This window comes from Anolis sagrei, chromosome 4, assembly GCF_037176765.1.
Source record: "Anolis sagrei isolate rAnoSag1 chromosome 4, rAnoSag1.mat, whole genome shotgun sequence".
NCBI lineage: Eukaryota > Metazoa > Chordata > Lepidosauria > Squamata > Dactyloidae > Anolis > Anolis sagrei.
In genome coordinates this window covers 183,878,768-184,011,366 of record NC_090024.1, presented here as the reverse complement: position 1 = coordinate 184,011,366, position 132,599 = coordinate 183,878,768, and the positions used below count along the sequence as shown (strand labels likewise).

General features: G+C 40.0%; 3 protein-coding genes across 4 annotated transcripts; all 3 read left to right on the top strand.

Moving 5' to 3' along the window:
- Nucleotides 1-27,494: 27,494 nt before the first annotated feature.
- Nucleotides 27,495-84,460, top strand: AHCYL1 (adenosylhomocysteinase like 1). Of its 2 annotated transcripts, XM_060773262.2 has the most exons (17): nucleotides 27,495-27,742; nucleotides 63,772-63,883; nucleotides 64,771-64,914; nucleotides 65,445-65,545; nucleotides 68,457-68,559; nucleotides 70,075-70,169; nucleotides 71,159-71,265; nucleotides 72,598-72,714; nucleotides 72,920-72,983; nucleotides 73,379-73,467; nucleotides 75,556-75,626; nucleotides 76,273-76,367; nucleotides 76,453-76,551; nucleotides 77,188-77,256; nucleotides 79,305-79,383; nucleotides 81,172-81,292; nucleotides 82,033-84,460. In XM_060773262.2, the coding sequence occupies exons 1-17, from the start codon at nucleotides 27,632-27,634 to the stop codon at nucleotides 82,037-82,039; spliced, it is 1,584 nt and encodes a 527-aa protein (XP_060629245.1). In that variant the 5' UTR covers nucleotides 27,495-27,631; the 3' UTR covers nucleotides 82,040-84,460. The 2 variants fall into 2 exon arrangements, with proteins under 2 accessions (XP_060629245.1, XP_060629246.1); XM_060773263.2 differs by lacking the exon at nucleotides 82,033-84,460 and having other exon boundaries at nucleotides 81,172-81,296.
- A 2,587-nt stretch (nucleotides 84,461-87,047) lies between these two features.
- Nucleotides 87,048-110,301, top strand: STRIP1 (striatin interacting protein 1). Its single transcript, XM_060773264.2, has 21 exons — nucleotides 87,048-87,227; nucleotides 89,784-89,853; nucleotides 90,717-90,791; nucleotides 92,091-92,225; nucleotides 93,497-93,617; nucleotides 95,531-95,599; nucleotides 96,621-96,727; nucleotides 98,047-98,174; nucleotides 99,283-99,465; nucleotides 99,962-100,179; nucleotides 102,663-102,728; nucleotides 103,072-103,135; nucleotides 103,276-103,347; nucleotides 104,361-104,435; nucleotides 104,939-105,036; nucleotides 106,012-106,138; nucleotides 106,241-106,341; nucleotides 106,874-106,940; nucleotides 107,195-107,299; nucleotides 107,417-107,621; nucleotides 108,622-110,301. Exons 1-21 carry the CDS (start codon nucleotides 87,081-87,083, stop codon nucleotides 108,867-108,869), a joined length of 2,481 nt encoding a protein of 826 aa, XP_060629247.2. The 5' UTR covers nucleotides 87,048-87,080; the 3' UTR covers nucleotides 108,870-110,301.
- A 16,457-nt stretch (nucleotides 110,302-126,758) lies between these two features.
- UBL4B (ubiquitin like 4B) lies at nucleotides 126,759-127,322 on the top strand. The gene has a single exon (XM_060771543.2). It carries the CDS (start codon nucleotides 126,759-126,761, stop codon nucleotides 127,320-127,322), a length of 564 nt encoding a protein of 187 aa, XP_060627526.2.
- The last annotated feature ends 5,277 nt before the right edge of the window (nucleotides 127,323-132,599 follow it).

The window sequence follows — 132,599 nt, the reverse complement described above, 5'->3', positions numbered from 1 at the left end:
ACTTAATGTCAGGGGACTACCTTTACCTTTACCTTAGCATCAGACCCACACAATATTCATCCTAGCAATGTGAAACAATAGCTTCAGCAACATAGGACTTTCTAGCTTCTACTTGTCTGGACTATCTATCTAGCAGATTCTAACTGCCAAGATAAGGCAACACAGACTTTCAGAGACACAGAATGCCTAAAGAGAGCTAGATAAATAAATAAATATACATTAAAGATTAATATCTATAATTGGTGAGAACCCAAAGGGTACTTACCAATTATTCCTCTTCATCCTGTAAAGAAGTGACTAGTGGAATGTTGTAGGATTCTGTCCTGGGCCCAGTGCTGTTCAACATCCTTATTAATGACTTGGACGAAGGTTTACCCAAGTTAGCAGATGACACCAAATTAGGAGGGATAGTTAATAGGGCTGGGCAACCACAGAAAAAATTGTTTCTAAACTCGATTCGTTTTTAGGGGGGTTTTGCATTTTGTTTTTTAAAAGAATTCTGAAATTTTTCTTTTAAAAAGTTCGATATTTACAAAATTTCGGTTATTACGAAACAATTTCGAAACAATAACGAATCGATTCGTTAATGGCGGACACAATTGCGCAATACGCTAAAAAACCCTCCAAATGGGACAGGGGGAACTTCTGAAGCTTCCCTCTCCCTCTGTTGTTGACTGTTGGTGTGATAATTTATTTTTTTATCACTGATAAAACAAACAACAACTATAAAACTTGCACCAGACATACGGAAATAATAACGAAATAATAACGAAACAATTTTGAAACAATTACGAAACAATTATGAAACAATTACGAAATAAATTTTAAAAATTCGTTTCAATTTTTAGTTGCTCCTGAATGGTTCAATATCGCATCGTTATAAAAAAAAATAACGAATTACGAAATTAACGAACGAAACCACCCAGCCCTAATAGTTAATACGCCAGAGGACATTATCAGAATTCAAAATGACCTTAACAGATTAGAGAGCTGGGCCAAAAGTAACTAAATGAATTTCAGCAAGGAGAAATGCTGGATGCTTTACTTAGGCAGAAAAAAAAATAAAATGCACAGATACAGAATGGGTGATGGAGTCTTCATGGACAACAAATTGAACATGAGCCAACAACGTAATGCAGCGGCTTTAAAAGCCATTGGGATTTTGGGCTGCATCAAAAGGAGTATACCGTCTAGATCTAGGGAAGTAATTGTGCTCTATTCTGCTTTGGTCATATCTTACCTGGAATACTGTGTCCAATTCTGGACATCACAATTTAAGAGGACTGATCAGGAGGACCTCTGTCTTGTCAACCTGGGACATATACAGAGGACCAGACCTAAAACCAGACTGTGAGGGGTCTAGATAATTGGTTTCATCCAAGAATTCCTGGAGTTGTTAAGCCACCACCTGCTCTAGAACCTTGCCCAAAGGTATATGTATATATACATATACAGAGATTGACAACCTGGGACATATACAGAGGAGGGCGACTCAAATGATCAAAGGTCTGGAGACCATGTCCTATGAGGTGCATTTTAAAGAGATGGGTATGTTTAGAAGAGAAGGTTGAGACATGATGGCCACATATAAATATATGAAAGGATGTCACAAGGAACAGGGAGCAAGCTTGCTTTCTGCTGCCTTGGAAACTAAGAATCGGAGCAATGGGTTCAAATTACAGGAAAGGAGATTCCACCTGAACATTAGGAAGAACTTCCTGGCTGAAAGAGCTGGTCAACAGTAAAACACTCTGCCTCAGAGTGTAGTGGATGCTCCTTCCTTGGAGACTTTTAAACAGAGGCTACATGACCATTTGTCAAAGATACTTGCAATTGTGCTTTTCCTACATGGCAGGGGGTTAGACTAGATGGTCATGTGGTCTCTTCCAAATCTATCATTCTATGAGTTTGTCCTATTTTGTTGGATTCATTTCAGCATGTTCAGCCTGATGATATTGACAAGATTCTTGAAGCTGTGAGAGCAACCACTTGTTTTCTGGATCCTTGCCCTTCCTGGCTTATCAAACTTGCCAGTAAGGGATTGGCTGAGTGGCTCATGAGGATTATCAGTGTCTCTTTGGAGCAGGGACAAAGGGAGTGTGTCCCTGCTGGTTCTTCTGGATATCTCAGTGACTTTCAATACCATCAATTATTGTATCCTTCTGGGTCGGCTCTCTGGAATGGGTCTTGGGGGCACTATGCTGCAGTGCCTCCACTCCTTCCTGGAGGATCGTACCCAGATGGTGATACTGGGGGATTCCTGTTTGGACCTCTGGCCTTTGACCTGTGGGGTCCTGCAAGGTTCCATTCTTTCCCCCATCCTTTTTAGCATCTACATGAAACAATTGGGCAAGGTCATCCAGAGTTTTGGAGTTGGGTGCCATCTCAATGCAGATGACACACAACTCTACTACTCTTTCCACCTCATTCCAAGGAAGCTCCTGGATCCTGGGTCAGTGCCTGGCAGCTGTGATGGACCGGATGACGGCCAACAAATTGAGGCTTAATCCAGACAAGACAGAGGTCCTCCTGATCAGTTGCAAGTCTGATCTAGGTATAGAGTGGCAACATGTGCTCAGTGGGGTTATACTCCCCTTAAGGACACAGGTTCACAGTTTGGGGGTTCTCCTGGATTCATTGCTGATGCTTGAGGCTCAGGTGCCAGCAGTGACAGAGAGGGCCTTGCATTGTTAAAACTGGTGTGCTACCTGTGACTGAACCTCAAAAAGCCTGACTTGGCCATGGTGGTCCAGGCCTTAGTTACATCCAGAATGGATTACTGCAATGCGCTCTATATGAGGCTGCCTTTGAAGATAGCTCGGAAACTGCAGCTAGTGCAAAGATCGGTGGACAGATTGCTATAGGGAGCATACCACACCCTTACTGAAACAGCTTCCGGGCCCAATTCAAAGAGCAGGTTATTACCTATAAAGCCGTATACACTTCAGTTCCAACCTATCTTCAAGAACACATCTCCTTCTATGAATCGGGGCAGGCTCTGAGATCTGCTGGGAAGGCCTTCTTCTCACTCCCACCAGTGTTCCAAGTACTGTTGGTGGGGACAAGAGAGAAGACCTTGGTGGTGGCACCCTGGCTCTAGAATGCCCTCCCTAGAGAGATTAGGTTAGCCCCCCACTCTTTAAGCCTTTCAGTCTAGTCTAAAAACTTGGCTTTTTAGACAGGCCTTTGACCTTGAGTAGTTTTTATGGTTAGATGTGAGGACACAGTGATTGTTTCACTCCAGCATTTGGATTGCTAATTTAAAATTGCCAGTTTTATCTGTAGGCATCACTGCATTTTATGAATTCTTTAAAAAATATTATTTTATTTTTGTGTGTTATTTATGCATGTTTGTAATTGTAATTTAGGGTCACTTCAAGGATCCATCCATCATGCCCTTGGTTTGCCCTTCTTCCTTTGTCCTTCCATTTTCCCCAGCATCATTGTCTTCTCCAAGCTTTCCTGTCTTCTCATTATGTGGCCGAAGTACTTTAACTTTGCCTCTAATATCCTTCCCTCTAGTGAACAGTCAGGCTTTATTTCCTGGAGTATGGACTGGTTGGATCTTCTTGTGGTCCAAGGCACTCTCAGAATTTTCCTCCAGTACCACAGTTCAAAAGGGTCTATCTTCCTTTGCTCAGCTTTCTTTATGGTCCAGCTCTCACATCCATAGGTTGCTACGGGGAATACCATTGGTTTAACTATGTGAATCTTTATTGCCAGTGTGATGTCTCTACACTATTTTATCGAGATTGGTCATTGCTCTCCTCCCAAGAAGTAAATGTCTTCTAATTTCCTGGCTGCAGTCTGCGTCTGCAGTAATCTTCATGCTGAGAAATAAAGTCTATCACTGCCTCCATGTTATCTTCCTCTGTTTGTCCGTCTGGTCAGTCTTGTCAGCAGCATTATTTTTAAAAAAGGCATACAAGGATGGAGGAACTGCAAATATGCAGGTAAAGCAAGTTTATATTAAGGTTCATCACCATGCCTGACATAGCATAGCATAGATTACATCTCATTGTTAACAAATAAGGAAATTACAGCTATTGAGAAGCTAAATTTTACTTCAAGACACCAAGGAAGACATATCTGGGGATTGTTACTTAAGAAGATCCCTTTTAATTGCCCGTGGACATAGCTGTGTTAGGGCAATGCAATGAAGAAGGCAGTAGCTGGTCTTTAGAGAAAAACACATACAAACAAGTAGATCAAGTTTCTCTAGATGAATTCCTGGAACTCGAGAGCTGATAATCTGTGGGAAATCATGATGGTTGCATACATTCCCTCAAGCATAGCACCTTGTGAATCTGGCAGCAACACTGAAGATGTGAATGTCGATAAGACAGAGGCTAAGCTTGACATCTGCAAATTCTTTAGGGTTTTTCTTGTAAATCATTAGGAAAGTCTCTCAAACTAGTTTTCATCAACAGGAAATGAAAGAGCGGGCTCTTGGGCTAAATGTCAAGCCCACATAAACTCCAGCAATTATGAAATACAGTATTTTCAGGTAGCATATGTAAATAGAGCCTTTTCTCTAAAGTACATGCAATGTATAACAGTTCTCTCTCTACATATAGGAATAAAACTCACATGAAAGTGTCAATATTGACTTTATAAATCCAATAAGCAATTTCTCATCCACTTAGTCAGTTGTAGATTAAATTGCCATGTATTTGACCTGAAAGTAAAAATAAATAAATCACAGGTGTTTGTTGTGGAAAATAATGCCAATTCTGGACATCACTATGTATTTGAGTTAAGCTTTTAAAACAGTGCTTTTCATCTAGCAGATTCATTCTAACTCTTACCTATCAGTGTCCCTATTCGTTAGAATATTGATAGCAAGTCAATCCCATTGATTTTTTTTTAAAAAAATGAATTATTATCTTAAAAGTTTGGCTTCCTGGACACAAAGGTAAGCAAGGAGCCTATGTACAAGCATATGGTGATGTATATTGATAGATGAGAAAGGAGAGACTTCAGCTAAGAATCACCTGCTTGCAAGTCATAGTCATTTAGATACTAAACTAGACTAAAACCCTTTTGTTTGCCAACAACTTTTAAGAGAAGCTGGTAGAATTTCTTATTTTTTTCTTGATGTCATAGCTGGGAGTTTGCATGGTTTAAATCAGGGGTCCTCAAACTAAGGCCCGGGGCCAGATGCCGCCCTCCAAGATCATTTACCCGGCCCTCGCTCAGGGTCACCCTAAGTTTGTAACAACTTGAAAGCACACAACAACAACAACAACAACAACAACAACAATCTTATCTCATGAGCCAAAAGCGGGCCCACACTTCCCATTGAAATACTAATAAATTTATATTTGTTAAAATTGTTCTTCACTTTAATTATTGTATTGTTTTAAAGTGCTTTTTGCACTACAAATAAGGTATGTGCAGTGTGCATAGGAATTCATTCATGTTTTTTTCAAATTATAATCCGGCCCTCCAACAGTTTGAGGGACTGTGACCTGGCCCTCTGTTTAAAAAGTTTGAGGACCCCTGGTTTAAATTGTATTTGTGTACTGTCCTAGTATCCAGAAAGATGAAAGGTGTTTTTAAAATATCACAATAAATATATTACACATTAAAATCTGTGGACTAAAATTTGAAGGCAGAAAACACCATACAGTTGAGGGGGGTGGGACAGCACGAACTTTCATGGATATAAGCCCACTTTTTTGGATGCAGTTTTCAGTGATATTAAGGCCTCAAGTATAAAGCATATTTATACATTTAGGAATGGGATAAAATGTAACAGGATACAGAATCATGTAAAACATGAGCCTTGCCCTACATTTTCAAAGTATGACTGTTTTTCACCACGACATATTTACAAATACTTTTTAAAAAGTTCATCCCAACACACTATGCACAAACTTGCATTGTGCAAGACTAAAACATTTTTATCAGTAAAATCCACCATGAACAAAAGAGCCATAAATCACGCCAGAGGGACTGAGAAAAGGCAAAGATCTTAACAGAATAAATAGCTTGCTCCTGCTGTTTATATAATGCAGGTTTTTGAAGGAAATACTGTGGTACTTCTCATATTATTATAACTGTACAGTGTTTTGCTTTCCTTTCATAACTGCATCTCTTTTCAAAGTCCATATTAAGTTTTCTCTTGATCTGTTTATTTATGCTCCTTCCTGGTGGGTTTAGGGAACCATATGAACCTGCCTGTGGTCTGATTTAAGAGGATTTCCTTTGTCTTGCTGTTCACTCAGCTCAGTTTAGAAAGCTGCCTTTGGATGTACTTTCTGTCTCAACCTGTTTGGGAAGTCAGACACATCTCTTGGTTAGAAAGTTGGTTTCCATTTCCTTTGTTGGTTGCTGTCCCTTAAATGTTTCAGTCTAAAATCCTAGATCATAACCTTGATATCGTTGTTTGTGTGACAAGTCGTTTCTCCCTCCTTGCCTGCCTTCAAGAAAGAGATGAAGACGTACCTTTGCTCACTGGCTTACAAGGTGAGGAGTAGTTGGTAATACTACCATTATACCTCTGATTAATAGCTACCATCTGTATCCATGCCTTGTTCGCCCCACCAGCTCAATAGATATCTTGAGCAATGTTCAATCTATTTGCTCCCAAGGAACTGGGAAATTGATGCTTCTGTTCGATGTTTTGTCTTATGTCTAATATAACAGGCTGCATTTTTTATTTAATTTTAATTGTTAAGTCATAATTTGCTTTTATATGTTGGGCTGCCAAATTTTATTACTATGGATGTATTGTTGTTGTGTTCAGGCATTGAATGTTTGCCTTGCATGTCTGGAACCTGCCCTGAGTCCCTCTAGGAAGATAGGGCAGAATATAAATAAAGTTATTATTATTATTATTATTATTATTATTATTATTATTATTATTATTTAAAGTGAACCTCTTACAGAGATTTCTTAGCATGATTTGCTGGAGATGCTGCCTTGGTCTTCCTCTGAGGCAGGTATGTGACTTGCCCAAGGTCACCTAAAGGATTTATATGGCTGAGTTTTGAATCCTTATCCTAGAGCTGAAACCACTAAACCGCCCTGGCAATCTTTTGACACCACTCATCCATACAACATAGCAGGCCAAGCTACATTGTTTTTCTTCCAGTATTTTGACAGCTTGGCTTCCCCCAGTCTTTACCAATGTCCTATGACAGATGTGTGTTTATGTGCCGTCTACTCATCTGTTGACTTAGAAATCCCATAGGATCTTTTAGATTAGACAAAGAATATTCAGAGATGGTTTGCCATTACCTGCTGCTGAAATATTGCCAACAACAGCTTTTATTTCTTGGCAGTCCTTTCTTCCAAACAACCCTGATCTTCCTTGTCTTCAAGATCAGATAAGATCTAGTGTCTTTACACTGGCCAGAAAACTGATAAATGAGTCTGCTGTGTTCTCTACTCAACTTGTATGAATTGGGCAATTCTGCCCTTTTATTTTTAAACGAAACCGTGTGTATGCAGTGTGCAAATTAAGTGTAGTAAATGAAATGTACACACTATTTATTCCCCATATACTCTTCAAAAATGTCGTTAAAGAGAAAAAAGGATTGCTCAAGGAGGGCAGGGATGATTTGGCTCACAGTACTGTGCACCACCAGCTTCTAGTGTAGAGACATACTGAATGGGTTACTTTTGAGTTTAGTCTCTTCAATCCAAACAAAACACAAATGTCACCACCTGTAGTTTGGATCTTTATATATGGCAGACCTAAAAAAAACCTTTTGAATGTTTCAATGAATAAACAGGGCTTTAAAGTATTTCAAAGTTAGTTTCATTTTATTTGATGCACCTCTAATGACTGTTCATTCCTTTGTGGTTTCATTGAGTCATGATAGTACTAATACAAACAATAAAGGCATACTCTCAAACATATCACAAATGAAAACTGGCACATATGTGGGGAAGCAACCTCAGAATGTGATTCAGATGGAAAGTTATTTAAGAGCAAGAACACACAAGCTAGGAGGTGTTGCAGTTGTTTCCTTTTGCCTGAGCACATTGAGAAGGTCTAGAGCAGGGGTCCTCAAACTTTTTAAACCGGGGGCCAGTTCACTGTCCCTCAGATCGTTGGAGGGCCGGACTATAGGTTTTTTAAAAAATCAATTAAAAAATTCCTATGCACATTGCACATATCTTATTTTGCTGTGTGGAAGGGCCCTTAGAGGGGGTTCTTTCTAGCCCTATACAGGCAGTAATTCCAGGAGCAGAGAATGGGAAATCTTCCTATTTCTAGTCTGAACAAAATCTGGCTACCAGTATTAAAAAAAACTCTAAAATTATAACTGCAAATAAAGAACAACACTCAAACACAGGGGAACTCCAGACAAGAAGCAGTCAGGACCAGCTAATCACCTCTCAACAAAGGATTCTCCCTAAAAACTGTCAGGCTATGAAATGGTAATCAAGGTGGCCAATTGAAACATTTATACCTACCTCCAACACACAAGAGTTTTTTCTCCCACCCTGGATCTTCCACAATTTTCCTAGTTAAAGGATTTCCTCTGACATGAAGTCCAGTCGTGTCTGACTATGGGGTGTGGTGCTCATCTGCATTTCTAAGTCGAAGAGCCGGCATTGTCCGTAGACACCTCCAAGGTCATGTGGCCGGCATGACTGCATGGAGCACCGGGGCAGCCTCCCTTGGCTGGCTCACGCTGCCCATCGGGTCCGAAGGGCAGCGTGAGCCAGCCAAGGGCAGCTGCTCCGCGTGGCCTACTCGCACGTAAAGCACCTTGCGAGGTGCTTTGTGCGCAAGTAGGCCACGCGGAGCGGCTGCCCTTGGCTGGCTCACGCTGCCCATTGGGCCCGATAGGCAGCGTGAGCCTGCCAAGGGAGGAGCAGCCCCACGCAGCTTACTCGTGCGTAAAGCACCTCGCGAGGTGCTTTACGCATGAGTAGGCCACGCAGAGCAGCTGCCCTTGGCTGCCTCACGCTGCCTATCAGGCCTGACGGATAGCATTAGTCAGCCAAGGGAGGGGCACTGTGTGTGGGGGGGGGACGCTCCTCCTTCACGGGCCGGATAAGTGCCCTTGGCGGGCCGGAAGTGGCCCGCGGGTCATAGTTTGAGGACCCCTGGTCTAGAGTCTACCCCTCCTCTCCTCTATCTCTGCTCAGCTAAGTTGAAATTATTTTAAAACTCTGAACTCAGTTTGTAGCAGTTGAAGTAAGATAAGGACACAGAGGGCAAGTGGGAGGACAAAAGGAGAAGAGAGATGCTGGAATGTCTTAAAAGCAACTGGGCCAACAGATGATTCATCATCAATAATATTCATTCCATGATTTAAAAGTTAATCTTGCTTTGGACAGAAAGAAAATGCAAATTTCCAAAGTAATAGTATTTCATGTCTACTCCACAATGAGTTCCCATGGGAAGAAAGGGAGGAATATAAATAAAACATTATTTATTACAGAATATTGTACTTTGAAACAAAATTGAGCATAACACTTAAAGGGTTTTGATTCTCTGGAAGGATCTGAACATACACATCTGAAATAGGTTTATGCACATCTGACAGGTCTGTTTTGATAGGCTTGCTGATATTTCTGTCTCTGGCCTCTGTTCCTTTTTTTCTCCTCAAGGAAAACAAAACAATCTGCTCTTTATTGGTGTTGGTTTTTTTTAAATGTGAATGTTACTTTATATTTCAAACCATATGCATGGTTTACATTTATTCACCAGCTTCCAAAGGCAAGATACAATAGGAAAGGTAAACAACAGCTGCTTCTGAAATATTCTTCAGTAAGGGATTTTAGAGGCAGCTACTATTTACCTTGTCTATTGTAGACTAGCACACATAGCAACAGTAAGACCAGTCAGGGTAGACTCCTCTTTCCCAGCTTGGATTAGTGAGGATGTAAACTCCAGCCAGTGTGTCCAAGTGTCGATCAGTTTACTCCTTTGTTACTAAACATATTTATTTCGTATGAGGATATAGTACTAATTTAAAATTAAAACCAGAAAAAGGGAAACCCTCAGCATGTCCATATATAAAAGGAAATTAGATCTCAAGGGCTTCAAGTAATAAAGTATCAGCAGCTACTTTTCTGTCATGACAACAACACTTTGGAATTCTTGCACAGGGAGATACCTGCTGGGCAGCCTACCTCTACAAAACCTGTCAACTGGTAAATATCTCAGAAGGCTTTCCCTAATGATTTATGGAGCAGGTTTAAATAAATATTGCATAACACACCCTTACGATTTCACAGATGAGAACTGCAGCACATGTGATGAACCTACATCACAATGTGGATTGGAGGCCAAAAATGTTTGATGAGGAAGAACATACAAGCTAGGTCAGGCTGCAGCAGTTTGCATTTGCCAGGGCCTATGGGAAAGGACAAGAGTCAAACTCTCCTTCCCTCCACTTCTGAGTTAACTAAATGCAAACAGTTTAAGTAACTGAAGTGAGCTGCAGACAAAGTGGGGTGGGGTGGGGCGGGACGGGACGGGGGGAATGACAGACAGGGGCGGCTCAACCCATTAAGCAAAGTAAGCATTTGCAGTATAGTTGATTTTGCCCAGGGGCGCTCTTGGGGGAAAATAGACCTTGACATATGCAAGTTGTAGTTACTGGGATATATAGTTCAGGTAACAGGTTACACCTGCTAAGGTACCTTCTTCTATACAACGATTTAGAATGCAGAAGTCACCTCCAGTTTTTAGTCTGCCCATTCAGTTGAGGCATTGAACCTCTTGACTTAATAGACCATTTTTACATTTTTCAAAAGCTGGAGGATTAACATGCTTAGATGTCAGTTGATCAGTGGATCTAAGAGCATTGTGGTATAGTGGTTAATAACTGTTATTCTCACACTAGTAGAGTGCCATAAGTATTTATGTCCAATGCAGCCACAGAAAGAACAATTTGAATCAACATGTAGGTGTATGTGACAAACATAAAAAAACTAAATTTACTGGTAACTTCTTAGATAACTAACTATAAATAACATTATAGGCACAAGCCATCATTGGATGAAGGAACATACAAGTAGTTTATATTTCTGTATTATTTGCTCTGCCTGAAAAACTCTAGCTACTTCCTTACTTAAAGCGCAGGCAAGATTTCGAAACCACAAGTGTTCACACAGCCAAGCTTGGAAAAACATCCCAGCTAGCAGAGCTAATAGTTGGCAGGTTCTGAGAGTTATAATCTCAAAAACTAAGCCTTCCAAGCTCTGTCATAGCATGTAAAACAAACAGAAGAAATTGTATTGCTTTCTAATTTATTGAGTTAAAAAGCAATTGAAGAAACACACTAAAAAGTGCAGCACATACTCCAGCAACGCTTTATTTGTCAAAACCTGTTTGAGAAGGTCTTTGCTTGTTGAGGGAAAGACAACTTGGAATAGGTCACTTCAGCCTCACTTGAGAGAAAATTCCACAGGCTGGTAATGCATCTACTCTGTAGAATTAATGCAGTTTGAAACTACTATAAATGCTGTGGTGCAATGCTATGGGATCATTGGAGTTCTAGTTTTACCAAGGGAAAAATGTGCCAAGAGGAAGGTGCATCAAGCAAACCCTTTACCACCTTCCACCTGGAAATCAATGTTATTGTGAAAGACTATGTGAATCCAGAATAGGTCTCCATAGTCACTTACAACCCACTGCCAAGACTCTGCCATTGGAAGACAATCATACTCACGCATAGCTGATTGCCTATAGTAGTATATTAATAGTACAGTTTTGTTGTTCATTCGTTCAGTCGTCTCCGACTCTTCGTGACCTCATGGACCAGCCCATGCCAGAGCTCCCTGTCGGCCGTCACCACCCCCAGCTCCTTCAAGGTCAGTCCAGTCACTTCAAGGATGCCATCCATCCATCTTGCCCTTGGTCGGCCCCTCTTCCTTTTGCCTTCCACTTTCCCCAGCATAATTGTCTTCTCTGGGCTTTGCTGTCTCCTCATGATGTGGCCAAAGTACTTCAACTTTGTCTCTAGTATCCTTCCCTCCAATGAGCAGTCGGGCTTTATTTCCTGGAGGATGGACTGGTTGGATCTTCTTGCAGTCCAAGGCACTCTCAGAACTTTCCTCCAACACCACAGTTCAAAAGCATCTATCTTCCCTCGCTCAGCCTTCCTTAAGGTCCAGCTCTCACATCCGTAGGTTACTACAGGGAATACCATGGCTTTGACTAGGCGGAGCTTTACAAGGTCTTTAATCTGCTCTGCCAAAGAGCTCTAGTGCCTCACCTGTCACCCAAGGCCAGAATTAACATTCAGAAGCTTCAAGGATAGTCAAAAATGACCAAATGTTTCTTGGGTCAAGAGTAAAGTTTATTTACAGAAAAGCAAAAAGGAATAGAAACAGAACATATGCATATGGGTGACAGCTTACCTTATAAAGGAGGGATCGTGGGCAAACATAGAACAATGGCTTTATAGTTCACCTTATCTCTACTAGCTAGCATCATCTCTCATGATCCTTCTGGCCAATGAGAATTGTATATTTGTCTCTCTCTGGTTTGTGTGGCCAGGAGGGCATAGCTTTGTTTGTTTACATCATTTTTGGCTTTTTAAATATGGGCATTTTAGGAAAAAAGCAGCTATCAATCATGTTCTGACCACTATTTAGGCCATCCAATCATAAAGCAAGGAGAAGGAGAGCAGAAACCTAAGCGTTCTCTGCGTAACTCAGCAATTTTTGCATAATGTTTTGAGGGGAAAGAAAATGTAAAAGTTCAGTCTGTCTTGTGGAATTTTGAAAATCAGTTGCAAATTGGTCAACATGGCAGCTGGAAGTGACATCACATTACTTTGCTGAAACTTTCTGGTCTGACCGACCAAATGGGTTCGTAGAGGAACACTGTCCTCTATGCAGTTGCCTACCCCTATCTTTGTATACATAATTTGTTATTTGCCATAACACTGACTTTGACTTATGGCACCTGTATCATGACTTAAGGCACTTGTTTGCTTGGCAAAAGTTTTCATAAGAGTTTACCAGTGCCATCCTCTAAGGCTGAATGGATTTGACTTTCCAAGGCCACCCTGTTGGTTTCAATGGATTAGTGAGGATCTAAACCTTGGTCTCCTAGAGTGCAAAGGTGCATCCAATTTATAAAAGTAGATAAAGTATTTAAAATATACCTTACGTTTATTTTTACCAGTGTAGAATACAAGATGAATATATCAAAGTAGCCAGACAGTAATAGTTTGACATCATTTTAACTGTCATGGCTCAATGCTAGGGAATTATTATTATTATTATTATTATTATTAAATTTTATTTGTACCCCGCTAGCATCTCCCGAAGGATTCAATGCGGCTTACACAGGCCGAGGCCTCAACACACAACACAACAATACAATCTAAGCAAATCAAACAATTAAAAACAGAATAAAGCAAAATAAACAACAGGCACAATACAGTAAACACAATAAAACTGGGCCGGGCCAGAGCAATGGGTACAAGATTAAAAGTGCTGATGTGACAGGAGGTGTATATAGGACTTCCAGGGCAAGTGCGATGTGTGATGTGCAGCAATAATTGGTTCTGATAAAGTGCTTATGGGACTTGGTGGTGGAGATTTCCTAATCTGGGAAGGCGCATCGGAAAAGCCAGGTCTTCAATGTTGAATGTTGAAAACTGTTGTTTCATAGGATACTATTAAGTGGAGAAAACTAAAGACTTTGCAAAACTACAATTCCAGTGAGTCCATAACATTGATCAATGCCAATTAAAGTGATATCAACCAGAATTAAATTTTTTTGCTGTAGATGCATTCCCAGTTTAATGGTCAAATGACTATACTATATTGGTTCTTGCAGGATACCTTATCAAAAGAAAGGAAGGAAGGAAGGAAGGAAGGAAACTAAAGTTCACATAGCATGAACTTTGATGTCTTTAGGGTGTCAGGCAATTACATTTTTAATTTCCCAGGCATTCCTGCATGTTTTACTGCACATTCTATTTCTTGTTTAGCTTTGAGGAATTGTTTTTTTTTATTTATTTATGTGCTGACTTTACTGGTTCTTGCCTGCCGCTTCTGCAATTTGTATTGATTCTGAATGGTATTTGCGTTGTTGGAGTTGCTTGTATTGTTTGGTGCCTTGAGTAATAAGTGCCAAGTGGTGTTTCTAAAGCAAAGCTCTCAGATATTGTTCTGAATCCCTTGTAAATTGCACAGAATAAAGTTTGATAATAGGTAGACCTACTAGCTATTTCTGGTTTCATGATCATTGTCCCATGATAGTCATCACAGCTGATTCTAAGCTGTGATGGTGTTTCCAAGAACATACGTATACAGCCCTGCAGTTTCCTCCAGACACTTTCTGTGGCTTTACACTTTGTTATTTGTTAATAAATGGCATAAACAGAAATTACACTTTGAAAAAACAGATGAGGAAACAAGGCCTAGTTTGGCACTGATAAAACAAAACAAAAGCACCCCCATGTTTTCCCCAAATATGAATAAAATTCATATCTGTGTGTTAAAGAAGAATTCAACACCACAGATATCTTTTTGCAACCATACTATGTCACTTGCCTTTGCATTCTTCATTGCTTAGTTCCCCAGCAGTTTTTGGAAGGATGTTACAAAGAGAACCTTGAGATAGATTTAAGAATTTGAATTGCTGGCAGAGATGTTTAAACCTTCAAAAAAAGTAAACAGCACCAAACCACTTCTGTGTAATCCTCGCCTATGTAAACCTTATGAAATTAAAGGGATCATCATAAGTCAACTTGAGACACATAACCACACTTCCATAAGTACCTCTAATTGTATAGGGGAGAAAAGAATCTGCTGCATGCTATGTATTTTCTGCATTGTGTTATTTAGGTTGATAATTTCTTGGGAAGTACTGACAAAGAAATATTTTTCATTCTTTTAAAGAGCCAGAGTATAATTTGCCCTCAGGTCAGGTTTCTTGTTAACAAGTACATAAAAGAGTTAAACTGGTCCTCTTTCTATGGAACTGGAAGAAAGATATGGAAAGATAAAGATAAAGCAAATCCTGCTTAACTGAAACTAATGCAAATACAAGGAATGTCGCTGGAATGTGCATGAGACCACATGGAGAGACTTCTGGCTGGTCAGTGCAGCCAGTCTGAGATGTAGGCATCTATATTCACCTTTATTAGGACAAATAGATGGAGAAAGGAATCACTCTCCACAAATCTGACTTCGAAAGAGATGGGAGTATGGACAAAGCGAAACAAAACAGCCAATTTTCCCACTACATCAATAGTGGAGATTGTTCATCTTGGGAGACCCTTTAGCCCCTTTCAAGTGCTATACAACAAGGAAAACATGGAGCTGTGCCTCCGTAAGTGTACCATTCTTGGATAAAGTCAACCCTGGTGCCTTATTGCATCTCTCCCCCACCCTGTTTAAAATGAAAGAACCTGTATGATGCTCTTCTGAACTTTGGGTTGAGAAGGTTCCGGACTGAGGCAAGAAATGGGGCAACTGTAGCCCTCTGAGACTTCCTTTGCTCTACATGATGTGGGGAGGCAACTGGAATTTCAGTTGGTCACACCTAGTACTAAAATAGCTGGCATCAGCTGCAGGACAACTATTATACTCAGATGGCTATAATATTGTCAAGGTGACATGACTACAACTGAGGCTTTGAGAAATGTGTAGCTTGCAGCATTTACCTTGGAAGGAAAACTGGATGCGCTGGGGAGGGAACCCCGTCTCACCATCTTCACGAGCAATAGAGTAAGGAACATTTTGGTGGGAGGTGTTGCTAACTTCCTTTCTTTCAAGGAGATGAACATTGAAATGCTGTGATCAACACATATGTCTATTTTTTAAAGTCTGTTAGGACTCATTCATTAGGCAGGCACTTTGTTGATCCTTCATCATGAAGCACAACACTACCATCTTAAGGTCAAATAAGAAATATGCAAGGCTCTCCCTTTGAATTTCCCATTAATTTCTGATCTGTGGCTATTTCAATTTTTTCTTTTGACTATGATTCCATATCAACTACTTCCCTACACATCTCTTTCCTCTCAAATTAATGTTCTTACATGACATATCCTGCTAAAGATCTTCTTCTATATGATCTAGGCCAAGAAATGATTGTGCCTTGTCGGCCTTTCACACTACAAAGTTCCAGCACTATGATTCCACTTTAACTGCTACACAATCCCATGATTTGCATTTCATGCAGTGACATTTAGACTTTTCAGCCAGAGGACTCTTCACAACTCCCAGATTCCACAGGATGCAGCCAAATATGTTTTAATATCAAAACTGATTTAATTTTAATTTTATTGGTGATGTTAGATTTATTTTTTAATCCTTTTTTAAAAGACACCCTGGGTTCTATGTCAGGAGAAAGGCAAAATAAATAAACAAACAAACAAACAAACTAAAGCAGATATTTTGCTTGTATAATCCCCCACTACATTTGGGTTCTAACATATGGAAAATCTGGTTTTTTTTTTGTTTTTGTTTTTTGAGCACATAGAATTTCCAATCCCTCTGTGGATTGGTGTCTAGCATAGAATCATAGAATCATAGAATCAAAGGGTTGGAAGAGACCTCATGGGCCATCCAGTCCAACCCCCTGCCAAGAAGCAGGAATATTGCATTCAAATCACCCCTGACAGATGGCCATCCAGCCTCTGTTTAAAGGCCTCCAAAGAAGAAGCCTCCACCACACTCCGGGGTAGAGAGTTCCACTGCTGAACGGCTCTCACAATCAGGAAGTTCTTCCTCATGTTCAGATGGAACCTCCTTTCTTGTAGTTTGAAGCCATTGTTTCGTGTCCTAGTCTCCAGGGAAGCAGAAAACAAGCTTACTCCCTCCTCCCTGTGGCTTCCTCTCACATATTTATACATGGCTATCATATCTCCTCTCAGCCTTCTCTTCTTCAGGCTAAACATGCCCAGCTCCTTAAGCTGCTCCTCATAGGGCTTGTTCTCCAGACCCTTGATCATTTTAGTTGACCTCCTCTGGACACATTCCAGCTTGTCAATATTCCACTTGAATTGTGGTGCCCAAAATTGGACACAATATTCCAGGTGTGGTCTAACCAAAGCAGAATAGACGGGAAGCATGACTTCCCTAGATCTAGACACTATGCTCCTATTGATGCAGGCCAAAATCCCATTGGCTTTTTTGCCGCCACATCACATTGTTGGCTCATGTTTAACTTGTTGTCCACGAGGACTCCAAGATCTTTTTCACATGTACTGCTTTCGAGCGAGGCATCCCCCATTTTGTATCTTTGCATTTCGTTTTTCCTGCCAAAGTGGAGTAAATAGCACTTCTATTTCAATCTCTTCCCTTTGTGCAATACAAGTATCAGCACATGTATGAATATATAGCAATAATTATGATTGTGAGAATTCTTATACATAATATAAAGTTGTGCCATTACTGATAGTGATTTAAAAATAAAAATAAATAAGGTGTAACTATGTCCATTGCATTATAAGGGATGAATTTCGCACTTCAGCAACATAACTTGTTCTAGTTACTTTTATAAATCCATGTGGAGTATACTAATTAAATAGGTTTTGTTTCATAGAATGATTACTAGCAACATTCTACCTTACAGGCAGTCTCCAAGTTACAAACATCTGACTTACAAATGATTCCTAGTTAAGAATGGGGGTGAGACAATAGGAAGTGAGAGAAATCTACCCCTTGGAAAGGAAATTCACTCCTGAAAGAGTTATTATGGAGAAAAGGCATCTCCACTGAAACTTTCTTCTGAACAGGGGCACAGAGAGCAAAACAAACATCACAGGGGTGTTAACCCTGTTCTATGCTATCCAAAGCTAAACATTATATATTTTTGGCTGGAATTACACTTACAAAAGTATCTGTTCTAACTTATTAAAAAATTCAACTTAAGAACAAGCCTACATAATCTATCTTGTTTGTAACTTGGGGACTGCCCACATTTAAAAAAGGAAATTAAAGTAAGGGCAAAAGCATATTTCGTGTCATTATCTCTCCTGACCCTCCTATTGCCTTTACTTTTTCCCTCTTTAACCCCATTTCCTTTTGGGGTCACTTGCCTGCCATGCTGGTATCCACTGTGTAAATTTAAGATTTGTTTAATTTCATAAACATCAGAACAAAGGAATGGTGGCAGAGAGTTCTCATTTCCATTTGTTCTCCCGTTGGGTGTCCGTGGCTCCATTTGTTTACAGACCTCATTCACTGCTTTGATATTTTAAAATGAACACATGTGATGGAGCAGTCCTCACCAGTGTACAGGAACAAAATCACATTTTCCTTGAGTGGAAGAAATATACAGTGATGTGAATATACACATTTTGGCAAGATTGGATTTTAAGTGATCCTTTTCACATGTGTTTTTTGGCTGTTAATGCGATCCTACGTGCATTTTCAGCAAACGTCATTTAGCCACCCCACCCACCCCCCAACCCTGCCTTACATCCTGGTTTCTTCCACATTTTAGGGCCTGTGTAGAAGGGCCCTTAGTCTTCCTGTTACTTTTGAAAAATAAGGATGTGAAGAGTGGTTTAAAATTGTAAAGTAAAAAATAACTGAATTCATTTAGGGGCCCTTGAAACTGCAATTTAAAAATGTAACTTTCTACGTTCCAAAGGAATAGTTATTCTAGTTGGCCGGAACAAAAACAAATGAAAAATGAAGTCGACAGTGGGCTCAAATAAGAATGAAAAAAAGTCTTTTGAATGGCAGAAAACAACCACCTCTGCTCTGTTCAAATGTGAAGCACTTACTTTAAATTAAATAAATAAATAAAATAGTTATTTCTGTATTGCCTTCCAGTCAATAAGGGCTCTCAAGCTGAGGAGCAAATGCAAACAAATTATGAATTTTAAAAACCCTCATGAAATAATTCTTTACAATCTCCTAAAGGCAATCTAAAAGCAATAGTAGAATTCAGTTTTAATGCAGTTAAAACAACAATTTTAAACACTGGATCAGCAGTTTTGGGTGTCCACTGGAAGCTTAGAAGAAATGGGACCAGTTTAATTTCCTTGATTAGGGAGTTCCATAGGTGCCATGCTATTAGAGAGAGAGTCCTGTTACGAATACTTGTAAACTTAGTGTTGTAAATCTGTCCCGCTCCCGCAAGCCTCTTAATAGCACTTCAGAGACAGCCAATGGAATGCATGCTACAATTCCCTTCTCTGACAGAAATTAAGTGTTGGTGGCTTAAGTTTGCCTAAGATTTTTAGTTTCAGTGCTCTATCAGCATTATCTTTGCTCTTACATTCCATTGACATTCCACATACCCCTGAATGTGTGTCTTAGATGTGAAGATACCTCATTTTTCTGCCCAGGAGGAGTTGCTTTACTGCTGCGAAAGCATTTGCAATTTTACTGCCTTTGGGTCTGTCCTTAAAGGGCCAAAAAGGTGGAAGAGGCATCTGCCTGCATAAGTTCCCTCAATTGAACAACAGAAACAAGTTTTTAAAAAGATGCCTGTGACTGCAACACCATCACTTTCTTATTTTCAATATCTTTAGCATGGTGAAGAAATCGGTAGAGCTTCAAAAGATTGCATCATGTGTTTCCTACATTTTTGGTTGGCCAATAAAAGTATCATGCTTTTTGTGGATTTTTACAGTTTGTTTTCTGTAGTGTTGGTGAAGCTGTGGACCATATTTTCCTTCTTGGGGACCACTAGTGGCCCATGGACTACAGGTTGGGAACCACTGGTCTAAAAGGAAAGTAATTGCAACATTCCTTTGAATAAATATTGCCCCCAAATCTCTGATAGGTTAGCCATAACACAGAGTTGACTTGAAAACACATAAAGGCAACAATATATTACAGCCATCCAGCAAAGACTGGATACCTCACAAAATGCTAAGCTCAGAATTCTGTAGGATGAAGCTATGGCAGTTAAAATAACTATGGAGAGTGAGAGACCTTAGATGATGCTCTGTTCACAGCAAATTAGTACACCTGATTTTACTGAGCACATACTCTTTTTCAACTTACTTTCATTCTAACGGTGCAACCATCCACGGGTTGAAAATATTTTTTAAAAATCCAAAAACAAACAAACATTGATTTTACCATTTTATATGAGAGATACCGGTTTACTATGGCATTGTATAAAATGGGACTTGAGCATCCATGGATTTTGTTATCTACAGTGTTCCTAGAGCCAAAGCCCAATGGATACCAAGGGGTAGTCCAAGTCCCCTAAGCCCACATCACACAGGTTCCATGGGTAGAGTTGTCTCACTTCATATCACTCATGTGGGCTGGACGTTTGGCAGCAGGCTGATAGCCTGATACTTTCTGCATGAGCTTGATGGTTTGAGGCTGGGAAATGGAGTAGTGGGAATGAATTTTCCAATCTCACTGATCTACTTGTACAGTTCTCATAGGTGCGGAGGATGATGGGCCATGCTTGCACACAGATTTTATTTGTTTGCTTTTGCACTATATAACCCTTGGGAGCCTGTCTTCCATCCGCCTAGTAAACCTGATTACCAGACAAGAATACTATGCATAGAACTTGTTATTTGGGGCCCCAATTCTACCATTGGTCTTAAGCAGTGGCTCCCAACCTTTTTTTGACCAGGGACCACTTGACCAGGGACCACTCTCCAACATTACTACCAAAATAGTTACAAATCAGTTTTTGGTCAACTTTAGATTCAGTTTGGTTATTTGAGGTGCTGATTCAGAAAATTGCTTTGGACAGACCACATTAGCTCTAGTTTCTGATACAGAATGTATACCATCCAGTAAATGCCGTCTGCTTGCCCACAGAAAACCATATTTAATAATCTAGAGCTGATGTGGTAGTAGTAATCTTTCGTGGGTAGTCAGCCTCTCCCCTCCTGACATGTCCATTGCCTCAGCACTATAAGTGTGTTTAGCGAGACCAGCTGTCCTCATTGTTGCATGGTTTCGAGGCAACAGTGTAATAATGATGAGGCCGCAGACCATAATTTTGTTCTTGCGGACCATTGGTGGTCCATGGACCACAGGTTGGAACCACTGATCTTGAGGGAATACAAGACCCCATCAGCAAAAAGCTTGAAATTTTGCTCTGCAGGATACGATCTAGTGCAGTGGTTCTCAGGCTTTGGTCCTCCAGGTGTTTTGGACTTCAATTCCCAGCCAGTTTAGCAGCTATTAGGGATTATGGGAACTGAAGTCCCTGGAGGACCAAAGGTTGGGAGTCACTGCATCATTGATTGCCATTAAGCATATATTATAGCAGCAATATGTATCAGTGTCTACTGTTCTTGGAGCGGCCTGCAACTACACCCAGTTCTGGCACAGAATTCACTGTGTGCCCTTCCTTTGACACTGCCAGATTTAATCTAAAATTAAAAATGATGTAGCTTATCCCTCTGTGTGGAATTAACTTCCCCTTCCTCGCTTTGTTGGTTCACACACCCACACAAACACTTACTACAGAGGATCCGTTCAATATAAATATTTGCAATCAGAATGAAGGGTGTTCAAATGAAAAGGTCAAACTGCTTTATATTTTTCCAAGCTCATGGATATTATGCCTTCAATAATGTGTAAACAATTCACAGTTTAAGCATGTTGCTATATAAATCCAAAAGCCACAAAACTATTTTTAATCTTATTTAGATGAGCTTACTACTTGCAATAACATAATGCGGGAATGTTTGGGCTGTTAGAAATGGACAGCAAATTCTTGGTTCATCTCATTTATTTTGATTGAATTTTTACTGTCAGCAAGAGGGAGTGGAGCCTGTGGGATTTCCTGCCTCTTTGTGCCAAAATAACTTGGCTACCTTCAGGAACTATGGCTCTTGATTTGTGGCCTTGGAAGGCTGCATTTGCTGATTTTCTTCAGGTAGCAAAACATCTTGGGTCAGGGCTGTATATCCTTAACTGATGGGCAGGAAACGTCCAATCTGCATGCAACCCCTGAGACTATTTGCTCTGGCCCTTCGTCTCCCAACCAAATACTTATCAAATACTGGTTCAGATCTGGTGCCTTTAACTTTATCAGATAAAGATTGAGAAAATTGCAACACACAAAAAGACCACAGGCATTAGTGATATGAACATTAGATATGTGCCAAATTCAAGATGCAGGATTACAACAGCAATCAAAGCAAAATAATTTGTACCCAAGTCCACTAGGCTATGGCTTCTCTGGGTGAAAGAGCACATTTGATGGCCCCCTTGGGCAACATTTTACAAGGGTTAAATGGCTGAGGCAGTTCACACTGGGAGGGCTAGGCCACAGATATTATAAGTCCTGGCTGTTCTCATCTGCTCCCCTTTTCAAGGCTCGATCAGGGGGACTGTTGCATTGTTGGAAATAGCAACCTTCTTCAAGTCTCCACTAGTTATTTGTTATGTAAATAATTTAGATTGCTTACTATATTGTATATGTGTGTATTGGTATGCAATTTTACTTTAACTCTTTGTTGTGGGAAGGGCTGCAGACCAAGTGAGCAGATCTGGGCTTGTTCAGGGCTCAGACTCCATTTTAGAACAGTATGCTTGGAAACTTCAGTAGGAACAGATGCATGCTTTCAGACTCCATTGGACTTTCAGACTAGACAGAGAGATGCTTTAGATGATAGACTGTTGATTCTAAGAATTAGGCCTGTGTTACCTACACAAACTACTTCAAATCCTATTTGTAACTGGATTGATAAGCAAAATTTGCTGAATACATGAAGTTTGTGAGTAAACCAACTATGTTACTTTTAAAGAAGTGTGCATATTTTGTCTCTTGAGAGCATGGTCTCTCGTTCCTCTGCCTTTTCCAAACCCAACTTGTACATCTGGCAACTCTTGCTACATGTATTGCTGGAGTCTACTATGTTACTTTTAAAGAAGTCTGCTTATTTTGTCTCTTGGTAGTATGATTTAAAGGCAAATATATATTTAAGGAAGAATAGATGTTTCTGGGCAACTACAAAAAAAAAAAAAACCACTTCTGAAACTCTGCTATATACATATATGTTTTGTGCATTGGCATATCTTTGTCCCTAACCGTTCAAAGAGATGTTTAGGATATCAGTTTAACAGCTGAGAAACCTAATTGCCTTGCATGAATGCCATTTTCCCAAAAGATTATGGCATCATTATTCAAATGGTTATGACTTCTAACAAGGTCATGCCTTTCCAAAGATCATAAAATCTCCAAAAGGGTAAGGAGATTTCAGTTTTCCAAAATGCATTACCCCACAGGATCCGTGGCCATGATTTGTGTGAATACTTTTTTGCCTGGCTTGTTGTGGTTGCAGGTTCAGCACAGGGATGAAAGTGAATGGTTGAATTGGTATCAAGGCAGGAAGTGGCAGGCAAATTGCTTTTTTGAACTAGGCCTTTCCCTCCTTGCTGCCTCTCCTTCCATCCCAGTGGATAATAGGGTTCTAACTACTTTGCCTTTGCCTTTCAGGCATTTGAATTTGAGTTTTTTCTGCCCTTGGCAATTTTGGCATGAATTTCTCAGCAGAGCATAATGCAGGAATGGGGAAAATCCACCTCATGGGACATATAAGGCCCACAAATTCATTTGGTCTGGCCTGGCACAGAGAAGGACACCTCTCCCAGTCCACTCTCTGTTAAGTTGTATTTCTGGCATTGCAGAGGGATTGGCTGGTGTCAAGATGTTATCGAGCAATTGAGAATGGCTATGGATAGTGAGATCCAAGCCACTGTGAGTTTAGCCTGGTGAGAAAATAAGCCAAAACTCCAGAATGAATCTCACCAAGTTGAAGCAGCTATAAGGCCGTGATTTACATACTGCTTTGTATCTCCTCTCTCTCTTTATGATTGGCTGCCTTTCTCCCGAGGGGGGGGGGGGGGTTAAACCCCCTTCCACATTCCATCATTGCCAAAAGGCAAAAACCCGCAAAACAGCAAGACTGCGAAAAGTGAACTGCAAAGTAGCGAGGGAACACTGTAGTGATATAATATACTAATATTGTGCTATGGTAATAAGTCAGAGCCCCCCATTGATTGTCTTTTTGGGCTCCTCCCTCACAAATACACTTTCCCCCCACTCCTATCTCATCCAGAGTTTTATCATTTTATCTTGTGTATTTGGCCTGCTCATTGTGTTTGACTTTCCATTATGTTACTTTGCATTGCTTATTTTATCTTTTTACATTATGTATTTTATCATGATGTAATTTTTTGTTGTTTTGTATTTTATTTTGCTGTATTGTATTTTTGGGTTTGGCCTCATGTGAGCTGCCCCGAGTCCCCTTTGGGGAGATGGTGGTGGGTATAAATAAAGTTTATTATTATTATTTAAAACACAACAAGATGAGTCCAAAGCAGACAAGGTCACTCTGCTGGCTGTTGTATTGGATCACACCTCGGACACTTCCCAAGTGTCTAGGACTGTGTGATGTATTGGTGAATAATGTGTGCACATCCCAGTAAGGTGGCCTTCTGCAGCTGGCAGGTGGTAATTTTGTCAGCACTTATTGTGTTTAAGTGCAGGCCAGGGTCTTTAGGCACTGCACCCAGTGTGCCGATCACCACTGGAACCACTTTGACTGGCTTATGCCAGTCTTTGCAGTTTGATCTTTAAATCCTCGCATCGTGTCAGCTTTTCCAGTTGTTTCTCTTCAATCCTGCTGTCAACTGGGATTGCAACATCGACAATCCATACTTTGTTTTTTTAACACAATTGTAAAGGTCAGGAGTATTATGCTCCAAAACTCTGTCTGTCTGAACCCGGAAGTCCCAGAGGAGTTTGGCGTGTTCATTCTCTGTAACTTTTTCCGGCTTGTGATCCCACTAGTTCTTTGTTGCAGGCATATGGTATTTGTGGCACAAGTTCCAATGAATCATCTGAGCAACGGTGAGGATGTGATCTATTGTTTCATCTGCTTCCTTGCAGAGTCTACATTTGGGATCTGTTGTCGACTTTTCAATTCTGGCTTTGATGGCATTGGTTCGAATGGCTTGTTCTTGGGCTGCCAGAATCAGACCCTCCATCTTCTTTTTCAAAGTTCCATTTGTGAGCCACAGCCATGTTTTTTCTTTGTCAGTTTGGCTCTCACTTTTTCCCAGGAACTGTCCATGGAGAGCCTTCTTTTGCCAGTTTTCTCTTCTGCTCTGGATTGTGTTTTTACAGTATTCACTCTTTCTCAAAACTCTATCTCAATTCGGAAGTCCCAGAGGAGTTTGATGTGTTAATTTTCTGTAACTTTTTCCTGCTTGTGATCCTACCAGTTCTTTGTCGCAGGCAGATGGTATTTGTGGCACAGGTTCCAGTGAATCATCTGAGCAATGGTGTTATGCCTCTGCTTGTAGTCTGTCTAAGATAATTATTATTACATATTACAAGTAATATGTAAATAATAATAATAAGTTTATTATTATTATTTACATATTACTTGTAAGCCACTTGGAGTCCCTTTCAAGGTGAGAAGGGTGGCATATAAATTTCGTAAATAAATAAAATTAATTAATGGAATAATTTTACAATTTATAATCCAAAGCCATGTCTGGGTTGTTGTAGGTTTTTTTGGGCTATATGGCCATGTTCTAGAAGCATCCTCTCCTGACTTTTCGCCTGCATCTATGGCAAGCATCCTGAGAGGTAGTGAGGTCTGTTGGAACTAGGAAAATGGGTTTACATATCTGTGGAATGACCAGGGTGAGACAAAGGACTTTTGTTTGCTGGGGCTAGATGTGAATGTTTCAGCTGATCACCTTGATTAGCATTCAATGGCTTAGAAGTGCCCGGGGGGAATCCCTTGCTGAGAGTGATTTTATGTGCCTGTTTGTTTCCCCTCTGTTGTTTTGCTGTTGTGATTTTTGAGTCCTTTAATACTGGTAGCCAGATTTTGTTCATTTTCATGGTTTCTTCCTTTCTGTTGAAATTGTCCACATGCTTGTGGACTTCAATGGCTTCTCTGTGTAGTCTGACATGGTGGTTGTGAGAGTGGTCCAGCATTTTTGTGTTCTCAAATAAAATGCTGTGTCCAGGTTGGTTCATCAGGTGCTCTGCTATGGCTGATTTCTCTGGCTGACGTAGTCTGCAGTGCCTTTCATGTTCCTTGATTCTTGTTTGGGTGATGCTGCTTTTGGTGTTCCCGATGTAGACTTGTCCACAGCTGCATGTGGACAAAGCACGTTGGGCGGGGACAAGAGACAGGGCCTTCTCAGTAGTGGCCCCTCGGCTATGGAACACACTCCCTAGGGAAATCTGATCTGCTCCCTCCCTCTTGACGTTTCGGAAGCAAGTTAAAACGTGGCTATTCGAGCAAGCGTTTACAAATACAGAGTAACTAATATAGGAAATCGAATGACCTGACAATGGAATTGGACAATGCTTGAGAATAATGAGACGCTGACGATGTTGCTTTTATTGCTTTTGTGATGTCTTATACTGTTCAATGTTTTTTATATCATGTGTTTTATGTATACTGATTTGTTGGAAACCGCCTTGAGACGGCAATTGGCTGAGAAAGGCGATATACAAATACAGTAAATAAAATAAATAAATAAATAAAGGTATACGGTAGACTCCTGCAGAAGTGTCCTTTGCTGAACGTAGCATTTGTTGGATTTTCTTTGTGGGTCAAAGCCAGGTCCTTTTTCTTTCTCTAGAAAGGAATTTATTTGGCTCGAAAAAGATCTTGGAGTCCTCGTGGACAACAAGTTAAACATGAGCCAACAATGTGATGTGGCGGCAAAAAAAGCCAATGGGATTTTGGCCTACATCAATAGGAGCATAGTGTCTAGATCTAGGGAAGTCATGCTACCCCTCTATTCTGCTTTGGTTAGACCACACCTGGAATATTGTGTCCAATTCTGGGCACCACAATTCAAGAGAGATATTGACAAGCTGGAATGTGTCCAGAGGAGGACAACTAAAATGATCAAGGGCCTGGAGAACAAGCCCTATGAGGAGCGGCTTAAGGAGCTGGGCATGTTTAGCCTGAAGAAGAGAAGGCTGAGAGGAGATATGATAGCCATGTATAAAATATGTGAGAGGAAGCCACAGGGAGGAGGGAGCAAGCTTGTTTGGGAAGCTTGCTTCCCTGGAGACTAGGACGCGGAACAATGACTTCAAACTACAAGAAAGGAGGTTCCATCTGAACATGAGGAAGAACTTCCTGACTGTGAGAGCCGTTCAGCAGTGGTACTCTCTGCCCCGGAGTGTGGTGGAGGCTCCTTCTTTGGAAGCTTTTAAACAGAGGCTGGACGGCCATCTGTCAGGGGTGATTTGAATGCAATATTCCTGCTTCTTGGCAGGGGGTTGGACTGGATGGCCCATGAGGTCTCTTCCAACTCTTTGATTCTATGATTCTATTTTGTTTATTCACATTATGCCATGAATTCATATGGAATTGGCTCCAGGAGCTCAGGCTCTTTGCCGCCGGTCCTCACAAAATGTGGTTGAGCAGGCTGTGTCCTTTTTTCATCCTCGGCTCCTTCCATTGCGTCACTTCTGCAACCAGCCGCCAGATGGCGCTGAGGTGCTCTCATCCAAGATGCTGCGCGACAGAGCTTTGCGTGCGACGTCGGGAGGGCCCGGCTTGGTCGGCGCGAGGGGGAAAGGGGGCGGGGCCCCGAGGCGTGCGTGGTGACGCGCGCGCCCCGCTTGGCCCCGCCCCTTGCCGGAGCGCGGCAGCGGTGGTTGCAGGCTGAGTGGTTGCTGACGGAGGAGGAGGAGGAGGAGGAGGAGGAGAGGCACCTGAGGCGTAGGATCCCTCTCTCGGGCCCTTTCCCCTTCAGGATGTCTTCGGCGCCGGACGCGGCCTCCGGGGACGAGCTGAAGCAAGCCAAGGAGATGGAGGACGCGGAGAAGTACTCCTTCATGTCCACGCTCACCAAGGCGCCCAAGAAGGTGAGCGAGCGAGGGAGGGAGGGAGGGCCGGGATCACCTCAGGCCTCAAAGTCGCGCCCTCTGGAGGGGCCAAGGAACCCCTTCGGGGCAGAGGAACTCTGCACGCGCTCAGGGGAGCACTTGCCTTGGTCAGCACTCGGGGAATAGATAGATAGATAGATAGATAGATAGATAGAGGAGGCGGAGGAGAAAGAGATTTCTGCCCTGTAGAAGGAAATAATGCGGGCTTGACGCCACTTGAACTGCTATGGAATCATGGGAGATGTAGTTTTACAAGTTCTTTAGGGAATCCTAAGAGACCACAATGGCCACAAGCCAACCCCCTGCCGTGTGGGAGAAGCACAATCAAAGCAACCCCGACAGATGGTCATGCAGCAAAGAAGTATCCTTTCATGTCCATACTCACCAAGGTGCCCAAGAAGATGAGGGCGCCTTGTACACTCTGAGCATGTACAGAGTTCCTCTCTCGTCCAGCCACATTTCAAAAGCCATCCAACCTCACTCTGAGACAGAGAGTTCCACTGCTGAACAGCTCTTACAGCAAGTGTGAGCAAACTTTGGCCCTCCGGGTGTTTTGGACTTCAACTCCCACAATTCCTAACAGCCGGTAGGCTCATGCCTGTCTTACACTCAGGAAGTTCTTCCTAATGTTCAGCTGGAATCTCCATTCCTGTCATTTGAATCTATTGCTCCTCTTTCTTTCAAATATTTGAACATGGTTATCCTGTCTCCTTTCAACCTTATCTTCCTCACCAAACTACAACTCCCAGAATTCCAGGGCAGTTTTTTTTTCGTGCCAGGAGCAACTTGCGAAACTGCAAGTCGCTTCTGGTGTGAAAGAATTGGCTGTGTGCAAGGATGTTGCCGAGGGGATGCTGGGATGTTTTACCATCCTGTGGGAGGCATCTTTCATGTCCCCACATGAGAAGCTGGAGCTGATAGACAGGAGCTCGCCCCGCTCCTTGGATCTGAACCGCTGACCTTTCGGTCAGCAGTCCTGCCGGCACAGGGGTTTAATCCATTGCTCCACCGGGGGTTCCTCTCCAGGGCAGTTAAAATGGGGACGCTGAGACATTTTACCATCCTGTGGGAAGCTTCTCTCATATTCTCACAAGAAGCTGGAGCTGACAGACAGGAGCTCACCCCACTCCTTGGATTCGAAACGCAGACCTTTCGGTCAGCAGTCCTGCCAGCACAGGGGTTTAATCCATTGCGCCACCAGGCAGTTAAAATTGTGTTAGACTGCATTAAGTTTACAGATAAATGTGGTGCTGTCTGTCAGGTGTTTTGGCTGAAAGCATCTACACTATAGAATAAATGCAGTTGGGCATTCCTTTAACGACCACAGCTTAGTACTATGGAGTCCTGCGAGTTGTAGTTTGGGAAGGCACTAGAAACATTTGGTAGAGAAGGCTAAATATCTTGTAAAACTACAAGCATTTAGCCATCGTAGTTAAAGTGGTGTCAAACTAAATTTCTTCTGAAGTGTAGATGCATCCCAAGAGAGGTGTTACAGCTCAAAGGGAGTCAGTGTTAAGACACACTTTCCTGGTGTGTCAGGTGAACGGTTCCTTGCTGCCCGAAGCTTAACTGACTCTTAAGATCATTATCCCTGTTCCTCTCTGTGGAAGGTATTTCCGCCTAGATGTCTGTAAAGAGGCCTGGCTAGATGTGATCCAAGCCTTGTAGCTGTCCTGGGTTATGACGATTTCCCTTGATTCATGCCACAGGCTAGGAAGAATGTCGAGGCCAGTGGGCACAGGTGATCCGGAAACCAGGTTTGCTTTCAGACTGCTCTGCAGAAGGAGGTCCTTCCCCTTCCCGTTGGTGCTCTGCCTGTTCTCAGGAATGTGGGTATTTGTGCTGTGGCATGTGAGCCTCTAAGGGCCATTATGCAAGCTATAAAAGTGGGTTGCAGGTTATTCCGTAGCAGTAAGTGTCTTGCGTCTATTGCAGAGACCTGGATGTGCTTCTCTATCAGTAGACGATTGATTTCACTTCTGAATAAGTCTACAAAGTCCCTTGCTTGACTTGTGTGAAGGCTGCACCTGCTAACAGCCTAAAAGGGATCTGTGCTATGAAGAACTTATTCTTAAATCTGCTCTAGCTGGTATCCTTAATCCAAGGTCTTCTCGGGAAAGGGTCTTCTCGGTGGTGGCCCCCCGACTCTGGAACTCACTTCCCAAGGACATCAGACATGGCCCAACTCTGGCAGTCTTTAGGAGGAGCCTGAAAACGTGGTTGTTCCAGTGTGCTTTCCCAGAATAAGGAAAACTCTCAGCAATATGCCCTCAAATGCACTTTACTATGGATTTAGGACTGACTGCGTTCCCTCATCTCTCTTTGAAAAATTTTTATCCCAGTTATATCCTACCTTGGTCATGCCCAGCATTATTTTTTAAATTTTAATTATCACATTTGGCCAAGCCATAGATTTTTTTTAAAATGCTTGTGTGTTACTGTTATTGTTTATTGTTTATTTTTTTGTTTATGTGATTTATATTAATTGTTTTGTATTTATTGTTTTTGTTATTGCTTCTGTTTACTGATGTACTTTGGGCTTGGCCTCATGTAAGCCGCACCGAGTCCCTTGGGGAGATGGTGGCGGGGTATAAATAAAATATTATTATTATTATTCTCTAGATTCTTCCAGTTCTATTTAACATAAATTAATAAACAATTGTTTCTTTGAGTTCTGCCTGGTTTGCTTTCCCCAAAATTACCTTTGTGAGGCCCCATAGTTGTAATAATTGTTGTTAGTGAATCTGAACTCAAGAATTCTGACTTCTAGCCAGATAGATGCAGTCAAAATTCTCCATTTAGATTTATCATAGGACCTCCTTCAGCACAAAGCATGGCGTTCTTTTCAGGTTTATCTTGTCTGGGTTCAAATTTAAATTCAGGTTCTGTAGTGTGCAGATCAAAAACTGAGACCTATTGGACGTTTTCTTGCGGTAATTACGTTTTCCTCTTGAATTGAATTGATGCCGAACTGAATTAGTTTAAACAGTTTATATTTTTTGAAGTCACATTTGAAAGCTTTTGTTGCTCTCTCAGGAGATCAGACATCTTCTGGGGACTGAGGAATTCTGAGCCCTTTCTGCATTATTTATCTAGTAAACTTATATGGACTGGAACTACTTCTACAATGTACCCAGGCAGACCTATAACATTCATTTTGTAAAAAAAAGAAAACAAAAGAAAAGTGAATTTCACCTTGAATATGTAACCAAAGTATTTTACTCTAGCCAGTGTAATTCTCATACAAATCAAGCAACAACAACATAAACACTTCCAACAGATAATTTTTCCAAATCATGGAAAATATACTTATGGAAGTAGCCTCACCAGCCATCTTTATCAGTCTTTATCAGTTAAAATGCAACTGGAATAAAGTTTAATCAACTTTTGAATACCCTCCCTTGTATTCATATGCATCCCAGTTTTTTATATACTTGGGTAGATTCTTTATTTTCAGTATTACCCATGTTGCCTTACTCATGTAAATTGACATCAGCAAGACTTGTCTGTCATCCCCCCCCCCAAAAAAAAAATCTCCAGAGGGATAGAGACTTCCACAACTGGTTTTACTGTGGACACTGTTCTAATTTCAAAAAAACAGTTTTTTAAATGTACAGGTTGATCGTAGGTGTATATTCTGCATTATGCAGGTGCTTGAGACTTAGTCTGCTTTTGAAATATTAGCTATATTAAAATTGATGTTTGAAATATTTTATGCTTTTCTTAAAATAAGAAAATTGAGATTTGAAAAGATAGGCTGCTCAAACAGCTAGAGGTGGGCTGTACTTAAGTTACTTAACCTAAGATGCAATTAGAATGCATGTTCTTACATATGCCAGATCCCCAAAATGTTTATCTGTGGTTTTTATATGTTACACAAAACTCTCAGTGTATGTAACATACATGCACGCACATGCTAATTTTGGTCTATTTTAGGTCCTTGGGTTTCAGGGTAAATTAGAGTTTAGAAAGATTGCTTTTTAGGACAAAAGTTACTAAGATCCATGAGTGGCAATGCTGCAGAAGAAGCATTGTTTCTGAGTTCTGGTTGAATTGGATTCTTGGCTGTGTGGCATAAATTATTTGAAAACCTTTTATTTTTATAATTGCAAAGTTTACACATTAGGCAGAGTTTAGTAGATCATGTTCTACCCTGCTAAGCATATTTCTTAGAATTTCCCTGTAAGGGAAAGACTGAAAATGTGTTTGTGAGCTGAAGTACTATTTCATTTAATGAAGCAGATGTGCTACTGGTAATTATTTCATTAATAGAATATTTAGCATCCGTAAGGAGAGGCGGGCAGGAAATAAAACTATTACTATTATTATCAATGCCAGAGACAAAAATAACATGGAAAGAGTAGGAATGGGTTCCTGCATCACACCATTTTTTTAAAGAAATCATAATGTTAAAATAATTTAAGATCTGTAGCTAAAAGGATTAATGGGCAATTGAAACAGTTTTTTAAAGTAGTATAGCAAAAAAAAAAAACATTTTTGTTACTGTTAGCTACCTTGCAATTTTTGAAACAAAAACAGGATATCAATCTGATAAGGAACAATAGAATTATGGAAACATCTTAATGAAAAAGGTGTCATGTATGTTGTGTGGAATAACAGTAAAATAAAAATAGAAAAGCATGGTGCCCAATACCTTCTTGCTGTTTCACTTCTACAACTTTGTCATTTTATACTGAACAGGAATGTAGTCAGTCATGGTGGTTCACATGTTTTAGCCAACAATGTTTAATGGGTTTACTTTTAATGGTTTGCTTAACTGTTTATTATGTTATTGCATTGACATTGAATGTTTGCTATTTTTACTTTGGAAGCCGCCTTGAGTCCCCGTGGGGAGAGAGGGCAGGTTTATTTATTTATTATTATATACGTATTTTATTTTATACGTAATAAAATGTGAAAGGGGAGAAAAATACTGTCCTGTATCTGTTTTCCCATGGATGTTGAGACGTTGAATCTTGCTATGACCATTGCTTCCCTGCCATCTGAAATTAAGAGTAGTCTTCTCCTTGGGCGAAATACCCTAAAGGCCCGGATAAAATTTCAGCTTGAAAACTCAGCAGGATCAGCCCTGGTTAGTACTTGGATAGGAGATTACAAATATCAAGTACTGTCGCCTATGTTTCAGAACAAGGAACTGGCAAAAACACCTCTGAATTGTTTTTTTCCTGTGAATTTTATGGAGTCACCATAAGTTCACAGGTGACTTGAAGACAAATACACACCCCCTCTTGTGTATTTGTCTCTCCATTGCTACTGAAGCACTCACACCTTTTTTGTTTGTGCTATCTTTGTTGTGCTATGCATTTCTTTCTTTTAATATGTCTGGAGGAATCAGTGAAATTGTGCTGAGATGCTGGAAAGAATGCCAATGCACTGCTGCAGTTTTCCATAGCAGCGTCTGAATTCCTGCTTGAAATTGTTGGGAGGTGGTAGTTCAGAGAAAATATTGATTAATCATGGAATTAGAAAGGTCATATGTTCAAAAATCAGAGTCCAGTTGTTTGACAGAATTCTGTCTCCTTTTAGCTTAATAAATGTATTTAACTCTGTTTTGATTTTTTTCTCTAACTTGATGACTTTGATTAAGATTTGCTTTCTTCGAAGACCTAGAATAGAGTGCAGGTTCATTCTTCCCATTGCAGATGTGCTGTAAAACATATCCTACCTCCCACCAAATGATGTTCTTGAGTTACTTACTAAAACACCACAAAACAAAACAGAGGAGTCTGTAGTTCCTTTAGTAGATAGGGAATGTGTCCTGGTGTTTCATTTTTCCTTCCCAACAGAATTATTTTCCTTCTGTATCCTTTCATATTCTGGTAATTTGATTTAGCCTGTTCAAAGGCTTCAAACAATAGCATATTCTTCTTCCCATTGAATCTATTTCAACACCTTTGATATCACACTAGAGAAATGTTTAATGTACTGTATATCGTGTTAAGCTCAACCATACATCTACAAATTTTTCTTCAGATATTTTAAGTAGTTTTTGAATCTCCTTACTTGCTTCTTTCATTCAGCATTAGTCAACTTCAGTATAGAAGTTCGTATTTCTTATTTGTAAAAAAACCTTTCAAATAAGAGCTACATTTGAAAATAATGTTATACCATTTAACCAAAGGTGAAATAGGCAAGGAAGAAAAGTTATTAGTTTAAAAAATAGATTTCATTTTAATACATTTGTGGGTTGTGTGTGTAAATTTTTGTGTTTTAATGAGTTGATTTCTTCTCCTAGATCCTACCATTTGTGTGGGCATCAAAATGAGATAAGCAGTTATGTATTCTCAGGTTCTGTTCCATTTACAATATGCTAAGTGGCTCTCCCTTCTAATCCTGAGTAATTCTGGGAGTTCTAATTGAATAAAATACTGTAGCTTTCTCAGTGGATTCTGGGAGTCAAAATAAAATTTCTCCCAGGGCATTCTGAGAATTATAGTCCAAGGCCCCTTCTACATTGCCATGTAAAATACATTTTATTTGCTTTGAATTTGATTATATGATAGTGTAGACTGATAAAATCCAGTTCAAAGCAGATAATATGGATTAACGTATCTGCTTTGATAATCTGGATTATATGACAGTGTAGAAGAGGCCCAAGACAGTAACTTTTCTGAACTCTGATTATGTATAGAAGTCATTGCTCAGATCTTTTACAATGCAAATGTACCTGCCCTCTCAATAAATGACAATATTTCTTTTAGTTCATGCCTTTTACTGTTAGTAGTCACAATTTTAAATTCCTTCAGTCATTCAGAATTCACCAAGGAACAATATACTTATGCATTTTGGATATGATTATTTATTTCATATTATTGGTAAGAATCTCATGGAAGGTTTATCATAGGATGCATGAAATTTGACTGTCATTTATTAGTACTGAGTTGCAATCAAATGAACAGGTTTATAGAATTGGACAGACTGGCTACAACTTGTCGTATTATCCTTCAACTTCATAATAGCACACCTGACTTTAATTCACTCAAGCCGTTACTTCAGTGAACGAAGGCAGTTAGAGTTGCTAGCAACAGCTCTAACTAGCTTCTTATTCACATATGAGAAGAGGGGTATGCCATTCTGCATTTGTTAATACTAATCCTTTGAAGGAACTGGGATAGATTTCTCAAGAGTTTTGCAATTATCCTAGTTGGTGATAGAATTATCAGCTAGAGATCTGTAGGCACATTTTACTTCCTTCCCTTCATCTGTGTGCTGTTTAGTATATTCAGCAACAGGGAAGTGATTGTCTTGCCAGCTGGGAAGGACATGTTGGGGAACGTTGGAAAGCAGTTGAGTTTTCAACTTTCTTGCCAATAGTAATTATTCTTTTGCAATTTACAAATAGGCTTCAATGCTTCCTTGATTTTCTGATGGAGTCCAGCATAACCCATGTAAACATTGAAATAGCACCTTCCCTTGATTAATTTTTTAAATGCCTGTAGAAATTCCCCAACAAGCATACTGTAGTTTAAATTTCAGATGTTCATCAGAATGGCACAGTATGTGCCTGACACTTTGTGTACATATAGAAAGTTTTGTTCTTGATCCGTTCAGTACCCAGGAGGAAGCACATCAATAATGGAACAGCCTGTCAGGTGTCTCTGTGGTCCATTTGTGCAAGATAGTATTGCCCAAATCAGAAACCTCTTGCAGTGGCTTTGCATTATATATTTATTCAGTGAGAAGAGGCAGTTTTGTAAATTGTAAAGAATATTTATGCTCTCCTTCAGATCCTCTTCTTTCAGGTGACCAGTGTCCCACAAAAGAGCAGGAGAAGGAAAAGTGTATGAACATATTATGTTTTTCCTGCATATAGTAGGTTAGTGATTATTATGGCATTTTTTCAAAGTTGTCCTCACACAATGCATTTTAAAGAGTTTGAATTCTTCAGAGTTTTCAGATTCTTTATAATGTGGTGAAAATTTTCTAAAATCATGGAAGATCATCTGGCAAAATTGCTAGATTAAAATTTGATTCCATTAGTTTATCAGGACATAACAGCTTCAAGGGTATACTAGTCTTGAACCTGCTATCTTTGACTGTTCTTTCCTTTGTGAAGTTGAAGTATTCTATGGTGAAGTTTCCTCAACTAGATATCAACTGGTTTTAAATGTTCATGGAACACAACTTTAATAACCTTCCTTGGAATTGTATGTAAGTCAACAAATCACAGGACCTAGTGGTGAATTTGAAGGAATGGTAACAAGCAATTAGTATATAGTTATGCCTCCTTTAAAAAAATCTAGCAAGCTTCTTTAAAAAGAAGATTTATCTTGGCTTTGTCCAGGTCCTGGAGTGCAAGGCCTGCCTTTTCCTATTATACTGAGCTAGATGAACGATAATATGTGTTCCAATCAATACAGTGTCCTTGGTAACAGGTTTGCTGCAGCAGCAGCTGCGAAACCTGTTCATTTGACACTTGTGACAGAAAAAAAGGATTTATCTCGGTGGGAACTAATTGTTCTAATCAATCAAATGGGAGGTATACTGGTTTATGCTCAGGATTCTTATGAATGAGGGAGGAGCAGGATGCTGTAGCATGGTATACTGGTCAATTGTCTTGGGCTAACTGCTTAATAATCTTGTGCATTTGTATAGAATCACTATCTGTTTCGGTTTGTTTCATTCGTAAGGCCCCATTTTAGTTTTAGTCTCCCGAAAACAGGTGCCTTTCCAAATGAGCTTTTCTGTCCAAGGTCCAAAAACCCGAATATTTTCATCCCATTGGCGTCAAAGCACCAGGGCGTACAGCAGAGCACTGAGTGCCGAGTAAGAGGCGCTCAGCTTTAGGCCCTAGTAGGGCATACAACCAAGCATCTAGTGCAGGGGTCCTCAAACTTTTCAAACAGAGGGCCAGATCACAGTCCCTCAAACCGTTGGAGGGCCGGATTATAATTTGAAAAAAACATGAACGAATTCTGATGCACACTGCACATATCTTTTTTGTAGTGCAAAAAACACTTTAAAACAATATAATTAAAATGAAGAACAATTCTAACAAATATAACCATATTAGTATTTCAATGGGAAGTGTGGCTGATGAGATAGGATTGCTGTTGTTGTGTGCTTTCAAGTCATTTCAGACTTAGGTTGACCTTGAGCGAGGGACGGGTAAATGACCTTGGAGGGCCGTATCCGGCCCCTGGGCCTTAGTTTGAAGACCCTTGATGTAGTGTGTGGCGTTCTCGGATGTAGCCCCTAACACAGCCTACAGCTGAGCATGTGGAGCGCCGAATAAGGGGTAGGGCCTGTCAGGGCCTACAGCCGAGTGCCAAAAATCAGCTGACCAAACTTACTGTTCCCACTTACCTTTCATTTCACCAATTTTTTCAAACAGGAGGGGATGTCCTGTTTCGTGCCAACCATATGAGCGGTACGAGATAAAAACACGAAAGAAACAAATACCAGGCCCATGACTACTGCTTAGTGCTGTTGCTCTCTAGCAGTAGGAGTAGGAAACATGTATGTGCTTCATAGTGTAGTTAAGAGATGGAAATTAGGATAGTACAATCAGGATAGATAGGACTAGGCATCTTGTTAAAGAATGATTCCATGGCAATGTCTTATTTCCATAATATTCCTTATATAACTAGGGCCTATTTTCTGTGAAGGATTTTGCCTTTAACCATTCTCCCCCCAATTCCCAAGAATCTTGGTCAGAATTCAGTGCATTCTTTTCCAGCCCCACAGGGAGAGGATTAATTTCTATCTGCATGAGCTCCAAATAAGAGCATATTGCCAATTCCTGTTAAATGTAAATTGAGTGACTGTGCATAACAAGGCATGACCTTCCTCTGCCTTCATGAAGCCAGTTCTCCTTTCTCCTTGCTGTAGTTCTGTGGACTGAAGACTACATCCTGCATTTATGCTGGGTAATTAATTAAAAACATAAAACCCCTGCAGCCTTTATAACAGAGATTCTCAACCTGTGTCTCCCCATATGTTTTGGCTTTCAACTCCCAGAAATCCTAACAGCTGGTAAACTGGCTGGGATTTCTGGGAGTTGTAGGCCAAAACACCTGGGGATCCTCAGGTTGAGAATCATTGCTCTATAAACTCAGTCCTACATTCATTTTCAGCATTGGGTTTTGATAAATGTGTAAATGGCAGACAGATTCTAGTAAAGTCATTGTTGAAATCCTACATACATTTTGCAAAAGTAAGCTTGCCTCAGTGGAGGTTGAATGGCTTTCTTTTCTGTAACAACTAAATCTGAGTAAATGCAGCTAGAAGTTAAATACTAATTTCACCAATCTTCACGTTTCTCCATCAGAAGAGAGATTAACTGCTGACCCTGTTTCTATCTGTCAAATTTATAATAAAGGATGAGATGGAGTTGCAAATAGGGAAAAGCCAAATGAAAGCTTCCAAATATCATCAGCACCTATATAATTCCATTTTCAGGTTCTGATTAAGGGTACAGCTGTATATATAGCCTGTTCCAAAACAGAAGTATTCTTAATTCAGCCAGCTCACCAAAAGAGAGATACTTGCCATTGGTTATATTTATTTGCTCTCTTGTTCTTCAGAATTTGAAGAAGCTCCACTAAAGATAGTGCCTGAAGGGCTAATAGCACAGATACCACTGTCCTCTGATAAGCCTGGTCCCTGCCAAACCTTTTGTGAATAAAGTCTTGTCTGTACTTTTCTGACTTACACAGAAAAAGCATTAAGAGGATAATCTTTGTGTATCTTCCAGAGGAATCAGTTCTGGGCTTTTTTTGTTTTTGTTTATTTGTTTTTCATTTCTACAGCAGCTCTACTTCGTTCTCCAGTATTTGGGTGGTGTTTCTCTTCCCACTGTTTTAATCAACCTCCAGAAGACCAAAAAAGTTTCTACCCTCTTTCTGGTATGAAGGAGTTGGGGAGTGAGTTTGCAAGTAGGGCTAAGAAATGGAGAGAAGCCGAAGGAGGTAAAAGGATGATTTACATTCTGTCCATTCAGTTAATGGATGTAAAAAAAACCCAAATCTTCCTTATGCTTACAGAATCTATAGTAGGAATTAAGCAGCATAGGAGATTCTTAATTGTGAAGTATTTAAAAGGAACATATTTGTAGGGTGAGGGGGTGAAAGCTGGGACTCCAAAGGTTCTCTAGGTGATGTTGCAGTGCTCTAAGAGGAATTATGGAATTAAAAAGTTGGAAGGGGTTTCAGCAGTCGGTTGGTCCAAATTCCTGCTCAATGTAGGATTTCCAGGTAAAACATTCCCAACAAATAAGTGTCCAGTCCCCTTTTAAAGACCTCTAGAGAAGAGAAGCTCTTATCACCTCTAGGCAATTGGTTCCATTGCTAACCTGCCTTCACTTTCAAAATGGTCTTTCTGATGTTTAGTTGAAATCTGGTGTTGAGAGAGAGGGACAGCTCTGTAAAATGAATGTCAGAAATAAACTGGGCAACTAGAGAGCAATTTAAAATGACACCCCATCAAAAGCAGTTCACTAATCAATCTGTATTATAGCCAGAAAGAGAAGCAAACCAGTGCTCCCAGTTCTTTTGACAGCCTGAGTGAGCTACTGTAATGCAGTCTCTCTCTCTCTGAGCACATTCCTGCTTGCCAAGATCAAAGATTTTCTTGCCTTTGGCCTCTTATTGAGCAGGGTTGGGGGAAGGCTGTTCATATGACCTTCAGGTGTTATTCAGTTTCATGAGTCTACTGATATAAATATCTCCAGCTTCTTCCACTTTGTTCTTGGAGATTTGTATTGCATTCCCTCCAGAACAATTTGATCAAAACAAGCAATAGCAGCTATTTCCACATGGTCTCTGTATTGCAAAGCAATCCTATTCTTTCTACCAGAACAAATTGAGGTTTTTTAATTTGCATATTTTTGGAGATATTCCAACATCAATATACTCCACAGAATTGTGTAAGAGCATTCAAGGACACAATAAACCTGGTACTCTTAAATGCTCATACAAGAGAGTCGGGGTTTTTTAAAAAGTGGAACAGTTTAGTTACCCTTTATGGGAAATCAGCACTTCAAAAATCAGATATGCTCTTGGATAAACTTTCCATTTCCTGTATAGAGAGACATCCAATATTTTATGTTAAACTCTATGTCTTACAAAAAGCCTCTAGTGCAGTTTTTGAAGCTGAACTATGATACAAATCTAAAAATGCATAACAAACCTAATTACTACTAGGAACCTTTAGGTCCTCCAGTGACACTGTGGTCAACTGTCCTACAGAATATCTCTCTCAGACCTGGAGATTTCTAGAGAGGTCAGGTAAAAATACATGTTTTCATTCACTTTCCCTCCACTTTCACAGGGTCCTGCTCCCCTAACTCCAATGAATTTGAAGTGCTGACTGTATTAATTGACCCAAGGTAGCTCATAGAAGCTGATAAAACCCTTTTAGACAAGAGCAAAAATATCACCCTCTTGAATGAAAATGGGACAGTAATATATTAAATGACAATACTTTTCCTGCCCTTTCATGACACTTAAAGTAGCTGTTTAATTATACTGTTATTCTGTCTAATGATAGGGCTGGCTATGGTTAAATTCATACACATTCAAAGTTTTACTTGGGTATTTGTATTGGGATCCTTTCAAATAACTTGAAAATGTGGCAGTTCAGTAACATGTGATTCCTTTACATGCTTTAGATTTTAAGAAATAAGGTACGCTTAAAAATGTGAAGTTACTGATTTTAACACATCAGTAAAACACCTGAAAGCCAATTACAGCATTGATATGTGATTTGATTGTTATTGCATCTTTTCCATCATTCATTCCAGATGTCCAGTGTGATTTGTAATGTACTTGCTGTGTTAAAATTTTATGAAACTACATGTTTCTAAAAATGGAAATTTTTCCAGAGAATAACATACCAATTGTGTTTTCCATCCTGCATGATTGCCTGTCCTTACCCTTAGATGTTTATTACAAAAGCAATATATAGGCATAAATTTTAGTCCTGAGTACAGTAGACCCACAGAATCTGTTATATTTAGCTAGGTGTTGACCCCCAAGTAACAACTGACTGAATGGGTCTAATTTTAGTAGGGACCAAAAATACTACCTGTAATGAATTTTTAATTATTCATTGGGCTCAGAACCTGGACAAGTATTTAAAACCTACTCACAAAGTATCAAGATAGCAAAAAAAAAAAAAAAAAAAAAGAGGAGGTTACTACTTTAAAATTCAGCATACCTTTAGTTTGAAAACATATATAATTCTTGCCTGTTTACAGATTTGCCTTGGCATCTATGACCTAACTTCTTAAAGCAGCAATGAGCTACTGTTGTGAAGCAGAAGTTACAGATGTAGATAATTTTATTTGCTATGTATATTGCTTTGTTCCTGTACAAGTTTGTTGTACAAGACGGAAACTCAATCTACACAAGACTATCATAATGGATTCAGAATTGACAAGGAACCTTTTCTCGGACAAAGCCAGGATTTCATAAGCAAACCTGGTCATTTTTCTTGGATACGGTATATTGTTTTTTAAATTTTAATCTTACTGTCAAACATGATTGATAAAAGATAAATTGTTTCAGTTTTTATGAAGTTTTCAACTCTCAAAACCAGACATATGCGGTCTAATCCCAACCCTTTCCTGATTACACATGTTTAAATATGACTGTTGCGTGATAGACTTAAAAGTGTGCACAGTCAGACCATACATATTTTTCCGTATGTTTATTTAACTTTTTGGGACATGGTCTAAAAATTGAATCAATGTTTTAAAATATTAGGAAAGGTTAGCTACTGAGTAGAAATTGGTGAACTTTTTACTAGAATAGCATTGAGCCAAATAAACAAATCTGGGCCTGATTCCTGACAAACATTAAACAAGTTGGTGGAACATGACTCCAACAAGTTGGTGGTAGTTCCAGAGGCCTTAGTCACTAAATAAACTAATCACCTGGGTTTTGGACCCTTCCAAATTTGATGGGGAAGGGGTGATCGTTGCTGGAAGATACATCCCACAAATGGAGCTCGGCTTATGTAAGCCCCCCAGAATATTCTAGTCCTGCTTTCCACGACCCACACAGGATAGTTGGACATCCCTCAGAAGAGGTCTTGAGTAGGAAGGCTGCCAGCAAAGGAGAGGAAAGGAGCTTCACCTTCCAGTAATTACCTTCTGATATGACTCTTATGATCCAGGCCTCTCTCTCTAAATTGCACAAGTTAAGTGAGAGCACTTTGTACTCAGAACAGAGAAGTGTTGCTATGGGAATGTCTCCTTTTCAGTTACTTGTTCTTAAGTACCTAGATACACTTTCACCTGGAACATGTTTCAAGCACCTATCACCATTTTGTATTCAATCAATTTAAATATAAAAATGTCACTCTTATCTTTCTGTGTAAGACAATGTGAGAGCAAAGATTAAAACCAAGGTTCAGTAATTTTGTTCACTCTTTTTACTATGGCAGGAGGTCATCCAGGCCTTGTTGAGTGAGAGCCACTCGGGTTTCTTCACATCAATAGAACAAGGGTGTTAGTTTTTTTTTTTTTTGAAATGTTTTGACCCACTCATGGAAAGAAGTTTGAAGTTTGTTTCCCTCTGCTCTTGCTGAGTACAAGCAAAGAGCCAAAACAAATTTTGCCTCTTCACTGGAGGAGGAGAGCAACATAGATCGTTTCTGTTCATAGGGACGCTTTACCTGCAATAAACTGAAGAGGAACAGTAGAATTCCTTTTGTTTGTTCCCCACTTAGTGCTGCATTGCGAAGATGAGACATTGGCTCTGGTGACAACGCATTTTATTTGCTCAGTAAAGTTGACCGGAATCTGAACTGTGATTCAAAGGCTTTTTTCATTTTCTAAAGATTTGAGGTTTCGGCCTGCAAGTGTAGAATTTCAGGCATAAAGAAGCATGCAGATGTAGTTTGTTGATTTATGAAATACAAAAATATAAATGTCTTCGATTTTAGTAGAATTAGAATTGGAGACAGACTCAATATAGGAATTAAGTTACAAGCTGAATGCGACTCCTGATTACTCCCCATGTAGCTTGTGAACTTCAGGAAGCCCCATTCATATTCCCCCTTTGATCAACCATCAGGTTGGATTTTGAGAAGAAGATTGCTGTTCACAAACTCCTGTAATTTAGAACATTGGTTTTGCCAACCTTTGGAAGGAACACTAGGAAGAGTTTTTCTTTTACAGTGTCTGCCCATTCCAGCTAGGCAAGCTGTCTTCTCCATCTCTGTGTATGTGAGAGGGGGTGGGGACAAAGAGAGCATGGGGTGGGGTAAGAGGGACAACTCCCTGACCATGCTTTTCCTGTAACCTGCTTTGGTCATTGCCTGCCACTGGTGTGTGGCCCCCAGAAGCAAAAAAATTTGTCTTCTCCTGCATTGACCAATTCATATTTTTATGCAGAAAGAGGGGAGAGGGAATTGAGGGAAAAGTCAAAACAAGCACTCTCAGTGGAGTTAAGGAAAAGCAATAAATTAGTAATATCCATGATTTCCACCCATTTAACCATTCACACCTAAATTCTCAGTCTTAAAAGCATGCAAAGACTCTTCAAGTTGCTTTGGAGTGGCTGAAAGTAATTAGAAAAATTAGGTATCCTGCCTTTTTCATGTTCGTAAGTAAGGTATCCTTAACTATATCTGTTTTTCGGAATGGAAGTTATGCCTGAAAGATCTTTAGCTTCTCACATGATTTCTTGGAAGGTAAACATTCTGAATGAATTGATAATTATTTTCACCTGTTCATTTATTCCTTGAGTATTTATTTGATCCTTATTCCCCATAAATTTTCATTGCCTGATCTAAGTGATTGTAGAATCTGAAGCAAGAGAGTATCAAGGAATTGTGATTAGATGCCCATGTGGAAAAATACCTTCTACCCATGTTCTGCAATACTTGAAAATAGACAGTAATTGAAATCAGTAGGGATACCTCTTGCAAACTTAAAATCTGTGGAACCTTTCTGACCCCTCTTTTTTTGTTCTTTTCACAAAAGGGGGAAGAATTTCACAAGAGTCTTCGTTATTTCAGTTTTCCATGTGATTCACCACATGGAAGTTTTCACAAGTTTTCTGTGTGATTCACCAGTGTGCAGGAGCAGCAGTCATTTAAACAGTTAAACATGCTTGCTTTGTGTTTCCAGCTTTTCACCGCTCATTCAGTTTTTATTACACTTGGTCATATGGTTGAGCATGTAGTTAGGTTCCTTGGCAAATACACTAATCTGTTTTGTCTGTCACCATTTTAAAACTAATTATCTGGTTTTCACTTAAGACCCTGGGGCAAGTCATGTCTATGCATCAGTACACTTAACATTAATACGTTAATTTATTTAGGGTCCAAAGGTTTGGATTGCTGGAAAGAAGGGCAGCCTGGATCCATTCCTGACTCATTTATTGCTGTGCATCTACATTATGCCCAAATATAAATTCTATTTTGCAAAACATTGCCTAATTGCACCATTGAAACCCCTAATTTATTAACCTACATTGTCAAATTATATCAGTTTCATTATCAGCCTGTCAGTCCCATTCTCTGACCAATCAGTCTCCGTTTCTTATCAGTTTGTCATTCACGTTGTCTGGCAACATTTGATTCCACTCAGTTGCTTTAAGGAGAAAATGATAGTGCATCAAAATAACCAAATACTTGGGGCTGGTATTAAAACGAATCCAGGGCTCCTCAAACTTTTTAAGGCAAGGGCCAGTTCATGGTCCCTCAGACTATTGAGGATCAGAACTCTAGTTTGACAAAAACATAAGGTGCTATGCACACTGCACTTTTTTTTATTTGTAGTGCAAAAAATTGAACTATTTATATATTTATGATATTTCTATCCTGCCTTTCTCGAACCCGAAGGTGACTCAAGGTGGCTTACAACCAGGCAGAAATTTGATGCCTAACAATATACAATAACAATTCAATGCCTAACAATACCAGAATTAAAAATACATTCAATAAAACATATAAAACCAATGCCTTCATTGTTAGTCTCATTGTCCATAAAATTGTTGTCTGAGCCGTTCCAATGTTCACTTTTGTCTAATATCGTGTTTGACTGTTGCATTAGATCCCAAAGGCTTGGTCAAATATCCACAATATTTAAATATAATACAGTAGTTAAAATGAAAAACAAATTTAACCAGCATAAATTTACCGGTATTTCAGTAGGAAGTGTTGGTCTGCTATTGGCTGATGAAATATTCAAGTTAATTAGGATTGTTGTTATTGTGTGCCTTCAAATAATTTCAGACATTTATTTATTTATTTATTTATTTGACTTGTTTACCGCTACTCCCAGTTTGGCTCGGAGCGGTTTACAGCAGTAGATTAAAACAATACAATTAACTTTAAAATACAATAAAAACAAGAACAGACATAGTCCCGAGTTATTTACCAATCAAAAGCTTGTCGGAAGAGAAAGGTTTTACAGGCTTTCCGAAAAGCAAGTAGGTCTCGGATAGATCGGGTTTCAACAGGCAAGGCATTCCATAAATAAGGGGCTACAATCGAAAAGGCCCTCTACCTAGTAGAGGACAGATGATAAGTACGGATGTTGAGGACTTCAAGCAAATTTTGGTCTTCAGACCGAAGTAATCTCTGAGGTTGGTAGGGGGATAAGCAGGCCCTCAGGTACGCCGGCCCCAGACCATATAAGGCCTTAAAGATTAATACCAGCACCTTGAAAGTAATCCGGTACTCAGTCGGTAGCCAGTGCAGCTGTTGTAGAATTGGGGTGATACGACACCTCGCCGGCACCCCGGCGAGAAGACGAGCCGCCACATTTTGCATCAGCTTCAGTTTCTGGATCACTGACAAAGGAAGGCCAATGAAGAAGGTGTTAAAGTAGTCAAGCCTCGAGATGACCGTCGCCTGGATCACTGTAGCCAGGTCGTTCCTAGATAGAAAGGGAGCCAGTTGCCTAGCCTGACGCAGATGGAAAAACGCAGATCTGCTCACAGCAGAGACCTGGGCCTCCATGGGAAAACATAAAAAATATCTAGGTGTCCCCTGGGCAATGTCCTTGCAGACGACCAATTTTCTCACACCAGAAGTGACTTGCAGTTTCTAAAGTCTCTCCTGACATGGAAAAAAATTCAGACATAGGGGACCCTAAGTCTAAAATTTAGGGCATGGAGGGAGGAGTAAATGGCCCACAGATCTTAGTTTGTGGACCCCTGCTTTAATTTTTCTTCAAGCAGATTTAGAAAAATGCAACTGAAAATAATTGCAGGCTCTGTCCTTTTGAGGGTGGGGGATATTTCAGACTGAGATACCTCAGAAATCTGAGGTGTGATCATGTTATTACATGTTGAATCTCTGTAACTGACATTAAATATGTTCAGATATATTTAAATAGCTTAAATATGAGAATTTGGTTGCTTAAGTCAGTGTAGAATTTAAATATTTCTGTGTGCTTTGTGAAATGCTTTAATAAGAAGAAAGTAACTGGCAGGAATAAAATAATGCTACAGTCCTTTAGCAATTCCATCCTAGATTTTTTAACTTGCACTGAAAGTTGTAACTCCTGCTGTTAAACAATAATTCCAGATCTGAGGATTGCAGTCCTTCTTTGTGTGTAGGCCTTTGGCATTAAAAAGAAGTTAATGAGTTGCAGAAATGATTTACCTTTGACCAGCACCATTTCCAACATTATCCCATTAGATATGGGCAAATTTGATCATAGATAGCTCTGCTTAAAAAATGTAGGCCCACATTTGACAGTATCGTATCCCAGGATAACTGCAGCATAACTGCAGCATAAGAAATGTGTACTGTCATAGCAGCCAGTGCAACCAAGTCATCCCTCCCACCCCCACCCCCCACCCCAGCTTGTCTAATAAATGCATACAGAGCATGGGTCACCTTACAGTATTTTCAGAATCTGGCCAATTAAAATTACATGAATGGGCAAAAGCAATCATCAGTTTTAGGATAGAAGTTTTAGGATTTAGGATTTATCATTCTGTTTAAGGAAGATATAAAATAGAATTGTTTTTGCTCTCTACCCCACTCCTCATCCTTAACGTCAGTTGTCCCATAAACATTATTCTCAGTGTGTGTCATCTAATGGGTAAGCACTGGTATGGTAACTACTTTGTGTTGTTAAGGTTCAAGGATGTGAGTTTTAATCCCCGAGGGAACCACTAAAGGTAACAAGGTCCAAGAAGATCAAAGTTGTAAATCTTTCTGTCACATTAAAAACTTTTGGTTCACTGCATCAGTACATCATAGAGCAGTGCCTCTTCAGCTGTGAAAGAGCACATAGCTTGGATGCAAAAAATATTATATCCCTAGTATTTACTGGTGTGAATAGAAAAGACCAATGTGTGAAATCCTCTAACATCCACTGCCATTGTGTAATACTGAACTAATTGGACTGATGGTCATTAATAGATGTTTAGACTGCTGTCTTTAGGTAAAATATTGTCATCTATAGATCTTTCTTGTTATTTTGACTAAATCTAAAACATCTTTTAGTCCCAGTTGAGAGTGCTGGGGGTTCTCTTAAATAATAGGCAGTGTGTGTGTGTGTGTGTGTGGGGGGGGGGGGGTTGTTACAAATTATTCAGCACTGCTGTTCACCTTTTCAAAGATTTGATGAGCATGTTGTAAGGCTATCATTTTTTACATCCTTGTTCTTTCTGTCCCACCATGTTTTCTGGTCTAATAATAATTCGGCAAAACAAACAACCAATACAGTTGGAAATCTATAGTCTCAGTTTACTAGTAGGACCCTTGTTTGTTCCTTTGTACAACAGTGAGGCAGAGAGCAGACTGCGAATGCTTCCACATATTCTAGAGCAGGGGGTCCTCACACTAAGGCCCGGGGGCCGGATGCGGCCCTCCAAGGTCATTTACCCGGCCCTCACTCAGGGTCAACCTAAGTCTGTAACAACAACAATCGATTTCAGCAGCCAAAAGCAGGCCCACACTTCCCATTGAAATACGAATAAATTTATATTTGTTAAAATTGTTCTTCATTTTAATTATTGTATTGTTTTTAAGTGGCTTTTGCACTACAAATAAGATATGTACAGTGTGCATAGGAATTCATTCATTTTTAAAAAAATATATAATCCAGCCCTCCGACAGTTTGAGGGACTGTGACAATTTGAAATTACCATCCTGATTAATTTTAGTTTAAAATTACATCATGGAAGGACTGGAGCCTAAAAACTAGAGATTGAGATGTATAACTTCATTATTGAATACTCTTTTTATAGTCTTATTCCTATTCCTCTACATCTCATTTAATAGTATTGTTTTTAAAAACGTCATTAGCACATTTTATTTCTTTACTGGATAGAAAATGGGGAGAAGCATACTATAAGCATGCCATTCTGGAGTCAGACACTTTCTGCATTCCAGCTCCACAGAAATGTTCAGTATGTAATCTAAAGTTGCCTGAATTTTGTGGGTGATAGCTTCAAGGTGACCCACTAGTCTCCTCCAGTTTGACTCTGGAGAATAATGCCCTACAGACTGAATTTGGAACTTAATTGTAAAGTTAACAGAAAGAAAACTGATTCAAAGCTTTTCTTCCTCCTGTGGCTATATTTTCTTTAAAATGGCTTTGAAAAATAAATGAAACGATTACAATTCAAAAGCCTTTCAAAATTCAATAGGAGTTTACAGGAAATCAGGTCCATTCTTCAGGGAGTATGTTATGTTGATTTTTCTCCACTGAATAATTTATCATTAATGGTGACAGTAGTCATTCAGAATTCTTGATTTAGCTAAATATTATGTTATACATATAGCTTTAGCCTGTGATTCCAAACTTTTAATTTCTGTTATTGCATGTATTTGGAAGAGTTGTCAGATTAATTGCAAATATTGGTGCTTATATACCCTATTTCTTCAACTTTAAGACACAATTTTCCCCATATAAACATCTCTAAAAATGCAGTGCATCTTAGAATTGTGGGAGCTGTTCTTATATATAAATAAACCTTTATTTATGTTGATAATACTGAAATTAGTTTGTGTCTTACAATCAGCGACTTCTTAGAATTGAGGAATTATGTTATAAAAGCAATTTAACCCAGCATTTACTTGTGTTCTGTTAATAACTTCTGTTTTGGTGGAAATGGCCAGCTCTTCTTTGATGAAACTCTATGTCAGAATGAGTATGAGGTTATGAATGAGAAGAACAAGTCATATAAGGACATGCTACTGTGCTTAATTTTTATAGAAGCAAAATAGCACATTAGGGGAAGAGAGTTATGGTAAGGAATCAGCCTAGCTCTTATGCTAGGCTCTGGGCAAAGGCAGACTGTGTCTTCCCTGCTGAGTAATGATTAGCCCTGGCATGCAAACCTAAGGCTGATTGCTCAGCCTGAGGCTTTCTGATGAAAGGCAGAAATTTCTTTGGCCTTTATCTCTATTAGCCCTGGAAAATGATTCTAAAGAACAATAGAAGAATGAACTTATTATCTCGTCTCTTTTTCATGGATTTCTGCAATCTTCAAGTTTTAAAAATGGCACCGTGTTGGGTCTTCTAATGATCACTTACTTTTCAATGCAGTGCAAGCACTGTGTAGTACTAATTTCTTTCCATCATGTAGTTCTTTTAATGGATTCTTATTAGAACAGCATGAGGATTCCTAAACAATGTGGCCTTTTAAAAATTAGTGTGACCTCTTAAAAAACTTCAGGAACAAACAAGTTGGTACTCATATTCTGCTTCCCTTTGAGACATGAAGTTAAGAAAAAAATGTACAAATTTGTTTTGAGGTCTTGGATTCCCAGGGCTCTTCATTGATTTTGCAGACTTCGTGTCATGCAGACTTTAGAAAATTGCTGTCCATGGTTTCCCTCACTATTGTGTTAGACCCCACAATAGCCACCTGTAGCTTATTTACCTGGCTTACTCTTTCTGCAGGTCCACCTCTACTTTCTGGACTTAAACCAGAGTATAGGAAGGAAGCTGGGAATATGCTGATATTTGGAAGTTCTCTGCCATATGGAAGAGACTGCAGAACAGCTATGACACACCAATGTTTCCCTCTTAAGGAAACATGTTAGCACATTTTGACATTTGCATGCTTCCTCTTTGCCAGGTGAGCTGAATAGGTAAGACAGCCAGGACAAGAATCTAACCATATGAGTATGTATGTGTGTGTGTAGTTACTCTATGATCTCTGTTAGTGAGGTTGCACATATTTGCTGAAGGCAAGCTTTAGGTTGTGTGATAAATCAAATAAAGAGGATCGAAATTAGATGAAAACAGTCACAAGCTCTTGGTTAGCATTGTAGTTGGATAAAAAATTAATTCAGCATTGAAAATACTGAATTCTTTAATAGTGTACTATCACAGACAGAGAAAGTCTCCCTAGATCAATGGTTCTCAACCTGTGGCTCTTTATCAGCTATTAGGATTACTGGGAGTTGAATGCCAAAACATCTAGGGACCCACAGGTTGAGAATCACTGCCCTAGATGCTCCTGTCATAACAGTGGCAAATGCTAATTAGGTGCAGAAATGTATGTTGGATTTGAGTGTTGTATATGTCTGCAGCACAAGAATTATTGCTCTGCATTTCTGTAGACCCTTATAGAACAGTCTTCATATTCTGAGTGAGTAAAATGCTGTATTAAAAGTGCTGTATTTGCATAGAATACACACACACACATATTCCCCAACATTTCCAGGTTTTTTTTTCCCACTAGAAGAACGGAAAATGTGTCCAGGGGGAAAATGGGGAAAAATTTTCCTGAAATGTTTGGATCCCCACCCCCTCCTGAGAACTACACTGTACTACTAAAGGCCTGTCTTAGGATAATAAAATTTGAGTGATCTGAAAGTTCACAAATTTGCCATTATAGGTCTTCATGCTTCTGTTTTTAAAGCCAGAAGAAGATATGATGCTTTTCTTTGGAGAATGGAGAATAAAAGGTTATAGGAATAGACATATCAGAGGTTCAGGTGAACCAACATTTCATGTTGTGATATAAAAATGTACAACTGAAGCTATAACCATGAAGGTGCATGTTCATTTTTTATATCATTGTTTGACCATTGACACTTTTCAGGTTCAGAGGTTTTGATGGCAGCTATCAAGTGAGCAATTTCCATCAAATGCTGCATTTCCTCCCACATTATTCTCCTATGTTAATCTCTTTTCAGTTAAGGATTTCTTCCTTTCTTTTTATTCTAACTACTTGCACTTCACAAGGCTGCTAAGAAAGAATAGATGATTAATAGCTCCAATTTGATAGATTTTATAAGGTCTCCTCTCTATAGTTTATTCCAACCTTTTATTATGATCAGGGAGTGGGCTGTTTTCATTTATCGCGTAAGAACCATAAGAACCATATGTACTGACTGAATAAGCACAAAGAAAGCTCCATGCAGAGTTCAGATGTGTTCCATTTGTTCTATGAAAAACTTAAATTAGTTGAGTAATCTTAGGTATGTAGAAAACCACTTCTGTGCTGAGCCACAGTAATGATTGCATCCTGTGGAGGTTTTCTTCTTCAGCTTACTCCTTCAAAAAAAAAAAAAAACCCCAAAAAAACCCCAAAGGCTTGTGGGTGTGTTATTTGTTTCCCTCACTTTGCACTTCAGGAATCCCGGAGGGAGAGATCAGGAGATCTTGGGCTTGCACATTCCTCTCAACGTTGGTAATAGTAATCGCCCAATCAGGAGGTCTTATTTTTCATGAAATATAATTTCCTGTGGTTAGGAATATTTATTAATGCAGATCTTCTAGTTCAATTGTTCATTTCTCCTGGAGATAAGTGGAATGGGGGAAAGAGGTACAGAAACATGCAGTTCTCAGGGCAACATGTCCACTTTTATGATAGTAACAACTTTTCAATGTTTGTTTTTTTACTATTACAGAAGAAGATTTTTCTGTCTGAATACCGTTTTTCTTCCCTATCATCTGTTCTAGCTGGAACCAGTAATTAATTGACTCATGCAAATGTAAAGCATTAGTCATAGGCAAGTGAACTAAATGGTTTCATGTGGGTTGTGACCATAGCAATAGTTTTACTTAAGGCAATGTAAATGACCTGGTTTAAGTATACTGCTTAAGAAAAATGTGGATAGCCACCGTGAAACTCAAAATTGCAACTATAATTTTCTAGAGCAAAATAAAGTGTCCCATTTGAAAGAGTTAGTGTGAAAAAATCATGGTTGGAGAATTTATTACTTTAACATGTTAATGCATTACTGCATTGCAGCAGTGGCAGCAGCTCTTCTTAGATTGCTCCTGTTGCCCTCTTCTGGGGTAATTGGAGCAAGCAGCCCTTGACATGCTTGCTTGAATGCAGGTTATTGCCACATCTTAAAGATTATAATTGAATGTTTGGTGATTTATGTCTTCAGAAGTACCATATCACACAATTCTCCTGGCATTGTATAAGATCTAGGAGCAGTTTTTTTTCATCTAATTAAATGCTCCCAAGTGTAAAAAAAAACTAGCACACACAGAAAATTCAACTTTTATAAATTTGCTTTCTATATCTGAGAAAGGCTGCAGCTTATTACTTGAGGAACAAATTTAGTCAGCCTATACTTGATGCCATATCAACTTTAAGATGGTGGCACATCCAAAAGTTGCCATTGCATTTATTAGCCACCTTCTTACATTACTGTGGATTGGTTTACCTTTCACTGCCCACCACAAAGCTATTCAAGTCAATAAGTAAGTGCAATGTTTACACAATATTTTTCAGTTAAAATTGCTGGAGCAAATGTGATTCTCTGTTTTTAGCATTTAGCCTTACAATAAAGGCTTCATTTGTCCTTTTCCCAGGAAGAGAAAGTGAATAATTTAATACATTTGTCTAACTAGCCCCAGGAGTAAATCTTTGGAACACTGACTACTTGTGATGTAGGTCAGTCAGAATATTGCATGTTCTGTTTCGAAGGGCTAACGCTGCAGTGGGGACTGCAATATTTAGCTTTTAGTTTTTGCTTTTTAGATTGTGCCCTTTAATGGAGAATTCACTTGGAATGTGAAATAACTTGACAATTTTGTTTTCATGATTGAGACCTATACAATCTGGAAATAGTTTGGCACCTGTTCTATATGAGTACTGAGTTTCGGGTGCGAAACTCTGCAGGAAATGTTTCATAAGGATCAGTAAGTGGGTAGGGTAAGAGTTGAGTTAGGAAATCACTGTGCAACATGAGCTTTGTTTGGTCTACTTGACATCTCAACTGACGTCATACACACTGCAAAAAATTCTCATCTATTATTTCATTTGTTCAGTATGCTTTAATCATGAGTTTTTGGGACATTTTAGCCATTAGTTTCAAGCTGTGAATGCAGAATTGGTCAATACAGAGGGCCAGCTGTAATCTTCTGATTATTGACAGATTTCACAAAGGAAATATATTACACCAATCATTTTAGTAGGTATCAGATTGTATTGGGATCAATGTAGTTTATTATTATTATTATTATTATTATTATCTACTTTGGTATGATTTTTGCACCTGTTTGCTCCTATAAGGCAAGACTGATACACACTGTTGTTTCAGCTTCATGAGTTAGAACTCTAGTAAAGAACTGAATTATTTCCTTTGCATTGTTCTGAAGTACTGGGATTAAAAATATTTTCTTTTCTGCTAAACACTGCACTCCACCCGGTTAGAAAAGCAGTGTCCAGCAGTGAAACAAGTATGAGTTCCAATCAAAAGATGACACTGTAAAGATTGCTTTTGGCTTTGGAAACATGGATTCTCTACCCATAGTGAAAAAAGGAACCGTTTTCTGCTTTCCTTGGTGAAACTGTTCATTTTGTTCCGAAAACAAAGCACATGGAGGGCTACATTCCACAGCAATGTGTTCTGGAGACTCTCTGCAGCAGTCAATATTGGTGTCTGAAAGGTTTGAGGGAGTATTTTCCCTGTAATGTCAGTTAGGTATTCCATTACATGAACAAGAAGGTAGATGTTGTGGGGAGGTCAAATTGTAAGGTTGCAGTTGGGCCCTTTATTTTTTCAAGAACTCTGTTCCTACCTCTGGCCAGACACCTTTTAGCTTGTATACTGAGTTTAAAATTGATTTAATGCTGGAATAATTCAGTTAATTAGCCATCAGCTTCCAGTGTTTGATAATATTTTTAGACAGGGCAGATTTTACTAAGCTGCAGAGTTCAGATGAGCTCCCTTAAAGCTGGTGCAGGGATTATGGTGGTAAATTCAGCAGTTGATTTCATTAGCAAGCAGTTTCCAAGATCCAAATTGTCCTTTTTAGAGCTTAAAAGCCAGATCCAAGTACAACCGTTCTTGTTCCTCTTTGTATTGTTGTCAAATACTGGTAAATAAAATGGAAATACTAGGCAATTTGTAATAAGATAACATCTCTGGAGATAAGTACACTCTTTTTGTGGAATGTCTGCTAGTGAGGAATTGGACACATTGGGAAAACATGTGCTTAAGGACACTATTCTTTTCGGCTTAGTGAGATTTTGATTTTAAAGATCTTAAGTATCAAAAATGCTATGAGACTGGTATGTTATGTAGACTGATAGATTAACAATGGTTTATGGCTTTTGTTGAAAGGTTTGCCATGTGGTGATCACCATAAATTTTAAATTTAATTTTAACCTGATTTCTCTTTTTAAAATGGATCTTTATTGTAGTTTATTGCATAGAGAGAGAAAGCCATCACAATGTACTTGTTCGAACATTGTTCTATGACTTTTGAGACCAGGATTCAAATTCCCACTCAGCCATGTATACCTACTGAGCAACCTTAGGCATGTCTCTCAGCCTTAGAGACAGACACAGGCAAATCCCCTCTGAACAAATCTTGACAAGAAAACCCTATGATGACCTTTTGGGTCATCATTAAGTTGGGAATGAAGTGAAGACACAAAAAAGCATACCCAAATTTAAGAATTGGTCCAAAAGTGAACTGGGCAGCAGTATTATGCGTGGAAGTGTATGACCACCAAATTATTAGAGAAGATGAGTGGTACTGAATCAAAGAAACTTAAGGGTCTATAGAATAAAGAAGAAGAGGTAGTGATCATCTTAATCTAGACACATGACTGGCCGGACAGGTTGAGTAGTAAAAGTGCAGTCAGGTGCTGAGCTGATTACCACAAGGGCAGAAAGTGGGGTGAAATCTTCTGAACAGGGGCACAGACAGCAAAACAAACACCACAGGGGTGTTAACCCTTCCCTATGCCATCCAAAGCCTGCCTGCCTATCTTTCTATCTATGACACTTTAAAAAATACTTGTTCTGACTTACATACAAATTCAACTTAAGAACAAACTTACAGAACCTATCTTGTTCGTAACTTGGGGACTGCCTGATAATTAACTTGAAATGTGTAATATTATGCTCAGAATATCCTACATGAAGCAGGAAAAAGCTCAGTACAAGTAACCCCCCCCCCCCAATATTTCCCACAATTAATAGGACATGACATCACAAGAATAAATTCATTTGGGACTATGGAGTCTAATGATGATAATGGTAATATCTGAGATATGAAGGAAATCCATGCTGAGCACCTCGTTTCTATTCTTCATGACTCCTACACATTCGCTGTATTGTAGAACATGAGCCCTCATTGGGCCAGAGCAGAGATCTCTGGAGGGAGGACAGAAAAAGCATGGTTCATTAATTTCAACGGAGATGCTTCAAGCTGCTAATTTTAAGTGACCAAGAAGAGTAGACCTGTTTTAATATTCTCTGCAGTTGTACAATTTAACCCTTGGCTATATTTTATCTCTTGACCAGCAAAATGTAAAACACTTGGACATATAATCTGCATGCCTTGTGCATTCCAAAATTATCTGTTTTGAGAATAAATAGTTTTGAGATAAGTTTATCTAGCTATCTACATGGGGAGGAAGTAAGTAAATTGTAAATATTTAACCATTGTTTTTCAGAAATGGGGTAGCAGTTATGGAGCATGATGGTGTTTCTGTGTAAGATGGATTTTAAGAGTAAAATCTGGCCAAATTTCTCTCCTATTTCCATCTGTGGAACAATAATATTACATTCTTACATACAGTTACCTGGGAGAAAGTCCCGTTGGACAGATCTAGCCCAGTTGGTTTTGAACTCAGTGGTCTAAATCTCCTTATTCCTCACAACTAAAGTATACTGATTGCATAGCCAGATTTCATTTTATGGCATCGTTTTAAAGCAAAGAAGCATAATAGATTATTTAAAATGATAAATATAATTTAGATCAATAAATCTAACCTATCTTAAAGCAGTTTCATTTTTTTAATATCATAATTTAATTTTTATCTATCCTGTGAAAATGCAACAGTATTGAGCAGAGTAAATTTTTTCTGGATTTGGGAAATAACCATAGGAAATAACTTTGATTCACTGTTGCTGTATACGGTTCAGGTCCAACCAATGTTCGAGACCGCATCTCCTTCTATGAACCGGTGCGGGCACTACGATCTACCAGGGAGGCCCTCCTCTCAGTCCCACCTCCATCTCAAGCGCGGTTGATGGGGATGATAGAGAGGGCCTTCTTGGTGATGGTCTCCAGGCTTTGGAAATGCTCTTCTGAGGGAGGTTAGGCTAGCCCCTTCTCCAAGCCTTCCGTATACAATTGAAGATATGGCTTTTTAGACAAGCCTTTGATCATGTTTAGAAACCCTTAAAGAAGATATTCGAGGACCTAGAGATTATTTTACCATGCACTTTATGATACTAATATTGATTGCAGTTGTTTTATATCTGCAGCTATTGGTGCATTTTATTGATCTTAATTTAACCAGGGTTTTTTTTAATGATGTTTATGTTGGGTGTTATTGCTTTTGTGTTATTGTCTTGGCACTTTGACAATAAATGTCAAATGTTTGTACCTTGAGTGCTTTGCGAGCTGACCTGAGTCCCTCTGGGAGATGGTGGCGGGGTATAAATAAGTAAGTAATTTTATTGATTAGCCCTTAGGCCATATCACAATAAGAAATAGAACAACAAGGACTGTCAAGATCTTATCACAGTACACTTAGTAAGTTAAAATATGACACTTATAACAATACAGTAAATAAATATGATAAAACATGATAAAACTGATAAACTTATCAAGCTGAGTATATACATCATATTTCATTATCACCCCTACAATTTACCCCAATCAGCCCTACATATGTGGTTCTCAGATGTATTGTTTTCCTTAAGTACAGAGCTGTTTTATATGTTATTTTTGGGTCTTGGCCACGCATAAAATATGTTGTTCTGATGTGAGAATCCCAATACATTGTCCGTTTGATATATGGACCAAGGTGGAAGGGGTATAAATAAAGTTGTTTTGTTGTTGTTGTTGTTTTCTTAACATTTAGATTAGCTAAAAGTTTAAACTTTTCTCGGTACTTATTACATTACCATTCAGATCTTTCTATTTAGGGCTTGACTTGTTGGATGTCATTTTCTGATAAGATGAACAATATTTTATGATAATATAATAATAATAACACTTTATTTGTACCCCGCTACCATCTCCCCAAGGGACTCAGTGTGGCTTATATGAGCCCAAATACAATAATACACGCAATAGTAACAACAATACAAGCAATTAAAATAAAAAACATGGAAAATAAGATATGCAACATTAACAATAAGACAACACACAATTGAAACTGTGCTAAGATGAACAATATGCTGATTTTGTGGAACATAAAATGGCATTGTAAGTAGTAATTGGTTTGATCAAACCTCGCTTTCCTTTTTTCCAAGATCTGGATAGAATCATAAAGATCATGATCAGGAGTGGTTTAAGAAGACTTATTTGGCAAAATTAGGTGTAATTCCAAGAAAGCAAATTAATGAAGAAAGATAAAGGCCTGGAATGTGGGAACTTTTAGGGCATTTCAGACCCATCACTCCAGGTCATTTTCTAGCTTGGACTAATGGGAGTTAGACAAGATATGGAGGTTTTTCGCCTCTGTTATTGGTTAGCAGATCCTCTGGTTTTTCAGTTTTTACTTTCTGTGCTACAGATAGTATTCAGTTATTTAGAAACATGGTTGCAAACTATTGATTTCTTTCAAAAACAATGATTTAGAGTTTACAGTGAGTCCTTGCTATTCCCTGGAGTTTGATACCAGAAGATCCTGTAGATATCAAAATCTGTGGATGCTCAAGTCCTGTTATAAACAGTTGTGTAGTAAAGTGGTGCCCTTTATATAAAATTGCAAAATCAAGATTTGCTTTTGGGGATTTTAAAAAATATATATTTTCAACCCATGAATGATTGAAATGCAGAATCTGGATAGGGAGGGCTGTTTGTTCTTTTCTATGTAGAATAGAAATATATGTTTTGGGTGACTTTTGAGGTCATGTTAGCAATTTTTTTTTTCTGTCCAACAAATTGAACCTTGGATTCAGTAATCTACATTTCATGAATAAGTTCTCAAATATTTGTGTAGAGGTGACGTTCATAGTTTTTAAAAGAATTACTCAGACAAAACCAATGAATAAATGTGCATTTAAAAATCAAATTCTTTCTGTTATATTTAATTTTCTGTTTTTCCAGGCCCCATCCCTCCCCTCCTTTCGTAAGAGCTTGAAGACCTGGTGGTTTCAACAAACTTTTGAGAACGACTAGTTCTAGCTCAGCCCTAGACATTGTTGAATATAGCCTTATTTTTCCTACCAATTACCCAGGTCACTTCCTCTAATAGGCCCCGGAAATGAACAGCCATAGACTCATACCTATTATTGTTGTTGCCTGCTATAGCACTGCACTTAATTCCCAGGCCCCCTAGAATTTTTGAGCTTGCATTAATCTCGGCCCAGCCTTTTAAATTGCCTTATTTATTTATCGTGTCATCAGCAACCATTGTATTACAATTCTAACAGAGCAAAACACACAGATTAAAAAGAAAAAGAAAAAAAACACAGAGATTTTGCAAATTTGGTAGTTGGTTAAATGTCCTTTGACCAGTATCTGGCCACTTGGAGTGCTTCTGGTGTTGCCGCAAGAAGGTCCTCCATCGTGCATGTGGCAGGGCTCAGGTTGCATTGCAGCAGGTGGTCAGTGGTTTGTTCTTCTCCGCACTCGCATGCCGAGGATTCCACCCTGTAGCCCCATTTCTTAAGATTGGCTCTGCATTGCGTGGTGCCACAGCGCAGTCTGTTCAGCGCCTTCCAAGTTGCCCAGTCTTCTGAGTGCCCAGGGGGGAGTCTCTCATCTGGTATCACCCATGAATTGAGGTGCTGGGTTTGGGCCTGCCACTCTTGGACTCTCGCTTGCTGGGGTGTTCCAGCGAGTGTCTCTGTAGATCTAAGAAAACTATGTCTTGATTTAAGTCGTTGACGTGCTGGCTGATACCCAAACAGGGGATGAGCTGGAGATGTCTCTGCCTTGGTCCTTTCACTATTGGCTGCTACTTCCCAGCAGATGTCAGGTGGTGCAATACCGGCTAAGCAGTGTAATTTCTCCAGTGGTGTGGGGCGCAGACACCCTGTGATAATGCGGCATGTCTCATTAAGGGCCACATCTACCGTTTTAGTGTGGTGAGATGTGTTCCACGCTGGGCATGCATACTCAGCAGCAGAGTAGCATAGCGCAAGGGCAGATGTCTTCACTGTGTCTGGTTGTGATCCCCAGGTTGTGCCAGTCAGCTTTCGTATGATGTTGTTTCTAGCACCCACTTTTTTGTTTGATGTTCAGGCAGTGCTTCTTGTAGGTCAGAGCACGGTCCAAAGTGACTCCCAGGTATTTGGGTGTGTTGCAATGCTCCAGTGGGATTCCTTCCCAGGTAATCCTCAGAGCTCGGGATGCTTGTCTGTTCTTAAGGTGAAAGGCGCATGTCTGTGTTTTAGATGGATTAGGGATCAGTTGGTTTTCCCTGTAATAGGCAGTAAGAGCACCTAGAGCTTCGGAGAGCTTCTGTTCTACCATCTCAAAGCTCCCTGCTTGAGCAGTAATGGCACGATCATCAGCATAGATGAAACTCTCTGTTCCTTCTGGCAGTGGCTGGTCATTTGTATAGATGTTGAACATGGATGGAGCAAGCACGCTCCCCTGAGGCAGGCCGTTCTTCTGTTTCCGCCATCTGCTTCTCTGGCCCTGGAACTCAACAAAAGCTCCTGTTTTGTAGCAGGTTTCCTATGAGGCGGGTGAGGTGGTAGTCCTTTGTGATATTATACATTTTTCTCAGGAGGAGGCGGTGGTTCACAGTATCATAGGCTGCTGACAAATTGCCTTGAACAGGCAGGATTACTTTTAATATATATGTTTTATGGCGACAATTTTTATTGTTTCGTTAATCTTATGTTTATGTTGTTTACTCTGAATGTATTGATGGTGTTACTTGGAAACCGCTCTGAGTCCCCTCAGGGAGATGGAGCAGTATATAAATAAAGTTTATTATTATTATTATTATTATTATTATTATTATTATTATTATTATTTCTTCTTGGCACTCCTGGTGGTAACATGCTGCTCTTAATGCCACACAAGCAACCTGTGCGGGTGGTCTGTAGAAGTAATCAACTTACATGAAATCACAACTATGGCCATGCTTGAATTGTGTGGCGTAAGATTTAGTGGTGGGTTTTATATTTTAAATCAGGTGGGGGGAATCTTACATCTTTTCCTGTGAGTGGGTAAGCTCTTAATTTTAGTGCTATAAAATGTGCCTTTTGAGTGAAGATGCAGATTTTTTTTTGGGGTTTTTTTTAATTGGTGGGTGGTATAGCTTATCTTATTTTCATTTGAAGCAATTCAAAGTGGCTTGGCAGCAAATATTTTAATTGTTATTTCTTTGGGACCAAGATAATAACATTTCCTTTTTGGTTTCCCTTAAATCTGTTGATCTATGGAGGTTTGTTTTCTCTTGCTCCTAAACTGAAAGGATTTTTCAATACATTACTCAGTTTTGTTGGATAGCAGGAATTGTCATAGATCCTTCACATTTTTAAGTTTCCATATTCTCTATCTAACTCACTGGCAGATGGGAAGCAAAGAAGAGCAACAAATGTCTGACTTCCCTTGGAATGCTTTCCATGGTTGTGAGCCACTGTGCAGAGCTAGATGCATTTGACAAAGTATCTTAAGTTAGTTACATAGTCCTGCTTTGTCTGAGCCCATCTAGGAATTTGAATGTGGAATACCCTGTACATTCAGTTTATGGTGGAGATCAGTGTGTTTTGAATACTCTGCTGTTTCAAAAATTCAGGATATAAGCAAACCATTTTAAGTTTTTACACTGCTTACCTGTCAGTAAACTTTATAATTCAGTCATAGCCACAGGGAAAAATTTCAAGTTAACTTAATCAGAACCCTTGCTCAACTTGTTTAAAATCCAGTTTGATGTTTCATACTTTTCTTACTGGGTTGCAAGTTTACATATTAATGTGTTCTATAAGTGGTTTCAGATTTATAATTAAAACAATTCCATACAGCCTGGAAAAAACACAACACTCCAGTAAAACAAATCTGTTAGCTACAAATCAACAAAATAATATGAGTGTGTGGGGTGTTTGTGTGGGTACAAACTGTTATTCGAGGTGGTGCTGTCTCATTTTTGTATCTACATGTTCTCATTCAGCATGCATAATTAATTTCTTGTTAGTACTGACTTGGCTAGACATAATAATTTCATAGTTTTTTGTTTAAATTGTCTTATTTGTTATTAGGTTGAATCTATACAAGGAAAATAATCCTCAGTCTCAATCCTGGTATATCACATAAAGTTATTTCTAATCCAGTTTTGAAATCAGATATTTTATGTGCCTGAAGACTCTGAAGTTTTTTTTTTAAAAAAAACCTCCATTTTGAACTGGTGCTACACTGCCATATAATGCAGTTTGAACGGCATTATATGGTCAATGTAGGACCACATTATGCAGCTTGAACTGCATTGAGCTGCATTATATGATTCCACACTGACCATATAATGAACTTTGGACTGCATTATATGATATTATATAACAGAATTAGTCTGGGTCGGTGTTTCTGAGAAAGAACTGGTATTTCTTTTTCCTCCATGTATCTTTCATTTAGGATTGGAATCACAGCAGAATCAAGGTGTGGTGGGATAGGAACATTTCAGGAGACCTGATTGTGTATACATGGCCAGTTCCATTTTTTCTCCTTTGCATTCTGGACATATGCATAGCTTATAATACGAAATGCTGCTTGCCTTTCATTGTCCTTTGGAATGGCAGTGTTCTTGTGAAGCAATAATCATAAACCACTTTCCTGGAAGTAAGAGGTTTTGAATTCAGTGGCACTTACTTATGAGTACTTTATAAGAGTGTGCTGTTAAGGCTGCAATGCTGTAAATTCTTGGGAAGAATTTACAGCATTGTCATTTGGATCATTTAAGGGGGTGAAAACAACATATTGAGAGCTGATGTATCCCCTCGGATATGCATCCAGTCCAATGGGAGTGTAGGTGGGCTGACAGAAAGTAATAAACCCATTGCAGTTGCTGTAGTGGTTGTCATCTAATTGGACATGAGCCAATATGGTGAACACATATACTGTATTTTCACAAATCTAACGCTTGCCTTTTTTTGGCTAAATTACCTTGCCAAAATTAGGGTACTCATTTGATTCATGTAATAGGATAATGTTAGTGCTGAGTCAAAGTAGTAGGGGAAGCTGCTTCATGGACTTCACCTGGAGTTTCTATTTGAGATATGCCATCTGCAATTTAATTGTCATAGCTCAATGCTATATAATCCTGAGATTTGTAGTTTGGTGAGGCATCAGCATTCTTTGGCAGAGAAGGCGAAAGGCCTTGTAAAACTACAGCCTCCTTGACCCTATAGCATTGAACCAAGACCGTTGAAGTGGATTCATTCCACAGCACAGATGCACCCTAAGGTTTCTTTTCCATTGCTTTGGTGTTCCAATACAATTGTTTTTAAAGAAGGAATTATTATTATTATTATTATTATTATTATTATTATTATATCCTGCCATCATCTCTCCGAAGGGTCTCGGTGTGGCTTACATGGGGACCAGGCCCAGTCAACAGAATTAAAATATACTGCAGTAAAATATATAGCATCACAATAAGTTAAAACAAAAACCATACAAGACATCATAAGAACATAAACTATCCACAACCAACAACCAGTAGCTGATCACAATGGGTGTGTTCAGAGTTTAAAAGGGCAGGGCAAAGGCTGCAATACAACTATAGAACAGGGTGGTAGTAAAGTGCAAACGCCAGATAATTAAATGAGAAGGCCCACATCAATTGATGAATTCTTAGTAGGCTGCAACTGTAATTGCCATATTATAAAGAGTGTGCCTTTTGCTGTTGCACATTACATTTGTCAGAAAATACTTTTTGGGGGGTTTATTTTCGGGGTTTTGAAAATTGAGGTGCGCATTAGATTTGATGGTGCCTTAGACTTGAGTCTTAAACTCGAGGCTCCTTCTTTGGAGGCTTGTAAACAAGTTGGATGGCCATCTGTTGGGGGTGCTTTGAATGTGAATTTCCTGCTTCTTGGCAGGGGGTTGGGCTGGATGGCCCACGACGTCTCTTCCAACTCAGTGATTCTATGAATCTATAAGTAAATATGGGTACATAGTAGAAACATCCGCTTGTACCAATGTGACTATATAATATGGCTTTCCAAACTGTGTGTGGCAGTAAAGAGGTCAAACTTGTACAGGATACTTACACAGTAGAGCTAGGATACAGCCCTCATGTAGATTCAGCCTTAGACCACTAAAGATACTTTGAATTTCTAAAAAAAAGGGGAGTTTTATGGAAAAAACTGTGTGCCCTTCATAACTGCTGGGGTTTGGGTCCAGGATGCCTAGCGGGTATCAAAATACATACATGCTAATGTCTCATTATAAACAATAACATAGTAAAATGGTGTCTGTTTGCCTTTAGGAATTAAATAAAAAATTTCAAGCCATGGTTGGCTCAATCAGTAGATGCAGAATCCATGGATATGCGGGGGGGGGGGGGGGGGATAATTACCATGTATCTTGGCATAGCATCTTGTATGTGGCCTAGTTTTTTGCAAACAGTGCTCGTTTGTTTGTCTTTAGTGTTCTGGAGAAGCAAATCTGTTAAGAAAATGATAAAGTACTATAAACATTTGTGTTCTCTCATTTCTTCTGTCCATAGCAAATCCAGTTTGCAGATGATATGCAAGAGTTTAGTAAATTCCCAACCAAGACTGGTCGCAGATCCCTATCTCGTTCCATTTCACAGTCTTCCACAGATAGTTACAGCTCTGGTAGGTGCCTTCTTTTTCTTTGATCCTTAGCTCCTCTTTGCCTATGCACCACTGTGAACATTAACATGATTGGAAACATTGAGTGATGATGCATTGTGTTACCACTAACATTTAAAGGGAAATGCTTACTATTTCTTTTTGGCAGCCTCACTCTGGATGTTCAGAAGCATTTAAAAGTATTGAATTGCATTACAATTGTTTGTGTTGAACTATCTGCAAAGATAAGGGCACACACCCTTACAGAGCAGCCTTTGCTGTAAGACACCAGCACATTGAGTTTACAATAAAAGGATGGTATTAAAGAAGTGGTCTGTAAAAGCTGCCACATCTTGTCCAGTTGCTTCAGTAGTCTGTTAAAACCACCAATAACACATGACCGTTTTACTCCATAATTACAAAAGCCAGCCTTTCCTCCTCTGCCATATATATCTGGCTTGCAGGAACCTGTTTCTATAAGTGGAAGGAGCCTGCTTTGGCATTGATAAGCACAGATAAGCGATGCTGTTCATTGAAAAATAAGTAAATGTATTGTATTCAATGTATTATCATTATAAGTTGCTTGAAGGAATAGATTTGATTGAACATCACCTTTACATTTGCAATACATAAGATGGATCTGTCTGCTAGTAATTTTCCAAAGATGTTGATATCATGCACTGTTTGAAACCCACATGGTGCCACCTTATGCCGGTATAGATGAGCCAAGAAGTGAAAGATTTGAAACAGGAAGCCAGATTGACCTGGATATTTTTCCTGTTGAAAATGAATTATTAGAATGCAGTTGAAATAGCACAGATGGTAAAATGTCAGCATTGACTAGAGATAATGATTGTCTTAATTTCTTTCATGTATAATCTGTTCTCACCAAGCATTTTTTTTTCCTCCAGCGGCATCCTACACAGACAGCTCTGATGATGAAGTTTCCCCTAGAGAAAAACAACAAACTAATTCCAAGGGCAGTAGCAATTTCTGTGTTAAGAATATCAAGCAGGCAGAATTTGGCCGCCGCGAGATAGAGATTGCTGAGCAAGGTAAAGGGTGTTTTCTCTTCCTTTGGGTATCATAGTCAGCAAACATTATGGTGGCACAGATCTGCTCTGTTGAAATGTCAGCAAAAGAAGCCTTTAAAAACCCTTTTTGAGATCCTTCTAACAGGTGTTTTTCATGATGCCAATTGCAAAAGTCTGCATATGCATTGTAGGTTATGACCAATATGTGGGAAATAATTTTGAGCATTTAGGTGCTAAGCAAACACACACACACACACACACACACACACAAAATGATCTTTTCCACACAGCTCCATTTGGGGACAATGACACCTTCTTGGCAACTTTCCGCCTTTTCTGGCTGCAGCATCCTTCAGTGGCATTTTATCTATTTCACTGAATAGTTTTCCTGACTTTGTCTACCTGTGGCCCTCGTTCTCATTATTTCTTTATAAACATAAATATACACACACATTTCTCTGAACTAAACTAATTCTGTGAGTCCACTGTGATTATTGTTTGGCTGCTTGCTGGCCTGAGGTTAATTTAAAATGGTTCTTTTGCTTTTGCAGATATGTCTGCACTGATTTCCCTAAGAAAACGAGCTCAGGGTGAGAAACCGTTGGCTGGAGCTAAAATAGTGGGATGTACGCACATTACAGCACAGACTGCAGTAAGTGCTCCATTCTTCCGTTTGTACAGGAGCTAGCATTCTGCTAACTGAAAATCTTTCCTCTCCAGGCCATCTTGATCAATTTCAATCTAAAGAGATAAGAGGAAGTATTTCTGTAAACAAGAATACAGTTTAGTTACTAAGCAATTTTAGTGTATCTACACACAAATACTCTGTTGCAAAGACATCTATTGTTATGAAAACATTAGTATATCAAGTTGTATGTACATAGAGTTTGACAGATAACTGCATGTTCTTTGGTTTGGAATTTAATGCAGGTTTTAGGTAGCTTAGAGTTGTGGTAAAATTATTGGGGAAGTCATGTGTGTTACATCCCACAGAACTATGGTTTGTTTCACTAATTGACTGGGTGTTTTCAGCAGGATAAGTTATACATTAAAAAAATGAAAATACTTTTGTTGTGGTATAGTACTGATGTACTGTTTTTATTTTCTGTGAAGCATTGCAATTTTTTGTGATGTATTAAATTTGCACCGGGGTGAGAAAACTGGTATATAAATGCAATAAATAAATACATAATTTATATATTTTATTTATTTACTTATTTATTATTATTTATTTCCGGTATTTCTACCCCATTGCTTCTCAACCCCCGAAGGGGGACTCAGGATGGCTTATATTTGATAGTAATTTGATGCCACTACATGTAACAAAGCAATATAATAACAGTTAAACAATAAATAGAGCATTCATTAAAAACAATAAAAATAATATTAACAACCATATCATCATTCCAGTAAAATCCCATATCCAAAGTGCTATTTATGCGTGCTGTCCAAAAGTCTGGTTCCAGAACCACAACTTCAGTTTATTCCTAAAAGACAGAAGGGATGAAGCCGATCTTACCTCTGTGAGAAGCTAATTCCATAGGCAGGGGAGCCACAGCCGAGAAGGCCCTGTCTCTCATCCCCGCCAGGCATTTTTGCGTTGCTGGCGGGAGCGAGAGCAGGGCCTCCCTGGATGATCTTAAACTACGAGGTGGAACATAGAGAGATATGTGTTCAGACAAGGAAGCTGGGCCAGAACCATATAGGGTTTTATATGTCAAAACCAGCACTTTGAATTGTGTTCAGAAGTGGACCGGCAGCCAGTGGAGCTGGCACAACAAGGGGGTGGTATGCTCCCTGTATGTTGCTCCAGTTAGTAATCTGGCTGCAGCCCATTGGACTAGTTGTAGTTTCCGAACAGTCTTCAAAGGCAGCCCCACGTACAGTGTGTTCCTTCACTTGTATACCGCTTTTCTCACCCCAAGGGGGGACTCAAAGCAGTTTCCAACATATTTTTGGCAAAATGTAATGCCTCGCATACATATGAAACCCAACAACAATAACATATAACTATCTATTAGATCATAAAAATGTAAGAATATTTGAACATTAAAATGTGGAATTCAAAACATATTAATGGAAGCCATACAAAAGAGACTACTTGGATAGACCAGATGGCCAACGTATAAGGACTTGTTAATTAAAAACACCAATAGCCTCAAAACTCACAAAGAGCTAAATCAAACTTACTGTAACATCTCCTGGCTACACTATTTGCAAATTAAAGAATATTACAGTCACGATAGGAAGATAGGCTTTAATTTGAAAGATGAAGTTTGGGACAAGATAGTTCAAACTGAAAAAAAAAACTCATTACCAAACAATGTAATAAAATGTATTGTCGAAGGCTTTCATGGCTGGAATCACTCAGTTCTTGTGGGGTTTTTCTGGCTATATGGCCATGTTCTAGAGGCATTTCTCCTGACGTTTCGCTTGCATCTATGGCAAGCATCCTCAGAGGTGAGGTCCTCACCTCTGAGGATGCTTGCCATAGATGCAGGCGAAACGTCAGGAGAAATGCCTCTAGGACATGGCCATATAGCCCGAAAAAACCCACAAGAACTGAATGTAATAAAATCTTGGAATGGTCAACGGAAATGTGCATGATCAAATGGTCAGAAAATCTTAGAAGACCTATACACCTTAATGAGTGGGAACAAATCTGGAACAAGAAACTAAAATACATCTGCGCTATGGATCTAAAGGAAAACTGGTTAAAGATGTTCCATAGGTGGTATATTACCCCTAAGAAACTTGGCCTGATGTACAAAAACATGGGAAAGAAATGTTGGAAATGCCATGACCATGATGGGAGTTTCTTCCATATGTGGTGGTCCTGCAAAGAGGTCACAAGATATTGGAAAATTATACATGAGGAATGTAAAAAAAATACTTAAAATAAACTTTATAAGGAAACCGGAGTATTATTTATTAGGCATCACTGACTTGGAGCTAACCCTAAACTTAAACAAGGACATCTTAGTTACATATATGACCACTGCAGCGAGGATTTCATAAGCGAAACTTTGGAAACTTGAAGAGCTTCCGACATTGACAGCTGGATAAGTAAATTAAGAGAAATTAGAAATATGGATAAATTAATGTTTCTTTTGAAGAAGACCTCGGGAAACCCAACAAAATCGACAGACTGGAACCTTTTCGAGGAATATGAAAAAAGTAATAAGGGAAAAGGCAAACTGGAGGAAAAGCATTTTTTTAAAAAAAAAGAAAATTATATTGTTCTGTTTTTTTGTTTTTGTCAAGATTTTTATACCTCTGTTTCCTACTTTTCTTCAACTATTGTTCCACCACTTTTTATGTAAATGAAATTTCTCATTGTATGTTTAATAAAAATCTATTTTAAAAAACATAGCAATATAAATCCAAAAATCACGGTCCAAGGCCATTCCAAATATCAAATATCAATTGCACATAATCCTTGATCATTCCTTGTATTGCTTACTGCCCAAAGGCTTGATCCCATAGCCAAATAGTAATATTCAAATCCATTAAGCTGTTTCTACTCCTTGTTAGGTTGATTATCTGCCTTCTTTGCCCTTCAGGTCTTGATTGAGACACTCTGTGCACTAGGAGCTCAGTGCCGTTGGTCTGCTTGCAATATTTATTCTACTCAAAATGAGGTGGCAGCTGCCTTGGCTGAAGCTGGTGAGTACAGGAGAGTTGCACAGAAATTCAACATCGACGATAGAAATGCTGCATAATTGTTCAGTGTTTAGAGTGCTTACTTATTACATCAAACCCTTAAATACTTAAGAATCATGGTGCAAAGAACCATTTGACTGCATTAGAAGCTCTTTGCTTTTTTAACCTCTCAAATTATGTTATTAGTATTCTGCAGCTTGTTACTAATTGTGTAAGCTTTTGACAATTTATTTGACATATAAAGTCCTGCCTTTAATTTAGAAAGAAGGACCAGATTATTTCATGAACACAAAATGTGAATCAATATAAAGTGTTGAATGAAAGATATGGGATTAAATGTGTTCTGTGTATGCATGGCGGTCATGCAAAAATATCGTTGATTGAGGTACAAAATCAGAGTTTCATGTTTTATTAGTCGGTCCATCAGTTAGTGTACTAGAATCAGACAAAGCTAGATCTAGAGATCTGGATGAAGCAATTTCCCACAGCTGCTTTGCACAAATATATACTATAGGACAATGATTAAGGTTTGGAGTAATAGGGAGATAGGACAGAGAATGACAAATCCACTAATCTTTTCTTAATGCTGTAATTTCTGTATATTCGGTATTTTACTAGTGCATGCATGATAACTTTTATGTCCGATTGTGAAAATTCCAGAAAGCATAAAAATGTCATTACCCATTTTACTGCCATTCTATTTTTTTTCTAATTTTTCTAAATGCTCAAGCTGTTGAGTATTTTATCAGCCTTGTTCAGACTCCCATGAATTAGCTAAGAGAGACTACATTTATCTAAAGAGGACATGTTCCGCTTGAGGTTATTTATTCTACAAGCATCTTTTGCCTTTGAAAACTCATGCCACAATATAGTTCATAGTTTTAGTCTGGAGATGCCATATAATTTTCTTTTCATCCTCTGTTCTTTGTGTATTCTGTGAAGACTACATTCTGAGGAATGGTTAAAAACCAGTGAGAAGTTTCTAAACTGCTATTACTTGCATAAGTTCAAAATACCCAAGCACTTCACAGACTGTACAGATTAATTATTTTAATACAGACTCTTTCTTGTCACAGGAGAAGACAGTATAATTGTTAACCAGCAGATGTTTAACTGAGCCTTAACCTTCCATTACATTTTAGTAACTAGAGTTTGCTGTCACTATCCTAATGTTTCTGGGTTGTATAAAGATGATGTCCCTTCAAATAGCATTGCCATTTAAATCTGTCATACTGATAACAAGAAAAGGAGCAGGGATAAAGCAGTGAAATTCTTTCCTGAATCTTAAGCATTCTGTCCAAAAAGTTTTGAATTCTTAGACAGTTTCCCAACAGTAGTGCTTTTTCCAAATGTACAACACATAGAGATGGTTATTCTCCTGGCTTTAGATGAAGTGGGTAGGGTAAGAACAGCTTGATATGTGTGCAATGTGACAATAATGGGCTTAACAGGAGAGGGTATCAATTGTCACTGCTTGAGAAAAACACCAGGTTGTTTGATTATTTTTCCCCTCACTAGGTGTTGCTGTGTTTGCCTGGAAAGGAGAGTCAGAGGATGACTTTTGGTGGTGCATTGATCGCTGTGTTAATGTGGATACCTGGCAGGCCAATATGGTAATGAACATTCCTTTGATTGTCCCCATTACAGACAGTCCCCAAGTTAGGAGCAAAATAGGTTCTGTAGATTTGTTCATAAGTTGGAGAGGGGTCAATACTCCTGTGGTGTTTGTTTTGCTATCTGTTCAGAAAATTTCACGTCACTTTCTGTCCCTATGATAACTGGATTTTGAAAAACGTTGCTTGTTATGGAAACAAGGATTGGTGATAAAACTTCAGTAGAGATGCCTTTTCCCCATGATAATAACTATTTCAGGAGTGAATTTCCCTTCCTAGGGGTGAATTTCTCTCACTTCCTGTTGTCTCACCCTTGTTCTTAACTATATATTGTTTATAAGTCAGATGTTTGTAACTTGGGCACTGCCTTTGGAAGTATATTGACAAGGGTTGAAAGGGCTAATTGAGGCACATCAAATGGAACAGGAAGGCAGTGGAAGGGCCAACTCTCAAAGGGACAGCCTAGGCTCCTCAAGGTTTACCAGGTTCATGCCAGTCCCATGGAAAAAGGTGTGAGCCTAGAGAATGGCCTGGGCTTCCCCTTTGCAGATCGGCCTCTTCCTGCCTGCCTAAACTGGAAGGCAGGCAGGAAAAGGGTTGACTGTGTGAAGGAAGTTCAACCCCTTTCTGGCCATGAGCTACATGTTGTGCAAGCCTGCCTTAGAGTAACCTTTTCTCCCATAAATTCATTGTGTTTCATATCGCATATATAATATGGGGACCGATTTTGGTCTGGTGTGCTAGATCACGTATGTATCTCTACTGTAACAATGCTGATTTATCATCAAAGGGTAAATAATAATGTTACCCCCTTCCTATTGATGTATTCGGTTGGTCAGATAATATTGATAAGTGGAATAAGCAACAGTACCTTCTTTCTGTTTTTACGCATTGACTCTGATCCCCAAATCTCTATGTGAATAACATTTATTCTAAGTTACGTGTGAGTGGCAGAAGATATGAGCTGTTTATACTTCCTGTATTTTTAGATCTTGGATGATGGGGGTGACCTAACCCATTGGGTTTATAAGAAATATCCAAATGTTTTTAAGAAGATCAGAGGTATTGTGGAAGAGAGTGTGACGGGTGTGCACAGGTAACAAACTCTAAGGGAATTGGAAAATTTTGGATATTATTTGTTCCACTTATTAAATACTTGGGGCGGTTTTAGGGTCTACTCTATATTCTTTATCTGATAAGCCATGCAAATCATGCAGTTCAAAAGCTGGAGAACTCTCCACATAGCAGACTTGTTTCTTCTTGCCACATATTATGTTTTTAAAGAAGGAAATAAATCTCCTGGTCATACTCTATAATCAGCCTGCTCTCCTTTCAGTTCATTTGTTTTAGGTTAGCAATTGCCTAAAGTGTTGCCGTTGAGACTTTTCAACCATCTCATTGCCTTCATTAGTATTTCAGTACTAGTTGTTTCTTAGAAATGTATCCGGTGCTAAAGTTACCAGTGACAATGACCTGCAATATTAATTGATGATCATTGGAAGCTCACTTTTACCACGGCAATGGTTGGTACATGTAGGAAGCACCCACTTATATAAAAGTTGAATCGAGTGAAAAGTGGAACTCCATTTTTTTAACTTGCAAGTGCATCTTGGCTGCTGAAAAATTTAAATAACACACTATATATCACTTTTGAATGTGTGGTAAAACTAAAGGTGCATACGTTCAAAATTTTCAGAAGGAGGTCCATTATTTCCATAGACAAGCCCTAGGACTGCTCACACATGTGCACAGATCGTCAGAAGCGAGTCTCATAGGCAAGAAGAACTGTTGCAATGAAATTGATAGAATGTGTCTGTTATTTACAAATATTGTAAGAGTAAGGCATCAAAAGGTAGAGGAAGCCTGTACTGGCTGCACAGACTCATAGCAGACCTCGCAATGGAAATAAGAGTTTTTATCATGTCAAGGAAAGAAGATTTTCATGATAGGGGGGTTTGTTCCTGAACTATGCTGTGCAGTTGAATAAAACAGATGAGAAGAACATGTTGCTGCTTTGTCTCATAAGGAAATGTGTCAGGTGACAGACATTAATACATTTCATAGTAGTAGGAAGCATTTTTTCCCCATTATCTTTGGATTACATTTTTTATGTTTGTTTTTAAGTATGTTTAATAAGGGGAGCTATTATATGGAGTCCCTTCTAGCATCATAATTGGGTTCTGTTTTGTTTTCCTAAAATTTAGAAACACTATACATGTTAGAAACAGTTTTGTTTTGTTTTTGTGGACAAAGACTCACATTTTTATAGGGACAGGCACATCTATTGCTGCTTGGGGACATGATGTAGAGAGTTGTTGGCCTAAGTGGAAAATAATGCTTTTTTCTAATGATTCAATGTTCAGCTCACAATTTAACTCAGTATTTGAATGATGAAAATTAATCATTTAATTTCCTCTCCCCTTTTCAGGTTATACCAGTTATCAAAGGCTGGGAAACTTTGTGTTCCAGCCATGAATGTCAATGATTCTGTCACAAAACAGAAATTTGATAACCTGTATTGTTGCAGAGAGTCAATCTTGGATGGGTGAGTTTGTCAGAAAGCTGGAAAGAAAGGATCTTCAGACTAATCCATCATTACAATTCTTCAGTGCTGTGGAGTTTAAATACATTGTGGTGATGTCCAGTGGTAGCATATGGCCATACTGCTTTAGATATTCAAAACACTGTGTTAAGAATGTAGTATGTTGTGTGGTCATGCTCTTAAGAAATAATCTTGTTCTCTTTTATAGCCTTAAGCGGACAACTGATGTGATGTTTGGAGGGAAGCAAGTGGTGGTGTGTGGCTATGGCGAGGTAAGTTTCAGGAGCTAATTGAGGAGGTCTCGTTAGTGGACCATAACGATACACCATTGCTTAGCATTCATTGTACACTGTACAATGCACTGTATTCATTATCAGTTTCATATTAGTAATATCCTCTTTCCTGAAAAATAACAGTAGCACTGGGAAAATACTTTGATAACAGAATATTGTGTATTGACTCTTAACAATTCCCGTCATATTTGCAAATTATGATACAAGAAAGTATTTTCATGCTGTATTGTTGAAGGCTTTCATGGCCAGAATCCCTGGTATGTTGTGTGATTTCTTCCTCCAAATCCACCATCATTTCAGTGGCATCATTTTGAAGTTTACATGTAAAAAATCTACAATAAATATGGTGTTTGGTTTTTGTAACTGTTGTGCAGGTTGGAAAAGGGTGCTGTGCAGCTCTGAAGGCCTTGGGAGCCATAGTTTATATTACAGAGATTGATCCCATCTGCGCTCTTCAAGCCTGGTAAGTGAGGAGCTGTTACAAACACTGCTGTTTGAGAACATTAACCTCTTCCTAGTGTGTATTATCGGCTGTTCTTCAGAGCCACTTCATGAGTCAGAAATAGAGCCCACCTACTAAAAATGAGCTTTCCTCTACCTAGGCCCTAATCAAGAATAACTCCAAGACAACTGTAGGAGCACCACAAGTTAGAAACAACGTGAAGGCACACAACAACAACAGCCCAAATGGGTGCTGGTGAAACAAAATATTAACAAAATAATCTCTTTCTAGAGCAAAAGAGCTTTCCATGAGCAAAGGGACAAAATGGATACAACCTAGAAAGATTTATAGAAATAATAAAATGTAATGGACTTGCCATTTGATCACTCTGTAGTTACTTTTTAGCAGAATGGAATGTCACCTCTCTCTTTAATTGTTGAACTCTGAAGGGCATTTGGAGCATGCTGCCTTTAATAGGTCTTGTAAAGCATCTATTTTCCTCTGAATGTTTTGTCCTCTGTCCTGCATAGTGCCCACCTCTTTAGACACTCACACAATCCAGTGTTCTTTTACAGGGTAACCAAAGATATCAGGAAACGGATGGACATAACTTCTTTATTCCATGTCTACAGGGGATAGAAAGAGCTTTGGGGTACAATAAAGCAGTCTTCTGTCACTTAACTTGAAATCGGCTGTTCTGGGCTAGTCCCATAGCTTTGCTGTGGCCCAGTTTGGTGATCTGGAAAATAAAGTAATGAGAAAGTGTTGGTTTCTGATATATGTAATTTCTTTATGCTTGTGGGTAAACAGTATTTCTTGTTGTTTCGTTGTCAGTGTTGATGTGGAGAGTGTCTGGTTTGCCTACTCTGGAATATGCAACATATCATAGTCCTTCTTTAGGGGTCCCTTTCAAATCTATGATACTATATCTCTCTGTGGGTGTGAATCATATCTGTCTATATTTATGGCTGGATGGCTCTTTGTCAGTAGGGCTCTGATTACATTTTCTTGCTCTGGTGAAGAGAGTTGGACTGGATGGCCTTAAGTATTTTCTGTTGGTCATGGGGGTTCTGTGTGGGAAGTTTGCCCCAATTCTGTCGTTTATGGGATTCAGAATGCTCTTTGATTGTAGGTGAACTATAAATCCCAGTAACTACAAATCCCAAATGTCAAGGTCTATTTCCCCCAAACTCCATCTGTGTTCATATTTGGGCATATGGAATATTTGTGCCAAGTTTGGTCTAGATCCATCATTGTTTGAGTCCACAGTGGTCTCTGGATGTAGGTGAACTACAACTCCCAAACTCAAGGTCAATGCCCACCAAACCTTTCTAATGTTTTCTGTTGTTCATGATAGTTCTGTATGCCACGTTTGGTTCAATGACATAATTGGTGGAGTTCAGAATGCTCTTTGATTGTAGGTGAGCTATAAATCCCAGCAACTACAACTCCCAAATGACAAAATCATTTTTTTAGAGTGAAAGACATACATTGGGTTGTTAGGTGTATGCTGTCCAAATTTGGTGCCAATTGGCCCACTGGTTTTTGAGTTCTGTTAATCCCACAAACGAACATTACATTTATATATATGGGTAAAAAAGAGTATAAGTTGTCTGATTATAAAATCTATTGGGAATATCAAAATGAATGAACATTTGGTAACTCATGAGGAATTACTCCACGACCCTTCTTTTCTCTAAATGTACTGTTTTGCATTTTTAACAATATGAAAAAAGAGCCAGTTCCCATCACACGGGAGCCTCACACATTTAATATGCATTACTTAACTTTTAGTCCAATAAAAGGAAAAGTGTGATGTATATTTTTTTTGTCCTCAAAAGTTTGCCCCTAGTATCTTCTCAAAGCTTACCCTCCATGACTTCTGAAAAATATGTTGATAAAACTGAACAGTATCACTGAAGTAATGCTTTCATCTATGTAACTTATTGGTGTTATTTGCAGAAATTCATGTTACAAATTTGCCAGTGGATTGTCTAAACTTATTAAATGTTAAGAAATTCATTTTAAATGGTCAGATCGGCCATTTGTTTTGCACTGCTGTGGTCAGTATCACTTCACTCTTTTGTCTTTTTTTTTTTTTTTTTGCAGCATGGATGGATTTCGGGTAGTAAAGCTCAATGAAGTCATTCGCCAGGTGGATGTAGTTATAACTTGTACAGGTAAAAGCAATTTGCTGTGTGTGTGCGTGTACATTTAAGGGATGTCTTTACATCTATACGGTCTTTCATCATTGAGCCTGGAACCTCAGTTCTCAGCGGTAGCTAGGGGAGTTTTTGCACAATGAAAACTTGTGCGCCTGTTGCACACGTTACTGGGAAAGTCAGACTTGGCCACTGTAGTCCACGCTTTTGTTACATCCCGAATAGATTCCTGCAATGCGCTCTACATAGGGTTATCTTTGAAGACTGTTTGGAAGCTTCAACTAGTCCAATGGGCGGCAGCCACATTGCTCACTGGAGTGAGGTACAGAGAGCATACAACTCCCCTGTTATGCCAGTTCCACTGGCTGCCAGTCTGCTACAGAACACAGTGCTAGCTTTACCCTATAAAGCCCTAAACATTTTTTTCTAGTTGTGTCTTTTTACTTGTTTCCAAGAAGCAATGCTTCCACTTGACATGGAACCACTTCCCTATTTAAATTTTCAGTGTTAAAGTAGAATAGTGATCTGAGGATACATAGGAAATATAAGCACCACTGTTCTGTTCTATATGTAGTTTAGGAATTAATGTTTTAAGTATAGACAGTAGTAACTGAGAGTTCAAAATATTGCTCTAGCTTGCTTTAGCTGTCTCCTTTCTCTTTAGGAAACAAGAATGTTGTAACTAGGGAGCATTTGGACCGAATGAAGAATAGCTGCATTGTGTGTAATATGGGCCATTCTAACACTGAAATTGATGTGGTGAGTCTCTGTTAATCTTAATTCCTCTTTCAATCCACTCCACAAAGTTTACTTCTTCACCCTAGACTCAATCTCTCCCTCTCAGGCTAGTCTTCGTACACCAGAGCTTACCTGGGAGCGTGTACGTTCTCAAGTGGATCATGTAATCTGGCCTGATGGCAAACGTGTTGTTCTACTAGCTGAGGTATGTTTGAGAAAACACAAAAAGAAGCTTCTGTAGGGGGCATTCTGTTGTTTATCTGGCTCTTTGCTTTAAAGGAATTGAAGCAAAGTAGGGTGGATATCTAAATACACACCAGGAAAAGCAAGAAGTAGCTGAGGTGCTGAAAGATGAGAGGGGTTGGGAGCTGGAAAGGAAAGTTGCCTGTCTTGGCTATCTCAGAGCAGTCTTGCTGATGCAGAAGCTAGTGAGACCAAAATGCATATAAAAGTCACAAGCTTTCTGTTAAAAAATACTTTAATTTCCCATATATCAAAATATGCCTTTCCTCTTGAGTTTAGCACAGCTCTGATTATCAGAAATATGCATCAGAAAGATAAACTACTACCTTTATCTAGGAGCATCTAGGTGATTTGTCTTGGATTGGAAACACACTGTTTCTAGTCCCTACAATGTAGGCATATCCTAAATCTGCAGCGGACTAAAGAATTGGCTTGCAGGCATGGCTCATGGTATATCTGTACCTATCTTAGATATGTTGATAGATAGATTCTTGATAAAATAAATTGAACATGTAAAGTTTTTCATATGTATTTTCTTGACTTCTATATTGTTACATTTCTTAGACTTTTTAAATTTATTTTTGTTCTGTTGCTTTAGGGACGACTTCTCAATCTGAGCTGTTCAACTGTTCCTACATTTGTTCTGTCCATCACAGCAACCACCCAGGTACTTCACTGTGGGATACTTTTCTGCAGGTCTTCCTGATTTTCCCTATGCTGTAGGTATCATGTGCTTGGAGTGTATGCCTTCATTTAAAGCAGACCGGTACAACCTGTGACCATCTGGGTGTTTGGAACTCCAACTCTAGCCAGCGTGTCCAACGGTCAGGAATTCTGGGAGCTGAGGTCCAAAACACCTGAAAGGACCACAGGTTGTGCAGGCCCGATCTAAAGTCTGAGAAAAGCCAGTTTAGAGATTGTTTGAACAGTGTTTTATTCGTCATTTCAGCTCTTTAAACTGGATCCCTGGTATTTAAAATGATCGCATCTAGAATACTAGTATAACTGTGAAAACATGGCTTTTAGATATTACAGGACATCAGCACTAACTGGCATAACCAATGGTGAAGAATCATCAGGAAGGCTTTACTTCACCAACTTCTGTTGAACCACCTACATATTTATTCTGCAGATGTTGTTATTGTGCTCTATTTCCCCCCAGTTTGGAACCCAAGGCATTCCACCACAGTTAAAACAAGCACAGTTAAGAATTAACAGCGTATGAAAGTTAAAAAGCAAACCATATAAAATTTGAAACCACTTAAAACAAATTGAAACAGCAATAACAAATAAAAGTCCAGCACATTACACAAGGACTTTTGCCCAAAGGCCTGCTAGAATAAAAAGGGTTATGCCTGCTTGCAGAAAGATAATAAGGAGGGTGCCACTTGACCTTCTCTAAGAAGGAAGTTCCCAGTGCCTTTTCCCATGTAACCACCAAATGTACCTATCTGCATCAGAGATAGAATTTCAAACGATAAGAAGGGAAGGACATGAGAATCTCAGACAAATAAATATTTCAACTGCGGCAGCAAAAAAACAGCCACTGGATAAGTTGTGCTGTTTTCTGATTACTTGAATCTCTTGTTCACTTGAAATCCTGCTTAGTTTCCTTTTATTTCTGAACCTCTTATGTGGTCCTATTAACCTTTCATCTAATTCTTTGTTTTTGTTTTCCTATAAAGTCAAGGTTTTCAGGATGCCACATTTTTCCTAAAAATAAATATTTTAAAGCTGTGCCTTCTTTACTCATTATTTTCTTGTTGGCAACTTTTAAAGTAGTATTACTATTTGGATATCAGATTATGCCACTGTAAGCCGAGCCTGCAATGTAAAGAGCTTGTCATCAGTGACAGACTGGATAAAAGCAAAAGAAAAAAGAAACTTTATCCATACAAGACAGTGGTACTGCTGCTCAGTGGAAAGACCGATCAAAGAATAAGGCTTCGCCTATTCAATCATGTTACAACCCCCCCCCCCCCCCAAAAAAAAAAAAAGAAAGAAAGAAAGAAAGAGTTTTGCAGTTCAGCTCTGAACGTGGGTGTTTGTGGTGGGCAAGAGCCCTTTTCTTACCAACTGTCCCAGTTCCCTGAGACACTTGAAATCTGTGCTTGAAATCTGCAGCTACTGCACTTACACTTTGCTAACTGGAATGTATTACAGGGACCTTACTAGTCCTCTGTTAAAACAGCTTAACTGCATCCAATTTTGTTTCTAGGTACAATTCAAAGTCCCTGTATAGCTCAAGTCCAGGCCATGTGGCAGACAATATCTCCCTTTGTGTCCTGGCCTGGGCTCTGAGGTCATCAGGGCAGACCCTTTTTTCAGTGCCACCGCCATCATAAACTTCGTTGGTGAGGACACAAGCAACAGCCTCCTTAGTGGTTGCCTCCAAAGCAGGCAAGGGTAAACTTCTGCCCTCCAGGTGTTTTGGACTTCAACTCCCACAATTCCTAATAGCCTACCGGCTCTTAAGAATTATGGGAGTTGGAAGTCCAGAACACCTGGAGGGCCTGAGTTTGCTTATGCCTGTTCTAGACACTAGAACTTCCATCCCAAGAAGTCCAGAATGGCCTTCTTCCTGCTGTCCTAAATCTGTGTTGATAATAAATTATTAGATTTGACTCATAGGTATGCAAAACCATAGCAACAGTGTATTGGAAACAGTGGATGAAGTTTACAGGTGTTGCTTACTAATCTCTCTGATTTGCACAGGCTCTGGCTTTGATTGAGCTTTACAATGCACCTGAGGGACGATACAAACAAGATGTGTACTTGCTGCCTAAAAAGATGGGTGAGCCAATTTAATGTTAAAATCCTTGGTTGTAGCTTCATAGTCATTGTGAAGCAGCCTTCTTAACATGTCTTTCACATGCAAGAATGATGCTTTCATGTTACTTTTGTGCTGGCTAACTAAACTTTGAAAACAGAAATTACTCTGGGAATATTGTATGGGATTCATGTACTGTTCACCCATTTTATGTATGGTCTCTGATCCTTAGGGTCCTATATTTTAGATATTTTGACATAACTGTCTCCTGTGTTGTGAAATAGTTTTGTCAATTTGATCTGTTTCATTATATTTATGTGATTTACATGTAAGGATAAACCTATGAGATAATTAGCCATGGAATAAATATCAAATGATGGGCTATAAACCTAAAAATAGATGCATGCCAAGCATCTGGATATTTAAATTTTATTTTAAGTCTTTAAAGACTGAATCCTTTGTTTTATATAAAGTTTCTGAGCATCAGTTTTAGAATGACCTAATATACTTTAATATACCCTAATATACTTTTGGATACTTCTGCCTAACACTACATTGATGGGATGTCTTTAATATGAAGAAAACACAAAGCAGAAGCATTTCCTGTGCCCTCTGGCAAGAATTGTACAATGAAATCTTTTTAATATTGAGTCAAGCTTATGCCTCCTTTTAGCTTGCAACTTCTCTCCAGTGACTTTGGGAGAGATTGTTTAGAAATTAAAAAAAAACCCCATGTCTGAATGCTGTGCAGAAAGTGCAGAGCTGAGAAAAATGTATGCTGTACTAGACTTTTTCCCCTAACTGTTCATATAATGGTTGCAATCCTGCATGTCTCTGTGTATCATGGTAGTTTCTCATGCAGAAATTTACCATACTTTTACCACTCCTTACACCTACCACAGAGCTGATGCAGTTCCCTTCTGTGGCCATTCCATGGCCGTTGAATGGTGATAATCACAGAAGCATCTGGCTAATAGGAACTCATATTACCTGTTGGGGGCTTCCAGACATTTCAGTTCAGCAGCTCTGTGGTAGATTAAGGAAGCAGTTGAAAGGTTACCTTACACCAGCATATTGTACTAACCAGATGCTAGTCCAGACTGGTTATTCTATAGTAGGCCTGAAGGGTAGCTTTATACTGAGTCTTTTATTAGTTCAAATGGCTTTCAGCATTATCTTAAGTCTAAGGAGTATGAATAGGATTATTAAAATCACACTGAAGTAGAGTTGGAAGAGACTACAAGGACCATCCAGTCCAGCCCTCTACTGTGAAGGAATACCAAATCAAAGCCCCTCCCAACAGATGGCCATCCAGCCTCTGCTGAAAAGCCTCCAGAGAGACTCCACCACTGCCAAACAGTTCTCATCATCAAATCATTTTTTGTAATGTTTAGATGGAATATTGTTGTGGCAATTTGAATCTGTTGTTCCATTATGTCTTAGTCTCCAGGGCAGCGGAAAACAATCATGCCCTCTCCACAATGTGACATCCTTTCAGATATTTAAACATGGCTCTCATGTCCCCTCTCAACCTTCTTTTCTCCAAGCTAAACATACCCAGTTCCCTCAGTTGTTCCTCATAGGGCTTGGGTTCCAAAACTTTGATCATTTTGGGCAACCTTCTCTGGACACATTCCAGCTAATATACATCTTTGGGTTGTTGTAGGTTTTTTCGGGCTATATGGCCATGGTCTAGAGGCATTCTAGAATGCCTCTAGACTATGGCCATATAGCCCGAAAAAACCTACAACAACCCTGTGATTCTGGCCATGAAAGCCTTCGACAATATACATCTTTTTTTGTTCTTTCTAGATGAATATGTTGCAAGCTTGCACCTGCCTTCATTTGATGCTCATCTGACAGAATTAACAGATGATCAAGCGAAATATCTGGGACTCAATAAAAATGGGCCCTTCAAACCAAACTATTACAGGTAAACATTCTTCATGAGAGAAAATGGAAACATCTTGAAATATGAATCTATCATTTATTTATTTACTTCATTTATATACCGCTTTTCTCACCCCGGGGTGGGGGTGGGGGGCGGGACTCAAAACGATTTCCAACATATTCACGGCAAAATTCAATGCCTTACAAAACATGAAAACTTAACATAAAACAACAGTAAAATAAAACTATCAATTAAATCATAAAATGTAACTATATTTAAACATTAAAACAAGGGATTAAAATATTAATATAAACAATAAAATCACATGATCCAAAAGCATGGTCCAGGCGGTTCCAGTATCAAATAACAATTGCACATAACCCGTGTCCATTTCTTGTAATTTAGCCACAACTGCATAACATGCAGTATAGTCTTGTCAGTGATCTATTGGGATGCAAGGAATCAAGTTCAAAAACCTGCCCAGTCCTTCTGAAATTACATAACAAGGGAAACATTTCACAGCTCCCAAGGTGATGGTCAGGTTGTTCTGAGCACCTCAGAGGGAACTTTGAGATATAAAAATAACAGAATTTTTGAATGAAAATCTGTCCTTGATGTTTTGTTGTTAGTGGTATTTGATGTGATACGTTGAATAAGAGATTAGAAATACGATGGCTGAGGTAGCAGTCTCTGATGCCTGAGACAGGAGTATCTGTAGTTGACAACGTGCCTCAGTGTGATTCACATTGCTTAACACTAGTTTCCTCTCTCCTTTTCTATAGGTACTGATGGACCATAATGCTGAAGGACCAGACCACATAATCTACACAAGAGCTTTAGCAAGAATATTTTTAAAGAACATATTTTGTGTTAGTTCTAAAATGTATTTTTTTCTTTTATTCATGTGATTTTATTGTCTGCTCTCATTCTTTTAATATTTCTCAGTCTTTTCGTCTGTCAGACATCCTGGGATTTCCCAGCCGCATCACCATTGCTTTACTATGGTTTCAGCTCCTTAGCTCTGCTACAATGGAGTGGATTCCCTTTGGTGATGTGAGGCATTCATTTCCTGATTTTATCTTTTAATTTAATATTTTCCAGGGCACCTTAGTTGCAGTTGATTGATCTGCAAAATATTAAGAATACTATTTTTTTCCTGTGGAATTATCTGCAAATTCTAAATTGCCTTAATGAGCCCCAGTTCATTAGCTGCCAGATTAATACTCCTTTTCCTGCACAGAGAGTTGATACCTTATGGCCAGTTAAATTATAGGTGTATATTCAGCAAATGCCTAAACCCTGATTTTAATAGTATTGCATTCAGTGGGGCAATCTCAAATATTATTTATGATCCATTTTCCTAATGAAACACGTTGCTGTATGCTTGGCTTCACTAAGCCAAAGTGATAATCATGCAGCTCTCCAAATGTTGTTACACTGAAATTCCCAGAATTCCTCACCTCTGGCTAGACCTACTGGAATGTTTAGTCCAAGAACATTTGGAGTTCCTCATGATTTCCCACTCTGAAATAAGGCTAGATAGATTTCATCTTCTCTTATGAGTTGCTAGGGTGCTAATATGAATTGAAATGGATATTGCCTATCCACTTTAATAATACTTTATTTATAACAATAAAAATAACACTTTATTTATAACCTGCCCTCTCTTCCCATCACTCCATGGATTTTAGGCTTTCCTCTTCTTCCTCTTCTTCCAATCAAGACAGCCCAATACCTTATTTAAAATGCAGTGGATGAGAATTCCTTTTGCATCTAGCTTGGAGAAAATTTAAAACCGATAATTTCAGTTGCTGAATTCCTAAGGCCCACTATGAAGCAGATCAGCATATTTGAGCTGAACCATCTCTTGTACTTTATTCCTTCATTTGCACAATACAGGAGGTGCTTGGATGATAATAGTAGCTTAAATTCTCTGATCCCATAAAGAATTAGTCATTTATGTAAAACATTTTCTTCCATCTTCAGGCTTCATTTGTAGCAAATGAATTTTGAAGGCGGAATCCCACTTCATTGGCACTGCCGTTTTAAATGCTCTGCTGTTTTAATGATCTCAGTTCTGTTAGGCTGGCATGTTAAGTTAACATACAGTCCATATTTTAGTGCCATGAAAATGAGGGGAGGCTTCCGCATGGATGGGGGGGGGGGGGTATTAAGTTAAAAATGGCAGTTCAGGCAAATATTGCCTGAGTCTGATTATTGCAAATATGTGCTGAAGTCTTGAGGGGCAGTAAGAACAAGCCAGAAACTACTGTGAATCATCGTGAATACATGACCAACCTTGAACTTTCTGCCTTTTCATGTAATCTTTGCAGAAGACATGATGTAAATACAGAAGATGACATTCCTAATTCCATCTTCATGAAATCTGTCCCACTATTCTTATGTAGGTGTTATCCTTCACTGAGAAAAATAAATTGCCTGTGATGAGGAGCCTGAGCCACCAAACCTTAGCACAACCGCCATGCTTACTCTCTGCCCCTAAATGACTGTCCTGTAGTATCTTTTGTACCAGATGAGTGTTTGGTTTCAACTGGCCTTGCAAAATGGTGCTGGCTAATGACAGACTTGAATTCAGGATCTCCCTCGGCCTTTTCAACTTGCAGCCATCCCATTCCCCAGAATCCGATTTTAGGTTCAGCCAGCCCTAATAGAATCAGTTCTTTCCTTTTTGTATCGCAGTCCTCCTCTTGTTTCTTGATTCTCTTATCACACATTTTGATCCTAGAATTGGCTTGGGTCCCTCTAAGCCAGTGGTTCTCAACCTGTGGGTCCCCAGATGTTTTGGCCTTCAACTTCCAGAAATCTTAACAGCTGGTAAACTGGCTGGGATTTCTGTAGGCCAAAAACCTGGGGACTCACAAGTTGAGAGCCACTGCTCTAAGCCAATGTGAGTGAATCTCCAAAACTCCTCCGTGATGTTCAGGAGGATACCTTTATTCCATTTGTCTGCCTCTGTGTTGCAGTGTCAATAGATGACTTAGCTAAGGGCTCCATCTCTGTATAAGCCATGGAATAAACTCTCATGCCTGGCAACACCTCAGTTTGGTTGGAGGGAGCATGTTATAGCATCAACCCAGGTGGGGATAGGTTTATTTTGTATATGAATGATTTTTAATGAATGCAATATTAATTCTTGCAGATGAGCAATAAATCATTACGCAAAGTCTAAATAAAATGGTTAGAAAATTACCTTTGCTTTGATTTTTTCCCCTTCTGGATGAATAGCCAGAAGTAGCAGTTTCAAAGGTACTGGAGAGGAGACAAGCTACCTGCCAGTTTCAGTGTTAGATCTCAGTTTTTATATTATTCCCTTGGAGAGCCATGTACCTTTCTCCAGGCAGAGTAAGAAAGTATATATTAATTGAGTACACTGATGGATACCCATCATATTGAACAACATAATACAGATTTGCTATTCCAAGAAGAAAAATACTTTGAGATTGGGGAAAAAACAGATATTGACCATAAAGAAGTGATGAAAAGTCCTGGACTCATTCTTCCACCATCATTACTAATGGACATTTTAAAAAGGGACTTCTGATTACAGTTATCTTTTTACTACAAGGCATGTTACTGGCTAAATAAAACTGAATAAAACTAGTTAAAATTATTAATATTGAACTGGGGAAGTAATTGACAGGGCATTGCTTCAATACTCTTTAAAATGTATTTTCTTAATAGGAATCCTTTTCTTAATAGGGACGTTTTAAATATAGGATGCAAAATTGTGCTTAGACTTAGCTTTCCTAAATGAATACGCAATGGGGTCATGCACAAGTCATGCTTCCCCAGCTGAAAGTGAGCCTGCTTTTGCTAATCTTTCATTTGAAACATTAAAGGGACTTCCATTTTCATTTATCCATTTAAAAGGCTGTCCTATGATAGGAAGCTCTCAGGGTGACTTAAAGGATTAAATACATGGGATAAAATCAACAGTAGTAAAATGCATGCTACTGAAATTGCAATGCAGCATGAAAATCGATGGACGATGATCAAGTGCAGATAATACAAAGAGTGAAAGAAAGGTAAAAGATGGTGCACCAAGATTTAAAAGCTCTTGTTGGTACCGAAAGAGCAGTCGAATTAGGTGCCAAGTGTATTGCTTTAAAGAAGGCATTATGTAACTAGGACACTACTAAAAAGCACCCAGTTTTCTCATCTTGTGGAGGTATCTGAACAAAAGCCTCTAAATGTAGGATCCAGGTGGGTATAACCAGGAAGAGACAGTCCTTTGAGCATCAAGCTCATAAGCAGCTTAAGAGTCATAACCTACACTTCTGTTCAGTTTTAGAAACAAAATAAGAAGAAATAAAGATGTCAATAATACTGGCCAACACACCTTTTGGTGCCTTATATGTAAGACCTGTCTGTTTCTGGGTATGTTTGACCTGCTGATTCCAAAAATGGCACCAGTTTTCCCCCCTTACAACTCTATTTTTTTACATACAGAACATATGCCACCTACCAGTTACCATCTGCTTTCCCATAGAAAATCATAACTACATGCAAGAAACTTTCTAATGCAATTATCTAAATCAATACCCCCAAATAATCCCAGAAACAGTCTTAAAAACCAAGATGTCAATATATTTTAATTGGGCTGTGTAATAGGTATTACAGGATAGCATGTGAGGTGCTAACTCAATTTGAGATTTAGCATAAGAATGGAAAGAAGCCATGAACAGAAACCTTCCGAAAGAATCTAGAGATCAAATAAGTCAACGAACCCTGCCATGATCTGTCATTGAAGATGAAGGAAAAGAGCATCAAATCAGATGAATACTGGTGGAACCTCAATTTGTGGGCTCATATCATGATACTCATAATAACGGTTAAAGGTAAAGGTTTCCCCTTGACAGTTGTGCCCAACTTTGGCGGTGGTGCTAATCTCCATTTCTAAGCTGAAGAGCTGCCATTATCAGTAGACGCCTCCAAGGTCATGTGGCTGGCATGTCTGCATGGAAAGCCCTTACCTTCCTGCTGAAGTGGTACCTATTGATCTACCCATATTTGCATGTTTTTGAACTGCTAGGTTGGCAAAAGCTGGGGCTAACAGCGGGAGCTCACCTCGTTCGGATTCAAACCTCCGACTTTTCGGTCAGCAAGTTCAGCGGCTCAGTGGTTTAACCCGCTGCGCTACTGTTCCATTATTCTAAAGGTCAATCATCTTGGTTAGAAGAGAGGAAATTGCATTTTTAAAAGAAAATTTCCAACTTAACAGATCCCGACGATTCCTGTCTCTGGGTCTGACCTTGTGATTTTGTCTCTTGCCACTCCTCACTTTGCCACACACATAAAGGCATAAAAGGGGAGAAAGGTCAACAGTTGTTGGGAGCCTTCAGGTGGTTTGTTTCTAACCAATGCAACCCTATGACTTATGACTGGGGGTGTTTTTTAAAACAAGGTTTGTTCAGAAGAAGCCTTTGCCTTCCTCAGAGGCTGAGAAAGTGTGGCTTACCCAAGATCACCCAGTGAATATAAATCAGGCATGGCCACACTTGGGGCCTCCAGGTGTTTTGGACTTCAACTCCCACCATTCCTAACAGCCTCAGGCCCTTTCCCCCCTCAGCGGCTGAGGGGGGAAAGGAAAGGGCCTGAGGCTGTTAGGAATGGTGGGAGTTGAAGTCCAAAACACCTGGAGGCCCCAAGTGTGGCCATACCTGGCCTAGCCACTCCAAACATGGCTCCTGCGCGGGGAGCCGCCGTCTAAGTCTATCCGCCACTCTCAAGATGGCGGCGTTTCCGGCAAGCTTGTTGCTCTGCCAAGTCTCGCGAGAGCTGTCGGCGCGACGTCGTCGTCGTCGTCGTGATGGAGCCGGGCGGTGTCGGGGGTCCGGGCGGCTTGCTCATTGTCAACAACAAGCAACGGAGCGGGGCGCTGGGGCTGGCCACGCCGCCGACGGGGCCCGGGGGAAAGGGCCGGGAACCCAACCGCAACCAGCGGAAGGACTCGGAGGTCGGTGGGAGAGGGGGCCAGGGGGGTTGGCTGGCTGGCTGGCGCGGGGGAAGAGGCAGGCTCCTCAGCTCACCTGCCAGGCAGGCCTTGTGTGTTCCAGGCACAGGCCCATTGTCAGCCAATAGGAGCTGTGGTGATAACGCCTCAATGGTACCACATCCTGGCTGATCTGGGAAAGCTAAGCAGGGTCAGTCCTGGTTCGCACTTGGGTGGGAGGCCGCCAAAAAGTACCAGGTGGGAAGGCAATATTTCTTCAGAGGAATGAAGTGGCACGTTTTGATACCACTATGTAACAACATTTGAATTGTTTTCTGTTCCTGGTTTGAAAGTGTTATGTCCTGTTTACTTGTGCACTCCTTACTTTGAAAGTAGTTGTTATCCTCCAGAAACTTCGTTTTTGTGGCTGCCACAAACTATGTTGAATTGACTGAGGCCCCATGAGATATTCATTGGAAAACTATAGCAAAACGTGCTGCAGGATGTCCCGCAAAAACAAATTATTATTATTATTATTATTATTATTATTATTACAAAGTCCACATACCATAAGAGTTTTCAGTCAGAGGTATAGTAGCGGTAGATCATCATCTAATCTTCCTCCTCTCTATATGCTAATGAGCAAAGGTAAGAGTTCAGTTGTTCTTTGGAGAGAAGGGATATTATGGTGTTTGTTTATATTTTGCTTTTCCTCTCCAGAAGAAGAAAATTTTTGCAGTTTAATAAACCTTTTCAATGTTTTTATGATAGAACCAATTAGGAAATGACATTGAAACCCAAGGACAAAAATCATATTGCTTAGTGTACTCAGCTAGCAGCTATTTGTTCAGCCATACATGAACTGTTGACCTTGTTTGAAGAGATGATGGTGCCTACATCCATTCTTTTTGATTTAGCATTTGTTTTTAAATCTTGGCATGGAAAACTATCAATGGGTGCATCTACACTGTAGAATTCATACAGTTTGACACCACTTCAACTGCCCTGGCTCAATGGTATGGGTTATAGAATTTATAGTTTGGTGAGGTGCCGGCACTCTTTGGAGAGAAGGCTAAAGACTTTGTCAAACTACAGCTCCCATGATGCTGTAGCACAGAGTGGAATCAAACTGCATTCATTCTATAGTGTACTTGGGTGGGAGACCACCAAGGAATAGCAGGTGCTGAAGACTATGCTTCAGAAGAAGAAACTGGCAAACCCACCATTGACTTTCCCTAATCTAAGAAAGTTTGCAAAATTAATGGTATCTCCATAAGTCAATTGACCATTTTAAGGCGCATACACACACACAGGTAAATGCATTTATATTGAAGAAGAACTTTTCTAATAGTGATGTAATCAGAGTTACAAATTCCTTCTTAAATTGCAATTTGTCTGTCCAGCCATGCACCCACTGCTGGCATTGTTGAAGCACAGAGCTACAAACCACTCAAACATTCTCTTGTAGTGTCATGACACTTCTCTACATGTGAAATCTTGTTATAGGTATATATTCTTTTTATTACAAACATGCCAGAATTACATGCTGTTAAGACATACATTTTGGGGACACACACTATGTGTATGTATATAGATAGATGAATAAAGAGAGAGGGGAGAAAGTGATTGAACTGTTTACCTCTCAAACTGAAAATCCCTCCACTGGCTGCCTTCATGGGAGCTTTTGCTTCCATTCTCATCATACTTGGGAGCAGAGACCTTTCTGAAGTCCCATTGAACTTGGTTGTACCTTACTTCCAGGTAGATAGTCTAAGGGTACATGTGCACTGTACAATTAATACAATTCAACAACACTTTAACTCAGTAGTTCCCAACCTTTTCTTGACCAGGGACCACTCTCCAACATTAGTACCAAAAGGGTTACGAAGCAGTTTTTGGTCCATTTTAGATTCTGTTTGGTTATTTGGGGTGCTGATTCAGAAAATTGCATTGGATAGACCACATCAGCTCTAGTTTCTGATACAGAACATATGCCATCCAGTAGTCGCCATCTGCTTGCCCACAGAAAACCATATTTAATAAGCCTCTGTACTATAAGAGGGTTTTGCACGACCAGTCGCTCTCGTTGCAACGGTGTAGCAACTGAGTCTGCGGACCATATTTTAGTTATTACGCACCACTGGTGATCCATAGACCACAGGGTGGAAATCACTGCTTTAACTGCTGTGACTCAGTGCTATGGAATCATGGGAGTTGTAGTTTATAAGGTATTTAGCCTTCTCTGCTGAAGAGGGCTAGTACCTCACCAAACTACAAGTCCCATAACTCCAAAGCATAGAGTCAATGGCAGATAAAGTGGCATCAGACTGTAAAAAATCTACAGTGTAGATGCGCCCAATGACTTTCAGGATGACTGGAGATTGACACTTGCGTAATGTAGCAGAGCAGGCTTGAGGGAGGGGAAGATTTATGCAATCCTTTCAGGATGAACAGGTTACCATGGTAACTATGAAGCTGTGGGTGGAAAGTTAAGCAATGTTTAATACTGAACCTGCCTTAGTCAACAGGATTTTTTTTTTAATTTACGTTGCCTTATCTCAAATTTAATTTATTTTGTAGGGCTTCTCAGAATCGCCAGACTTTGAATTTGAATATGCCGATACAGACAAATGGGCTGCTGAACTGTCAGGTAAAATAGAACCCGGCTTAGAGTTGTTCCTGATCTTGCTTTCTTTTGAATCATTTCATTAATCTTTGTAATGAATACTGAGATTTCAGAAAAATTAAATATTTGGAGAATGATGCTCTTATTTTTCTAAGGAATCCTGTGCAAGGAAAGTATAAACAGAAATCTTTGTAAAATGGAAAAGGCACTCGTTGTACATTATATTATGATTTCCATTTTTGTTAAATGCTGTTCTTTTTGCAAATTCAGTCAGTGTAATAGGTTGGATCCAGATTGACGTCTCTATATTTAAAAGGCTGTCTTGTGTCTCTGTATTTGTTAAAATACAAAACGATCTCAAATCATGCTGCTGATGTTTCAGCAAAGCACTGTCTTCTTTAAAAGCATTTATATTCTGCCCTTCTCACCCCGAAGGGGTCTCAGGGTGGAGCACAACATATAAACGGCAAACATTCAATGCCGGATATAATTACACTATACACCTACATAAACATTAAAATCGGAGCTCCCGGTGGTGCTTTGGGTTAAACCCCTGTGCCAGCAGGACTGAAGACCTACACGTCATAGGTTCAAATCCGATGAGAGCGTGGATGAGCTCCCTCTGTCACCTCCAGCTCCCCATGCGGGGATGTGAGAGAAGCCTCCCACAAGGATGGTAAAATATCAAAACATCTGGACGTCCCCTGGGCAACGTCTTTGCAGACGGCCAATTCTCTCACACCAGAAGCGACTTGCAGTTTCTCAAGTTGCTCCTGACATGACCAAAAAAAACCACATTAAAATCTATTATCTTGACGTTAAAATCCACTGTTTAAATTGTGCTCTGATCGATATAACATCTGGTAATTACTATTCTCTCTGGACAGAACTATATAGTTACACCGAAGGGCCTGAATTCCAGCTCAACAGAAAATGCTTTGAAGAGGATTTTAGGCTCCATGGTAAGAATGATGTGTCATCTGTCTTCTATGAAACTGTGACATCAGTCTGTATCAATTCTAAAGTGTAGTCAGGTCTTTTCTATTTTGAATGGAATTAAATAGTATAAATTAGGTGTTTCAATATCACTTGTTTTTTTCTTCTTCAACTGGTTTAATTTCACCAAATCATCATGGACTGCTTTTTAAGTCAATGTATGAACTAAAAAAAATTGAGGGCAAGATGAAAAACGTCATTTTTCAGAAAAGTATTGAAAGGAAAAAAGGTCTTTACAAATGAAAGTTCCTTTTTTAAAGTCTGCAGTATTACTCTGCACTGTTTAACATTAAGGGGGGGGGGGGAATCAAAACCAGATCTGGACTTCCTGTCATTTCTCCATTTTTCCTTCTTTTTGTTTTATGGGTATTTTTGGCTATTTGTGCGTCTTGTCTATGTTATTTAACTGTGCAAAGACTACAAATGTAGAGAGTTGCCACATTGGTGCTATGATACTGAGCTATCTTCAAAGTCAAAACATATGAACATAAAATACATACAGTAAAATACTGTTTGAAGCCAACCCCCCACTACCCAAGTCTGTAGTCCTCAATGAGAAACAGTGTTAGGCTAAGCTGAGGGAATCCCACTCCCACCCCTGGTTCCTGAATGTCAGTTGGAATTTATCTATTTGTTCTCTCTCGCTCTCTTTCTGCTCTCATCTTAATTGGTGGTGCAAAATGTATACTCTTCAGGATGCATGCCTTTGTTTAAGGCTTCTGCTTTCTCATCTTTACACTCAGGCCCCTCACTCCTCTGTGTGTTTGAAGCAATAGTGTTTGGAGGTTTTTCTCTTGTTTTAGAACTTAGAAGTTATGGAGTTAGAGAGAAACTTAGACCCAGTACTTTCCTATCAAGGAATATAGTTATTATTTGTAAATAATTTTTTTTATAACTTTAAAGATTGATCTCTGCATCTTTGCCTGCTAAGCCCAAAATGTTTTTGCAACCACACAACACTTCACCTTTCTGCTTGTTATGAGCTAACTGCTCAATTAAGTATCCTATTTTTAGATGCTCTTCTATTTTGGGAGAATTTCCTAACTAATACAAACATAAATACAAATACATAGATACACACCATTATAAAATGCATACACCAAATGCAAGGTACAAAAATCAACGTATAGTTGCAATAGAATCTGTTCAGAGAGTTGGCTGCTCCAATATTTCAGACAGGGATATCCCTGGCTTTGCTAGACAGTCTTGTAATGCCATCCCTTTCTTCAGAAAGCAACGTCACATCAAACTGCTTGCTTTCGCAGTGCTTGATAAAAAATGGATAGAATTGGACACCAACCAGCACCGTACTCATGCCATGAGGCTTCTGGACGGCCTTGAGGTCACTGCACGGGAGAAGAGGCTCAGGGTGGCTCGAGCCATTCTTTATGTCGCACAAGGTACATTTTTGTTACTTTCACAGGAAGTGCTCAGTTAGGAAATGTCATCTAATTTCTGTTTAATGCCTTTGTGGAATTTTTTTCAGCATGGTAATTTAACATTCTTCTTTGAAATCTCTTTAATCTTTAATCTTCTTCCTGTCTTTAAAAAGACAGGAAGAAAAAACTCTTCCCCACTGCAACATGAAACTGCCACTAAAGCTAACAAAGCTGAACTAATTCAGTGATATCTACTCTATTACATTTTCTCCCTTGAACATGACAGTTAAATGATTGAACCATAATTCTTAATTGTTTGGGACTGAATTTGGTAATGAACCAGAAGGTATCATTAATCTTTTTCCTGAATAAATCTGAACTGTGTTTCTAAGCAAGAACATTAAATACAGTTGTCACTAGGTGTGTCTATGGTTTGCACATAGATTACACAGCCCAATAACAGTAACATTTTTTGGTGTCTTGGATTTTAGGTCTGTTTCTGGAATTATTTAGGGTTCAGATTCAGAAAACTGCATTGGATAGACCGCATCTGCTGTAGTTTCTTAGATGTGGTTATCATTTTTTTATGGGCGAACAGATAAAAGACTGGTATATGGCATGTGTTTTGTAACTCAAAAACTAGAGCTGACAGGGGAAAGGTGGTACCATTTTTGGAATCAAGAGGTCAAATATACCCAGAAAAAGGACTAACATTTGAAACATCAAAATGTATGTTGGCCAGTGTTATCATAACTAGATAAATAATATTAATTCATATTATTATTTTAATCACTAGAATATTTCTAAATGTAGTTGCTGGTCTTTACTAGAGAAGAATGCACTGACTGGAATTTATCTTAGAGTTGTCCTACCTCGATTGTAGTTGGGACCAGCAATTGGATCTAAACCACAATCATTTTATTTTATGTAGTAAAATTGTCAGGTAACCAAGTCCCATCTATATCTGTTCATGTGGAAAGTATTTCATGTGATATTAGTATAACCATATACTCTCAGACTTTCAATGTAAAATCCTGCATCAGCCTTGTGTTACAATCCTGTGGTTAGTCAATATGATTCTGAAGACTAGATTCATGGAGAGACTGGCATTCTAGTCCGCTGTTTTCAATTTCGGATGTCATTATCTATTGAGCTTTGAACATCCTTTTCCCTTTTTCCTGGGCAAAATGTCTTGGTTCTGTTTGGAACAATAGCATATTTTATCTGTAAAATAAGCAGTGGATTGCCGTGATTTTTATGATGTGCAATGTAATATGTATTTGTGATTGTAGGTACATTTGATGAATGCAGCTCTGAAGCTGAAGTTCAGTCCTGGATGAGATACAACATATTTCTTTTGCTTGAAGTTGGCACCTTCAATGCTTTGGTGGAGCTTTTGAACATGGAAATAGAGTGAGTTCATTGTCAATGCAGAATTGAGCCTTTGTGAAGAATGTAGCTATTCTACTCCATTATGATTTGGCCCACCTCAATATATATTTCTGAACAAATAGCTGAATGAGTGTGATGCCTGATTGTCTTTCACAAGTTACAACAATATATGAGTTGGGTGCTTGATTAATTTTGTTTTTGATTTCATAGAATATTACCTCTTCCTTACATTGCAAAAAAAAAGCTCACTAGGTGTTGCAGCTAATACTTTTCATCTGCATATTAAGTAACAACCTTAGACTTTTAAACTTTTTTTCAAATAAAGGAAACTCAAGTGATTTAGAATTTATAACTTCTGTGGATGACTTTGGTGAATTTATCAGCTAGGAGCCAAACTTAGACTAATACAAAGATTAATTGTCTTGGGCTCAAACTAGTACCTCCCTGTCCCATTATTTTGATCTTTATTTTATTCTTTGATTCTTGATGTTTAATTTGCAATGATGGGTGCTAAATGGTGGAAGAAGAACCTTCATTCATTCTGTTAAATAAGTACCAGACTGGAATTATTTCTAACAAAGAAACATGTATTCATTTAGTCTTTTCCTTCTAAGTTATAATGGCTCTTCTTATCCTGGTGCATTTTATTTAAAAATTGGAAGTAGGAACAGCAATCCTGGAAGGATTTTGTGTAACTCAGAGTAGGTCAGTATTACATTTTTAAAATAACAAAGAGTTTTTTCTACTCTTACCCTGTAATCAAAGGAAGTGGACCCAGTTAATCAGCCAACCTTGGGTGGTGGCCTGTATCGTCTGCATCCCACACTTCTGAGGTCCTTGTATAAAGAGTTTGGGTGATGGCAGTTTCTTATTTCATTTCTTGCATAGATAGTGTCCCAGTTTTTCAACAAGGAGATGGACTACGGTATTTCTTCAATTCTAAGGTGTACTTTTTTCCTATTTAAACTTCTCTAAAAAAAATAGGGTGTGCTTTAGGTGTGTGATATACATATTTGTTGGTAGTGGTGGTGTTGAAATTAAGGTGCATCTTACAGTCGATGGTGTCTTACAGTTGAAGAAGTACGGTAATTCTTTTTCCACAAAGATACCAATTTACTGTATATACTTGAACATAAACTGAGTTTTTCAGCCCTTTTTTAGGCTGAAAAAGCCCTCTTGGCTTATACCCGAGTTAAGGTCATTATGTTTTATCATTATATTATGTTGTTATTATTATTACATTTATTATTTTACTCTATTATTATTACATTTATTATTTTACTCTATTTATTTTTGTTAATATTACAATTTTTATTTTACTCTATTATTACATGTATTATTTTACTCTATTATTATATTTATTATTTTACTCTATTATTGTTATTATTACATTTCCATTATTTTACTCTATTATTATTTTTAATACATTTATTATTTTATTCTTTATTATTGTTAGAAAGATACGTAACCACATTTATATTGAAGGTGAGAATAATGGTTTAATCAGAGTTGGACAGTCTTATTTTAAATTACAGTTTTATGTAAACATTCAAAAACATTTAACATGCTGATGCCTCAATTAATGTAATTTTATTGGTGTCTATTTTTATTTTGAAATTTACCAGTAGCTGCTGCATTTCTCACCCTCAGCTTATACTCGAGTCAGTGAGTTTTCCCAGTTTTTTGTGGGAAAATTAGGTGCCTCAGCTTATATTTGGGTCGGCTTATACTCAAGTATATACAGTAGTCTGTTTATGCCTATTGAAGATCCAAGGCACACATAAAGATATTCAGTGGGTAGGGTCTCATTCTTCCTTTGGAGATGCAACCTACTACTTTACACAATGAATGCTCTCTGAGCAAGCTTATGAAGTGTAATTCTCTTTGCTCTGACAGTTACATTTCAGCAATATTTTCTACTTCTTTTTGTCCAGTAATAGTGCTGCCTGTAGCAGTGCCGTGAGGAAGCCTGCCATCTCCTTGGCTGACAGCACAGACTTGAGGTGAGAAAATATGTTGCTGATGAGGTGAAATTTCTTTATGAAAGAGTCACATTTGCAAAGATGCCTTTCCTTTCTCCTACAGCTTTTGTTTTTCATGCATATTCTGCTATCAGCATTTAACTTTGTAGATTTCTTGTGGCGTAGTGTTGTGTCTTAAATTTCCTTGATTGAGGCTGTGAAAGAGAGAGGAGAGCAGTAAGACAAGCAAGCTGAATATAAAGTAGCAAACACTGATGTTTATCTTGGTGGATCATGGACACAACTGCTACCTCAACTGTAGCTGGATCAATGAAGCAGAAAAATAGCCAATTCTCCAAAAGAGATGCTTGTATCCAATATTTAATTGACACAGTCCTCTGGAATGAGTGCATTTTTTTCTGAAGAATTTCAAGTAGCTAAAAATAACCCCAGTCATTTTGGACATAATGGACTAGGAATACAAGGCAATTGTTGGCCCTTTATCAGTGAAACATGTTTTGTTGTTCCTCCATGCATAATATTTTGCCACTTCTGAGGAAAATAGTTGAAATATACCGAGTAGATTTTTCTTTTCTGTTATTCTCTCCAGTCTCTGTTTATATACTTAAATGGATGACTTAGTTTACTTGCATTACTGTAAAATAGTTTTGAATAACCTTTTTATGTAATGTATATTACATAAAATATTATATACATATAATATTTATACATATAATGTAATACAATATAATACTACTAATAATAATTTGATATAATTATATATATTATTTTACATGTAATATTACTAATAATATTACAATATAATGGTATAGTACAATATAGAAATATATAATACTGATACTGTACTATGCTAATAATTTATTTTATTTATATATCTCTTTTAAGCCGCTCTGAGTCCCCTTCGGGGTGAGAAGGGCGGCATATAAATGCCATAAATAAATGTGTGTGTGTGAATTTAGACTTGAAAAACTGCAAGCACCAGAAGTGACTTGCAGTTTGAATAAGCTGAATTACATAGTTATTTTTTTCGATTCATTTTCAGGGTGCTGTTGAATATTATGTACCTTATTGTAGAAACAGTCCGTCAGGAATGTGAAGGAGACAAGCCTGAATGGAAGACAATGAGGCAAACCTTCAGAGCAGAATTAGGTATGTGTTCTTTTGTTACCCAAGTAGGAGGTGCTGGATAACTCTCATGACGAAATAAGTATCAGTCAACTTGGAAAGGAACTCTTATGTTTTTGATCTAATTGCATACAACTATTGTAAATATTGTAAATATTGTAAATATTCAGAGCTTACATTCTGAATTTAGCCCCTATATGACGTAAAAACTGAGTACAGGTGCAGGAGAAGTGTCAAGACCCAGGCCAGGCAGGAACACAAACGGCACCTTTAGAGTTAAAAGAAGGTGTTTAATGTCTATTAACAAAACAAAGGAGACTCTTGCTTCAGAGATGCAAAATAGAGAGGCTTGCAGGCAGCAGAGAAGTAAACAAAGCAGTCCCAGTCATCTTGGCTGACGAAAAGGAAAGTCTTTCTTAAACCAAAACAAACAGCTTGAATTCAGCAGGAAAACAGAGTCCATTCCAAAAGCCAACGAAACGGCATACAGCAATCCTCATGAGGAGCGGTTCAACGAAGTTAACAGGATAAAGCAGGGGCGTAGTCAGGCAGTCCGAGGGTCAAAGCACAGAAGACTCACGAGTCAGGAACCAGCAGGGTTGTTCACAGGATCAGGTAACACGAAGCTGTAACAAGAACTCAGGCAGGAGTTAACACAAGGCACACGGCATGCGACACTTTGAACTCTGCGATTAGTCTGTCCCCAAGCTGCTGCTTAAATCTCATCCGAATCGCTGGAGTTGCTGTCAGCTGGGTCCAATTCCTCAGGTGAATCCATGCTGCGCCATTGTTGCCAGTCAGCACTCCGTGCTCCATCCTGCAAGGAATTATCTACATCCCAACTATCCTGAAACCCCTGGAATTCATCGCTTGAGGTGGGGGCGTTAAGGACATCCATGACTTCTTGCACTTTAGTCCAATCCAGATTTTCCTCTTCACTGTCAAATTCCCCACAATCTGCTACATCTCTCAGGCGTTTAGCAACAGATCCTACATCGCTATTTGAGCTGCTGGCTACTCTTTTTACACCTCTGTAATCATCCAGCTCCATTTCCTCGCGAGTAAAACCTGCAAAATCTTCTTCATCGGTCGTCTCTAGGAACAAATCCCTGATCCTTTTCAGCTGCCGCTGAGCTTCATCATTCTCTAAGCTACGTTTCCTCCTACTACTAGTAGTAGGTGCATGAGACAGACGCTGAGTCTCAACAAGAAGAGAAAGTCATAGTTGTACACAGTATAATGGCAGATAGTTTGAAAACACAAGTGAATTGGCTGCTGTAGGGAATAGCAAGAACCAAGATCTTTGCATATAACATGGCTGTTACCAATAAACTGTCTTTCAGGGGCACCTCTGTATAACAGTGAACCATTTTCTGTAATGCTCTTTGGAATGGTGACCAAATTCTGCAGTGGCCATGCCCCTCACTTCCCTATGAAGAAGGTGTTGCTTCTCCTGTGGAAAACTGTCCTGGTAAGAGGCTACTATCCGTGAATAAGCATAAAACAATAACTACTAAGAATGCCTCCTATGTAATCTGTTGGGCTTATTTTGGTCTGTGTATTATTTTAATGTATCCCTGCATAAAGTTTCCAAAATGTATGGTTTTCCGACAGTGCTGTAAAAAACTGATGCTATAAGGTTACTACGTAGTTGGCCATTTTAAGATAACGACTATATCAGCTTAATTAAACATCAAAGATAATGTAGCAAAAGTATCTCCAGTTTTTGAATGATTCCTTTTTTGTTCATCACAATGTGCCATACTTGTCTCTCTACCAAACATCCCAATCATATAAAATTGCTTGCTTTGACATTTCTCTGGTGGTCTGGCAATGAAATCAAGAGTACAATAATAAATCAACTCAGTGTACACCTTGGGAGAAAATGTCGCTTAGTTCAAGCTAAGCAAAGCTTCCTCTTATCACTTCCTAAATATGAAATTAGCTGGAAGCCTCATGCAACATCTCTGAACATGCTTAAAAAGCAGGGCATGTTAAGAGAATTTCACTACTAGAAATGTGATGTTCTAAACTTCATAAGTATGCTTCATTATTTTAAAAATGATGTTCATGAAAATGGGGCACAATAGCAACACTGAACCATTCTTAAAATATGATAATTCTTTGCTTGCACTGTGCCATCCTACATTCAGAAATGATTCTTTAAGGAATTTGGGGTATATTTGTGACTGCAGCGAATCATTCATTCCTAATGCTTAAAATAATATCAATAGCAAAGCAACTTTTCGTAGTTCCTGATTTTTGTTTGTTTGTTGAGAAACTGCAAGTCGCTTCTGGTTTGAGAGAATTGGCCATCTGCAAGGATGTTGCTCAGGGGATGCCCAGATGTTTTGATGTTTAACTATCCTTGTGGGAGGCTTCTCTCAAGTCCCCGCGTGGGGAGCTGGAGCTGACAGGGGGAGCTCATCTGCGCTCTCCCTGGATTCGAACCTCTGACCTGTCAGTCTTCAATCCTGCTGGTACAAGGGTTTAACCCATTGCGCCACTGGGGGCTCCTAGTTCCTGAATGGTCAGAGGGTTAATTTAAGTGACCAGTTAGGCTTTCTCTTCTTGTGTAGTGTACACTTGGAGGATTTGAAGAACTTCAAGATATGAAGGCAGAAAAACGAGAGATGCTGGGTCTCCCTCCACTTCCTGAGGACAGCATAAAAGTGATTCGCAACATGCGGGCTGCCTCTCCTCCAGCCTCTGCTTCTGATCTCATAGAACAGCAGCAGAAACGAGGGCGGCGAGAACACAAGGTGAGTTTGGGAACAAAGAGAGGTCTTGGAGAAAACAATCCTCTCTTGAAAGGGGAACAAAAATGGCTTTGCATGTTCTAACCCCAAAATTGCTTGCATCTCTGTTATTTGTGTATCCTGATGCTGGGGACATTACTCAGAAAAAGCCCAAGCTAAACTGAAGGTTATGTAGCATATTTGATTTCCCTCAAGGAATGTTGTATATGACCAACTGAAACCTAGTTGTCTAGTTTAACATCTATCTTGTCCATTAGCTTGATGAGATGTTCCAAGAACATTCATTTTACAGTAGTGACTTAGCAACTTTGGAAACTATATTAGGATGAAGAGCTTGTGACTCAGAGCTCACATTCTGGTTTGTCAGGGTGGGAATCAGACGTGCATTTCTTTCTTTAAATAATATTGGAAGTCTCCTTCCAATATATTTTGAAGATTTGTGGTTGACAAGAAAGAGGCAGAAGCTCAGCTCCCTTTCACTGCTTATTTGTCCTTCCAGGCTCTTATTAAACAAGATAACCTTGATGCCTTCAATGAGAGAGATCCATACAAAGCTGATGACTCGCGTGAAGAGGAAGAAGAGAATGATGATGACAATAGTCTTGAGGGGGAGACATTTCCCCTTGAAAGAGATGAAGTGATGCCCCCTCCAATCCAGCATCCTCCTACTGACAGGCTGACCTGCCCCAAAGGGTTGCCTTGGGCTCCAAAAGTTAGGTAAGCACTTAGACTGGATTGTTGTTTTAGAAGCACCTTCGAGAATGCCTGGCTTGGCTGTTGCTTTCAATAGATACTTGCAGGAAATGACAACAATAAAAATATCTTCTGGTTTTTTAAATTGATGCAGTAACTGTGAGCGTTGAGACAGGATACAGAATAAATTGGGGTTTGCTCCTCTCCTTGAATGTTGCTAGAGTGCTCACAGTGTGAAGATTTGGGATTTCTGGGATGCAAAGAGTCTTGGTTATTATTATTATTTCACTCCAAGGCTGGGAATCACCTCTGTACTTAACACACACTCCAATCCAAGGTAAAATAGCAAAGCAGTTTATTGAAGAACATATATGAAAAGCAATTCAGCAAAATCGTATAAGAAACCAAAGTCCAAATATCAGGAAAAGTCCACAGAAATCAAAGTACATGAGTAGAATCAAAAAGCAGGAATACAAAAGCAGAATAAATCCAAAATATGAGATTCAGGAACAGTCCTCAAAACTTGGAGGCATGAAACATGAACAAAGGAAACATGGAACTAGAAATCCCTTGACTTATCATAAGTTCTATACTCAAACCCCAACATTGCCTCGACTGGCGAAAAAGCGTGTCAGTCTTGCTAATATAGACAGATAATAATCATCATCATCATCATCATCATCATCTTTATTTGTACCCCACTACCATCTCCCCAAGGGACTCGGTGCAGCTTACATGCGGCCAAGCCCACAATACACCAATAAAACAAAACATCAAATAAAGCAATCAATACAATACAATTCATATAAATCACATAAACAAAAATAAGCAATAAACAATCAACGGTGACATACAAGCATTTAAAAACCAATGGCCGGGCCAAATGTAATAGATTAAAATTAAAATAATGCTGACGTGACATGAACATTTTCAGAGAGAAGTGAAGGAACGCAGTCAGTCCTAACTCAATGATAAAGTGCATTTTGAGGGCATATTGCTGAGAAAAAATGCCTTCTCTCCTGGGGAACTGATAAGGACTTCTTGACTAATAGGCATCTTAACCTTAGTAAACTCTCCTGGAAAGCTCTGTGTTCACCAAAGGTAAATCTATCTAACTGCTCATTAGTCTGTCCACCTGGACTTTTATTTTCATCCTCGGAACTCAGTTCTGTTTCTGACCTTCCTTCCTTAGCAAACTGACTTTCTGGAATGTGGCCTTCAGACAGATACCACTCATTTGCAGGACTTAAAAACTTCCCCTGGCTCTCCTGCTGCTCCTGCTGACTTGCAGACCCAGAATCCGTAGTGTCATCAGGCTGACTAACAGGCCCAAAATCCCCAAATTGGTGCCGGCACAAGCAAAGGCTGGACTACAACACTTATTTATGAAATACAGTTCTAACAGGGTGAATGAAATACGGCAACAATAATGAGAAGCTACCCTAAAGCATAAATAATCTATAGACCATATCTGACCTATGAAGCCTCACCCTGTGGCCCATGTCCTACTTTCTTTGTCCCACCCCTCCAAAGTAGGTTTTAGAACAGTGGTTCTCAACCTATGGGTCCCCAGATGTTTTGGCCTTCAACTCCCAGAAATCTTAACAGCTGGGAAACTGGCTGGAATTTCTGAGACTAGGCCAAAACGCCCGGGGACCCACAGGTTGAGAACCACTGTTTTAGAAGAAACCTTCAGGTGGCATCCGTGGGAAGCATTCCCTGGCTGTAACATGGTGGTGGTGATTTTGGAAGTACAGATGGAGGTGGTTAGCATCTGTCTGGATGTGTAAGTTGCACAGCATTTCTTTAAGTGATAACAGGATTAGTGTTCCAGGCTTTACCATAGGTGTCACTTTAATTGGAGAGTGTTGGCTAGTGCTGAGACTATACTATATAGGTTGTCGTAACCCTGTGTTAGTTGGTGAGGGTTGATGTGGATGGTGTGTTGGAGGATTGGAGAGAGAGAGAGAGAGAGAGTGAGTTTGTACAAATCGTATATACTATGTTTATAATGCTGCTGCAACTAAAGGGAAACATCTTCCTTTTGGAAAGAGCAACTTTTTTCTTGTTCCTGGAGAATCCCCTTAACTATCTGAAAGTTTCTGGCTTCTTAACTGGAGCTAATAGAGTCCCTTTTGCTTTAACTGGGAATTTTATGACTGCATAGAACTCCTGGCAGGATCAACCCTCTCTACATACCATCACCTCCCCTTCTTCACCCATTGAAGCCAAATGCATATGTTCCCTTAGCCTAATTTCTGTGGGAATGAAGCACAGCTTGGATGTAGAAGGATTAATAACATGTTACAGTTAGTCTAGGAAAAACCCTTCTGTTATCATAAACAGAACTGTTTTTTCCAAGAGTATGGCTACTCCTATATGCATAGAGAGGCTGTCTTCATCCATTTCCAGCACTGTCAGACTTACGTTGCATTAGGCTGAACAGGGTCCTATTGAGACAGAGCCCTAAAGAAGCCTTGGATGTTTTTCTTGCCTCTTTTCCGCAGGGAGAAAGACATTGAGATGTTTTTGGAATCTAGTCGGAGCAAATTCATTGGCTACACCTTGGGGAGGTGAGTTAGATGACTACATGCATTTGCTTCACTTACAGTAAAATGTTTTTTTTTTTTTTTTTGTGGAATAAACTTTTAAGTTATAAGAAAAATGATACATTTTTCTTGAGTAACCTATTTGTGTGTGTGTTTCCTCAATAGACAGTCTGATTGTTCCCAGTATTTCTTACTCCTGGTTGTCAATAGGTTTATAGCTTGCAATATTTAGCAGATTGCAACAGCGCTATTGGGGGGAAAAAACAGCTCAGAATGTTTCAGTCAGTTTGGCTGGCCTTCAGTTCACAGTTTTATTAATACAGCATCATTATATCACAGATTACGTTGTTTTCCTTTCTCTCTCTAGTGACACCAACACAGTAGTGGGATTGCCCAGACCTATTCATGAGAGTATCAAAACTCTGAAGCTGGTGAGTTCTCACTTTGTGTTTCCTGTCTATTTCATTTAGTGATTTCCCAGGCTAATAAGTTCTCAGGTGGGAAACATATTGCAATCTATGGCATTGCTTAATATGGTGTGGTTAATTTTTCAAAAAATCTCTCTTTTTAGCACAAATATACATCTATTGCAGAAATTCAAGTACAAATGGAAGAGGAGTATTTACGTTCCCCGTTGTCAGGTGTAAGTATTAAGAGAAAAATGCACAATGGAGAGGGAACTAGCAGAGGGACAAAAACATCTTTAGTGTCTCAATCTCTATTCTTGAATTTGGGTTGCAATTGCTTGCACCCCCGTTGTCTGCAAACTTTTTTTTTCGTACGCATGTCCTAGGAATTTTTACCATTTTCACATCTTAGACAGAGATATAAGTTTCATTTGCAGTTTCCAGTTTGTTGCCAACGTTAATAGTTTTCTGTCCTGCAGATCAGACCCTTAGCTTAGAACCAGAGGTGTTTCCCCTGGTAAATACAGATACTTAAAAAATTATGATAAGCCACTTTGAATCCCATTTTGTGATAGACATTGAACAAATTAATAAAAAAATAAAATGGGAAGTTGTGGAAAGGTGGTTTATTGCCAATTCCTCCTTCCCGTTGCAGTGTTTTGTTGCTCTGTAGCAGGGTTTCTTAAACTTTTCCACTCGGGACCCCTTTCAGCCTGAAAATGTTTTACATGACCCCAGGTATGTAGGTATATAGAATAAGTATAAAAATCAACATTTATTTATAACAAATCAGCATGTCTAATGCTTGCTAGACAGGCTGAGTCTCCTTTTTATGAAGTATAGCTGAAGTACCTTCTGCAGAGTCCATTGCACAACAGATTTGTGAATATGGCTAAAACAGTCACTAAGTGATGTTCAGAAGCCTTTTAGTGTTAACAATTTTTGGGACCCCAGCATTGAACTAAGGGGACCCCATTTGTGATCAGGACCCACAGTTTAAGCGGTACTCTATAGGGTTGCGGAAGACCCTACAGGAACGTGGGAGTGAGGTTACAAAAAGACAGTCTGGGTACAACTCTTTCTGTGCCACGATGTTGTGCAGCACTTGTCTGTCTCTGCAAAATCTTCAGAGATGAAGTGAGGTTTTGCTTTGTGTTCCAGAACTTTGAATTATGATTGAAATAGTTAGGCCAACTTAGCTTGCACTTGAGACTGGAAAATGGTTATAAAGATCTGCTTGTTTTCCTAGGGAGAGGAAGAAGTTGAACAAGTTCCTACAGAAATCTTGTACCAAGGTCTACTTCCCAGCCTGCCCCAGTATATGGTAAGTTGTAGTTTCCTTCACTGTATAATCTCTCCCAAGGTGGAGTCTCCGGTGGCGCAATGGGTTCAACCCTTGTGCTGGCTGAACTGCTGACCAAAAGGCCAGTGATTCAAATCTGGGGAGGGGGTGAGCTCCCTTCTGTAAAACATCCGGACGTCCCCAGGGCAATGTCCTTGCAAACAGCTAATTCTCTCACACCAGAAGCAACCTGCAGTTTCTCAAGTCGCTCCTGACACACACACACACCTGGCCAAGATGCATTCCCATCTCTTCTTTGTTTTACTATTCTGCTTCCTTGGTCATATTGCACCCTTATTTTTCCTATCATCCTTAAGATTGGTGAAATTATCAATTTTCTCGATCATTGTTCTCTTGGTTCTTTGCAAATGTATTTTTAAACCATCCTTTGATGTTTTATTTCTGTCTAACTACCCTATCTTTTCTCCTGTGTGTGGGTACTTTGAGTGTCTTCTCCCCTCATTCAAGTAAACTTTGATTCACAGATTGCCTTGCTGAAAATTTTGCTGGCTGCAGCACCAACCTCCAAAGCCAAGACTGATTCCATTAATATCTTAGCAGATGTTTTGCCAGAGGAGATGCCGTGAGTTTCATTCTTACGGAATTTGAGACATTTAGTTAATCAACAGAGAACGCAATGCATAGATTTTATGTGACTGTCTCTAAGTGTTAAATAAACGTGTGTGTGTGTTTTATACCCCTCCATTCCTTTATAAATAAATGTGCAATAGGTTACAAAACGAACTAAAACCTAGTGCAGCCATGAATACAATACCAAAAATAACCCATATGGATAGGTTTTTAAAAAGTAGGTTAACCCTCAGTGGCTCAGTGGTTAAACCACTGAGCTACTGAACTTGCTGACTGAAAGGTCGATGGTTGCGATCCGGGGAGCTGGGTGAGCTTCCACTGTTAGCCCCAGCTTCCGCCAGCCTAACAGTTCTAAAACATGCAAATGTGGGTAGATCAATAGGTACCACTCCGTTGGGAAGGTAACAGTGCTCCATGCAGTCATGCTGGTGACATGGACTTGGAGGTGTCTATGGATAATGCCGGCTCTTCGGCCTAGAAATGGAGATGAGCACCACCCTTTAGAGTCCGACACAACTAGACTTAATATCATGGGGAAACGTTTAGCTTTACTAAAATTAGTTTACTAAAGGAAGATTATAATATTATGCCACACAAAAAGAATAGTAGAATAAAGAGGACTGGCACTCTCATTGCTATCTTTAAGTAATTTTTTATTTGTTGTAGCCCTTGTGGTTTGCTTTAACTGCTAGTTCAATTAAATATTTGACCTTTGTACAATGCACATGGTTAGCAGTATTTGTTTTAATGTTTGTAAGCCACCAGACTGGCGGGGGATATAAACAGAATATGAAGTAGCAGAAGTAGGAACAGTAGTAAAATGCTGGTTCCATTAAAAATGCACTGAAGTGTCTATAGCCACCTTGAATTCTGTAGTGGGAGAAAAGCACGATGTAAAATAAATAATTGAGTAAGTCTAAGGTTAAAGGCATATCATAAAAGTTAATATTACGTCTTTGGCTTCCAGAACAACTGTGTTGCAGAGTATGAAACTGGGAGTTGACGTCAACAGACACAAAGAGATAATCGTAAAGGCAATTTCTGCTGTTTTGCTGCTGTTGCTCAAACACTTTAAGTTAAATCATGTCTATCAGGTAAGCATAAGGTGACATGAATCAACAGCATTGGAAGGTGTGGAGAAGAGAGAATATTGACAATAACTTGGCATTTTTGCTTCTTTGTGTCTCCTGCCTTAGTTTGAATACATGGCCCAACACCTGGTATTTGCCAATTGCATTCCCCTTATATTGAAATTCTTCAATCAAAATATTATGTCATATATTACAGCCAAAAATAGGTAGGTGCCATACTTGTGTTCTGAAATGTCCAAATACACTCTTATCTTTGGGACTCTTAAGATTGTCTAGTCACTCACTAAAATTGAGTGTGGAAGGGAGTTTACTCATGGAACTGATCAAAGTTCCCTGAGGAAACTTACATTCTAGCAATGCCATTTCTAGTTTGTTAGAAATATGTTATCTAAACACTTCATGTTGAGTTACAGTTCACATGCCCTTCTAAGGCCACGTAGTAGCACTAGACTTCTTTGATAGAATTTCAGATAAGATTTTCCAAAGCTTTATTAAGTGATTTGTTGATTTCCTTCTTTTGCTAGGTATTAGATCTAGGTATCTAGAATGGATGTGAACAGATGTGCAAATAAGTATCTCAAGCTAGAAAGCCGAGATGTGAAAAGTCTTGTCACAATCATCATTTTTCTTATATGTTTGTACAAGATTCCAGTCAGCAACTCTTAAAAGATACTCGTAGTATAATTGTCCGGGTGGCTCGTCTGTTCTGAAGTTTCTGGGATATTTTGTATCTTTCAGCATCTCTGTTTTGGATTATCCATACTGTGTGGTGCATGAGCTGCCTGAGCTGACTGCAGAGAGTCTGGTGAGCTCATAATAATAAAATGTATTTGTATTCTGTCCTATCACCCAGAGGGAACTCAGGGAGATAAAGGAAGCTAAGCTCCCTTTATCTTCCATCCTAAAAGAGGTGGACAAACAGAGGAAATAGAAATAGAGATGTCTTTGACACTAGGGGGAGCTTCAGTATGATAAGGCTTCAATAAGCCTTCGACAACACATTCAATATGATGACTTTCCTCTCTTGTTCATATTTTCTTTGGCTTCTTTGTCCTCTAGGAGGCTGGAGATAACAATCAGTTTTGCTGGCGGAACCTTTTTTCCTGCATTAATCTACTAAGGATATTGAATAAATTAACGAAATGGAAACACTCAAGAACCATGGTGAGTAGATTGCTGTGTATGTTGTTCCTAACACTACTAAGTCTTTACTGAGCATCTAAACCTTGAGCAAATTGTTGGTGATGAAGGAACTGAACTTCTATTACCTCACCTTCTCAGATGCTGGTAGTATTCAAGTCGGCTCCCATTTTGAAACGAGCCCTTAAGGTAAAGCAAGCCATGATGCAGCTCTATGTTCTGAAGCTTCTCAAAGTGCAGACAAAGTATCTGGGGCGACAGTGGAGAAAGAGCAACATGAAAACAATGTCCGCAATCTATCAGAAGGTGCGGCATCGACTGAATGATGACTGGGCTTATGGCAATGGTATGTTCTTTGTCTAACTCTCTTCTTCTCACCTAACCTTGATCTCTGGTTGTTGATGAACTTTCACTTGTCACATCATACTCTTGAATTCTGTATCTTCTTTTAGTAGATTGCAGCAGAAAAAGTAAGAAATGCTAACTGTGCCATTTATCCTAAACATAGCAAGCTACAAAAGGAAGTATTTCAGTGTGTTGCCAAAGGCTTTTATGACTGGAGTTTTCCAGGCTGTATGGCCATGTTCCCTCCGGATGTTTTGCCCATATCTATTGCAAGCATCCTCTGAGGATCCCTGCCATAAATGTAGGCAAAAACATCAGGAGAAAATGCTTCTGAAACATGGCCATACAGACTGGAAAACTCACAGCAACCTGGAAGTATTTTACTCTGAATGAGTCATGATGTCATACATCCCTTTCCAGCTGGTCATATTTTGCTATAATAGTATTTATGCAGTTGCTAGAGTACCAGTCCTGGACCAGAGTATTCCAGGTTTGAATGAACAATTAGCTGTGCTTCTCAGTCTAAATCTATTCTGCAGTTAACCTTGTTGTGAGGGACAAAATAAGATAGGTCACCGAAATTGGGAATAAATATGAATTTTTACATATGAGAACATTTCTGAGAAGTCCAGATTTTCCTGTGCATTTCAGCTATATAGCTTTTATTGTTAACTGAAAAACAACTCCAGAATATCTATCTATCTATCTATCTATCTATCTATCTATCTATCTATCTATCTATCTATCTCAATCTGTAACAATCTCAATCCCATGACTTTCAGTGGTGTTGCTGTTATGCCATTCTTGGTATTTATTTGATACAAAGTTATTCCTGATCCTGAGGATCTTTCCAACTGAGTATCTTTCCAACAGGAAGAAGTTTTTTCTGCTCAAAACACACAGGAGGTTGCATAGGAGAATGTTCCTTGTTGTATTTTTTTTTTACTACAGTGGGATGCATTGGCTGTGTTGGTTGATTACCTGCTTCCTCTCTTCTGCAGACTTGGATGCTCGTCCATGGGACTTCCAAGCTGAAGAGTGTGCACTGCGTGCCAGCATAGAGCGCTTCAATTCTCGACGCTATGACCGTGCACATAACAACCCCGATTTTCTGCCAGTGGATAACTGTTTGCAGAGCGTTCTGGGCCAACGTGTTGAGCTGCCTGAAGATTTCCAAATGAATTATGACTTGTGGCTGGAAAGGGAAGTTTTTTCTAGACCCATCTGCTGGGAGGAATTGTTGCAATGAGAAGGAAATCTTCAGAGACTCCATGTGCCCAGGAATGAGGGCTCTCGCACTTCAGTCAGCCCAAACATAGAGGAGATAAACTGTTTTTCATATGGCTTGTAATCTGCAGTTCTTTTCTTCTCCATGTGGCAGCATGGATTTTACTGCTTGGACTTAGTCATGTGACTTTCCAGGGTTCTTGGATGGCTTGGAAGTTGCTAAATCTTTAGGGGTTCTTGAGTGCTCAGTGGATCCAAAGTTGTTCACTTTGAGACAACTGAACAGTATCGGTGTCGGCACTGATAGCTATTCAGATCGCTGTTCACTGCACTTGACTAGCTTGTCTCTTTAAAACTACAATGCCATCTTTTCCTGTTCTGCCCCTATCTATGTCCCAGAGAGGCAGAATGCAGCCCCTTTTCTGTTAGCTTCTAGGAAAAAAGAAGCTTCATGAGGGTATTAGTAGAAGAGGGAAATATCTAGGTATACCATTCCCAAACCTGTTACAGGAAAGAGAAATCTCTAAAGTCCATCTAGTGCATGTTGGGACAACACTGAGAAGGCAAAATAATCTTTTTTGTTTTGTTTTGTTTTGTTTTCAACAGTAGCAGTAGAATTCCCATCAGCTAGTTGGAAATGGAAGCTTTGCAGTGATGACGCGCTACTTCTGTCATCATTGGTAAAGAGTCTGGGAGTCCTTTTGGACCCTCTGCTGACGATGGAGGCCCAGGTCTCCGCCGTGAGCAGAACCGCTTTTTTTCATCTGTGGCAGGCTAGATGGCTGGCCCCCTACCTGTCCAGGGACAACCTAGCTACGGTGATCCAGGCTACGGTCATCTCAAGACTGGACTACTGTAACGCTCTTTACATTGACCTTCCTCTGTCGGTGATCCGGAAGCTCAAGTTGGTACAAAATGCAGCTGCTCGGCTTCTTGCGGGAATTCCGATGAGATGAGATGCCACATCACACCAATCTTACTACAGCTGCATTGGTTACCAATTGAGCAACGGATCACTTTCAAAGGCCTTGCATGGTCTGGGGCCGATGTACCCGAGGGACCGCCTCACCCCCTACCAACCCCAGAGATCCCTCCATTCTGAGCACCAAGATCTATTGGAAATTTCCAGAGTCAAGACCTTGCGTCTAACAGCAACCAGACACAGAGCCTTTACAGCAGTGGCACCATCACTCTGGAATACTCTGCCACCTGAAGTCCCAGCCTTGTCGGACTTACCAGCTTTCCGCAGGGCATGTAAGACATACCTGTTTTAACAGGCCTTTGATTTTTGATATTGCTGTTTTTAAATTGTTTTAAATTGTGTTAGATTTTAGCCATTCTTGTAAGCCGCTCCGAGCCCCAGGGAAGTGGCGGCATATAAGTTCGAAAAATAAATAAATAAATAAATAAATAAATGGCTTGTCCTCTCTTGGGAAAGTGATCAGGTGACTTCATTCAGAGATGTCGGCCCATTTTGTTCACTGGTAAAGCCAAATTGTGTCTAAGTATCATTCCAGATAATACCTGGCATACTTTAGTAATAATACCCATTTCTTTTCATTAAGCAATCTTTCATATTTGCATATGGTCACATCATCTTCCAGCATGTCATCGTTTCATCATTTTGCCCAAGACCACCTTAAACAATTTTTCAGTGTAAGTCCTTATTCCAGGGTAGTTTCCTTATTCCACCTGCCTGCTAGTCTCTTAGTTTCTATTTTCCTTTCCCAGTCAATGTAGCAGACTCAAACATCCTCACTTTTGATGTTACTGTTGTCACAAAGAAGCTGACAAGTCTGGATCTTGTCTTTATTACTCCAGGCAGCCCTGTGAAAATCTGAAGTAGCATAATCCAAGGCCAGGTTTGCTGCCTTGTTTTGCAAGAACCATGCCTCTAAAGGCCTTGCAAAACTGAACTGTAAATATGGTAGAAGCAAAGACATCTACTTGAAATAGGCAATACATTGATATGTTTGTCAAGTGGGTGATTTCTCTTCCTTGACATATTCAGTGTGTCTGAATGTAAAAATTGAAGTACATGAACTTTAGCACCAAATCCAGCAATATGATTGCATTTTCCCTCTGTCTGCTTTGTAATCTGATTACATCCTTAGCCTGAAATCCTATGACAATTTACACGGAACTAAATCTTATTGAAATTACTGGGATTTTTTGAGTAAATATTTTTCAGACTGGGTGACCCTAAAATGCTATTGTAGAACCATTGGCATTTGTACTTTCCCTACGTGAGTGTGCTGTGAATGCGCACTAATGGTACTTCTGCGCATGCGCAGCTTCGCTCCGGAATCTTCAGTTAAAAATTTAAAAGGATCGGCGGTTGGCCCCGCGCACACTCCCCAGTACATTATAAAGAGACCGCGGCTGGTCCAACCGCCTCCAGATCTCTTCATCCGCGCTAATAGCAGTAGCTCGGAATTCTTCTCAATCATTCACTGAAGCCTTAATACGGAATGGCGAATACTAAAGGTTTTAAACGTTGCTCTACATGCTTGAGCAACTTCCCTGATAACGATGCACATTCTCTGTGCATCGCTTGCCTGGGTGAAGGACATTTAACACAGGAATATCCCATCTGCCAGTCCTTCACCCCGAAGACTCGCAAAAATAGGGAGATTCGTCTAAGAGCTGCCCTTTACGAACGGGCCCTCCTTCCTGAACCACAACAACAAAGAGAAAAATCCTTACCTGACTTGACGATCCTGCATGCGGCCCTGAAAAAGCCTAAGGCAAAGAAGGCTATTCAAGGCAAGGTGGCCTCGGCGAAACCCCAGAAGACTACTGGTTCCGAGGCCGCTTCTTCGCAGTTGGTCTCGCCCCTTGAAAAGGCGAAGGAGACCCCTCCACGTGGCGGCTCAGTTGGGCAAGCGCTGGAGCCTACCTCCGCTCGCCTCGTGCGAGCTCAGGAGGAAAATGAAACTGAAAGAGACTTGGCCTCTAAGGCACGCCCCGCGCGTGCGCAGATTGACAGCATGACGCCCCCGATGCCGACGCTCTCGGCTCCGGCTCCTCCCACAGTGACAGCTGTTGGCCTTGGGGAGGAGCCTGCTCGGGCGTCCACAGCAACGCTTCCCTCGACGTCGGGGATGACTGTTGCTGCAACCCTGGCGCGGCGCCGAGCGCGCGCTCCTTCGCGCTCAGGAAATAAGAAGCGGAGGCGCCGAGAGTCGAGCTCCAGCGACTCTTCCTCCTCATCCTCTTCTTCTTGCTCGGATTCCTCCTGCTCTGCGAGGAAGCGCAGGCATGCGCGCGCACGGAGGGCAAGGTCATCAACAAGAGCCTTAGTGGAGGAGCAAAGTGTCAGTGGGCGCCCCCTTCCTCACCCAGGAGTATATGAAATAACTCCTCAAGGGCGCTTCATCTATTGTGGTCCACCTCCTGCCCCACATCATGGGGATGTTTACTGTCATGCATATAGTAATGCGGACTATGGATCTAAGAAACGGAATGGGAAAGGGATTCGAGGTCGCGAACTTCTCCCTGTTCAACAAGGTCATCAAGGGACTTATTGGGACCAGAGACATACCCCGTTGCCTTCAATTGCTGATGACCAACCTCCAGTTGATGACGACGATTCTGATTGTTCATTAGAAGTAGTGGACCCTTCCACTGCAGACAAAGATAGGAATACCAACACAAAACGTATAGAGGACTTTACTGTGTTTACTCAATTAGTTAGCAGGATGATAACTGCTTTGAACATTCCGGCCCCAAAGCCGGCTTCAACGGTTGATGACCCGATGTACCCTTCCGACGAACAGGACAGTTCGCCATCTTTACTTCTCCCTACTCTTCCATACCTACTTAAGTTGACTAAAGTTCCTGATGTTGCCCCGTCGGCTGCTCCTGCAGTCCCTAGAAGGGTCGATCTTCTCTACAAAGTTGATCTATCATTAGCGAGTTGGATTGCCCATCCTACATTACCAAATACGGTGGTGGCAGAGGCAGCTAGGGCAAAAAGACCAAAGAAATATTCAATAACACCTCCTGATAAGGAGGGCAAAAAGATTGACTCTCTTGGGAAGAAAATACATGTGGCTGCGGGATTGCTGGCCAGAATGGCGCATTATGCCACTTATTTCAGCGGATACCAGAGTTTCCTCTGGAACAATATGCTGCCCTATATCAACCTCCTGCCAGCTGAAGACCGACGTCTTCCCAGGGCTTATCAGTCCGAGGCTATGATTCTTTCTAGATTACAGAAGGACTTCGCCAAACATATGGCTGAGACATTGGGCAAGCTTTTTGCCTCTGCCACGGCCATACGGCGACATGCATGGCTGCGTACTTCCTCGCTGTCGGAGGAGAGCCGTTTGTTGGCAGAAGACCTTCCTATGACTGAGGAAGGTCTTTTTGACCCAACAACGGATGAAAAAATTAAACAATCACGGGAGGTTTTACACGCTGCCAAATACCCATACCAATTCCCGTACCCATGGCAACCAGGTAACTTCCAAAAGCCTCGGTGGCAACAAACCCCGCCCTCTTATCGTAGGGCAGGTTTTAATGGGTTTACAGCCAATCAGGGTAATCGGAATAATTCATCTAAATTCCAATCTGGTCGCAAGCAGAATTATTATGCTAAACCCAGGTATCAGCCGTATCAATCAAAGACTAAGGCCGCTAGTAATACGAGGCGTCGTCTTTGACGGATCTTATGTTTCTGGTGTCTGCAGCCCCGAGGATGGCATGGTTGATTCTATTACAAGTGTTAGTATAATTTGGTATAAGGATAGACTACGGCCTTTTGCCTCAGCCTGGGCTGCCATAACCACCGATAGGTGGGTCCTCCAGATAGTTGAGGAGGGTTATTCAATAGAGTTTGTTTTGTTGCCCCCGTTGGGATGTTTGAAAGCCACACCAGAGTCTCCAGCATTGCTGGAAGAAGTTGAAACTCTCCTGGCTAAAGGGGCCATCTCCCCTGTTGATAGTTCATCGTTTGCTAAATGTTTCTTTTCTCGTTATTTTTTGGTGACTAAGAAAAGTGGTGGTTTACGTCCAATTTTAGACTTACGAGGGGTGAACATGTATATTGATGCAAAGAAATTTCGAATGGTTTCTCTTTCAATGATCCTTCCTCTTCTAAATAAAGATAATTGGTTCGCAACCATAGACTTAAAGGACGCGTATTTTCATATTTCCATGGCAGAACATCATAGGAAGTACCTCGCCTTTATGGTTGGCGACAGAGCCTACAGTTTTAATGTCTTGCCTTTCGGCCTTACTACGGCCCCCAGGGTTTTCACTAAATGTATGGCGGTGATCGCTGCTCACCTTAGAACTAAGGGCGTTACGGTGTATCCATACATTGACGACTGGCTCTTGGTGGCAGATTCGCGAGAACGTTTACAACTGCACATAGACCTAACTCTTTCTCTTCTCCAATCTTTAGGTCTCGTGGTAAACAGGGAAAAATCACACCTATTACCTGTTCGCAAGATCCAGTTTATTGGAGCGATCTTGGATTCAATCCAACAGAGGGCTTTTCTGCCGGAGGACCGATTTTCGTCCCTCAAGTCTTTGGTTGTGTGTGCCCTGAGTTCAAGGGAAGTGTCTGCGAAAAAGATCCAAGTTCTGCTAGGGCACATGGCATCTACGACTGCCGTTACACCTTATGCCCGGCTTCGGCTAAGGCCCATTCAGAATTGGCTTCTGTCCGTTTTTCGCCCTGGCCTGGACAACCCCCATGTGCGGCTCCGCATTCCGGAGAAAGTTCGGCGTGCTCTGTTGTGGTGGACAGAGCCGGACAATGTAACTGTGGGCTTGCCTTTTCAGGGCCCCGAACCGTCAGCTGTGGTCACGACGGATTCCTCCCTAAAGGGATGGGGCGCACATTTAGAGGGTTTTACTGCCCAGGGTGTCTGGACCCCAGAGGAGTCTATACATCACATAAATGTTCTGGAGTTATTCGCCGTAGAGAAGGCGTTAAAATCTTTCGAGATGGCATTGTTAGGCAAAGTGGTACAGGTGGTTACGGACAATACTACGACAATGTATTATATAAACAAGCAGGGGGGAACAAGATCACAGATCCTGTCAAGTCTAACAATGCGCATCTGGGAGTGGTGCATAGCCAGAGAGATACACCTAGTGGCCGTACACCTTCCGGGGGAGGAGAATGTCCTAGCGGACAATTTGAGCAGAACCCCTATGTCCAACCACGAGTGGTCTGTCAATCACAGGGAACTCAATACGATCTTCAGGATCTGGGGGTTCCCAACAATAGATCTTTTTGCGTCACAGGAAAACGCAAAGTGTCCCCTTTATTGTGCCCGCGGGAGGGCGGATCTGACCCGGGGGTGTCTGGGAGACGCGTTTCTACGCAAGTGGAGCAACGAATTTCTGTATGTGTTTCCTCCTTTCCCGCTGCTCCCGAAGGTCATCTCAAAGATTCGGAGGGACAACGGGGACTGTATTCTGGTGTCGCCATGGTGGCCTCGCCAGCCATGGTTCTCAGCCCTCCTCGATATGTCCAAGGGGAGGTACAGGAGGTTTCCAAACAGGTTAGATTTGCTAACATCACAGAACGGGCAAGTCCTTTACCCAGATGCCCATGCTTTAAGGTTGACTGCCTGGAGAATCGTTCCAGACAGTTAGGGCCTTCTGAGACATTATCTGCCTCGGTTAAGGCAATTTTAGACGCAGCGCAAAAACCATCTACAAAGCGCTCGTATGTATATAAGTGGACACGCTACTCCCAGTATATGAAGGGGAGAAATCTGGACCCTGTAAATGCCCCGATCTCGGCGATTTTGGATTTTTTAGTTTCTTTGTCTAATTCGGGTTTGTCCCTGTCATCACTAAAATGTTACCTGGCGGCCATGTCATGGTATAGGAGGAAGGAGGGATTGCCTTCCCTCTTTTCTGAATATTTGGTCAAGCTTTTCCTTAAGGGGTTCGGTAATGTTAAGCCAGCAGTGACTCCAATTGTTCCTTCGTGGAGCCTGGAGGTTGTACTTTCATCCCTTCAAGGTCCGCCTTACGAGCCATTAGCCACATGCGATATTTCGCACCTTTCTTGGAAGACCGCCTTTTTGGTGGCAATAACATCGGCCAGGCGTGTAAGTGAGATTTGCGCTTTAAGATCGGATGAACCCTACCTCCGGTTCCACAAAGATAAAATCGTGCTCCGCACGGACATTTCTTTTCTTCCCAAGGTGACGTCATGTTTCCACATGTCCCAAGAGATTGTTTTGCCAGCCTTTTTTCAGTCTCCCACTTCCCCTATGGAACGTGGTCTTCACTTGCTGGATGTACGTCGGGCAGTGGCCTTTTATCTCAGTAGAACTAAGAGTATGAGGAAAACGCCAAGACTGTTTGTAAAATACAGGAAAGATGCCTGCGGTCTCCCTGTTTCATCGCAACGTCTATCTTCCTGGATAGTGTCTGTGATCAAATTGGCCTACAACAAATCGGGACAAGAGCTTCCGGTCGGTGTGAAAGGACACTCTACGAGAGCGGTGTCTGCAACAGCTGCTTTCTGGAAGGGTGTACCTTTGGATTCCATATGTCGTGCTGCCACCTGGTCCACTCCGCTGACGTTTATGTCGCACTATAAGCTGGATCTACAGGCCAAGAAGGATGCAGCTTTTGGTCGTGCAGTGTTGTTTTCTGCGGTGGCATGACTCCCGCCGTCCAAGGTGGGTAGCTCGCTAGTCTTATACCATTAGTGCGCATTCACAGCACACTCACGTAGGGAAAATGAGAGGTTGCTTACCTGTAACCGTAGTTTCCCTAGTGATGTGCTGTGAATTCGCACGGCCCCGCCCATCCTCCCCGTAGTTTGTCATGCCTCCTCCTTCTGACTGCTTTAGCGGCGGAAGAGATCTGGAGGCGGTTGGACCAGCCGCGGTCTATTTATAATGTACTGGGGAGCGTGCGCGGGGCCAACCGCCGATCCTTTTAAATTTTTAACTGAAGATTCCGGAGCGAAGCTGCGCATGCGCAGAAGTACCATTAGTGCGAATTCACAGCACATCACTAGGGAAACTACGGTTACAGGTAAGCAACCTCTCATTTCACAAGCATTACTTTGTACCCAAACACTCCTCCAAGGTTAACCTTTGTCACTAACGCGTTTATTTATTTATTTACTTTCAAGGACTTTATTACAACCAAAAATTAAAAGGCTACAATGATTATCCCATATGTATAAGTAGTAGACTATGAGAAAAAGGTTCTTTAACATCTTCTTTCTTAGGCTTTTTATTTGTTCTTGCCCACCTTCTGCATATACATAGTCTCTCAAAAGAAGCCAGGGAATTTACCACGGGGTATCTGGGAAACGAGCCCATCCACCCACTGAGCATGAGCTTCTTGGGGATGGTGAAGTTTTCTAATTTATTTTGTCTTTCTCTTATCTCTGGAGGTGTTGGTTACAAGGAGTGAAGGCCAAACTTTGCCCTCCAGAGGAGGGGTCATATTTTTATGGCAGTCTTGCAGGATAGAATGATTTCCTTGTGTCAACTGGTATGTGAGACATTCCTCTGAGTTGTCTTATCTCTCAGCACACAGTAATCTGATAAATCTTCAAGAACAGCGATGTTTGTGACAGGCAGATGAAAGGGGCATGCTTCTCCCCATCCTGGACATAGATGAGGCCATGCGGTCTGCACACTGTGTTGGTGCAGCCTGCTAGGGTTTGCCGCCTGCCAAAGCTTTCCCCTCCTGCCGCTGCCACTCCTCGCCCTGCCTGCCAACCACCACCACTTGCTGGCCTCCCTGCTTGTCCCTGCCTGCTGCAACCATTTGCTGCTGCTTATTTCCACTACTGCTTGCCCTCCTACCTGCCTGCTGCTGCTTGCCTCCTGCCTGCCCATTCGACACCGCTTCCCTCCCCACCTGTTGCTGCTTCTCCCTATCTGCTGCCCCTGCTTGACAACTGCCACCACTTGTTCCTGCCACTGCCTCTTGCCGCTACCTGCCAGGCCCCGCCACTTGTCTCTGCTTGCCGCAGCCACTTGCTGCTGTTTGCCCCCATGCCACCACGGAACAGCAAAAGAAACTTACTAGATACTGGGCAGTAAAGTACTATTCCATGGACCACACACCAGCCATGGACTGCCTCTGTTTTCTTTACAGAGACCTCTTTTTATTTCCTTGGTCAAGGCCACAGGAGGAAGTCCTGGAGGAACCTGAAGTTTTTGTCCTTCCTCTTCATTCTTCCTTCTTGTTTTCTTTTGCACTTATTGTTTTCTTCAGAGGTTCTTTGCGAAAAGCTTTCATTCTCTATAAGTTCAGAATTCCCTTTTGTCAGTCCTTGCATTGAGCTGGCTGTTCTCTCCCTTACAGCAGCAGCCAAAGTTTCCCTTTCAGTCACTGACTCTTCGTTGCAGAGAATCTCTTCAATGAAGACCAGTAGGGACAGAGGCATACCTTCTCTGACCTAGAATTAGGATCAAGTTTAGTAGAACGGGTACAGTTAGTCTGACCAAGCAGCCTAATCCCCAGATTTTTATCCATCCGGAAGTGAGAATTCAAGCTTTTAGAAAGGTGTACATACCGAGAGAGTGAGACTCCTGCTATTTCTTCATTGTGAACAATGTGACGGTGACATGATCGTGTAAAAGAAGCAGCAGTCATGTAAAACAGTGAACAAACATTAAAAATAGAAAAATGTCTGACATTTGATAATGTGTAATCTATGTCCCTAATCTGTGTAAACCCTCTAGCAACAAGACGTGCTTTGTACCTTACTTGACCATTAGCATCAATCTTTTGCTTAAAAATCCATTTTGTGTCAATAGGATTACTCCCTCTTGGTAAATCTGCAGGCTCATACACATTTAACCTTTCCATGCTTTTCAGCTCTTCATCTATAGCCTTTAACCATTTCTCTTTCTCCCCTTGTGGCAAACTTTCTATTTCCTCAAAACTTTGAGGCTCATAATAAACTAAACATACTCTCACATGTTGTATTCTGAACCCGTCAGTTTTCTTTCTGGTTCTCTCACTCCTGAGTAAAATTTCCTGACTAGTTTCTTCCCCAGAATCTTCATTTACTTCATCATCCTCATCTGAGGACCTAGACCTCTTAAATTTTCTAATTATAGGCTTATTCATGAGTTGAGGTGTAGCAGCACTTTCTTGCTTTGTGTTTTGTCTACCTTGCTCATGGGTTTCCTCTTTTGAAATAGGAAAGAAAACTTCCTGATTAGCATGAATCTTATCCCAATTCTGGCTACAGGCAAAATTAGCAGATCTTGATATAACAATGTTTTCTTCATTATCTAAAAATCGTCAAGCTTTGGCTCCCTGTGCATAGCCAACCATTGTTAATCTCCTGGCTTTATCTTGGCCTTTCCTTCTTAATGGTTTGGGTATGAACACCCATGCCTGTGTTCCAAAAGTCCTTAAATGCCCTAATGGGGGTTTCTTGCCATATAACATAAAATAAGGTGTGTTCTGAATAGGCTCACACCAGAGTCTATTAATTAAATAACATGCAGTCATTACTGCTTCTCCCCATAGATTTTGGGATAATCCATAATCTTCCAACAAAGAATCTTTAACTGTTTGCACTTTTCTTACAAACCTTTCAATGTTTTCATTTTCTGCACTTTGATAAGCACATGTGAGTCTGTGCTTTATCCCCTCTTAGAATCATAGAATCAAAGAGTTGGAAGAGACCTCATGGGCCATCCAGTCCAACCCCCTGCCAACCCCCTCTTGCTTCAGAAAATGTTCTAAACTATGTGAAGTAAATTCTCATCCTCTGTCCGTTTGGAGAGCCTTTACTCCTATTCCAAATTGTCTTTTCACATATGCCACCCAATTCTTAATAATATCAAAACCTTCACTCTTTTGTTTCAACAAAAAACACCAAGAAAAACAAGAATAGTCATCTAATAAACACAGTATATAACAGGCTCCGCCCTTACTCGATTGAAACGGTCCTATTAAATCAGCATGTACCAACTGAAACTTTTCCTCTGAGTTTCTCAAACTCTTCTTACTAATTGGAGCTGACTGTGCTTTAGTTTTCTTGCATACATTGCAATCTAGAAACTTCTTGCAATCTTTTAATGTTATGCCTTCACTAACTCTGGCATTTTATACAACACTTTGAAACTTGGATGACCTAATACTCTATGTAAATCATGAATACATCCCTGGTGTAATGGGGCATTCTTACTGATTACATTTACTTCACTTGCATTACCTCTTGAGTTCAACACATACAAATCCCCCTGTAATACACCAGTTCCACATAACTTATTCCTTTTCAAAATCCTGACTTTTCCTCCAGAAAAATTAACTTCATAACCTTCTTTATCCAGTTTTTCAACTGATTATAAATTATAATCAATCTCTGGAACTAAAAATACATTCCTTAATGTTCTATCCAAATGCTTAAAATAAACTTCCCCTTGCCCCTGTACTTTGTACTGTTTTCCGTCTGCAAGGGTAACATTTGAACATTTAGGATTCACAGGTTTACAAATTAAACTTCTGTTGTTCACTATATGCTGTGAACATCCAGAGTCCACATAAAATATGTCTTCATTTGCTGGACTCCCCCGGGACTTCACAATGCTTACATGTGAGGAACTCCTTCTCTGATTCACCTTCTTCCCTCCTTGTTTCTTCTGCTGCTTTGGGCAATTCCTTTTTAAATGGTTTGGAGACCCAGAATTGAAGCACCTTCTCACCACACAAACTTTCTCCATCTCCTCAAGTGCAACTCCGGATGACTGCTTTCCTCGAGAACGCCCTGCTGTGTTTGCAGTATCCAGGCAACGATCTCTCCGCCTTTCCCAATCAGCAAGAAGTCTGGCACAAATATATTGGAGGTTTAATTGTACTTGTGGGAATGATTCTAAGGAATTTACTATCCCGTCAAACGAATCATCCATGGATGACAGCACAATAAAACATTTGTTTGGCTCTGTGAGGTGAAAGTCTCTCTCCTCCAATTGCAAAAACAAACTCTGCAATACCTGCAAATGGTCTTTTAGACCTTCATTCTTCTCCAGTCTCTTTCTGTAAAGTTGCCTTGCCAGCACAGCCACTGTTGCTACCGAACTGGATGCATGGATTTCTCCGAGTCTCGTCCAAATTGCATTGGGAGTTGGCAGGCTGCTTATGTGAACCAATTGGTCATCGTCAACTCCTAACATCAGAGTAGACCTTGCCCTTTCCAGAGCTCTTAGCTGCTCTGCTGTAGCAGGCTGCTGCACTGGGTTCTCTGTACATTCCCACAAGGATTCTCTCCTCAAATAACTTTCAATTCTGACTTTCCAAATGGAATAGTTATTGCCATTTAACCTGGTCATAGGGAAAGCAAAATTCATTCCAGTATCCATCTTCTTGTTTTGCCAACAAAACACACAATGCAAAACAAAATTTCTTCAGAAAACTGGAACTGAAAAAAATATCCAACTGGGCAAGCTGGTCAGACTGGGCAAACTGGGCCCATAACCTGTTGCAGTTTATCAATCTCTGCTTCTTCATTGGTGCAAGGAGTCTTGTAGTAAATTGTTCAGGATCTTCAGCAAGTCCTGTAGTATAGAAGTCCCATCTGGTCTCTTCCTGATCATCTGATCATCTATTCTGAATACACTAGGAAAGACTCCTCATGATATACTCCTTAATTGCTTAATTGCTCAATTGTCCAGGTGTTCTTCCTCAACACGCACCCATACAGGCAATGATCCTTGTAAAAACTTAGCATACATATGCACATCCTGTAATATGTTTTTATTTATTTATTTATTTATTTATTTATTTATTTGATGCACTTATTAACCGCCATTCTCAGCCCATAAGGGCGACTCATGTACAGTACACATAGAAGACACTTACAAAATCCATTTCGACAACATATAAACAATACAACAAATTACAAACTACACTAAAAATCCGCTTCGTCTCTTAGTGGAATCATAGTCAATCTCATATTCCTTGTTCCATTCCAGTTCTCATTACCATATTGTCTTGTTGTTAGCACTTAATTAAATGCCCTCTCGAACAGCCATGTCTTGAGGCTTCTCCGAAAGGACATGAGGGAGGGCGCCTGTCTGATGTGAGCAGGGAGAGTGTTCCCTGTTTATTTTTATATAAATCCTGAAATTTGTGAGCACTTAAAGAAATCCAGGCTCTTTTTACCTGATGAAATTGGGACCTTTGACAAGAAGATGAATGATCTGATTCTACAAAATCTGGGGTATTACAGATTTTGTTTCCTTCTGCTGGTGAGGTGGAGAGTCAAGAAGATTAGTAGGAAATTCCTAGAATAAGACAAATAAACTTAAAGGCATGGAGGTAATTCTCTTGACATAAGCAGTAGCTGATCTTCTTGAAGATTATTGTCCACAGATCGTTCTTTGTTTTGGGCTGTTCATGCTTTTTCTCTGGCTTTTCCCCAGTTTGATGAGCCATTGAAATGAGTCAAACCAGTTTCTTTTCCTGGACAGCATAGAGAAGAAGAGCTCTACATGCACAATATTAGAGTTAAAATAAGACTATTTGTCTCAAGCACACTTTACCATATTTGTAACAGTCCCAAGTTTTCATTCGCTCCCTTGTACTTGTTGAACTATATGGATTAGTTCAGTATTTCTCAACCTTCCTAATGAGGCGATCCCTTAATACAGTTCCTAATGTTGGGTGACCCCCAATCATAAAATTATTTTCGTTGCTACTTCATAACTAATTTTGCTTGTTATTAATCATATCTAATATGCAGGATGCATTTTCATTCACTGGACTACATTTGGCACAATACCAAATACGCACAAATTTGAATACTGGTGGCGTTGGGGGGATTGATTTGATCATTTGGGAGTTGTCGTTGCTGGGATTTATAGTTCACTTACAATCAAAGAGCATTCTGAACTCCACCAACAATGGAATTGAACCAAACTTGGCACACAGAATTCCCATAACCACGAGAAAATACTGGAAGGGTTTGGTTGGCACTGACCTTGCGTTTTAGAGTTTGGGGAAAATAGTCCTTGACATTTGGGAGCTGTAGTTGCTGGGATTTGTAGTTCACCTACAATCAAAGAGCATTCTGAAACCCATTCTCTTTAGGAATGAATGAATAAAGTTTATTGCACTAGCCATAGGCCATGACATCATCAACATACAACCTTTATAAACACATTCCAATACAGATCAAACCCATTCAAAATTTAAAAAAAAAAAACTAGATCTTTAAAATTTTGCTGGCAGAAACCTGACAGTAGTATGTGTCATCCTTAACCTTCTCCCTTTCCCTATCTGGACTCCAACGAGGATTTTGCTACTCTGTCTCTGATCTTTTGGGCTGCAATTGCAAATGTGGCTACTTTTAGTGTTATATTTTTGTCATAATCCGCTAACAAGTCACCGATCACGGCCGATTCTTGCCATGCTGCCCTTTCTTCAAGGAGTATTCCCAGGAGATTTTTTCTGGGATCATTATACAGAGGGCAGTGTAATAGATAGTGTGTTAGATCTTCTTTATCCCCAGAGCCACAAATGCAAAGCCTTTGGGCATGGGGGATCCCTTTGTATCTCCCTTCTAGCCAGTTTGAGGGCATTGTTTGGAAGCGCAGGGCTGTAAAGGCTTTCCTCAACACTGGTGACGTTAGGTCTTGAAGATATTGTTGGCAGTATTGGTCACTCTTTAGTCTGGGATACCATGTAGAAAAACCTTGCTTTTTACTAATTTCCAAATTGCCAGCTGCATCCATCTCAAAGATTTTATCACTAATCTCCTTCTTGTCCAGCTGCATTAGAGTTGTTATTGACCCGTCAAAATACTGATGAAGCAAGGCTAGCCAGGATTGCACCCATCCTCCCCGTTTATACTGCTCCCTCAAGCATTGCTTTGCTATGCTCACCTCCTCCATTCCTAGCAATCGCATTCTGAAACCCACCAAAGATAGAATTGGATCAAACTTCCCACACAAAACCCCTATGCCTTGAAGGGACTCACTGGCATGAGCCTCCCTTCAGCCTCACACGCTCTCCTTCGCTCGTACATGCTGCCATGCGCTGAGTACACCTGCCCCCCCCCCCCCACTTGGAGTCTCAGAAACAGCCCTCCCGTTTGCTGAGAGTCCAGCCAATCGCAGCAGAGGAGGGATTTTGGTGGGAGGATTCCGTTTCCAAAAAGGAAGAGAAGGACAGGCGGAGAGATCTTCAACCATCTCTGCCAAAGGGGTTCCTAAGACCATCAGAAATATATGTTTTCTGGTGGTTTTTGGCGACTCCTCTGAAACCCTCTCGGGACCCCCCCCCCCCCCCCCCCAGTTGAGAAATGCTGGATTAGTTCTCTTTCCCATGCTTCTTCCCAACAAGTCATAAACCTGTAGGTTGGTGTCCCCACCTTGACAGTCTCAACTGATAGATCTGTCTCCCTTTAGAGTTGAAGAGAAGGACCCCCACAACTCACTACTAGAATGGATCAAAAGTGGGTGTTGGCAAATGTTGACTCTCCAGGGGACTCTGAGGAACTGCATTTTGCACAACATCCCTCTCCAAAAACCCTTGCATGAAGCAAAGTCTAAAATATGTTTCCCATGAGACAGGGGCTTCTGCATGTTCTTTTTAACTTTTCTAGCAGCTTACTTTTTCATCCTTTTGCAGTCAAATCATGACAAAGATAACTATAACAGACTCATTTTTCTACAGGAGCCCTGATGACTTTCTAGAGAATATAGCTTCTATCCAGTCACAACTTATTCTTTAAAAATATGTCCATTCAATGATACACTCACACATTGAATGCCTGCACAATTACTAGGTTTGTGTTCCCAAGGATCATTGAGAAATATGTAATCTACTGCAGTGTCTTAGTTTTTTTGTGGGTAAAGGATTTTCATTCCCAACTGCAGTACACTTTCCTCCACATTCTCTACACGCTCAAGTTTCAAGACATATTTTCTGTGGGCAAATTGAGTCGCTAATTACAGCAATCACTTATCTACCCTCATGCTTTGATTCTGTAATTACATTTATTTATACTCAGGGTAACTCATTTAAAACAATGGTGTAGTAAACCTCCAAAATGCTGTTTTGCAGGACATTTATCACTGGTTAAACTTGAAAAAGAAAATCCCAGCCTCCATTGCTATTGCTGACTAAAGGAAATAACAGTCAGCACTTTGTTTTTTCAGGTTAATGACTGATCTAGCCCCCATGAATTCTCGTGCTACCTGTATTATATTGTTTGTACATATGTATCTTTGCTTTGAGAAGTATAAATGGAGGAACTAGCCCATTGCAATCTTACTAATATTCATTAGTAGAGGCATAAAACAGTCCTCTGAAATAAACCTTAGCAGAAAAATTGTAGCACGAGAAATGGGAAAATGAACCTAACATTATATCTTGGTCCTTGTTACAGCTATTCCCTTGTCTATATGCACAAGACTCTATTGTCCCTTTGTGCTTTGAAATGAGAAATGGCACACCTATTTTTAGCACCACAATCTGGAAGAACTCTCCAGTTGCAAAAATATACTTCCATACTTCTTATATCATATTTCTGTGGAGCCCCGGTAGTGCAATGGGTTAAACCAGGCATTGGCAAACTAAGGCCCGGGGACCGGATGTGGCCCCGTGGGTGCTTACTCCAGGTCCTCCTCATTTCCCCTGTCCTCTCAGCATAAGGATACAGTGGCCTGGTGCATCCTTATGCAGAAAGGACAGGAGAGGAAGGCACACAGCAATTGAGAGACCTCTGGAGCACTCTCAGCCAGAGCATGTCTCTCCCTCCTCTTGGCATAAGAACAGTGTGAGTGGCCCCATCCTTATGCCAAGAGGACAGCCCGAGGAAAGCACACAGTGGCTAAGAGCCCTCCGGAGCACTCATGGCTGTCACCTGTCTCGCCCTCCTCCCAGCATAATGCTGAGAGGACAACTGAAAATCAGGGAAGGGGGATTGGGGCAGTTCCTGCGTGTCTCATTTTCCTCCCAGCAAAAGGATGGGACGAGCAGCCCCACCTTTATGCCAAGAGGACAACTTGAGGATGATCCAGGCCCTGCCCCTCCCAGCCCCACCCTCTCATAGGCCCTCTCCCTCCCAGCACGGCCGTCTAGGTCAGGCCCACAAGGCAAAAATGTTTGCCTATGCCTGAGTTAAACCCTTGTGTCAGCAGGACTGCTGACTGAAAGGCTGGCGGTTCAAATCCAGGGAGCGGAGTGAGCTTCCATCTGTCAGCTTCAGTTTCTCATGCAGGGACATGAGAGAAGCCTCCCACAGGATGGTAAAACATCTGGGTGTCCCCTTGGCAATATTCTTGAAGATTGCCAATTCTCTCTCACCAAAAGTGAGTTGCAGTTTCTCAAATTGCTCCTGAAACGCGAGGGGGGGGGGGGGGAGAGTGTTATAGAGCGCAGTTCCAAAAAACTAGAATACAGGCACTTCTGAGATTTGGAATAACTTTTTCCCTCACCTGAAATATTTGTATAATGTCATTATTAAATATATTTCCCACATACAATTCAAAAGAACTTGACATTATTATTTTGAGCATGAAGTAGAGACAAGAAACAAATGCTATGAGGGATAAGACATCATTGGATAATGAGCAGGGGAAGCAGCAGGCAGCTGTGGGGATATGGTTAACACAGGAATCTTACTTTCCTCTTCCTTTAATTTGAAGTGTTTAGGAGCACAGACAACCATGGGCTTCTGGTGGCTACATCTCAGACACTTTTGTAGAATTAGGGGTCTTCTCTGTGCCCCAAAACATTAGAACAAAAATCAGATTACCATGTTTTAATTACTAGTTCTATGGGTAATATTCAGACAGGGAATATTTATCAGACACTGGACCCTGATAGAATTGTGACATCAGCAAAAAGCCAACCAATCAATTCCTTTCTATGTGTCCCATCTGTAGGGTTGACTATCCTCTGTTTGACCAGGGATTATCTTTCTTGCCCTTCAAGCAAAGCCATGCAGCTCAAGGTGAAGAGGCTGCTAGGACAGCAGTGCTGCCTCCAGGTATCCGGCCACGAGAGCATCTCTCTGTTGAAAAGCCTGGTCTCAGAAGAACTGAAGGTCCCTGAGGATCAGCAGACCTTGTTGTTTCAGGGCAAAGTACTAGATGAGCAGCACAAGTTGTCAGATTATTCTATTGGCCCAGAATCCGTCCTCTATCTTGCCATTAAAAAACCTGAGCTAACACCTCTGAAAGAGCCCTCAAAACCCACCCTTGCCCAGGCCCATTCTGTGTGGTATCAGCTCTCCCAAGTCCTGGAGAACCACTTCAAAACCTCTGATGCCATAAAGGTCCTTGAAAGAGTTTTGAATGACTACTACAGAAGCCTTGGCTTGTTGAGTTTGAAAAACATTGAAGAGTTAGCCAGGGATATTCTGAATCCCAAGGAAACTGAGGCTGAGTCCAAGATTACAAGTGAGTTTCCACAGCAAGAGAAGCATCCCAGCCAAGCCCCAGTAGCTGGAAATAGGAGGGAACAAGCAACTCAGACTGAACCACAGGCACTTCTGGATGGATAAGAACACTGAAAGAGCTCTGAGTGTACTTGATGATGATAGCAGTGCTGAGGGAGAGGGGGAAACCGGGATGGTGGTACTGAACTAGAATCTTCAGAATAAAAAATAATGAAGATGAATGAAGCATGGAGATATGTTTTTTCAGGGGGACAAAGCAGATCTTTTAATATCTAACATACATACACCCGAAGTCTCTTTTTCACACATTTGTCTCTGTTAGCTACCCCTGCTGTTTTTCCAAAGACATCTTCCTTCCACTTGTTTCATCTGAAGTATCTGAGCATCTTGCTGACAGTGTTGTCATGCCACTGCTTAAAGCAGTAGTTCTTGGGACCAGTGGACTGCGAGAATGAAAATCCGGTCCGCAAGCCTCCCTCTTTATTTTATTTTATTTTATTTTATTTCTGCTCCTTTTGCTCTGCTTGCCACTCCTTCCCTGTCGCTGACCATGGCGTATGGTCTGTATCAGAAACTAGAGCTGATGTGGTCTATCCAATGCAATTTTCTGAATCAGCACCCCAAACCAAATCTAAAGTTCACCAAAAAAACTGATTTGAAACATTTTTGGTAATAATGTTGGAGAGTACTTCCAGGTCAAAGTGGTCTCTGGTCAAAGTGGTCCTTGGTCAAGTGGTCTCTGGTCAAAAAAAGGTTGGGAACCACTGACATAAAGTAATATGCATGGCGGTGTGGTTTGAGCATTGGGTAGCAATTCTGGAAACCAGTATTCAATTCCCTACTTGGCCTTGGAAACCCACTGAGTGACCTTGGGTGAGACACATTTTCAGCTCCAGATGATCTTGCAATAGGTTTGCCTTAGGGTCACCATACCTGGGAAAGAACTTGAAGGTACACTCAACAACAACAACAAGGTGACAACATTATCAATTTATACTCTGGATATAAAAGGAACACAGGCAATAGGTTGGTTCATAAACCAATAGTTCCTATGTTAGGCTACTTTTCTTGCAATTTAATACTCTGATAGATCAGAGCAATAAAACAGGAAACATCAGCCAAATTCTCTTGGCAGCAAGTTGCCCTGTATGTCTTCCTAAACATGTTTGTGCACATTTCCTGAAACGGCAGCAGAAAGGGAGGTGTTTAAGGAGAAGCAAAATTGTTTCAGTTGTGCTCTGATAAATAACATATTGTTATTAACGTTAGAAAAAGCATACAGCTAAAACTGATTCTACTTCAAATCCACCCACTATTTATCAGGTTCCATGTGATTCAATGTGCACTTTGTACTGGTGCCAGCTCTGACACTGCAATGTAAAAGAGCAACATCTCAAATTTAATGCCTCAAGGTCTCCATCAGCGTCCTGTGAATTTCTCCGGCAGGCCTGAGAGTACTGGAGGAGAATGCTTGTTGCCATGGATTTTTTTCTATATAACTCATCCCTTTGTATCTTAAATCTAACAGTTTTTATAGAAAAAGTACATGGAAGAGGACTGCATGTTTGCAAATGGTTAGCTGGCTTTCAGATAACACAGGCAGGAATTCCAACTGTGCATGTGTCAGCTTCCCAGGTTTGTACTGAAGCAAACATATTTGAAGAACTGTGTACCTTCACCACCATCCCATACACCTTTCTTAGACAAAAAATATAGAAATGTATTAGGAAAAGTATTGTGTGCTGCTGGGTTCTAAGCCACTGATAGCAGCTACATGTGAGAGATTAGTATCAACTATCTTCTAAGCAGAACTATAGCATTTCCTCCCCAACTTGAATCTTCTCTAGATTTTAGCTGGTTGCTGTTTCTTCACATGGCTTAAGCTGATTTCTGTAAGCTGCTTGATGAATGACATGGATTCCAATTTGTCATAGTATCCCTCTGAATTAACTACCCACTAGCCTACAGAGGCAGTAGAAGAGAAAGTCTGCTTTTCAAGCTGGTACTTAGAAAAGGAAGTTTTGGCACAGAGTAGGCAGGCACCACACTTAGGTTCAGTTCTGTCCTGGAAATGGTTCTGGCTACAGAATTTGGCCTTTTCTGGAACCTCTGCTTAATTCTTCCTCCCCCCCCCCCTTTTTTTAAAGATAAGACATTCTTATCCCACAAGGCATGGATAAACTGCAGCTCTCATCATCCTTCAACATTAGTTCTGCTGCCTGGTATTAAAGACACTGCAGTCCAACAATGATTGGAAGGGCACAGTTTGCCCACCACTGCCATGTGAAACTTACTGTAAGGCAATCAACCTGTGGCCTTGCAGACATTGAACTCCAGTTCCAAGTCCATCAGTCAAAACTATTGGTCAATGGCCAAGGTGACTGTATATCTAGTTTCCTAGAATTCTCCTCTTCTGATGCACACACAAAGTTGGATTGTATAGAAAGGCTTCAATGTAACATTCAACCAAAAAAACAACAAAAACAAACAACTACCACCTGTTCCCTGGAAGATATGATGTGGCCTGAATTCTACCAGTAGGTGAAATATATGAATTGCCTTTCTTACGAAGTTGTGTTTCATAGAGTTAACTGGTCTGTTCCCCTTGGGAAAAAATATCTTATGGATGTATCTATCTATGCAACTATGAGGACAATATCCTGGGTGGACAGCTCTGACTTTTTCTTCTCTGTCTGGATTTCCCTTGATTTAGAAAGGACAATTTCAGAGCAACCAAAAACGAGCAACAGTGACCACATTGTCTGTAGCTTTAAACAATTCTTCCTCCGTACATAAGGCAGGGCATTGTGAACAAGCATACATATGTGGAGTTGTTTGTTCTGCTCCATAGTTGCACATGGTGGAGAATTCTTCTACATAGTGCCATTTTGCAATATGCATGACCAAATTTACATATTTTTCTATATGGTAATTAACCATCATGTAGAAAAACATTTTCCAAAAAGAGGCATCCCTGGGCTCCTTGTTTGTGCAAAACTCTTTTCCAATGCACTTCCAATGCACTTCCATTCACACAGCTGAATAAAATCCCACATTTTCTGCTTTGAACTGGAATATATAGCAGTGTGGACTCAGATAACCCAGTATAAAGCAGATATTGTGGGATGGTTGTGTGAAGGGGCCCCAAGTGTATCAAATAGATGCAGCTCAGCATCTACCACTGCTCTAATAACAGAGCCCAGACATTTATAATGGCACTTTACTCTCAACCCCTCCCATCCAAACAGAGCTGGAATAATCCCTATGAATAAAATTAAATTGGCAGTCACGGAGTATTTAATTACAGCAGTAATTCTGTTTGTAAACACCAAGCCAGAGAAATGAAGATGTGAGCAGCATTGGAAGCTGGTATTGTTTAATGATCCAAAATGCATCAAAAAGGTTGGTGGTGAGAGCAAGAGGTACCAAAATGGATAATTCAATGAACCCTTTCTACTCCACCTCCAATACTGCAGCATGCATAGCTACAATATAGTACAAGCCTAGAAACTGATTTTAGATGTTACACAGATTTTCTATATAAAGCCACAAATATAAAGAGCATAGTGTTTGATGCTTACCTTGTTGCACTGGAATATTTTTCACATTCAAGCACCTATTGTGTACTTTGGATTATTATCATTGTGTCCATCAAAGCCCATCATGGCCCCTCTGGCACTTGCCACACCACATTCCTTTCCGATTGTGCTTCTCTCAGAGGCGGATCAATAAATGGACTGACACTTCAAATGCTTCAATGACAGCTTATTAAATTTCCTGCCACCATGAAGAGCCAACTGGCAATGACGTCAGAAGGAGTCCTGAGCTACTCAGGGCACGGATCCTAGCTGGATAGTTTCTAAACCAATAAAGAACTGGCTCAGATTTCTTGAATAGCTGTCAAATAAAAAAAAAAAGCTCCGTATTTGCTATTGCGGTGTTGGTTCTCTGGAGGACATCTTCTCTGGCCATGAGGATAAAGCCATTGATTTTGCCTTTAGTCCATCTGTGTCTTACCTGGTCCTTTGGAAGCGTGGCACTCTGGGCCTTGAACCCACAGTTTTAGTGGAGCTTTTTTTGTGTCAGGAGTGACTTGAGAAATTGCAAGTCGCTTCTGGTGTGAGAGAATTGGCCATCTGCAAGGACGTTGCCCAGGGGATGGCTGGATGTTTTTGATGTTTTACCATCCTTGTGGGAGACTTCTCTCATATCTTTGCATGGGGAGCTGAGCTGACAGAGGGAGCTCATCTGTGCTCTCTCCACATTTGAACCTCCAACCTGTCAGTCTTCAGTCCTGCGAGCTCAGGGGTTTAACCCATTGTGCAACCGAGGGCTCCTTTTAGTGGAGCTGAGATCACATAACAACACCATGACTCAAATGATAATACTGTACAATATAACTAGGAAGAGTGTTAAGGCTCAGCTAACACTATCCAAAAAATGGCATAAAACTGATTGTGGCAGATACCTATTTGTTGTGAATTCATATGCATTACAGCAAGGCTTGTCAATGGCTGTTAGAATCTGAAAGAATCTGAAAACCTGGCTGTTCCAACGTGCCTTTTCAGACTAGGAACCCCACTACCAACGCCCAGAAGCACCTTAGTAGAGCCAAGATAACTTTTACCGCACACTGCACTTATATTTTTAATCCCATATCCCTCCGACACTTCAGCACTTTTTAATCTTGTACCCTACTCCGGCCGGCTCAGTTTTTAATAATGTCCTGTTGTATTGCTCTTGTTATTGTTTTTCTGCTTTAACTGTTTTATTTGCTATGTACTGTTTTGTTGTGTTGTGTTGGGCTCCGGCCTGTTGTAAGCCGCATCGAATCCCTTGGGAGATGCTAGCGGGGTACAAATAAAGTAATAATAATAATAATAATAATAATAATAATAATAATAATAATTAGGGTCTACTTCAGGAGTGAAAGTCATGGAGCATTCCAAATAGCTCCTGACTATAAGGCTCAGCAGCCCCTAAGTCAATAGTGAGAAACGCCAAGAGTAACAATTCAGCAACATTTGGCAAGCTACACGTTTCTCACCCTTGTTCTGCCCCAAATAAAGCTGTATGTATGAGTCAGTGATGTTTTCAGCAGCCTTCCCACAAGGATGCCATGCTATCATAATTGAACAATGCATTTAGCTGTGTGTGCTACAGTTCAAGACAAGGCTCACCCAGGATACCCAAAATTAGCAAGAGCTCCAAAATCCTGCAAAATAAATAGCAACAAAATGGCTTGTGTCCTTCGGTGCAGCTCTTTGGCACCTCTTCAAAGAAGTTGCTTAGAAACAGACTGCTGTGATTTTCACGCTTATGTCTAGATTACTCATCATAGCAACTTTGAGAACAGTGACATGCCGTGTTCTAGACCCTTTT

What these genes read in the sequence shown, in the direction of transcription:
- AHCYL1 (XM_060773262.2), top strand. Translation starts at nt 27,632, where the DNA reads ATGTCTTCGGCGCCGGACGCGGCCTCCGGGGACGAGCTGAAGCAAGCC. An exon ending in ATCTGCGCTCTTCAAGCCTG is followed by an intron (nt 73,468 to 75,555) that starts GTAAGTGAGGAG and finishes TTTTTTTTGCAG; the next exon opens with CATGGATGGATTTCGGGTAG. An exon ending in CTAACACTGAAATTGATGTG is followed by an intron (nt 76,368 to 76,452) that starts GTGAGTCTCTGT and finishes TCTCCCTCTCAG; the next exon opens with GCTAGTCTTCGTACACCAGA.
- STRIP1 (XM_060773264.2), top strand. Translation starts at nt 87,081, where the DNA reads ATGGAGCCGGGCGGTGTCGGGGGTCCGGGCGGCTTGCTCATTGTCAAC. An exon ending in AGAGGATTTTAGGCTCCATG is followed by an intron (nt 90,792 to 92,090) that starts GTAAGAATGATG and finishes TTGCTTTCGCAG; the next exon opens with TGCTTGATAAAAAATGGATA. An exon ending in GCTGACAGCACAGACTTGAG is followed by an intron (nt 95,600 to 96,620) that starts GTGAGAAAATAT and finishes ATTCATTTTCAG; the next exon opens with GGTGCTGTTGAATATTATGT.
- UBL4B (XM_060771543.2), top strand. Translation starts at nt 126,759, where the DNA reads ATGCAGCTCAAGGTGAAGAGGCTGCTAGGACAGCAGTGCTGCCTCCAG.